At 49.2% G+C, this 140,731-nt stretch overlaps 4 protein-coding genes, 1 long non-coding RNA gene and 2 other non-coding genes across 14 annotated transcripts; 3 read left to right on the top strand and 4 right to left on the bottom strand.

The window, feature by feature from the left end:
* Positions 1-331: 331 nt before the first annotated feature.
* LOC142870749 (U6 spliceosomal RNA) lies at positions 332-438 on the top strand. Its single transcript, XR_012919093.1, has one exon. It is a non-coding gene; the product is annotated as a U6 spliceosomal RNA (small nuclear RNA).
* Positions 439-35,442: 35,004 nt separating this feature from the next.
* Positions 35,443-64,856, bottom strand: LOC142870580 (uncharacterized). The gene is made up of 2 exons (XR_012918916.1): positions 41,918-64,856; positions 35,443-40,395 (listed from the first exon to the last, which is right to left on the bottom strand). It is a non-coding gene; the product is annotated as an uncharacterized LOC142870580 (long non-coding RNA).
* A 12,046-nt stretch (positions 64,857-76,902) lies between these two features.
* On the bottom strand, positions 76,903-100,828 carry FRMD8 (FERM domain containing 8). Of its 2 annotated transcripts, none has more exons than XM_012778060.3 (11): positions 100,656-100,828; positions 100,260-100,344; positions 98,556-98,720; positions 94,815-94,916; positions 94,395-94,453; positions 94,112-94,278; positions 90,708-90,932; positions 89,686-89,809; positions 88,684-88,827; positions 81,447-81,651; positions 76,903-78,820 (listed from the first exon to the last, which is right to left on the bottom strand). In XM_012778060.3, exons 2-11 carry the CDS (start codon positions 100,342-100,344, stop codon positions 78,702-78,704), a joined length of 1,395 nt encoding a protein of 464 aa, XP_012633514.1. In that variant the 5' UTR covers positions 100,656-100,828; the 3' UTR covers positions 76,903-78,701. The 2 variants fall into 2 exon arrangements, with proteins under 2 accessions (XP_012633514.1, XP_012633513.1); XM_012778059.3 differs by having other exon boundaries at positions 98,556-98,723; positions 100,656-100,827.
* Positions 100,829-105,211: 4,383 nt separating this feature from the next.
* Positions 105,212-109,585, top strand: SLC25A45 (solute carrier family 25 member 45). 5 transcript variants are annotated; one of them, XM_012778067.2, is made up of 7 exons: positions 105,212-105,301; positions 106,272-106,315; positions 106,499-106,570; positions 106,873-107,058; positions 108,120-108,378; positions 108,513-108,652; positions 108,776-109,585. In XM_012778067.2, exons 1-7 carry the CDS (start codon positions 105,265-105,267, stop codon positions 108,779-108,781), a joined length of 744 nt encoding a protein of 247 aa, XP_012633521.2. In that variant the 5' UTR covers positions 105,212-105,264; the 3' UTR covers positions 108,782-109,585. The 5 variants fall into 5 exon arrangements, with proteins under 5 accessions (XP_012633521.2, XP_012633516.1, XP_012633523.2 ...); XM_012778062.3 differs by having other exon boundaries at positions 108,513-109,585; XM_012778070.3 differs by having other exon boundaries at positions 105,227-105,301; positions 106,209-106,315; positions 108,513-109,585.
* Positions 109,586-117,255: 7,670 nt separating this feature from the next.
* On the bottom strand, positions 117,256-120,101 carry TIGD3 (tigger transposable element derived 3). Its single transcript, XM_012778058.2, has 2 exons — positions 119,896-120,101; positions 117,256-119,069 (listed from the first exon to the last, which is right to left on the bottom strand). The coding sequence occupies exon 2, from the start codon at positions 119,051-119,053 to the stop codon at positions 117,638-117,640; it is 1,416 nt and encodes a 471-aa protein (XP_012633512.1). The 5' UTR covers positions 119,054-119,069; positions 119,896-120,101; the 3' UTR covers positions 117,256-117,637.
* A 1,463-nt stretch (positions 120,102-121,564) lies between these two features.
* On the top strand, positions 121,565-121,670 carry LOC142870764 (U6 spliceosomal RNA). Its single transcript, XR_012919106.1, has one exon. It is a non-coding gene; the product is annotated as a U6 spliceosomal RNA (small nuclear RNA).
* Positions 121,671-122,762: 1,092 nt separating this feature from the next.
* On the bottom strand, positions 122,763-139,675 carry DPF2 (double PHD fingers 2). Of its 3 annotated transcripts, none has more exons than XM_012778053.3 (12): positions 139,523-139,675; positions 134,594-134,754; positions 134,024-134,131; positions 133,536-133,699; positions 130,316-130,408; positions 130,064-130,142; positions 129,512-129,553; positions 128,346-128,483; positions 128,126-128,254; positions 127,813-127,925; positions 126,364-126,445; positions 122,763-124,052 (listed from the first exon to the last, which is right to left on the bottom strand). In XM_012778053.3, exons 1-12 carry the CDS (start codon positions 139,552-139,554, stop codon positions 123,976-123,978), a joined length of 1,218 nt encoding a protein of 405 aa, XP_012633507.1. In that variant the 5' UTR covers positions 139,555-139,675; the 3' UTR covers positions 122,763-123,975. The 3 variants fall into 3 exon arrangements, with proteins under 3 accessions (XP_012633507.1, XP_012633509.1, XP_012633508.1); XM_012778055.3 differs by lacking the exon at positions 139,523-139,675 and adding an exon at positions 138,608-139,481; XM_012778054.2 differs by lacking the exon at positions 129,512-129,553.
* Between the last annotated feature and the right edge of the window lie 1,056 nt (positions 139,676-140,731).

The raw sequence follows: 140,731 nt of genomic DNA, 5'->3' as shown, positions 1-140,731 counted from the left end.
GGGCAGCTCAGGCGAGGGCAGCGGGCAGCCAGGCAAGGCTTCGTGGCTGAGGGAGCTTCTGGGCTGGGGTTTGCACTGGAGACAGGAGAGGGAGACTGTCCAGAAAGGGCGAAGGCGTGAGGGAAGGCCGAGACTGGACAGCGAGGGGCTGAGGGCGAACAGGTGGCTCCTGTAGCAGGAAGGAAGGGACATTTTCTTGCTTATAGAACCGGTCACACCACCACCAGGAGAAATGGAGCAGTTGCGGAGGGAGGAGGAGGCCGGGGTTAATGGGAGGTGGCGGGAGGCCTCCCAGGGGGAGGTGTCCAGCCAGAGTTGAAAGGGGGTTTGAGTGCTCGCTTCGGCAGCACATATACTAAAATTGGAACAAGACAAAGAAGATTAGCACGGCCCCTACGCAAGGATGACGCGCAAATTCGTGAATCATAAAAAAAAAGAAAAGAAAAAGAAAGGGGGTTTGAGATTCTCCAGGGAGGAGACATCACATATCAGAGCTACTAGTGGGGACAGAGAAGAGGGCAGAGGGAGTCCCAGCACCGGTCCCCACCAGGCTTTCCTGCCACCCCTCCCTGCCCTCCTCTTACCCACCCCCTACCTCCTTTCCTCCCAGCTCTGGGCCATGTGCCACTCCCGTTGGTATCTGCCATCCCTCCCTGTGGGGGCTCCATGAGGATGAAGCCCTTTACCAGGCTGGTCAGGACCGAGCCTAACTCAGTGTGTGTTGAATGAGTGAGTGAGTGAGTGAATGCCTAAATGAAACCACATTCAGGAGGCGGGAGGAAGAAGAGACAGAGCTCAACACGGGCCAAACTACACAGAGAAACCAGAAAAGCTTGTCCAGGCCCCTCCTGCACACAGTCCCCAGCTATCTCACTCACTATGACGTCACTGCCTGGGTGCTCGCTCACGAGGCCCACTGGACACCTCCTCTCAGGCATCCTGCAGCCTCTCAACCTCAATGGGCCAAAACGCACCTGGTTGTCCTCACCTGTCCCCTGCACCTCCCAACCTGCTCTCTGTCTTGAAGACAGCAGCTCCTTCCCCTAGACCCCTGCAGGCAGGAAACAGGGGGCATTCCTTAGAGCCATTCTCTCCCTGCCGGCTGGGGCTGGGTGTGGGGCCTGTAGAAGAGGCTGCTCTCTCTACACCCTGGTCTCCTGACCTCCAGGCCTGCATCTCCTCTCCTCCTCTGCCTGACACTGTAGCCAGAATCATCCCCGGGGGCAAATCCTTAGCGTCTCTGCTGTTCCAGGGCCTTTTTTTTTAGAGTGCCGTGGTGTCAGCCTAGCTCACAGCAACCTCAAACTCCTGGGCTCAAGCGATCCTCCTGCCTCAGCCTCCCGAGTAGCTGGGACTACAGGCATGTGCCACCATGCCCAGCTAATTTTTCTATATATTTTTACTTGGCCAGTTAATTTGTTTCAGTTAATTTTTAGTTTAAGGTCTGTATTATTCTTTTGTTAAATGTGTATAATAATACCTTACCCAGGGTGCTGTCACCAGGAACAGGGCATATGTGATACACAGACACACATACACACATATATAAGATAAACTTAATGAAGGGCTCTGAGAGCCTTTCTTGTGAAGCATGCACTGGAGGGGCACTGAAGCTATACTTTCTACTTGAAGAATTCAAAGAGGCCTAGAGAGGGGCAGGGGGCATTTGGGCTGAGCCTCAGAGAATGAATAGGAGTTTGCTGGATGAACAAGAGGACAGAAACCTTCATCCAGAGAGCAGCTTGGAGGCGTGAAGATGCAGCATGCTGGCAACCAGAGTGGCTGGAGGGGAGACTGGGAGAGGAGAAGAGAGAGAGGGACTAGGATGGCAGGTTGAAGGATGGTGGTTAAGGCCCTGGGACAGGCCGGGCTCGGTGGCTCACACCTGTAATCCTAGCACTCTGGGAGGCTGAGGTGGGAGGATTGCTCGAGGTCAGGAGTTTGAAACCAGCCTGAGCAACAGTGAGACCCTGTCTCTACTATAAATAGAAAGAAATTAATTAGTCAACTAATATATATATATATATATATATATATATATATATATATATATATATGAAATTAGCCAGGCATGGTGGCGCATGCCTGTAGTCCCAGCTACTCGGGAGGCTGAGGCAGCAGGATTGCTTGAGCCCAGGAGTTTGAGGTTGCTGTGAGCTAGGCTGATGCCACGGCACTCACCCTAGCCTAGGCAACAAAGCGAGACTCTGTCTCAAACAAAAAAAAAAAGACACTGTTACAGGCCGGGCGCGGTGGCTCACGCCTGTAATCCTAGCTCTCTGGGAGGCCAAGGCGGGCGGATTGCTCGAAGTCGGGAGTTCGAAACCAGCCTGAGCAAGAGCGAGACCCCGTCTCTACTATAAATAGAAAGAAACTAATTGGCCAACTAATATATATAGAAAAAATTAGCCGGGCATTGTGGCACATGTCTGTAGTCCCAGCTACTTGGGAGGCTGAGACAGAAGGATCGCTTGAGCCCAGGAGTTTGAGGTTGCTGTGAGCTAGGCTGACGCCACGGCACTCACTCTAGCCTAGGCAACAAAGCAAGACTCTGTCTCAAAAAAAAAAAAAAAAAAAAAGACACTGTTACAAAAAGGAAAGGCAAGACACAAACTGGGAAAAAATATTTGCAAAATATACATTTGGCAAAGGCTTCGTATCTAGAATATGTAAAAGCTCTTACAACTCAACAAAAGATAAATATCTCAATAACAATATAGGCAAAAACATAAGTAGGCACTTCACCAAAGAAGATATACAAATGGCAAATGAACACCTGAAAAGATGCTCAACATCATTAGTCATAGGGAAATGCAAATTAAGCTATTCTATAAAACCATAATAAGATACTACTACATATCCACTAGAATGGCTAAAATTTAGATAAATGTGTCTGTACCAAATGATAGTGAGGATATGCAGCAACTGGAACTTTCCCTACACTGTTGGTAGGAATGCAAAATGGTACTACTGTGGAAAACAGTTTGGAAACTTTTTTTGAGATGAGGTCTCACTCTTAGGTTTGTGTGTGTTCTCTTAAGCTTTATTGATGTGATGTGATGCTTTATTTATTGATAAACTGTGAATATTTGAAGGCTAGAGTGCAGTGGCATGCACAGCACCATGCCCAGCTAATTTTTAATTTTTGTTTTCTAGAGATGGGGGTCTTGATATGTTTACCAGACTGGTCTCAAACCCCTGGCCTCAAGTGATCCTCCCGGCTCAGCCTCCAGCCACCCAAAGTACTAGAATTACAGGCATGAGCCACTGTGCCTAGTGGAAATTTTTTTCAAAATAAGTATACGTACAAGTACATGAATGGGCCTAGGGAAAAAAAAATTTAAAGAAAGAAAAGAAAGAAAAAAATAAAAATAAAAAAATAATAAATAAAAAAAAATAAGTATACACCTACCATACAACCCAGAAAAAAACGAAAGCTTATGTCCACACAAACTTACACAAAAATATTTATAACACCTTTATGCACAATTGCCAAGAATTGGAAACAAATTTATACCAACAGGTGAATGCATAAAAATTGTGACATTAAAAAGAAAAAGAAATATACTATGTCTACAATGGAATACCACTTGGCAATAAAAATGTTGAATGAACAGGTTTTGGCATACTCCAAGGACAGTGCCTGCGATACCGCATATATTCACTAGATGGCAGCAAGGCCTAATCATTTCCAGTCCCGTGGCTGTCTCCTATGGCTACCCTTCCCTATTACAGCGGGCAGCAGTATTCCCATTTAAAGAGTGGGAAAACGGAGGCCTGGAAAGAGCAGGTGACTTCCCCAAGCTTACCAGCTTGTCAGAGCCAGTATTCTGGGCTTCCAAATCAACAACCCAGGTAGACCCGCTCAGATGTCTTCTCCCCAGTGTTCCCTCCCCCTAAATCCTGTCAGTCTCCTAATTTCATCCCTTTACTGAAGTCAGGTCCGTGCCAACCAGCCCTTGATCCTGCGCCTGGGCAGCTGAAGAGGGAAGGCTGAGAGAGGTTGTGAAAAGGCGCAGCTGCCCTTGAGTCAGGATTATCAGGATGATGCAATCCAAGAAAGTGTGAGCACCCTCTGTATAGCCGGAGGAGGAGCACATGAAGGCTATGCCTGGTGCGTGTTTATATTGTTAAGACCAAGCCCCTTGATTTGAACATAACTTGTTAGGGAATTTATGCTCTCCATTTTCTTTTTGTGCTCAGAGGGTGGAAATGGCTTCCGGCCTACCTTTCTGGCCTGTCCTGTCGCTCTTATCTGCATCTGCTTTTTGCATTTCCAATCCTGGCCAGCTTCAGGATAAGCAAAGGAAACTGCAGCCCATGGCGAGTCCCCAGCCCCTACTCTTACTCCTTTTGCTCTCCAGTGAAGTCTTTGTGCCTCCACGGAGCCTCCAGCTCTGGAAAAACAGCATCTTTCTCTGTAAGATGCTGAGACTGCGCACCAGTTCAGAATAGGCACCTAACCAAGCCTCAGGGGACTATCCAGGGTCTAGCTCAGTTTCTCCCACTAAACCAGAGTGCTGCCCCCTGCCCATGAGGTCACTTCAGTGGAAGGGCAAGAGCGTGGCCAGGGCCTGCACTCGCAGGGCAGGTTGGAGATTGGTCTGCTGCTGACTACCTGCGTCATTGCTTCATCTATGAAAACATTGACAGCAACATAGCAGTTGAAGTATTGGAGAATGACTGACTAGGATTCAAATCCCAGATCTGCTGTCTTGCAAATGACCTAGGGTCACTTCCTATTTACAAAACTTAAGGCCTTCCTAAGTTGAGAGCTAAGAAAAAGGTAGCTTTGCTTGCCAAGGCCCCTCCAGGGGTCCAAGGATGTGACCAGTTTTCACAGGCTGGGGATGATTCGCTGCCTTCTTCAGACCTGGGTGCTACTATCTCCCAGGTCAGACTGGGGCTGCTGGGATGAACCTCACACTCCAGGGAGTGGGGTCCAACACCTCCAGGTGATTTGGAGGGTAGGTAGCCAAGGAAGGTATTTCACCTGCAACAGACAGGTAGCATCACTTGGGATCCTGTCCAGTTCTTCCAACAGTGAGCCACTAGTAACCCAGCAGAACACCCCATGGGATGAGGGAACCATGTGACTGACCATGGCAACTAGTAAAAGACAATGTGGATCATGAATCACCCAGGACTCACAGTCGAGAGAAGACCAGAGAAAGCTTAACTGGCTAATAAACATAAAAGGCATTTTTCAAAGCGACCATGAAAACACTTTGTCCTCACCCCAGCCGTTCATTTCTCCCTGCACCAGTGTAGCTCACAGCCACTGCTACTTTAAACAGTGAAAGCTGCTTGAAGTTCCGCTTTTTCTGTTATGAGTTTTTCAGTAGACCACTCCCCCTAAGGGTAACCTATTCTGCGTTCATGTATTAGACCAAAGAGGAACAAGGGAGAGGACCCAAAGAACACCCATCTTTCACCATCTACTCATAGTTTTGGTTTATACACAAAAGAACCACACCAATGAAGAGCTTTTCAACTTTTATTATATAAAATCATTAAGAGTTCCCAGGGCCGGGCGCGGTGGCTCACGCCTGTAATCCTAGCTCTTGGGAGGCCGAGGCGGGCGGATTGCTCAAGGTCAGGAGTTCAAAACCAGCCTGAGCAAGAGCGAGACCCCGTCTCTACTATAAATAGAAAGAAATTAATTGGCCAACTGATATATATATATATAAAAAATTAGCCGGGCATGGTGGCTCATGCCTGTAGTCCCAGCTACTCGGGAGGCTGAGGCAGAAGGATTGCTCGAGCCCAGGAGTTTGAGGTTGCTGTGAGCTAGGCTGACGCCACGGCACTCACTCTAGCCTGGACAACAAAGCGAGACTCTGTCTCAAAAAAAACAAAAAAAAAAACAAAAAAAAAAAAAAAAAAGAGTTCCCAGTGGTGGGGCTTCTCCAAATACTAGCTGCACAGGACTATCTGAAAATTAAAGACAAGGCAGTTAACATTAGGTTCTCATGTAAATACAAATATACAATTAAGTCAGGCTTCTGATAAAGCTGTAGACATCCTTGATTTTGAAATTAAGGTATTTTACTGTTACCTTCCACCTCCCAAAACTCCAGAGCCTAGCACCTGCCAAGAACAGGAGGAAAATGGAAAGAGTTCTGAAGGCAGGTTACAGTCAAGCAAAGACGCCGCAGGGATTTGAACCCCGTCCTGGAAACCAGGAGTGCCAACCACCAGCATCTTTTGCTTTTTTTTTTAAAGCTAGGAAAAAGGCAAAAAGCAAAACCTGAGAAAACAAAAATATTTTTGTTTTCTCAGGAAAAGAAAAACCTTTACAACCCTACTGAAGAGCACTGGAGAATCTGCTTCCACTAAGATGCTACCTTGGCCAAGTCTGTTATGTTCACCTGAAAAAGTCTTAGCAGAGAATTTTTGCATTCCCACCCAACATCCCTCTCTCAACCACTACAATGCCTATCTTCTTCCACTTACGAGTGAGTTTTATGTTCCCACCCAACATATAATTCTTGAACATGTTATTTCTCAAGTTGGCTTTAGTCACTGGATAAGTGTTACACACGTAAATCACCTCAGTTATTTAGCTGTGGTTTTAAATAATGTCCTGTGTTAAGAATTTGCAGGCAAATTAAAGGCCTTTTCTAGCTGTGCAACCCACCGAAGACCTCGGCACCATTGTTACCTTGAGATCCATTATGGATCATGCCCTGAAGGATCCAAGCTAGCGGCTGCATCGAGGTGAGGGGTGATGGGTCTGTGCTAGGCCAAAGGCAGGGGGTGGCGATGTGGCAGAGAAGTCGCTTGTGGGGAGACCTTGCTTTTAACAGGCTTCTGGAAAAGCTAGGGAAAACTGGTTGCCCGCTTTCCCCCTTTCCCTCCCCTTCAAGCACCACACTTGGGATTTGGGCTTTATGAAGAGCTGCTATAAAAACAGCTTACTTCAAATGTTAAGACAAGCCCAAGGGTACGCAAGCATTCCTTTGGATGCTACATTCCAGAAAGTGGGTGTTGAGGAAAGTCCTCAGTGCTAATAAAAATTGGTTATCAGGCTGACACCACTTTTATTGACCTTAGTATAATAGCGCTTTGTTGTCTCTCTTGCCACAGGAAGGCTCCATGGTTGTCCTACTTTAAGCCTTTGGTGCCTTTAGTGAGGGGTACCTGAAAAATCTTAAAAAAAGGCTTAGCGCCCACCTCACCCCTCCACCCCCACGCCAACACACAGCTTGCTCACATGCTAATCACTCCAGCATAAAGCTGAAGTCTACTCAACACTGAATTATTCACCCTTAATTGATCTTCGTATGTAAGTACAGAAAAAGCTTGTTCACCTGTTGTCCTCATTTTGTCCACTGGTGAATTCACCTGGAAGCTCCTTCTATAGTCTGAAGAATACCATCTGAAAGAACTAGTGGTTCCCAATCCCCACGTTTAAAATGGAATGTTTTGTTTATTTAAAGTAAATAGGCTATTTTTTTCTTACTGGGTCTGGCTTCTCTGGCCCTTCGCATACGTGTGTCTGCTGTTCTGAATGTTCCTGCATGTAAGAATATTAAGACCAAGGGAGGGGAGAGAGAAACCCACACAAAGACAATGCACTAAGATCACTGAACTTAACATTTCCACTTGCCAGTTAAATTTCTTGAAGACTGTTGCTTGTTTGAAATTTATTTCTTGTCACTGATTTTAAGGTTGCATCTGTAAGAGACTAAAGGCTTCAGTGCCCCCCACCCCCCAACCAGAAATGAACAAAAAGCATTTTACCTAAGGAAGCACAGCAAAAGGTACTTAGCTTCAATCACAAACACGACTGCTTAAAGCTGCAGAAATCTCAACACTCAGCCTTTATCACTCAGCTGGATTTTCCTTCAACAATCACTACTCCAAGCATTGGGGGAACACAACTTTTAATCATACTCCAGTCGTTTTACAATGCATTCTAATAGCAGCAGATCAGAACAGTACTGCATTATTACTTGCCAACAGAACAGACAGACCTGAGGCCAAGACAACTGCATTCTCTGTGAAGTCTGTAAAAAAAAAGCTAAAACAAGTAAGCCCCACCCCCCCTCCCTTCCCTCCAAATTCCAGGAAAAAAATTTTACTTGAGTATGCTGGTAAACTCATTGCAAGGTCTCTCACGCTCACTAGGAAAACAGAAGGCAGAGCCAAGCAAGTCAAAATTCTCAACAGCTTCATGAAGCCTCTGCAAAGGAAAATTCTTTAAAAACCCACAGCCCCACCCCCCAAATGCCTGTGTAAGTGTAAAACATTGGCTAACACTTGATGATTATAAGCACTTAAGATAAACATGCACACTTTGGACATACGGAAAAGTATTTTATTACTTAAGTTTAATCACTGTCAGATTATATATAGACCTGACGTTCTGGAAATAAAAGGTGTAGTTACCTTTTACTCTGATCATAATCTCCCACCTGTCTAACAGGTATTTACTCCTTATTTAGAGGGGCCTCTATTGCCATGTGCCTGGAATTATTATATGCTCATCACTTTATGAAGAATAAAATTTGTATTTCCTGCCTTAAGTTACATTCGTTCTTCTGCTCAATTCCTGATCTTGTCCATTAAAGAGTGTTCGCAGACAAAGTTTCTGAAAGATTAGAGAAGAATCCCCCCAAGATTGCCCCAACACTAACTACAGACAAACAATATTTTATTTAAATAAGGAGACAACTTTCTAAAAGTATACATTCTCTAACAAAATAGTTTATTATTATGAATGATTTAATGGTTTTCTACACAATATACATCGCGACATTAAAATTTTAGCAAGATTAACATCCGATTTTAACACTATCCCTTTCACAGGGTATTCAGAGATTCAGCGCTAAACAAATTTCCTTAGTTTTGTAGGCTTTACAATTAAGGCACTAATCACTTGAGAGGCTTTTAAAGAAATATGCAAATGCCTCTGAGTGAGGTGTATCCCATCATGCAAGCCCACAGGCTAATTTTAAGAAGGCTGAATGGGAAAATTCCTCACAATCCTGAAATCCCCAAGGAAAGGGGTCAGGAAAAAGTGCCATATAGTTGATACTTCAGACCTCTACAGCTCTTAAAATAAGCACTTATCCCTAACATGCAATACTGCAGATGCAAATTAAACTTATCTGTTAACAGCTGCCTGCTGTTTTCTGCTCCCAGATGAAATGAAGCAACTCTGATTACGAAGAGAAACCTGTCTGAGGCAAACGAGAGATTGGCACACAGCACAGCCTCCTCAATCCTCTTGATCCCAATTCATCTCTGAATTATTTCAGCTTCTTTTATTCCAGGATTAATGTAGTAGTATAATGATTTTCATTTTTCTTTAAATTCTGCTTTTCTAAAAGCAGTATTTTGTGACGGACATTTGATCTTCACTGTATTTCTCATCAATTCATTATTTTTGTGGGTATAGCTTGATAAGCCATAACTTTAAAATGGTAGATTCCGTAACTTTAAATTGGCAGCTTTCATTCTCTTAAATTTTTTTGGCATATGCAGATTTTATTTTCATCAGTGGTAAAGATCTCAGGGTTATGCTTATTCCCCAATGGAGGTATGACATATAATCTTTTCTGCCTTTACTTATCATTCACCAAGGAGCTGATCCCTCTGCATCTAGGCCTTCATACTGCCAGGCTGGTTATGACTCAGTAGATGTTATCTGAAAAAAGTCTACAGAAAAAAAAGGTTTCCCCTCCCTCATCAACAAAAGCCCACCCTCTAAGAGACATTCAAGCCAAAAGACCACAATTCTTAATTATTATTTGCAAATAAAGATACAAATTTAAAATATACAATTTACAAAATTTTTGAAGCATACCTTAATATCTTGTTTTGCAGTCATATACAGGAAAAATATTTTTCCTACACTAAAAAAACTTGCTTTCACACAACTAAAAATAGAATCTTACTTGATAATATAAAAGCTACCACCAGAAGAAATCCCTTCAGGATCATTAAGCCACTTCCTTTGCTCTGAAGTTCCTACAGTAGTATTAAGTTACATTATATCACCTGAAAAAAATTCCAAAAGAGAACCACACACTACCATATCCAAACAACTTTAGCGTTTTAAAAAATTCCCAAGTTAATGTCAGCCCAGTGGGCCAGACCAATCCCCAATCCAATACTTTCCTTCCCCAAGCCCTACATTATGAGGGGGTGGAGTTATCAAATTATGGTACTTTCCTTGCCCAAATTAATGCACTGGTATACCCAGTGGATCTTCATGAACTTTCCCAGCTGCCCAATTCAAAAATTGGGGTAAACAAGAACTAGAGAATTGTGATTTACTTGCCAACTCGAAGTTGAGATTTCTTTAAATTTTCCATCCTAAGTACTGTATTTAAGTTTTCTGGCATGAGTTATCTGAAATCATAAACTAAACAATTACCTAAACCCACCCTCCCATCCCAACCATAACAGGCCATTGCCAACTACTAATTGCCAACACTTGCCCCTCCCCTTTAATAAAGTAGTATTTTAAAAGTCATGTTATTTGAAAACTTAACTTCAACATTTGGCCTAGTCAAGCTCTTCTGAGTTCTCCTGAGATGACTGAATATGAACCAAAGCTGCACTGTGCTGTACTTTTCAGCTTCAACTGGGAATACTCTTCCAAGGATAAAGGCAGCTCCAATCCCTGAAGGTGTTCGTGCCAACAGCATAGCCGTACACTCCTTCTCTAACCCAGTTAGCCAATAGTACTATAGCATCTGTGGAAAATTTTAGAAAAAAACATTTTCTTCTCCACCCTCTCTCTTCCCTGTTAAGACCATCCCAAAATACTTCAAGTAAAAACAGCAAGTTTAAGGGGTTAAGCACTTTAAAAGTCTGATTAAGGGGAGGGGGGAAAGAATAACTACCAGCCATTTCTCCAATGGACAGCTCCTCCACAGACCTTAAATTGAGAACTACTCATGCTCTAGTTTCTATGAACTGTAAACCTGTGGTGTTCTGATTATCCTGATACTGGATTTTCTTGTTTTCTGTTACACCTCGAGTCATTTGCCTTTAGGATTCTAGCCAGACCTAAGGGGAAAAAAACTCAAAACATATTTGCCCCCACTCCCACAAAATACAACTCCCTCCCCAGTTACACACCCAAGCTCCACATTTAGAAAATTATCATTGAGGGTGAGGAAATAAAAATACGTCATCACTTCATAAAATTGAAATACTTCATTACCCCAACTAAATATACTAACTGCTTACAAATTTGTTGAAATTTTGCTTCAAAGTTGCTTCTATCAAAGTCATTTAGTTTTCCTCAAATTAGTTTAAAAAAAGAACAAAAAACTTGCCATCTACCACTCCTCCAGGCCTTGGCAGTCTGCCCTCAAAAGCTTCAGACAAGATGCATGAGAACATAAGCCTGAAAAAGAGAAACCTACAACACCCGGAAATCAGCCTACATCCCCATATAAATCCCTTCATACCGAATTATGTAACTCCCCCATTACAGTAGGAAAATAAAGGTTACCATACTCAAGTCCCAGAAAAACAACTTATCGCCGACCTCACGGATTTTTACCAACCACTTGCACTCCCTGTCGCCTTGCACACTGGCACGCTGGTCTAGGATCCTCTATCTATTCTCCACACCGCCTGCTTGCCTCCTCCGTGGGTTGCCAAGCCAAGCCGCCTGCTAGCTTCATCACCAAATCGCACTGGCTCCTTCCTTGAATCCTCTTTCCTAGCTTCACCACCAATCTTTAGGGCTCCTTCCTTCACCACATCGCACTGGTTCCTGGACTCCTCTTTCCTATCTTCACCACGAACTGCTGCTGAACTCCTCAGTCCTAGCTTCACCAACACTGGTTCCTGGAATCCTGTCTGCTGCTCCTGTCTTCCTAGATTCACTGAATCCACTTCTGCGTAGCACCTGGGTCAGCTGTCAATTAACGCTAGTCCTCAGGATTTTAGAAATCTTAGCTCAAAGTCCAATGCAATAATTTTAAGTTGGTAGTTATTCTTCATCTTGAATTACACTTGTTATTAAAGTCCTTTGAAATCTCAAACTAAGCTACTGTATATTTCAGGCCTTTCAAATTCTTCTAACTCTTCCAAAAACATTCTGCCTTAGTATTTGTATTACTTCAGTCCTTTTAGTAGCCTTTTGATGGGATTTTTAACCGATTTCCCTTCTAGCTTCAAATACTCTTCTAAATTGGTCCTGTCTACAGATCAATTACCCTCATCTTCGCCTTCTAAACTTCCGCACCACCAGAAATTAAATTGATGGGCTTTTAAAAGAAATTGATTGCTATTAATTTCCTGATTTTCGGTTCTTGTATTTTATCCAATTTTTGGCTTTAAACTTTTCTATCTTCTATCTTGTCTGCTGTGTTGAATAGTTGTCTTAGCTTCTGTTTTTCATTTTCTATCTGAAATACTTGACAATATTTTCAATTCATTTTCTGTTTCCTAGTTGCCTTTGTGTATTTTAGTTGTTTTCTAGTTTGTCTATTTTTCTGCCTATTTAAATTAATTTTTCTTCTAAAGTCGCTTTTTTATCTTCTAGTTTTCCTATCTTCTCTTCACCTTCCTGTACTTGTCTTCGAGCTTTCCACTTCAAATTTCTAATTTCCAAAATGTTTTTAACCTACCACTCCCAGTTAATTTTTCCTATTTTCGTCACTTTTTAGTAAATAACGCCTCACGATTAATAAGGCTTTAAACAATGCAATTCTTCCTGCGTCCTGAATTTTAAGGTCTATTTAGTATGACCACCTTCGATTTAACCTTTTTAAACGGCTGCCTTCAAATCATTTTAACCACCTGTACAACTTGACTTTATAAATAGCTTTTAGGTTCTGTTTAAATCGCTTTCGTTTTAATAATCTACAAGGTTGCCAATCAATTTAAGGCTTTCTTAATTCAGGACTCTGTAGTCCTTCCTCAACAATCTTTTTCTAAGATACGTTTTTTACTCCGTAAAGAAGCTTCATCTCTTAACCGCCATGTTTTACATCTTCTTCCTTCTCAAATTACTTTTAAGTCTTCATACTTTCTCTTAAAATCTTTTTAAGTTATCAAAATTACATTTAGAACTTGTTGCTAAGCAATATCTTAGTAAGTTATTAACTATATTTCTTCAGAATTGCTTAAATTTCTATCTTTTCTTTTAAAGAGAAAAACTTATCTGCCGCTTCCCCAAGCTGTGCCTCCTGACTCTGCAACGCGTCTCCGCGCTCGCTGCCTGAATGCCTGCCGCAGAGCCCCAGAGCCGTGTATTTATAGACGGAGGACAGCTCACACCACCGGAATTCAATAAACTTCCGCCGCCTTTGTGAGGGAAACAAAAATAGTTCCTTGGAAGGGTTAAAAATATACTGATTTTACCAGGCTTTCTAGAATTTTCTTAACAGTTTATAGAACTTAATTGCAAAACTACATACATGGAAATATTTAAGACTTTCTAACCTGTAGATAGATTTCAGCCGAAAATTTAGGCAACAAGACGAAACCCTCTTTTAAATATATCATCAAACAGCTCACAAAACTCGGAGCCATTACTTGGGATTTTTTTTTTTTAAACAACTTTTAAAATACCTTTTGTGTTTTCTTGAAGTACAAGAAATACTATTTACTGGTCTTTGAAGTAAGGTTAAAAACGGGTTGGGTGACAGCTTTAACTTCCATTACGTAACTGAGCTTCAACCTGGCAAATTCACTGCAGCCAGTTGAGAAAAGACAAAATGTCAGCTTTTTGCCCCAAACTGTCTGAGATCCTACGAGTTGATCCTGAACTTCTATCACACAAGTTTTGTTCGCCCTTTTATTCAAGAAACCTGAGCAACATGGGTTGAAATGTGAAAACCTAGTTTTAGAACATGTAGACATTTAGAAAATGTCACAAGTCGCCCCACCATACTGTGGGGCAGCAGAGCCGCGACCACACTCGGAGGCCTCCCACAACCGGCTGTCACAGAAGGAAGAGGCTCAGGGACTTCGTGTGGTTTTTTTCTTGAAGTTGGTAAACACCCGCTGATCTCCTCTCTCCAAGCTGCCTGCCCAATTTCTACTGAGCTTGGATTAATAAACTCTCTGTTCCTTGCAAACATGAACCATTTCTAAGCTTCCAGGCTCATTAAAGTTCCCAAAAGCCAAATCATACCCTGGAAACCAAGTGTAAGTGTCCCTTTGAAAATATCTCAAAAGGAACTGTCTTTGCCTTGAGATACAGCAACCTTGGTCCTGAAAGTGTTTATTAAACCATAGCTTATGTTTGCTTTTTTAGGGTTTTGTGTTTTACGGGTTCTGTTGGCTGGCTCTGAATTTAAGACTGAATTGGAGCCGGAGGAGAAAGAGCGTCTCCAAGCCCCAAAACCCCTTTTTGCCGCAATTTGAGTGGTCTTATTTTCAAAAACGCCCCCGGAATTGCCGACCTAAAGGGATGGCTCAGTTATCAGCACAACTCGGGCGGCATCCCGGGGATCTAGGATAATCTGGGCTCCCGGCGGTGGCAGCCTGCTCCGGGCGAGCCCGAGCGTCCTCGACCACCACCTTCCACGGCGCTAAAATGGCCGCGGCGGCTGAGAGAACCGAGAGGCGGGGGCGAGGCCGCGCTCTCCCAAGCTCCCATCGGTTCCCAGAATCCTCGGGCCACGGAGGAGAGAGCGGAGGAGGGGAGCATCTGCAGCTCCTTCCGGGAGGGAACAAAACTTGGGGGAAGGGCGCTGAATCCGCACCCGCGCAGCGCATCTGCAGCTCCTTCCGGGAGGGGACAAAGACTGGGGGAAGGGCGCTGGATCCGCACCCGCGCCGCGCAGGGATACGCGGGGTCGTGAGCCGCCCTCGCTTTGTGAGGCGGCGGCTCGCGGGCGGATGCCGCCGGTTCTAACCGGCTCCAGCCGGTCCCGGCCACCTTCCGGGAGCTGTGGCGGTTGGCGCAGCGCGTCAGTGCGCATGCGCGCCCCGACCCCCACCTCTTCCTCCCCTCCCCCCCTGCGCCAGAGCCTGTCGGAAGGAATGGTGTGGGGGAGGGTAGCAGCTTGAGCCTGGGCCTGGGCCTGGGCCGGGGGCTTCATGGTGACCCCTCCGCCCTGTCACCATGCTTGGGGGGTGTTCTGCCTTTCGTAGAGCTGCTGCCCAACATCCCTTTTCAGCCTAGGTCTGTCTTTCCTTCCTCTCTCCTGTCCTCTGTCGTTTCCTCCATATTCCTTCAATGTCATCCCTTAATTAAAAGTCAATACACGATCCTTTTGTGATTATCAACTGCAGTTTCTTTACTGTAACATATCTTGGGTGTCTGTATGTCACCAGGTCTTATTAATCTAGAGTCTGGAGGCTAAAGTGGTCTCTGGCTGACCTAGCTTCAGCCTCGTTTTTAAAAAAAAAAAAACTGAAGGGATGGAATAAAATGGAGTGGTTCAGGGCTCAGGGGTCTAAGGCTTGGCGCTGAGGACAGGGTGGTGATCCACCCTTACCCCCACGTCTTCCTTCTAGAACCTGCTAAATGGCATATTTTTAGGCAGTGAAGTCCAAGAGAAGATCGAGTTTAGTGACACTATAGGTTAGCATGCAGCTAACTGACGGGAACTGTATGAAGTTGATACTCTATTTTTAAAACCCCTTTGGTTGCTGTCAATGAGGGTGGTTGTGTAAGGACTGGGGGCTCCAGCAAGCTCCTCTGCCACTGTCTCCCCAGCCCCCAGAAAGCAGGGCGAGTTTAAAGCAGCTCTTCCTCAACTGACGCTGGCAAAGCTGTTCTAGTTTTTTTTTGTTTTTTTTTTTTTTGAGACAGAGTCTCACTTTCTTGCCTAGGCTAGAGTGAGTGCCGTGGCGTCAGCCTAGCTCACAGCAACCTCAAACTCCTGGGCTCAAGCAATCTTACTGCCTCAGCCTCCCGAGTTGCTGGGACTACAGGCACGAGCCACCATGCCCGGCTAATTTTTTATATATATATATTAGTTGGCCAATTAATTTCTTTTTTTTTTTTTTTTTGAGACGGAGTCTCGCTTTGTTGCCCAGGCTAGAGTGAGTGCCGTGGCGTCAGCCTAGCTCACAGCAACCTCAATCTCCTGGGCTCAAGCGGTCCTACTGCCTCAGCCTCCCAAGTAGCTGGGACTAAAGGCATTCGCCACCATGCCCGGCTAATTTTTTGTATATATTAGTTGGCCAATTAATTTCTTTCTATTTATAGTGGAGACAGGGTCTCGCTCTTGCTCAGGCTGGTTTTGAACTCCTGACCTCGAGCAATCCGCCCGCCTCGGCCTCCCAGAGTGCTAGGATTACAAGAGTGAGCCACCGCGCCCGGCCTGCTGTTCTAGTTTTGTTTCTTTTTTTTTTTTTAAGGCCCTATCAGTGGAATATTACTGAGACGCAGTCCTGATGCTCGCTCTGGAGTTGGAAATTTTTTAGTAGAATTTTAGTGCTAGAAGGAGGAAAATGAGTCAGGTCACCTCATTTTAAAATGGGGATTTGTCGGCCTGGGGAATTTGTGATTTGCCTAAAATCAGACAAAGCTAATTAATAGCAGAAGCTATTCTTGAGTCCCAGATTCCCCCCCTCCCCTCTGCCTCCCTACCTCCCCCAGCTGTCAACCTCCCCAGTGCAGTTTTCCCAGGCTGGGGGAGGACAGGGACCTGGGCCCTGCTCTGTGCTGTCTATGCTCTCTGCCCTTCTCTGGAGCCCATGAAATGAATCATTTCCATTCCCTTTACAGATATAGAATGTTCCTTGGGGAACACTCAAATTCTATGGTATCAAATGAGGTATTGCCCAATTCCAATTTTTTTAATTAAAAAAAATGTTTCTTATACTATTAGACTGGCTATATAGTCAGTATCCATGGGGAACTGGTTCCAGGACCTCCCTCAGATAGCAAAATTCAAGGATGCTCAAGTGCCTTATATAAAATGGCTTGGTACTCTATATAACCTACGCACATCCTCCCATAAACTTTAAATCAGCTCTAGATGACTAATAATACCTAATACAATGTAAGTACCATGTAAATAGTTGAATTATTTAGGGAATAATAAGAGGGAAAAGTCTGACTATGTTCAATGGAGACACAATTTTTAAAAATATATCTTTTTCTAGAAGCAGACTGTGACAGAAAAAAAAAAAAAATATATATATATATATATATATATATATATATATCTTTGATCCAAGGTTGGTTGAGTCCCAGGATGCAGAACCCAGAGGAAGGCTGACTGCATATTATTTGGCTGATTCTCTGAATTTGGGAAAAGAAAATGAAGTTAAATGAAGCTTAGGAATCTCTTACACCACAAGAGATGGCTTGGCAAAGACCAGAGAGAAAATCTAGGTGTTTTTTTTTTCCCTAGCTGGTAGGGGAAAAATATTTTTTTAGAGAACATTATGGACATTAACCCTCCTTTTTACTGTTTAGGCCCAAATATTTACTGCCTTCATCTCCCCTGGTTTTGGTTTCACAAAACACACTGGCTGTCTCCAAAATATTCTGATTTCTTTCTCCTCCTCTTTGTCTAGTGAGTTTCTTCTTTTCTGGGAGATTTCTTTAAACAAGACAGCCTAAAATTGCCATGTACTGTGGTAAGGAGGTTAAAAGTACATTTGATTATGTATCTTTCTCTCAACTCTTTGGACTATGGATTCTTTTAACATGACACTGAATGTTTTCCAGACACCTTTCCTCTGGCCGGCATCTATGCTATGCTCCTTTTAACCTCATAATGTCCGATCGAAGCTGCCCTCTCCACTGGTACTTTAATATCCTGATTATTCCCTTCCACCTCAGTCTCAAACCTCATCTTCATTTGGGCCTAAGGACACAGATATAAGAGGGTGAATCCATTTTAGCCAGTCATCTCATGCTCCCCTCAAAAAAGCCCAGGCTAAAAATAGGAGGCCCTCAGTGCTGGTTTCTGGAAATCACCCCACTGACAAACAGCCGTGTGACCTTGGGCACCAACCCAAATAACTCCTCAGGGACAATTTCTAAATATGTAAAATGAGAGGATTAGATGAAAGTAGTGATGATGCTAATTCTATAAAAGACAGTAAAGGGGTATGAAGAGAACAGGAAGGACTTTAGGCCTCTTGGCTGTGGCATCAAGGAGGTGGGGTGCTTTGAAGGGCTAAAGCAGCAAAGATTTAGAATGAGGCCTCCGAGCACACTGTCAGCAAGGCCCTACCTCATCCTCCTGACTCACACCAGGCCAGAAACCTCTGGAGAATGCCAGAATCCACTCCACCCCTTCCCTGTTTGGCAAGGCTAGTCAGGCTTAGTCAAGGAAGAAGCTTCTGACACCCTTCATCTACTGCCCTGTGGTCCAGAGGCCAGTATGGGCGAGTCTTCATTGCAACTGCATTCCTCCCAGGCTTCCTTTGATTTTATCTAATTCTGTGATTAATATTTAATTCTGCATTTCTAGCACTCTCTGGAAATGCAGGTCAGAAATAAAGTGCAAAGAGAATCCCAAGAAAACAACATTCTCATCTTCTAAAGACTAGGAATTAACAGTCCCTATCCCTAGTCCCTATCCCTCCTCCCCCAGCTGCCCACCTTCCCAGAGCCAATTTCTGGAACGTGACCCTCTGCACAAACTGCTGCACAAACCTGGGCTCCCTCACCTACAGCAGCCACTCCCGTGGCAGGAAAAACACCACAGAGATGGCGCTTAGTGCCCCATTGTACAGACGACAGAGCATTGTTTTCTAGGGGATTTCGGACAGCTAATAATTTACTCGAGACAAACTGTAAAATCCACCGCTGAAATCCACGAGACACACCCATTACCTCACAGAGAGCTGAAGGCAATTCCAGCAAAAACAAATTACAGAAACTAGGAACAGCTGTGTCACTGCCTTTTGCAAAATGACATAGGAAAGAGGCAGCCAGGGCCTCCCCATCACAGTCACTGAAACACCAGGGCAGAAGAAAAAGGGAAACAGTTTCTTGTTTCCCTGAGAGAAGTAACCATCTTCTAAACTTACCCTTCTCTAAAACCCCAAGAAGGATTCCATGTTAGAATCCTTGGCCAGGCGGGGTGGCTCACGCCTGTAATCCTAGCACTCTGGGAGGCCAAGGTGGGAGGATAGCTTGAGGTCAGGAGTTCGAAACCAACCTGAGCAAGAGCGAGACCCCGTCTCTATAAATAGAAAGAAATTAATTGGCCAACTAATATATATAGAAAAAATTAGCCGGGCATGGTGGCGCATGCCTGTAGTCCCAGTTACTCAGGAGGCTGAGGCAGGAAGATTGCTTGAGTCCAGGAGTTTTAGGTTGCTGTGAGCTAGGCTGACGCCACAGCACTCACTCTAGCCTGGGCAACAGAGTGAGACTCTGTCTCAGAAAAAAAAAAAAAAAAAATCCTCTTTTGGGAGGGGAATAAAGGAGAAAGTGTCTTAAAAGAGCAATTCCCCACCCCCAGCCTGAGACAGCCAGGCTCCTACTTCCCTTCTTTAGTTTATTTGCTGCAGTCCTTGGCCCAGGGCCCTGCAGGCTGTTTGTGGATCTTTCCGGAAGGCCTGGCTGTGGCAGCCCAGCTATAGCACTGTGGGCTTTGGGAAGACAGATGACAACAAAGGGCAAAACTGGGCTGTCCAGAGCAGCTCTGGCCCCATCCCTCCCCAGCTTCAGAACCTGCAAGGTCCTCATTGGCTTCATCCCAGGTTTCCAGTTTCTAGACTTTCCTTCACCAGCCTGTCTCCCTGCCCTCCAGCCTTCCTCTTGGTTTAGTTTTGGTTGGATACTTTTTTTTTTTTTTTGAGACAGAGTCTCACTTTGTTGCCCAGGCTAAAATGAGTGCTATGGCGTCATCCTAGTTCAGAGCAACCTCAATCTCCTGGGCTCAAGTGATCCTACTGTCTCAGCCTCCTGAGTAGCTGGGACTACAGGCATGTACCACCATGCCAGGCTAATTTTTTTGTATATATATTTTTAGTTGGTCAATTAATTTCTTTCTATTTTTAGTAGAGACAGGGTCTCACTCAGGCTGGTTTCAAACTCCTGACATCGAGCAATCTGCCCACCTCGGCCTCCCAGAGTGCAAGGATTACAGGCGTGAGCCACCATGCTGGGCCTGGTTGGAGACTTTCTAATTGACCTCCTGTCCCCCAGCAGAAGGAGCTCCATGCTTTCCTTGGTCCCTCCATTGCCCCTGGTATGTCCGCATGACAGTGTTTATCCACCCCAGGTATATCTTTATTTTCTGTAACATGTAATGAGCACCATGCTAAGCACTTTCTATGTGTAACCTTTCAGTCTTCACAACAACCCTGTGACAGAGGTGCTGCTGTTCTGCCCTTAGAGGGATAAGGAAACTGAGGCTGAGAGATGTCTGTCTTGGTATCCTGAGTTCCTGGCACACAGAGAAGCTCAGTATGTGTCTACTAAGCAGTGAACAAGTAAATAAACTGGAATAGTATCTCCTTTGGAATTTATAACACACACAACAAGAACAGTGAAAGGGTAACTTACATGCTTCTGCAGGAACAAAACAGATGGGGATTTGACATGAATGTGCTTGCCTATTGGGGTGGAGTGTAATGGCATTGAGCTAGCTGTACTGCATAGGAAACGGGAACCGGTTCCCTCTCAGAGAACTTATAGACAGACTGCGACCCACAGAGACAGGGGAGAGAGCCCCAAGGGCACCTGAGGTTTCCATGCAGTTGCAGGTGAGTATTCGCCCCCCCAGAGTGGAAAGGAGCGAGCCCAAGGCTCAGCCCTTGCTGTCACTGTACTGGGTATGAATCAGTTCAGGAGGTGCCGTGTCCAGCCCTCAGCTACGCTGGGTCCTCCAGTTACTCACCCCGCTGAGGCCTGCTGAAGGGACCTTCTCAAATAGCCTGAAGAAACATTGAGGCTTCCAAGTGAGCTGCAGCTACATTCTTATGTCCCTGATCCATGTAGTCACCCACTTGTGGTCTCAGGCGGATGTTTTTGTTGGCCTGGCATACCCAGCATGATGCTGAGTAAACATTCCACACCTGAACACACACACGCTCGCACTCAAACTCACAGAGAGGCACGTTCATTCCCCCTCAACACAACTGTGGCTCCTGTTCCACAGACACATGTCTCTTGGGATAAGGGTGCAGAGGCCACAAGTTTTCAGGAACTTGGCCTAAAGTGTCTTTCTCAACAATGCCAGATAAAAACAGAAGCTGGTAGCATATGGGACCTTGTCCAGTGTTTGAGGTGGAATGGACCTAGAACTCATCAGGCTCCCATTCTACAGGTGTCCAGCAGAAGCCGGTGACAACTTCATAGGCTTTGAGCGTATCCCTGCATTGCAAAGAAGCTGGACAGGAAAACTTGGGATTTTTCTTCCAATCCTGAAATTCTGTAATTCTAATTAGCCCCCCTATGTTGACAGTTGAAGAATCTGAGAATGGGAAAAGTCACATTCCCACACTGCTCTTTAGAGACTCGGACAGATGGCCTCTAGGACCTCCCCCTTCACTGCTCCCCCCCGAGTTAGCAGTAGGAACAATCACACCCTGACTACCACTCACGCTTGGCTTTCTCCTGGAAGCCTCTCTGAGGGGTCAGGCTGAATTCGGTCTAGCTGTAAGGGAAACACATGAATACAGGAAGAACTATATAAGGAACCAAGTCCAGAAGGAGAGATTGTAGTCTGGGTGGAAGACTCCAGAAGTGTTAATGGAGGCAATGACCTTAAAGGATGAGTAGGGTTTAACATGCTTTCTCAAGGGGTTGGGGGGGGGGACATGTCCTGGACAGAACAGGTGAGCAGAGGCCCTGCACCCAAAACCTTGGCAAGGCTTGTTTGGGGAGGAGGGCGTAGAATGGTTTGGTGGGTGGGAGGGGGACATGTCCCAGACTCATGTTCTTTATTCTCCATGACCCATTGGCTGCGAATGTTCCCCCCTAACTCTTCAGGTGACACCCAGTCTCATCACCCTATCCACAGGTCACTCCTCAGAAAGGACCTCTCTGACCAACATCTCCCAAGTCAACCCTTGTCACTACCCAGCATTACTCTCTGTCCCAACACTGCCTGTATTTTCCTGGATGATTACGTGCAGGTTAACATGGCTCCCTGGCTCCTCTGAGGGTCAGAGTGGACTCCAGGGTCTGCAGCCTGGCTGGCAGTGAGGAAGACAGGGAGGCCTCAGGCTAGTCCCAAGCACAGCCCTGGGAGAGAGGCAAGTCTGTGCCAACTTCACTGAGGGAGTGTCCTGCTCTCACCACTGGACAAAGGGTGGGGACTCCATGGGGAGGTCATTTGACTCTGTTTGGTAACTGGGCTTTGCTGCCCTGTGGCCAGAGCTCAGCTGGGCTCCAGCAGGCCCAGCAGCAGGGAGAAGCTAACAGGAGCTTGGGGCCAGAGCAGGGAAGGAGCAGGGAGAGGGGGAGAGCTGCCAGTGTCTTCCCAGCTCTTCTTGCCCCACAGAAGTCACTTCTTCCACTTGGAAGCTTCCAGAAACAGATATATGAAATACTTCCCCAAAGAAAAAAGAGCATCCAGTTAATTTCTGGGGAGCAGAAGTGCTGTACCCGCAATATTTAGGTGTCCCCAGGTTTGTTCCAGCTTTACTGCTCTGTACTCTGGGGGCAGCACGCCCACGAGGAGCTGATCTGACTCAAAAATGCTGAAATGATGGAGGAGGAAGCTGTCACTCCTCCAGTTTTTGCTTTCCGGGAGCAGGATCCCTGGGCCTCTGGAATGTGTCGGGCAGGGGGCACAGCTCTGGTATTCCACAGCAGCACAGAGGCCAGCAGGCCTGAAATTCTGCCATGTCCACTGCATACCAGCCCTCTGAGGCTGCCCTAGGCCTCTTGAGCCTGCAGACTAAGCAGCAGAACTGGTCCCTGTAGTGCCTGGGGAGAGGGTGGAGCTGAGAACTGAATGCTGAGAAAAGAATTTGGGTGGAGCCGGGCGCGGTGGCTCACGCCTGTAATCCTAGCACTTTGGGAGGCTGAGGCGGGCGGATCGCTCAAGGTCAGGAGTTCGAAACCAGCCTGAGCGAGACCCCGTCTCTACCAAAAATAGAAAGAAATTAATTGACCAACTAAAATATATATATATACAAAACATTAGCCAGGCATGGTGGCGCATGCCTGTAGTCCCAGCTACTCGGGAGGCTGAGGCAGTAGGATCGCTGAGCCCAGGAGATTGAGGTTGCTGTGAGCCAGGCTGACGCCACGGCAGTCACTCTAGCCTGGGCAACAAAGTGAGACTCTGTCTCAAAAAAAAAAAAAAAAAAAAAAAAAAAGAATTTGGGTGGAAATTTCCAGAGCTCTTCTGCTTAAGCAAAGACTTCAGCTGAGGCCAAGTTGTCAACAGAGATCCAGAGGCTAGAGACAGCCTAGCTCACAAAAGGTCACCCTTCTTCATTATCTGGGATCTTTATCATCTACTGCCTACCCCTCCCCCAGCTGGCCCATAAACCTCAATCCTCCTGCCTCCTCTGTGCTTCCTCTACTCCTGCCCCTTGTTTGCTGCCAGATCCCTAGTTACACTGGACTGGGCATCCCTCCACCTCTCCCACAAGGACATGCCCAGTCTCCCCAACAGTGGGAGCCCTCCCACTTTCAGGAGCAAGGTCAGGACCCCTTTCCTCCTGGAAGCCTTCCCACTGAATGGTTAATCCATTTGCAGACTCCTGAGGCCATCGCTGTACAGTGACTTTCCCAGCATGCCTGTGATCGTGCCCTTCACTCAGTGACTCAAGTGCATCATCTTGAGCTATGGCATATGGCTTTTATTGCTATTTGTCATTGTCAGTTAACATCCTTGAAAACAGCGTCCATGTCTTCTTATAGTCCTGCCTCAGCTCAGTACAGCTGTGCACGTGGCTTACATGATGTCCACACAGTCAGACCCATGTGGCCTTGGGCTAGTGCTGTAGACTCTAAAAGGCTCACCCCAGGTTCCAGCTGATGGTCCCTGTGGATGGTACCCCATCCAAGCCAGCACTCTCTACAGCTGGAGTCAGGCAGGAGTGTGTGTGGTTTGCCCTCCCTCCCAGCGGAATTCCAGCATGGCCAGTTCCATAAGCCGCAGCCTTCACTGGAGCCTGGCTAGACTCATCCATCAGCCCTGTGCTCTGGCCTGGCAACGTGGGTGTCCTAGAACCAGTAGGTGCTGTCTCTCTAGCCTTCCACTCATCCCAAATGTCCCCTCCTCTTTGGTGGAGTCTTCTTCAACTCCCTGAAGACCATGGAGGTCTCCCTCCTCTGCACCCGTCTCCTGCACTGGGCGCTTGGCCACCACCCCACGGTGTCCTACAACACTGGGAGCACAGAGAGGGCTGCGTGGAGAGAGTGGCCCTGAGAGTCCCCACACTCAGTCCGAGCCTGGTTCCTCCACTTTCTGGCTGTATGCTGGAAGCTTAGCAAGTTACTTAATCTCTTGGGATCAGTTTATCTCTCTGTGAAAGGGGAATGATGTCTGTAGTACCCCCTTCTCAGGGATGTGGGGTTGTCAGGAGCTTAATACAGTGCCTGGCACACAGTAATGTGCCCTGTGATAGTGGCTGTCACTGTGTCTCTGGTACCTGTCCTCCCCCTTCTGGTACTTAGTGAGGCAGGGGACAGTGATGGGTTATTGCATAGGCTGCAATCACTGGTGACTGAGAGATGCCTGTGCCCTTCCCAGGCCCCAGATCTGACTGGAGCCAGGCCTGTGTGGAGAAGAGGTTAATCACTGGCGGTGACTTCATCTCCGCATTGGAGCAGGCGGAGGCAGAGAAGGTAAAAATCAGGCCAGAGGCTCGGTGGAATTTTCCGGAGCTCATAAACAGGACCAGCCAGAGTTGCTAAGGGAGTTCACCATGGAAACGGTCACGTGCATGGCCTTCTGCTTATTCTAACCTGGCTTGCAGACAATGACGCAGGCTTCAGCCTCTTCATTGGCTGCCACCTTCCTCGTGCCACCAAAATCTGGTAGGAGATTGGCTGAGAGCAGTTGCTGGGCTGGAGTTAGATTCTCCTCTTCTCCCCCTACCCTCCCACAGGAACCTGCTGGAAACTGTTGTTTTGAATCTGAGAAGGATGAAAGTGGGCTGCCAAAGATGTTGCCATAGCAATTCCTTTCCTTTCTGACCTCCTTGGAAGTTAGTATTTGATCTCTTTGTAGTTGAAGTAATTTTCCAAAGGCTTTTTTCCACTGAGCTAACTTTCTCATTTTCCAGAGTCCTTGAGGCATTTCTGAGCTTGTACCCCTGGCTAGGTTACCCCCTGGTGGGTTACCAACCCACCCATGGGGGCCTTGGTTTCTTTCTGTGAAATGGGATGTTCATTCCAGGACTCACTGCCTTCTAGGCTGGAGTAAGGCTCTGACTAGACCAAGTTTGCAAAAGCTCATAATAACCTGTAAAGCTCTGTGCACTCGCCATGTGTCTTTGTTCCACCAACACTGACACTCTCTAGGGCAGAATGGCCCATGAGGTGGGGATGGGGGCAGCTGACTTGTTCATGGAAGAGCCCCTTTGCTGTCTGATTCCTGTTCTGTCACCAAAAGCCTCTGGGACTTTTAGTTCACATAGAGCCCCAGGGACACGTTTTCTCTTTCTATAAAAGGATTCCTCTCTAGGTATCTCTAGAAGCCTGCTCTGGCTCTGACATTCCATGATCCTAAGGTAAAGGCCAGCTGGCTTTCCCTAATAAATCTGTGGAACCCATCGTCCCTACAGGAGATAAAAGTGCAGGCAACTGCCCCGCACTATTTTCTGTGTGGCAGGCACAGCACGTGCATTAGCTCAACCTTCACAGCAACCTGAGAAGATGAGTATCATGACAGCACCTACTCATTTCATAGAGGAGGAAACTGAGGCCCGGAGAAGTTAAGTAAACTTGCCCAAGGATGCACAACCAGGGAGTGGCACGCTTAAGACTTAAAGCCTGGTGTGGTCTGGCAGCAAGTTCACACAGCTGTCATTCTAGGCACCAACTGAAACAAAGATGAAAACAGCATGGTCGGTTCATAGCAGGTAAAACACTGGGTGGTGCCATCCCTGGGCTAGGCACCAGAAGCCCTGGGTTCTGTTCTAGGCCGTGCCATTAAGTCACATCGTGCTAACTCCAGCAAGTCACTCTTCCTCTTTTGGCCTCAGTTCCCCCATCTGTAAACATAAGAGGGTAACCCGGACCTCTGAGGGCCTTTCTAGGATAAACACTTTCAGTCTTTGAGAGAAACCAACCCAGAGGAGACAAGCACCAGCCTGCCTGAGTCACAGCGCAAACAAGCACAGCCTCACATGGCCTGCTCACTAGCTTTGATCTCAGCCTTTGGGAAAAATGAGGAGGCTGAGGCACACAGACCAGTATCAGTTCATGGTAGTGTCTGCTGTGACTTTTCCAGAAAACTAATACATTCCACATTAAGACTATCCTTTATTCAAAGATTATGCCCTTCCTGTATCTTTGGTGTTATAAAATGTCCATTTCCCTGTGAAAAGCTGGCGGCAGTTCATGGTAGTTATTTTGTTATAATGTTCTTGTTTGGGAAAAGTTGGCTAACTACATGTCAATAGATCCTATTTAAAAAAATATTCATTGTGAGAAATTTCAAACATATAAAGTAATAAAAAATAGCTCAATGAATCCTCCTAGTACTCATACCCAGCTGTAACAATTAATTACTAACCCCTGGCCACTTTTGTTTCACCTAAACTCTTAATCCCCTGAAGAGTATCAGAATATGCCAGCCCAAAAAATGCTACTTTGGTATAAGGATTTTTTTTTTGAGACAGAGTCTTGCTTTGTTGCCCAGGCTAGAGTGAGTGCTATGGCGTCAGCCTAGCTCACAGCAACCTCAAACTCCTAGGCTCAAGCAATCCTGCTGCCTCAGCCTCCCGAGTAGCTGGGACTACAGGCATGTGCCACCATGCCTGGCTAATTTTTTCTATATATATTAGTTGGCCAATTAATTTCTTTCTATTTATAGTAGAGACGGGGGTCTCACTCTTGCTCAGGCTGATTTCAAACTCCTGACCTCGAGCAATCCACCCGCCTCGGCCTCCCAGAGTGCTAGGATTCCAGGCGTGAGCCACCGTACCCGGCCTGGTATAAGGATTATTTTGAACTGACAGCATTTGAGATTCAACAGATGCAGAAAGAAGCCTTTCCAGTAGGCTGCAGCTAAGATTCAACCGAGAGGAAGCCTCTGATGTAGCCTAATTACGGATAGCGATTCTGCTGCCTCAGCCTCCCGAGTAGCTGGGACTACAGGCATGCACCACCATGCCCGGCTAATTTTTTCTATATAAGTTGGCCAATTAATTTCTTTCCATTTATAGTAGAGACGGGGTCTCGCTCTTGCTCAGGCTGGTTTCGAACTCCTGACCTTGAGCAATCCGCCCGCCTTGGCCTCCCAGAGAGCTAGGATTACAGGCGTAAGCCACCAGGCCCGGCAAATTGTGAGTCTTTATTTACTGGCCAGGACTACTTCTACCCTGCAGAGTGGCAGGCACAGAAAAGTAGCGATGAGCTAGGAAAAATGGCTCCCTTTTAAAGGCAAAAACCACACTCTGAAAATCTAATTAGGGAGGAGGGGGACATGGGCAAAATATGTAACCTAAACACTTGTACCCACATAATACGCTAAAATAAAATTTAAAAATAAATAAAAATCTAATTAGCAAGCACTTTTACAAAACCGAGAGAAAGCATTAATCTTACGTTTCTATCTTGTTTTAGCACAAACGGGGGTGGGGGTGGGTTGGAACCTTGAGATGGGTTTTATAGGAGTCACTGGCTGCAGCTAAGATTCAACCGAGAGGAAGCCTCTGATGTAGCCTAATTACGGATAGCATTAATCTTAGTTGAAATACATTCTGCATTCTGTGATCTAGGCCTGAGCGCATTTCACTAGGTACATAAAGCATGTCAGGCCCCTCAGGGGTCCAGGGCGTTTTGATCCTGGACTGGCGGCTATATCTTGCATGCAGTTGTGCCATGCACCACCGCCCTTCTCCTTAGTTTCTAAACTTAATCACACTAGCAGAGGCAGGAAGGCAGGTCCGGAGTCAGATAAGGGTCAGCTGAAAATTTTCCACTCTCCTAAGCAAGCAAGCAAGCAAGCATAATACAGAAGCTAATGGCTGGTTATTGGCTACCTGTGGTCCCTAGGTCCTAACATATCCCTCTAGGAGGTGGACTGCCCCATGGAGTTCCTTCCCCTTCCACCCACATGGGAAGTCTCCCAGTAATAGGACACCTGCCCTTTGAGTTTGAAACATGCAGCTGTTATTCCTGCCCCCAGATTCCAACCTCCACCACCTGCCTTGAAACCAATGCCCACTTCCTTCCCCATGGGTAGGGGCCCCAGGCCTTCCCACCCTTGGGCAGAACCTCAGATACAGCAGCTGAGAGGCCCAGTAAGGGTTCTGAAGGCTGCGGCAGCCTTAGCTCCCCACACCAGGCCAAATCAGAAGAGGCTCTGCCTTCTCTGGCTTATGGAAGTGGAAAGAGTGCAGATGCCCGGAAGCCTCCAGGGCTACTAGAGCACAGAAGTGAGGTTTAACTCAGGGAGCAGAGCTAGGAGGGCTTCCAGGGGGAAGTGATTCACATGCTTAGAAAATTCCTAGAACATTAACCAAGAGGCTTGGGCTTTGGTTTTGTCATGGCTAAATCCTCATTATGTAAACCAGTGGCTAGTCTCTGACACAGTAGGTGTAGGAAAACATGAGTTGAATGGATGAATGAATGAGCCAGGCATAGGGGGTATTAAGTAAGAACTTTCTTAATAGTAATAGGTAGTAAGCTCCCTATTAGTGGGAGGAACCAAGGAGCTGCTAGGTAGCCCCTCTTTTGGATTCCTGTCTCCGGGAGGAGCGAGAGTCTAGGAGAGCCTAAATCCCTTACGTCCTAGGGCGGTGTCCATCCCAGGGCGGTGAGAAGATAATCTACAATAACCGGGAGTGGGGTACTGGGTCCCAACAGAGCAATCTGCATTCATGGAGCTGGCGTGAACTCCTTGGAACTCCTGCAGCCCCCTGAAGACTAGCAAAGCCTCTGCCACGGTCTCCCCCCTCGCCCAGCTGGGGCTGGAGAACTCTGGCATCAGGGGGAGGCCGGAGCTGACGCGGCTGCCAGCGGCCTGGGCAGCTCGGGCTCCCCGGAGGCCAGGACCTAGCACGCCACCTGCGGCCGGCCGGCCGGGAGGGACGAAAGCAGGAAAGGGCGAGGGCACCTGCCTCGATCGCAGCTCCGGACTCCACCCCGGCTCCAACGGGTGGGTGGGGTGGGGGCTGGGCGGAGCCTGCGGGCAACACGCCCCTCCGTCCCAGTCCCAGCCTAAGGCGGTCTTCTTCCTGGCTGTGCTGAGCCACTGGATTCCCACGGAGGTCAGGGACCTGCCCAAGGAGAAGCAGCCTCCCAGCCCTTAGACTCTAGTTCCCGAGGTTCATCCACAGTGGGGCCGAGAGTGGAGCTGGTAGACGCTCCTGGAGAAGGCATTCCAGAAAGGACTACTCCGGAACTGGGTTATGGGAGTGCCAAAGTTCACCTGGGAGAAGAGGGTGTGCGGGGCAGGGCAGCTTGGGTGCAGGGAACAGCAAGTGCAAAGGCACAGAGGCACACAAGAGCGCCCCAGTCGGAGCAGGCAGGGAAGGTGCGGACGGGAGAAGGGAGGGAAGGGGCGGGAGAACTCATTGGCAGGGTGGACGTGGACGGAGCTGGGTGTCAGGGCAGGTGCTGGCCCTATATGTGTCTGTGTGTGTAGGAAGTGGGGGTGCGGGGCCACACGGGACAGGCGGGAGGCTAAGGCCCCTGTGATGCCGGCCTCAGCCAAGGCTTGAGAGCCGTTTTGGAGTGGCTGGGAGGACAGAGAACACAGCCAACCTTTCTGGGGACCTTACCTTCCTCCTCTCCACCTCTGGGACACTTGATCTTGTGTCTTGCTCTCAGTGCTCCTTCCAAGCTGCTCCCCTCATCCTACCCCCAAGTCTGGGACACCCTTTTCCCTCCAATCACTCCTGACAATCCCCCCATCCGTCCTGAACCTCAGCTATGCACCTCCTCTGGGCCTGCATTTCCTCCTGCGAAATGGGGGCCTGCTCTCATGGCCCCATGGGTTCCTCTCATGGCCCCTGGGAGCCTCTTTCTGCCCCGCAGACTCCCCTCCTCAGCCTAGAACCCCCTGGATTTCCCAATCTGTAAGGCCAGGGCAGGGATCCTGGGGAAGGGAAAGCGGGTCAGTGCCTCCTACCAGCACTGAGGCTGCCAGAACCCTGGAGGCCGGCTTGGTGCCCCGAAGCCGCAGCCTGCTGGGTGCTTCCGTGGTGACTGAGCTTCGTCCCTTCTCATGTGACTGACCCTGTAAACACCAGTCCTGGGCCTCTGGCGAATCCCAGGCAAAGCCTGCTGCCTCCCCTCCTTCCGCCCTGGGGCTGCCCCCCACCAGCTGAGTGCCCTTGCCAGCCCCTGACCCGGTCCGGGTGGGCGGCCAGTGCGTTCTGTGCTGTTCCAGCCCCAGGGGAGGGAGTCGCAGGTCTGGGCCGGCCTTGGGATTTGAGCCCTGCTTTCCTGCTGACTGGGCCTGCTTTGGTCTGTTCACGGCTCAGGGCAGGTATTGTGGTCTCAGTTCCAGAGGCGGGGAACATGATCTGGGCTGGCGCGCTCAGCACCTCGGGCCCAGCAAGGGTGGTGGGAAGGACCCTGTGGCTGGGGCCATCCGCTACCGATGAGGGTGAGGCAGGGTGGCCACACATTTCCTTTCTTCCTCAACCTGAAGCTCCCTCGCAGGCGGAGCGAGGATTACTGCTAACTCCGCCTTCTCCACTTCTGCCCGGACACAGGATGCCACCGCCTCCCCAGGCCTGGGCCTCTGGAATTCTCTCTACTGTACCCCCACCTCCTTCTCTGAGCCCTCACACGGTGTGCCTTCAGGAAGCTTTTGATAAGCCAAACTTACTCCTGTCCCTTCCCTGGCCTTTCTGAACAAACCTGGCCTGTCTTGGGTGACATCAGGCCAAGCCCTGCAGGACTTGACTGCTCTTCTGCGCTTCAGCCTCTCCTTGTGCTCTTCGCTTCCCAGAACTACCCCCTCCTAAATCCAGTGAACTTCAGGGGTCTCCTTCAAGACACGGTGTGGGTGCCCTGCCTGGTCCCTGACCTTAGGCACAGTGCTAATTTGTTCCTGCTCTTTGGGGCCCAGCTTAGGCCTCGGGACAGGGGCACTATGCATGCCAGGCCCAGGGTGACTCCTTGGCTCAGAATGCTGCTACCATGTGTGGTCGTGCACTGTTGGTCCAGCTCTGACCAGAAACTACAGGAAAGTCTGGGTTTGCTGAGGATCATGGGGAGAAGTAGAGAAGCTACTGGGAAGGAGCAAAGTAACACTCCTCTATTAAAAAAAAAAAAAAGTCCAAACTTTGAAAAGGCAAAAATGATGACTGCCAGTCCCAACAGATCAGCTAAAGGAGGACCTTTGGGACTCTAGGCATGGCACCTCTCTGAGTCACCCTCCACTGATGAGGCTGGATGCTCTAATAAGTAGATGGACAAGGTATAAATGGCATCTGTCAGGTAGGAAAGATGATCCAAGGCAATGGGTTTGACACTCTGCAGAACATTATTTACTTTCCTATGTAGCTCAAATATCTTATTCCAGCACTTTTTTTTCAGTGCCTCTAAATACTTGTCTCTCCAGTTCTCTTTTTTTTTTGAGACAGAGTCTCACTTTGTTGCCCAGGCTAGAGTGAGTGCCATGGCGTCAGACTAGCTCACAGCAACTTCAATCTCCTGGGTTCAAGCGATCCTGCTGCCTCAGCCTCCCAAGTAGCTGGGACTACAGGCATGTGCCACCATGCCTGGCTAATTTTTTTACATGTATTTTTTCTATATGTATTAGTTGGCCAATTAATTTCTTTCTATTTATAGTAGAGATGGGGTCTTGCTCTTGCTCAGGCTGGTTTCGAAATCCTGACCTCGAGCAATCTACCAGCCTCGGCCTCCCAGAGTGCTAGGATTACAGGCGTGAGCCGCCGCACTCTCCAGTTCTCTTTGAACTAGCTTTTCCACCATGATGGTACCTTCCTTCACAGTGAAGTAATCTTTGACACATATTCTACATTAAGAAGAGTCTTGTTTTTAACTTTGGAAATCACATCCTGTGACACATTTGGAGACTATCTCACCAAGATACCCAGTTGGACGCAGCTGCCAAAGCCAATTAAGCATCATTGCTGGGGACATGTGTGGCTCACGGGCTCCCCTGAAACACTGTCTCCTGCCTCAGGCTTCCTGGCTCCGTCCGTGCCTTGTTTATTATTATTGTCTCATTTATTTAATAAGACCAAGTGCAGGGATACTTTCTTTACTGTTTGTAAAATTCAAACGGTGAAGTCCCTTGGACCATCACTTTCTATCCTAGGCCTGTCCTAAAATGGACTGCTGTTGTCATTATGCCGGTACACACATACCGGTACATATACTCCAGAATGATAGACAGGCATGTGATTGTGTTGTGCGAACATCATAGAGTGTACTTACATGGGTCTAGATGGTATAGCCTGCTATTAATACCTACCTAGGCTGTATGCTGTAGACTATTGCTCCTACGTGACAAACCTGTACTATGCTGTAACATTATAGAAAGTTACTATACTGAATACTGTAGGCAACTGTGATGCAATGGTGAGTATTTGTGTGTCTAAACATAGAAAAGGTACAGTCAAAATAAGACAATCTTATGGAACAACTGTCATATATGGGGATCTGTTTGAAATGTTATGTGGCACATGACTATGTGTATATATATACACATACAAATATATTAATGTGCTTCTGTACATATATGTATGTATATGTATACATACATATACACCGTAATATATGTATATATAATATATGTATAATAGAAATAGTTTAGTGGTCAGGGGATTTTTCTTTCATAAAACGTATACTGGAGGCTGGGCGGGGTGGCTCACGCCTGTAATCCTAGCTCTCTAGGAGGCCGAGGCGGGCGGATTGCTCAAGGTCAGGAGTTCAAAACCAGCCTGAGCAAGAGCAAGACCCAGTCTCTACTATAAATAGAAATAAATTAATTGGCCAACTGATATATATATAAAAAAAATTAGCCGGGCATGGTGGCGCATGCCTGTAGTCCCAGCTACTCGGGAGGCTGAGGCAGTAGGATCGCTGAAGCCCAGGAGTTTGAGGTTGCTGTGAGCTAGGCTGACGCCACGGCACTCACTCTAACCTGGGCAACAGAGCAAGACTCTGTCTCAAAAAAAAAAAAAAAAAAAGTATACTGGAAGTAATTGTTTTGCAACTTCCCTTTTTTAAATTCAAAAACAGGGCTGGAGATCTATTTTGGTACATGACACCTACCTTTCTGTTTTTAAGCATGAACATGAGAACACAAACTATAAAGTATCTAGGAGTAAATTTAAGAAATGTCAAAGCCAAGTGTGGTGGCTCATGCCTGTAATTCTAGCACTCTGGGAGACCGAGGCGAGAGGATCACTGGAGGTCAGGAGTTCGAGACCAGTCTGAACAAGAGTGAGACTCTGTCTCTACGAAAAATAGAAAAAATTAGCTGGGTATGGTGGCACATGGCTGCAGTCCCAGCTACTTGGGAGGCTGAGGCAGGAGGATCACTTGAGCCTAGGAGTTTGAGATTGCTGTGAGCTAGGCTGATGGATGCCATGGCACTCAGGGCAACAGAGTGAGACTCTGTCTCAAAAAAAAAAAAAAAAGTGTAAGACTTAATGTAGAAAGTTATTAAAGAATTTGTTGTTATTGTAAAATAACTTTGCTTTTATAACCTTATAATATTGATAAATTTTATAAACAATAAAATATATGCAGCAAAAAGTGAAAATTCACACAACACACTGCCCAAAGCAATATCATTGTGTTTTTCCAGTCCTTTCCTCTACTTTTATGAGTGTATTTCTGGAACTTGCTTTTGGGAGTTGAGTTATGGTGCTTCCTTACAGGGAGTTAAGCACATCTATAAATAGCTGTGATGCATCATGGACCGTGAAAAATACTGTAGCTGAGGCACCCAGTGCGTTGGGAACCTGCGTCAGGGAGGTAGTCATGAGCGTGGGTGGCTTCCGAGGGGGTGGGACTTTAATTAGGCCCGGAAGGATGAGTTGGTAGATAAGTTGGGCAGGATATTCCAGGCAGGGACTTGGTCTAGAGGTGGGCTAATCATTTCTAAATGGCAGAACCCTGACGAGGGTGAGACTGAAGGTCCACAGAGGGAATGCGGAGCTGAGCTGAGAGGCCCCCAGGGCTGGTGTACTGGCCTGAGCCTTCTGGAGAGGCAGGCTAGCAGCCAGTGGCCATAGCCAGGCCTGTGGCCTCAGTACCAGCCCCAGGAAAGAGGAAAGGTCCAGTTATAGACCCCTGCTGCCCCTCAGGTGGGGGCCATGTAGGAGCTCCCTTTGCTGCATGGAGGGGAAGTCTGTATCCTGAAAAGGCCTTCCCAGGATGCTGGAGTTGGGAGCATGCTTGGTGCAGGACGGCAAATACTCCTGCTGCAACCTGGCCCCACGCCAGCACTCTCACCACTGCCCAGAGAGGGAGAACTAGAACTCTGCAGGCAACCACCAGCGGTCAGTGGGAGCTGGCAGGGGGGGTGGATCGGCCTCTTCTGTCGCTCTCCCATCTCATAAGTTGGCAAATGGATATCTAGAAGCGGGCAATGATTTGTCCGGAGTCACAAGTCCCAGTTCTGACCCTGGGAGAACCTTCGAGGAGCACACACTGCCCCCTAAGGAGCTGGTGCGTGTGGTGCAGCTGGGTGGAGTGGGGAGGGTGACACCTGCTCCAGAGAGAGCAGGACCTTCACCTCCTCAGCCCCTCCAAAGCCAGCCTGGCAGCACAGGGTGCCTGGTGGGGGGAAACAGAGGCCCTGAGAAAGCCAGGGCTGGCTCGAGGTCCCTCGGTGAGGAAGGGAAAGAAGCAGGGCTGGAATTCAGACTTCCTGCCCCTCACAGTCGGGTCAGGTGTGCAGCTGCTCTTTTTCCTTTCCCCTCAAGAGCTGTGCCCAAAGCCCTTTATTATCTTGCTCGAACTCCCACAGCTAAGAAATCTCAGTCTTAGTGCACTAGGTCTAGTCTAGGTCCATCAGACCTACTTCAGTTTCGTGTGAACCCCCCACCCCACCCCAAAAGGACCTAAGCAAAAAAGAATATTTATTGTATTCGGTAACTAAAAAACCCGGAGGTGGTCTGTGCCTCTAGGCCCAGGCATTTTCTGTGGCTCTCTCTGTGAGGTTTTGCTACCTTCTGGCTTGGCTTCATTCTCAGACAGGCCTCTTGGATAAAGGAATTCAAATTGTACATAATAAACTCCTAGGAAATGCTTGCTAAGAAATTCCTTGGAGGTATTTCAAAATTATCCAAATACTAGATTCAGCAGATGACCACTAGACTGGAAGGGAAAGGCCAGTGTCAAAGTCAAAGCAGCTGGGCATGGTAGCTAACAGCTGTAATCCCAGCACCTTGTGAGGCCTAGGAGGGAGGATCAGCAGTTTGAGACTAGCCTGGGGAACATAGTGAGACTCCACCTCTAAAAAAATTTTATTTTATTTTATTTTATTTTATAGACAGAGTCTTGCTTTGTTGCCCAGGGTAGAGTGAGTGCCATGCTGTCAGCCTAGCTCACAGCAACCTCAAACTCCTGGGCTCAAGCAATCCTGCTGCCTCAGCCTCCCAAGTAGCTAGGACTACAGGCATGCACCACCATACCTAATTTTTTCTATATCTATTAGTTGGCCAATTAATTTCTTGTTATTTATAGTAGAGACGGGGTCTCACTCTTTCAGAGGATGGTTTCAAACTCCTGACCTTGAGCAATCTGCCCGCCTCGGCCTCCCAGAGTGGTAGTATTACAGGCGTGAGACACTGCCTGGCCTAACTAGTTTATTTAAGGTAGAAACTGATGGCATCGATTTGAGACATTTCTTATTTTCCTAATATGGGCATTTAGTGCCATACACTTAAGTTCTGCTTATTTGCATCCCATAAATTTTGATATGTTATGTTTCTATTTTCATTCACTTAAAAATACTTTCTATACTTCTCTGTACTGATCCGCAGGGAGGAAAATACTTTCCAATTTACATTTCTCTTCTTTGATCTATAGGTTCTTTTATTTTATTTACTTTTTTGTTTTAATTTTTTTGAGGCAGGGTCTCGCTCTGTTGCCCAGGCTGGAGTGCAGTGGTGCGATCATTGCTCACTGTAACCTTGAATTCTTGGGTTCAAGTGATCCTTCTTCTTAGCTAGCACTACAGCTCTATGCCACCATGTCTGGCTCTTTTTTTTCATGGGATGGGTCTTACTATGCTGCCTAGGCTGGTCTCAAACTCCTGGCAATCCTCCAGCTTCAGCCTCCCAAAATGCTGGGATTATAGGCCACTGTGCCTGGCCATGGATTATTTTAAAATGTACGATCTGGTTTCCAAATATTTGGGGATTTTCCAGAGATCTTTCTGTTACAGATTTCTACTTTAATTCTACAGGAGTCAAAGAATATTACTTTTTCTTCAACTGCAGAGTTTAACGGAAAAAAAATATTTACATGGTTTGAATGCTTCTAAATTTTTTGAGACTGTTTAATGGCCCAAAGATTGTCTATGTTCTGTATGTGCTTGAAACAGTTTATTCTGCTGTTGAGTGGACTGTTCTATACATGTGAATTGAGTTGAGTGGGTTGACAGTGATGTTCATGTCTTCTATATCCTTACTGATTTTCAGTTTACTTTTTCTATCAAATATTGACATTTCTAATGATTATTTTGAATTTGTCTATTGCTCCTTGGAGTTCTGCCAATTTTTGCTTCATGTATTTTGTAGCCATGTTATTCAACATATAAACATTTATGGAAGTTACATCCTCTTCATGAATGAACCCCTTTATCATTAGGAAATGACTTCCTTTATCCTTGGTAATATTCTTTGTGCTTTCAAATCTAATTTTTCTGGTGCTAATATAACTACTGCATCATCCTTTTGATTATTGTTACTGTGGCATCTTTTTCCGTCCCTTTACTTTTAACCTATTTGTTTCTTTTTTTTTTTATTGAGACAGAGTCTGGCTTTGTTGCCCAGGCTAGAGTGAGTGCTGTGGCGTCAGCCTAGCTCACAGCAACCTCAAACTCCTGGGCTCAAGCCATCCTCCTGCCTCAGCCTCCTGAGTAGCTGGGACTACAGGCATGTGTCACCATGCCCAGCTAATTTTTTTTCTATATATATTAGTTGGCCAATTAATTCCTTTCTATTTATAGTAGAGACAGGGTCTTGCTCTTGCTCAGGCTGGTTTTGAACTCCTGACCTCGAGCAATCGGCCCGCCTTGGCCTCCCAGAATGCTAGGATTACAGGCATGAGCCACTGCATCGGCCCCTCTTTCTTTCTTTCTTTCTTGCTTGCTTGCTTGCTTGCTTTCCTCCCTCCTTCCCTCCCTCCCTCCTTTCTTTTCTTTCTTTCTTTTCTTTCCTTCCTTCCTTCCTTCCTTCCTTCCTTCCTTCCTTCCTTCCTTCCTTCCTTCCTTCCTTCCTTCCTTCCTTCCTTCCTTCCTTCCTTCCTTCCTTCTATTCTTCCTTTCTTTCTTTCTTTCTTTCTTTCTTTCTTTTTTGAGACAGAGTCTCACTCTGTTGCCCAGGCTAGAGTGCCATGGGGTCAGCCTAGCTCACAGCAACCTCAAACTTCTGGGCTCAAGTGATCCTCCTGCTTCAGCCTCCCAAGTAGCTGGGCCTACAGGCGTGCGCCACCATGCCTGGCTAATTTTTTCTATATTTTTAGTTGGCCAATTAATTTCTTTCTATTTTTAGTAGAAACGGGGATCTCACTCTTGCTCAGGCTGGTTTCAAACTCCTGACCTTGAGAGATCCTCCTGCCTCAGCCTCCCAGAGGGCTAGGATTACAGGCGTGAGCCACCGTGCCCAGCCGCTATTTGTTTCTTAAAAGTGTATTTCCTATAGGCAGCAGATAATTGGGTCTTGATTTTTTATATATATAATCTAACAATCTCTGACTTTTTTTTTTTTTTTTTTTTTTTTTTTTTGAGACAGAGTCTCGCTTTGTTGCCCAGGCTAGAGTGAGTGCCGTGGCGTCAGCCTAGCTCACAGCAACCTCAAACTCCTGGGCTCCAGTGATCCTTCTGCCTCAGCCTCCCGGGTAGCTGGGACTACAGGCATGCGCCACCATGCCCGGCTAATTTTTTATATATATTTTTAGTTGGCCAATTAATTTCTTTCTATTTATAGTAGAGACGGGGTCTCGCTCTTGCTCAGGCTGGTTTTGAACTCCTGACCTTGAGCAATCCGCCCGCCTCGGCCTCCCAAGAGCTAGGATTACAGGCGTGAGCCACAGTGCCCGGCCTATCTCTGACTTTTAATTGGGGTGTCTAGAGCACTTACATATGTGATTATCAACATGGTTTGGGTTAAGATATATATTATTTTGCTATTTGTTTTATATTTGTGCCTCTGTTCTTAGTTTCATTATTCCTCTTTATTGTGACAGAGTCTCACTCTGTTGCCCAGACTAGAGTACTGTGGCGTCAGCCTAACTCACAGCAACCTCAAACTCCTGGCCTCAAGTGATCCTCCTGCCTAAGTCTCCCGAGTAGCTTGGAGTACAGGCACGCACCACCACGCCCAACTAATTTTTTCTATTTTTAGTAGAGACAGGGGTCTTACTCTTGCTCAGGCTGGTCTTAAACTCCTGACCTCAAGGGACCCTCCAACCTTGGCATTCCAGAATGCTAGGTTTACAGATGTAAGCCACCATACCCAGCCTATTTTAGATATTTTTATAATTTTATTTTACCTCCTTTTTTTGGCTTATTAGCTATACTTTTTTGTTGTGTCACTTTTAGTGGTTGCTTTAGGGTTTATAGTATATATCTTTAACTTATCACAGCCTGTTAAACCACATCATGAAAGCGTGTCTGTTTCCATTTTGCCCCTTCCTGCCTTTGTGCTATTATTTTTCTTTTTTGTTTTTTTGACACAGGGTCTCACGCTGCTGACCAGGCTAGAGTGCAGTGGCATGATCATAGCTCACTGCAGCTTCAAACTCCAGGTTCAAGCGACCCTCCTGCCTCAGGCTCCTGAGTAGTGGGAACTACAGGTACATACCACTACACCCAGCTAATTTTTTTTTAAAATTTTTTGTAGAGACAGGGGTCCCACTATATTGCACAGGCTCATTTCAAACTCCTGGCCTCAAGTGATCCTCCTGCATTGGCCTCCCAAAGTGCTGGGAATACAGGCATGAGCCACGGCAGCTGGCCTCATGTCTCTGACATGCTCAGTCCTTACGGTAGCTTCTTAAACATATGAAATACAACTACAATAACTCTGTTGAGGTCCTTGTCTACTAATTCTATCATCTGTGTCACTTTTGGGTCAGTTTTGATTGATTGGTTTTTCTCCTTGTTATGGCTCATGTTTTTCTACCTCTTTGTATTCCTGGTCATTTTTTTTTTTTTTTTTTTGAGACAGTCTCACTTTGTTGCACAGGCTAGAGTGAGTGCCGGGCATCAGCCTAGCTCACAGCAACCTCAAACTCCTGGGCTCAAGCAATCCTGCTGTCTCAGCCTCCCGAGTAGCTGGGACTACAGTGCGCCACCATGCCTGGCTCATTTTTTCTATATATATTAGTTGGCCAATTAATTCCTTTCTATTTATAGTAGAGACAGGGTCTCGCTCTTGCTCAGGCTGGTTTCAAACTCCTGACCTCGAGCAATCCGCCCGCCTCGGCCTCCCAGAGTGCTAGGATTACAGGCGGGAGCCACCGCGCCCGGCCCTTGTTATCCCATCTTGGCTAGAAGTAGAAATTGAATGTATTTCCACTTACTTAATCTATTGTTTTATATAATAAATGAATTAATAATACTGATATGATTTAATGGCAAATTCAAGAATAGATTCCATTCTAATCACCTTTCAGGATATAATAATTTATTTGTGTATCACAATGAACTCATAACTCTTTGGATTTATCGTGTGTCAGTTGATCTTGACCTAATGTCTCCTTTTGATGCTCAAATATTCTCACTTTGGTGAAGGGGAGCCTCTCTTAGTATGGCTTCTGTTACTTTAACTTGCCTCTATTTATCTTTCTAAATTTCCTTCCTTATTTGCACACTATGATTTTCCAGGCTCACCTTGTTCTCAGAGTCTCTTTCTCCAGTTCTTATGAAGACTATGTCAAATTGTTGTGCTAAGACTATAGACTTGAGAACTTTGAAATGTGGCATTTGTTATTTCCTTAAGATCTGCATGCAAACATTTATCATGAAGGGAAATGACCAATGGCAACTAAAGATGATCCCATTTCATTTTTTAAAAAAATCTACTTTATTGAGATATAACTTACATATGATAAAATGGACCCATTTAAAGTGTAGTTCAAGGCTAGGTATGGTGGCTCACGCCTGTAATCCTAGCAGTCTGGGAGGGTGAGGCGGGAGGATTGCTTGAAGTCAAGAGTTCCAGACCATTGGCATTTGAAGTCCATCTCTGTGGTTTAAAAAATAAAAGGATGAAAAAATTTAAAAATATGTAAAAAAAATTAAAAAAAAAAAGAGTTCCAGACTAGCCTGAACAAGAGCCAGACCCTGTCTCTATGAAAAATAGAAAAAATTAGCCAGGTGTGGTGGCACACTCCTGCAGTCCCAGCTACTTGGGAGGCTGAGGCAGAAGTATCGCTCCAGTGGGAATGTAAAATGGTGCAGCTGTGGAAGACATTTCCTCAAAAAGTTAAACATAGAATTACCACAGGACCAGCAATTCCACTCCTAGGGATAATCTTGAAGGAATTGGAAACAGGGATGTGGACACACACTTGTACGTGAATGTTCATAGCAGCATAATTCACAATAGTCTAAAGGCAGAGGCAGCCCAAGCGTGCGTCAGCTGGTGCGTGGGTAACGAGATGTGGTGTGCATGTTGGACGGTGACAATCCGGCATTGTTCAGTGGGAAAAAGGAATGAGGTTCTGATACTGCTACAACGTGGATGAACCTTACAAACATGATGCTGTCATAAAATCCAGACATAAAAGGGCAGTCATTGTATGATTCCACTTAGGTGAAGCATTTAAAATGGGCAAATTCACAGTGACAGAGGGACATTAGAGATTATTGGGTTGGAGGAAGAAGGCGATGGGGAGTGACTGCTCAGTGGGCCTAGTTTCTGTTTGGGATGATGAAAGGGTTTTGGAAATAGTGGTGATGGTTGCACAACATTGTAAATGTAAGTAATGCCTCTGAATTACACACTTAAAAGTGGTTAAAATGGCAAATTTAATATTACTACAATAAAAATGTTTTAAAATATTTTTTACCTCTTTTGCTATGACAAGGGGTCTCATTGTCATCTGTGGTATATATATCTTGCTCTGTAAATGTATATCTTGCTCTTGGTCTATAATCCTATCTTGCTCCCCCTCAATAAATTTCACCTTATGCTTGCCTTAAAAAAACATTTCATTCTCTAGAAAAAGCAGGAAAGAATAAAAATATATTTTTAAAAAGCTGTTGCAGGGGCAAGGCAGGAAAAAAAAAGTTTTTGTACAAGAAAATTGTCTCCTGGTCAAATGCAGAAAATCTCTGCCCAGGGACTGGGGGTCTGGGATCCAAACAGATGGAAAAAAACTGGCTGAGAGTGAAAGAAGGGGCCCACTGAGGCTGGCACTCTGCCCAGCCAAGCCCCACCATAGCATGTGCTCCTCCTCCCTGTCCCCACTGTGGCCACCTCAGTCCAGTCCTCCCCTCACACCTGTGATGGCTGCCTCCGTCCTCCCCCTGGCCTGGGTGGTAACCTTCCTCACATCTAGATCTGACCACGTGTCTCTCCTGTGTAACATCCTTCAGCAGTTGTCCCTGTGGCGTGCCAACCTGGAGGATCTCCTGAGGTCCCAGGCACCTAGAGAGTGGAGGCTCAGACCCCTCAGTGCCCACGTGGCCGTGGCCCAAGCCATTTGTCTTCCTGCACAAGGGGCTGTTTGTTGGCCCCTCTCTTCTGCACCCCCAGGACTCACCAGGCACTGCCCATCTCCAGCCCAGCCGTCCTTCCCTTTGACCTTGTCCACTCAGCCCTTCCTGGAAGAACTATCCTGCTCCTTGGAGGTGGAGAAGACGGCGGCAGAGGGTTGATCCTGTGAGTCGTGGTGGAGAGGATTAGGCCAGGTGGGGAGTGTGGCCACTCCAGGTGGGCCCCTCAGGTGCAGACTCCTAGCCGTCCTCCTCCCCTTCCCACAAGAGAGGGCTGATGGGACTGACTCATTAGCTGAATGTGGCCGGGGGACGGGGCTGCAGGAGTTAGAGCCCTTGAAAGCCAGCCCCAGGGCTCCAGGAGGATGAGGCCATAGGATGAACAGGAGGGCCCCTGGGAGAGGCCCTGGGTGCCCCACCCAATGCCTCCCTCCTGGGGGACATCATGTCCCCAGTGGGGTGGGGAGAAGGGGCGGAGGAGGGAGCCAGAAGGAAGCAAGGACGCCGCAGGGACTTGAACCCTGGCCCAGCAATGCTGGGTGTGCCACCACCAGCGCCTTTTGCTTTTTCCTGCTCATTTTCTCACAGACTGAAAGGTGAAAAGCAAAACCTGAGCGCGGCCATGAGCCGCGTTCAGTAAAAGAAACACCTGCGGCGGCTCCGCACCCCTCCTCCTCCCAGGCTCACCACCTGCCATCCTGACACCCCTTGCAAAGGCACAGCCAGGGGGACAATGTCCCCCAGCTTCAAGGCCACATGTTTCCTGTTGTACCAGCTGTAGGAGCACATTAAGTCAGACCAGCGAAGGGAAACTTGAGTCACAGTCCTGCTCATTCTGAGACATTGGCAGGAGTGACACATTTTTGTATGTGTATAGAAATTTCCAGAAAGATGCTAACAAACTTGAGAAGCCATCTTTGTGTAGTAGGGCTGGGATAGGTGAGGGGAAAGGGAGTTTACTTTCACTTTCTACCCATGGCTTGAATTTTTAACTCTGCAGATCACTTTTATAATTAAAGGCAAAATTCTTTTCATCAGAACAGGGCATCTAAGAAGTAGGAGAAACTTCCAGCACTCTGGCCTAGCTCAAATAAATGCTGATGGTCCTCTGGATCAGCTGGGCCCCAACCACCTGACAGCCCACAGATGCGCCACCTGCCTCGCCTTCCGTCCTTGGATCCCTCGGCCACCGTCAGCTGTGGACTCCTTCCTGGGAACAGCCATTACTTGAAAATGGAGTCAGAAGCACCGTGTTTCCACCAGCCTCTCTCCTCACACTGGACTCTGACCTGGAGTCTGAGTTCTGGGGAGGATGTGTCTGAGTTACCAGGGCCCCAGAGCCGAGAGGTACACGAAGCCCACCCTGGACCCCTGGCTAGTAGCTGCCCCCAGGCCACCCTCATAGGCCACCCCACAGCACCCCCTGCTCCAGGCCCGACCTCTGCCTCCCCCAGGCCACGGCGGGTCCAGGGGAGCCCACGACAAGCTCTGTTGTCATCATCCACGAGTCCTTCTTGGCCTGTTATGGGACTGGTCCCTGGAGCACCTCCTGCCAGCGCTGAGGAACTCAGAAGCCCCTCCCCAGCAAGATCCAGATGAGAAGCTGAGGCTCAGAGAAGGCTGGAACCTGCTCAGGGGCACACAGAGCACCAGGCCCAGCTGAGGTTTGGGTCTTTTCATCTGGAGGAGCCTGAGCAGAGTCAGTCCCACTTCTCTCTCTCTCTCCCTCTCTCCCACACACACCCCAAGGTGTGTGGACCTGAAGGCCTAGCCTCAGCCGCCTTAAAGGGGCAGGTGGCCTGTGGGCCCACCACCTCCACCCCCCATCTCCCTCATGTCCCCTCCTGCAAGTGTGCCCAACTCCCCTCACACCTCCCTTCAGCCTTGCCCCCCCACCACGTAGTGCAGGCACTTACTTATTGCAGCAGCAGAGAGGAAAGGTGCATGGTCATCTAAGTCCCAACCTGCTCTTGAAGCAACAAAGCTCTGGCCTTACAAAGCCTCAGAAATGGGAGTGATCAAAACATACTCTGTAAGATGAGCAAAGAGTTAATTCAACACATTAGCAAAAAGAGCCTCAGGTGTGGACTGTGGCAACCCCAGAGAGTGACAACACAGGGAAACACGCCCTGGCTGAAGGGTAAGGATTAAAATGGCTTCCAGGAGCCACTGCACACTCAGTCAATGAGCAAAAGTAAAACTGCTGGTGTTGGCAGGAAACAGCAGTGCACACAGCTGGCCCCTGGGAGCCACCTGGAGGGCACAGGGCAGTGTACAGGGAGAATCCACCGTTCCTTCCCTATGGCCAATGGGGATTGCAAACCAAAAGCAGCCTTGAGGTATAAAAGGGGATTTGCCCAAAGGTGTCTGTGACTGCACAATTTATAATCACAAAAAGCTAGAACTGGCCCAGGAGGCCTAGGCAGCAGTGAAAGCCCACACCCTGGAATGCCCCAGAGGGCCTCAACCATATGGGAGAGCGCAAAATACCAATCACAACCATGCGAAATAAACACCTTGGACATGGGCAGAAAGCAGAAACAATATGTAAAAATAGTTACAGATTCAACAGATGAAAATAACCCCCACAGGTATTTCAGTCCAATGCAAACAAGACAGCAGGTGAGCGTGTGCACACTCAGGTGCGAGTTTGCACTGTCAACAGCAGACACGGCCAATGGCAAACAGAAAGCTCTGCACTGAGGAGGGTCGTTTGTACTGTCAGGAATCCAGATGGACCAATAACCCTGCATCGAATGAAACACATAGAGCAAACTGTTAGGCCACCACAGGGGCAGTAGAGACCCCAAACTCTTACTTCTCATTACACAAGGTTGAAGTGGATTTGGATTTGACCAAAAAGCATCAGGAGACTGATCCAGATGTGGATCATGACAGAGAATACCTTTTCAACTGCCATGGAACACTTATAAAAATAATCATTGCTTAAGCAATGAAGAGAGGAAGCGATACATTCAAAACAGCAGGAGCTGTCTGGCCCTGCACAGCCCAGAGGCCTTGCCTGTGCCCTCTCTCAGCTGGGAATGCTCTTCTTCCTGCTCCTCCTACCCTTCAAGTTAGAGCTCAAAGGTCCCTGCCCCTAGTTAGGGCTCTGTTTTCACTCTTGGGCCAAAACTATAACCACACTGCCTTGAACCCATGATTTGTGTCATCACCATCTGAGGCCTGTCCCTGGTGAGAACAGGAGGATCGTGGAACAAGGCCAGTCATCTTGAATGCCAGTGTCCATGGGGACCAGGTCAGTGTCTGGCATTGGAGGATGTTGATGGAGTGACTGTTCAAAATTGAAACTCTGTGGAATGAGGAAACAACAGCTCAATGTATCCCTTTGCTGTGTGCCGCATGTGCCTGCTAGGCTGTGGCTACCCACAAGAATCCTTACGTCCTCCTGGGGTGGCATCAGTAGCCTCCCTTAGAGACGCCCTACACCTCCGCAGTTGAGGGCCCTGAGGGCATGGTGGGGCCAGAGCAAGCCTGCCTCACGCCACAGACCCCACTACCACCTTCCATCTCCCCTTATCCTGATGGTTAAAAGTATGCAGACTTGGGGGGGCACGGGCAATATACATAACCTTAACACTTGTACCCCCATAATATGCTAAAAAAAAAGTATGCAGACTTGAACATGAATGAATCAAGCATGCAAGACTGTAGAAAAAGAGTAAAATAAAATAAAATCCAAGGAAAGCAGGAGGTAAGAATGAAATAAAAGTAGAAATTAATAAATTATAAAATGAAAGCAGCAGAACTGCTTCTTTTAGCTAAAGCTGCTTCTTTGAAAAGGCCAGTAAAATGGAGTCCTTGAAAGTCTATTCAATACAAAAACTAGGAATAAAAAAAGTAAAAAGGCCAAATGTGGTGGCTCATGCCTGTAATCCTAGTACTTCGGGAGGATCACTTGAGGCCAGGAGTTTGAGACCAGCCTGAGCAAGAGCAAGATCCCATCTCTACAAAAAATAGAAAAACTAGCCAGGTGTGGTGGTGCACACCTGTAGTCCCAGCTACTTGGGGGGCTGAGACAGGAGGATGGTTTGAGCCCAGCAGTTTGAAGTTGCAGTGAGCTATGATGAGGCCACTACACTCCAGTGCCTGGGGAACAGGGTGAGACCCTGTATCGAGAAAAAAAAAGGCCAGGCGTGGTAATCCTAGCTCTCTGGGAGGCTGAGGCGGGTGGATTGCTCAAGGTCGGGAGTTCGAAACTAGCCTGAACAAGAGCGAGACCCGTCTCTACTATAAATAGAAAGAAATTAATTGGCCAACTAATATCTATAGAAAAAATTAGCCAGGCATGGTGGCACATGCCTGTAGTCCCAGCTACTCGTGAGGCTGAGGCAGGAGGATTGCTTGAGCCCAGGAGTTTGAGGTTGCTGTGAGCTAGGCTGATGCCACGGCACTCACTCTAGCCTAGGCAATAAAGCGAGACTCTGTCTCAAAAAAAAAAAAAAAGAAAGAAAGAAAGAAACAAAAAGTGAAAAAACTATTCATAAAGAGGATATTATCTATACTAATACACAAAAAAGGCAATTTTCTTACAAAACATAACTTTGAAAAATTGACTTATAATGAAATAGAAATACTGAATAGCCCAGTAATCCCGGAAGAACTTGAAAATTTTTTCAGAGAACCACTGAACTTCCCAAACGAAGTGCCAACCCTAGCTGGCATTACAGGACGCTTCATGCTATGCAGCCTGCCCAGTGCACAGAGGGTTGGGAACCTGCCTGATATATTTCCTGTCAGAAAATGGACAAAAAACTGCAGCTCCCCTCACTCACAAAGTGCTTGCACCGCGCGGCTCGTTTCAGCTTCACACAAACCGACAGATATGTTTGAACACTATTTTTATGTCCATTTCATCACTGAGGAAACTGGCTTCAAGAATTTAAGAAATTTGGCCAAAGTCATGTGCTACCAAGTGGCAAAGTAGGGAACAGAAAGCAAGTTGTCAGCTCAAGGCTGTGTTCATCACCACTGCTCTTGACTATAGTCTCTGCCTCTCCTGATACCAAAACCTGCCTGACAATGCCCTGCAGTCCAAGTTCTAATTCATTTCTATGTCAACAGTATAAAACTGTAGGCTTAAGAATAGCTTAGTTCAGAAATCATAGGAGGGCTTAATTAGTTCAGAAATCATAGGAGGGCTTAATATTTCATTAGTGTTAATGGAGTAATTAATAACCTACTAATAAAATCATCAGATGATAAAAGGAGAGAAACCTGAAGTTCATTTCAAAAAATATAGGAAAGACATATGAATAAATCCAACATTATTATGTTTTAAAAAACAAGTCAGCCACTTCCAAGCAGTGTAGTAATAAACGATACCCTTTCTCAGGATCCAGCACGCTTAGCAGGTGGTAGACACAACAGAGTGGCACTTCTCATCCACTTCACATTTAAGGACTGCACCCTTTTCTCTGCCTGTAAACACCTGTGGTCTCATGGGGGGTGCTCCCCAAACCTTAATTATTCACACAATACCTTGTCTGAGTACAGCCAGTCACTTTTTCCCCTTAAATCAAGTCACTTTTACAGTATAAATTTATTTATACTGTAAAAGTGTCAAAGGGCACTATCAGAAAAGTGAAGTCACACTCCACAGAATGGGAGAAAATACTTGCAAATAACATTTCTAATCCAGAATATATAAAGAACTCTTACAATTCAATAATAGACAAAACAAAAAGTGGGCAAAGGATCAGCATAGACACTTTTTCAAAAAAGATATATGCATGGCCAACAGCACATGAAAAGGTGCTTGACATCATTAGTCATCAGAGAAATGCAAGTCAAATTACATGAGATACCATTTTACACCCATTAGAATGGTTATAATTAAAAAGTCAGATAATACCCAGTGTTGGCGAGAACGTGGAGAAGTTGGAACCCTCATATGTTACTGGTGGGGAATGTAAAATGGCGCAATGGCATTGGAAAACAGTCTGGCAGTTCCTCAAAAAGTTAAATATACAGTTACCATATGACCTAGTAATTCTACTCCTAGGTATGTACCAAAGAGAACTGAAAACATATGTTCATGCAGAAACTTGTACACAAATGTTCACAGCATTATTCATAATAGTCAAAAAGCAGAAATAATCCAAATATGCAAATGATGAGTATGGATAAACAAAATAGGGTATATCCATACAATGCAATATTATTCAATGATAAAAAGGAATAAAGTATTGTTAAACATTACAACATGGATGAATCTCAAAAACATTATGCTAAGTGAAATAAGACAGACACAGAAAGACAAATATTATATGATTACACCTATATGAGGTACTGAGAATAGGCAAATTCACAGAGATGAAAAGTATAACAAAGGTTACCAGGGACTAGGGGAAGAGAAGGACAGGAAGTTATTTTATGAGTACACAGCTTCTGTTTAGGACGATGAAAAAGTTCTGGAGATTGACAGTGGCGATGGTAGCACAACGTTGTGAATGTACTAAAAATCAATGAAATTATACACTTCAAAGTATGAATTTTATAGTATGTGAATTATATCTCAATTTTTAGAAGGGAAAATAAAGTTATTTGAAAAGGAAACTTTATATTACCACCATAAATGGAAAACTAGTAATATTATACAAACATTAAAATTTACAAAGTCTATTAGCAGATGACCCCAACTTGCCTTGTAGACCATCAGCAGGTCAATCACCCCTTTGGGTGACACAAAAAAATGCTGCTAGGGGGCTTATGTGCAGCTCCCAGGGCCCAGCATGATTTTATTCCTCTATTTGCTGATGGATCCAACCAGCACGGTTTAGGCAAGAACAAGACCACAATGCTCATAGCTCATTAGTGATCACAGCCAATACGGGTAAGACAGGAAGAGAGAAGCACGGGAATGGAATAATTCCCATGATGAATGTAATCATCAAAGATGACTGTTATTTACTTCGAAAACCCAAGAGAACAGTGCTCACTCCATGTCAAGAGAGTAATTAGCACAGTGCTTGCATTATTTCATTAACCCTTGTACTACTTCTTACATGTGCGGAAACTGAGGCAGAGAGTAAATAAGTACATAAGTGGCGAGTCCAGGATCACAGCTGGGTTGCATGATTGAAAGACTGCACTTTTAGCCAAGGTGCTGTACTGCCTCCCAACTGACCCTAAGAGTGAAATTCAGCATATTTATTGACAAAACAAAGTATATATACACACAAACAAGTCTTATATACTACCATAATCAGAAATTTTAATAGAAAAACATATCTAACCACAATACAGAATATTAAATGTCAAGGAAGAACTTCATGAATGTGCATAACTCATAGAAAGAGAAATCCAATACTCCCAAGGGACATGAAAATCATCTTATACTGAATGAACAGGGAGACTAGTTCCTAACAGGAAGTCTCCGTATCATGTTTATAAATGTAATGAAATTCCAATAAAAATCCAAACACTTTTAAAAAGAGAGACAGGGGTTTATATCACCATACATTAAAATTAGTCTGTATAAAGCTAAAATAATTAAAACACTGATCGAATAAAACAAGACAGATGTAGAAGAGATCAGATTAGAAAGTCCAGAAATGGACTTAATTACTTTAAAGTATTTAGCCAATCATTAACAAGGCACGTTTCAAATCAGAATAGAAAGTAGAATTATTCAGTGTATGGTGCTGGGAAAATTGGTTAGCCATTTTGAAATAACTAAATGAGAGTCCTACCTTGTACTGTGCACCAAAACAACTTCTAATGGATTAAAAAGTTTAGTGTCAAAAACGAAATCATGAAGGAATCAGAAGGAAACAGAGCATAACACCCGAGGATGAAACAACACTAATAAAAATTGATAGGTTTGATTACAAACTTTAAAATCGCCAGCAAGATCCAACACATAAAATTAAAAAGCAAACTACAGGCGTGAAGAACGTGTTGTAACAGGGGAAAATGTCCTCAATGTCAAGTTTGCACAGAGCAGTGGAAACACAAGTGAGGCAGGAAGCAGATGAGTGGGTCAGCTCACCCACACGAGCATCCATTCAGCTTCACAGGATCAAAAGGCGCAAATTAAAATACCGAGATACTGTTTCTTTTCTTCAGATCAGGCAAGATAAAATAAAGATGGGGACAGCAAAGCTGGTCACCTACTGGGGAGCATTAGCTGTACCCCGCCAGTAACTAGGGCAAAAGTCTTTAAACTGTCATAACCTCTGGGCCAGTAATTTCACTGCTAAAAAATTACCTTAAGGAAATAACCAGATTTGTACACAACAATGTTTTAGGAAACAGAGAAATTCGCCCTATCCTATTTTGACAGAAAGTCAGAAAAAAAAATCCTAATCAGAAAAGAGAACACTATCTGATTTGAAAAAAAAAAAAAAGCCCATACACATCTTTCTGAAGCAGACACAGACCACCCCTGACCTACATGTAAAATATTAAAGTAACTGAACTACAGACTGGATTCTCTTGCTCCCAGGTTCTGCCTCCATTGCTGCATACAGCCAGCCTGGTAAAGGAAAGCATGGACCGGCTCTCAGGAAGTGAAAGTAGACTCATAACCAGACGGCCAGGCTGGTAAGGACAGTCAGTTAGGGAAGGGACAAATTGTCCCCACCTCAGTGGCCCCCAAAGGAACTACTTTGTGCCAGACAGGACAGTGTTCACAATGGTGGCCCTGAGACACTGAAGAAATGTCAGATTCTGGTCTGTACAGTCTCTAGTAAGACAGGAAAGCACGCAATACATTTTGTAGGAAGCTCCAGCAGGCTGTGGACAAGAGGAAAAGGCAGTTCAAGGGTTAAGCACAGGGCTCAGGAGCTGGTCACTAGGGCAGGATTCCATCTATACATTCTCTGTACACAGAACTTCCCAGTGAGACAGCCACTCACATAGCCACACAGACTCAGAAAGCAAATCCTCCCTGCCGAACTCTCCTTGAATGTGATCTTGGGCACAATTCATTTTCCAAGCTGGGTCTGCATAAACTTAGTGGCATTTTTAGCAAGACAATGTCTCACCAGTCTAGTAATGGTAAAAAAAAAAAAAAAAAAAAAAAAAGACAATGTGTATAGGAGCATTTCAACTGCAAAGTCCACTGAATTGGATACTATCAGTGTGACAAGTAACCATTAGGCAGAGCAAAAATAAATAAAAGTACTCTGATGGGGGTGGTCTTTCAGATGGGGCAGGGTCTGCTAGGAGGCAGGTTAGGATACCCAGACACCAAAGTAGATAAATCCAGATGAGTATTACTGACCACAGCTTTACCTATAATGCAAAGTCAAATTAAACAGATCCAAGTAAATGGGAAAACATACCTTATTCTCATATAGGAAGACAACAGCATGAAGACATTGTAGGGAAGGTTAAAGTAACGTGCAGGAATAGCCAGGACAATTCTGATAAAGTAGAATAATGAGGTAGGGCTGTCCTTACTATATATTCAGGTATAGACTACAATACGTAAAACCATTTGGAACGGGCATCTGTGTAGACGACCAATAGTGAACAGCTGTATTAATCAGTAAATGGTGCAGGGACAACAGGTTAACCATCCCTAAGTCACTCATTATACCAAAGTTAAGTCCAGATAGATTCAATAAATATGAGGTTTAACAAAAAAAAACTTCAGCTGGATTAGCCTTTCTAAACTACTCATAAAATCCAGAATCCATGACAGAATATATTGATAAATGAGTACATATATATTTAAAACTTTGAACAGCAAAATATTACCATAAAACTTACAAATCTGTGAAAAACAGGAAAGTATTTCCAGCAAAACTGACAAATGGTTAATTTCCTTAATATATAAAGATCTCTTATTAATCAGTAAATATATAATCAAAAAGAAATGCAAATAAAAACTATACTATTTTCCACTGCTCACATAAACAAGTTTAAGAACACAGTATTGGTGAAGGTGTGGATAAATGTCATTTGGAACAGCCTCCCTAGAGAGCAAGCTGGTGGCATCCATCATATTTAGAAATGTTCATGTACATGTACAGGAGTCCCTCTATAGGAAATTTTCCCCTACAAAACACTTGCCCATATACATAAAAACACATGTAGACAGATATCCAGTATAGCCTTATATACATACAGTGAAAATTGCTGGAAACAACCTAGTTGTTTCCTTTCTGAACTACTCATAAAATCCAGAAGCCATAAAAGAAAATATTAATAAATGAGTACATATATATATTTAAAACTCTGAACAGCAAAATATTACCATAAAACTTAAAAACTGGTGAAAAACAATAAAGCATTCCCAGCAAAAATGGCAAATGATTAATTTCTCCAAAAAGGGAATAGGTAATTCAAACATAGCTACCACAGAGATGTTGAAAGACCAAGGTAGACCAAAAACACAGATACGCAGTGCTCTCCTAGATGAATGTTAACTGAACCATCACTGTGTAAGGCTGGGTATGCCATAAGCTTGTGCCTCTACAGATTTATATGTGCACAGACTTCTCCAGAAAAAAACTCCAACAACTGGCCAGGACAGTTATCTCTATGAGAAGAAGGCTGGGGTTAAAGACATCACTATATCACCTACAGGGTTTAACGTCTTAATACGTGCAGTTATTACTTTGAACATTTTTTTACACATGTAAGTGGAATAAGTTGGAAGGAAAACAGCAAAACATTTGCCTTTAGTGTCACCACAAGAGCAGAGGCTGAGGCAAGGGCTTGCTTTGACACATAGGTGGGGGGTCACACAGTTGTCACACTGACATATAAGGAGGATAGTGCACTGGTCACTCTGAAGGCTGAGGCCCTGAGGAACTCAAGTGTTGCCTTCTGGAGATAGTAAGGCACGGGCAGATGCTAGGCTGGGGTGGTGCCCTGCTGTCCCCAATGTTTAGCTTCCTGTGTCCCTACAAGTAACCCTATGAGGCAAGTAAGAGTCAGAGCAGGTTCCCCTGTGCTCCCGGCACTGGGTGGCCCCTTAGGGGAGAGCGCGTGCACCAAGCCCAGAAGGCAGCTGCGGCTGCGGCTGCGCCGAGGGCGGGCAGGAGCAGACAGCACTGCTTCTGCATCAGGACGCCAGGTGAGAGCCCAACGGACAAAACAGATATATAATTAAATATCACATTTTATAAATGTCACAGCTGCTTTCCTAGGATACTTTGTGTTTTGTTTTTTAACCTGCTTGGGGGAAAGAACACCAGGAAGCAGACACTGGGACTTACAGGATCCATTACTGTGTGGTGCCAAGTCAGACGCCATCTTATACCAAATTCGGGTACGGGCAAGTGGTTTGTAGCCACTCAACAGTTTTAACTAAATTCAACACACATGAGAAGACCAGCATTATTCTATTTTGGCAGCAGAAGCTCTCAACCCACCTCACAAAACTGAGCATCCCAGACCCCCACGTGCGGAACCAGAGTAGGTAAGAGTACCTGAAACTGCCACAGCCCTTACTGCCCCTACGGCCATGCAGCACAGCCACCAAGGGGAGTTCAAAGGCGCACACTGCAACACTCTGCAGTGGCCAGAAGACTCTAGAAATAATGTCAAAGCCATCAATAGGAAAACGGTTAATATAAATGCACTGAGATGCACAAAATTAAACATCCTGGAGTTATAAAATAATAGTACTCGTATGATTCCATTTGAAAGAGAATAACAACAGGATAAATTTTAGTACATTCATGGTGGGAAAATGTCTGAAGGAATATAAATGAAAATGTTATTAGTAGTTATCTTGGAGGTTGGGAACCACAGAGGAACTTTTATCTTTTACACTGCCTTTTTCTGTAGTGTTTGAATTTTAAATACAATACTAGTGATTTATAAATTGTCACAGACATATACTCCACAGTCCTAGCCATTACAACAGTAAGTAATATAACATTAGCTGTGGACTTACCTAAATCTTAAAAATCTTGGTCCCTTCAGAAGAATTGCTGTGACACAGGAAGAAGCAGAAAATGAAGCCACAGTGTGACACGGAAGCAAAGCATTAGGTTGGGCCTCTACAACAGCCTCATGACATGAGTAATTTTTTAAAATTACACCTTGACACAATTATAAATTATTACATGTCTTGGACCCTGGGTCCCCCATCAGCATTAAGCCCGTAAGCGTTGAATTCACACAAATGACAAGAATCTATTTTACCAATTAAAGACTCAGTGAGTCACTATGCATACATGACAGATCAAAGATGGCAACTGGCAGAAATTTAAGTTCCAGACCTAGAGCGTCAAAGAGGATATGAATGATAGATACTCTGATACTCAGGTAGGAAAATCTGCATACCCTGGAGGGCAATAGGGCAGAATATAGTAAAATGTCTACCCACAGCCTGTGATCCAGTAATTTTGCTTTTCGGAACCTACCCTGAGAAACACTCATGCATTGTGTACAACGATGATCACACAGTATTGTTTTTAATATCAAAAGATTAGCAATAGGGCGAATTTCCATCAACAGCAGAACAGCTAAATAACTAGTGGCATGTCCGGGTTAGGAATACTACACAGCAGTTTAAAAAATGAGAGCAGTTCTATATGTACTCACATGAATCTCCCGACTGTAAAATGAAAAAAGCTAGTTTAATAATGTACAGTCTACAATAGTATTTTGCCACGTAGAAAAGAAAACCAATGCAACATCTTTTAGATGTAAATGTAAACGAAGAGGAAAGAGATCTGCCAGGAAACACAGCCAAGAGGTAACACTGGTTCCCTTTGGAGGGAGGAGGATTGGTAGTACAAACCTTGTCAGTCATGTTTCAGTTCTGCATAATGAGAAAGCATCCACATATCTCTTTTATAAGGACATTTGAGAGAAGAGAACTGATGTGTTAACTGGGGTACAGTCACAGGACAGGCTCTAGTCCACAAGCAAACCAAAGGAACTGCTCACCAGGCCAGTGATGAATCTTATATTACATGACAATGTTCCAGAAGATGACATACAATATAATAACTTTTATATGAAGTTAAAACAGCAAACATAGAAATATGTACTTTGAAAAAACACATTTAGACAAGATTCTTTTTAAAAGATATAGGAAAAGAAAGCAAGTGAAAGATAAACCCAGGATTTAGCATGATGATTATGTTGGCCGAGGAGGAGGCGGGGAAAGGATGAGGGTGGGACCACATGAGTGGAAGGAAGTCACCGTCTTTGCTGTCCTAGTTTTTATATTGGATAGGAGATTCAGAAATGCTTACCACATTATTAAAACAATCAAGGAAGCAAATAAAAGAAAGCCACGTTGTATCATAAACCAAAGTTTAAGATTAACCCAGTTCTGTGAACTCGAGTTCCAACAAGGAGAGAGAATATTCTTGCCTTAGAAGAGTATCATAGCTCCTCCTTACCCGATTTTAAAACATACTGAATGGTAACTGTCATTAAATTTCTTTGTGTTTGATTAGAAACAACTAAAACCAGAGCGTAAAATTTCCAGAAATAGATCTAGACAGATAATTTTAAGAAATTAATATCAACAGGCCTGGAGTGAAAAAGCAAAGAGTATTTATTCATTAAAAATTTGCTATTTCAACTTCATCGGTATAAGTAATTTAAATGAATAAGAGTATTTATTGTAATTGTGCAAGTATGTACATGTCTAGCTACTAAAGAATAAGTAATCAGAAGCAAATCCAACAGAGTTATCAGTTATTATTATTAGACTTATCTAAACACTAATTTTTAAAGTCCTTGCATAATACTTTTTATACCAACAATAATAGGGGAAAAAGGAGAATAAATTTGACCATCATAATTGGCAAATCTTACCTTCCCAACTATACCAAGAATTTCTGGTCATTATAAAAGTTAATACAACAATTTCACATGGTTAGAAGTCAAAGAGGAGAAATGTAGATGGTAAATCAATTGGCAAAATAGCTGGACTAGGTAATAATTATGGAAATTTAGACTAAGACAACTAAAATACTTTCAAGAGCAGCAATAAATATCTTTTAACATTGGATTTGGCAAGGATTTCTTGGATATGACACCAAATGCACAGGCAACAAAAGTAAAAATGAATAAACTAGACTACTTCAAAACTAAAAACTACTTTAAAACTAAAACACAATTCACAGAGTAAAAAAGCAACTTTATGGAATGGGAGAAAATATTTGCAAATAGGATATTTGATAAGGGGTTATTATCCAGAATATGGAAAGAACTCCTATAAGTTAATAACAAAAAAGAAACCCAAATAAACCATTTTTTTAAATGGGCAAAGGACATGAATAGACATTTTTCCAAAGAAGATGTACAAATGGCCAGTAAGCCTATGAAAAGATGCTCAACATCACTAAACATCAAAAAAATCAAAACCACAATGAAATATCACCTCATGTCTATTAGGACGGCTGCTATATAAAAAAGCAGCAAATAACAAGTGTTGCAAAGGATGTGGAAACTTGGAATCCTGTGTACTGTTAGTGAGAGTGTAAAATGGCGCAGTTGCTATGGCAGACAGTATGGCAGTTCCTCAAAAAATTAAAAATAGAAATATCATATGATTTAGTAATGCCACTTCTGGTTACAGACCCAAAAGAATCGAAAGCAGTGTCTCAAAATTATATTTGTACATTATAGCATTACATTTGTAAATATAATAGTAAGGATATTTGTACGTAGCAGCATTCACAATAGCCAAAAGGTGGAAACAACCCAAGTGTCCATTGACATATAAATGAAATATGATACATACAGACTGCAGAATATTATTCAGCTCTTATAAAAAGGAAGGAAATTCTGACACATGCTACAATATAGATGAACCTTGAGGACATTGTGCTAAGTGAAATAAGCCTGTCACAAAAAGATACCAAATACTGCATCATTTCACTTGTATGAGGCACCTAGTCAAACTCAGAAAGTAGAAAGAATGGTGGTTCCCAGGGGCTGCTGGGAGGAGGGAAAGGAGAGTTGACGGCTGCTTAATGGGTACAGTGTTTCGGTTTTACAGATGAAAACGTTCTGGAGACTGGTTGTACTACAATGTGAATTATACTTAAGACTGAATATTCACAGTGTGAATACAATTAACACTACTGAACTATATACTTAAAGTGGTTAAAAGAGAGTAAATTTTATGTTATGGGTATTTCACCACAAAAGTTTTTTAAAGTAGCAACAAATACAATTGAAAAAACCTGATGTTAGCAACTACATAGAGAACTGGACATACAAGAGGGAAGTGTGAGCTTTCTGGAGAGTCACTGGAGTATGAAGAGAGTTACAGTTACAAGGACCACACATGCTCACTGACTCTCGGCAATGCCCCTCTAGGAATATACCAAGTTTATAGAGATGGTCATTGCAGCACAATTTAAAATAGTCAAAACACAGTTTAATAACTTACGGACTGGCTAAATATCCTATAGTATAAATAAGCTAAATGGGATAAGAAAAATAATTCATTTGTTCATTCATAATCTTTTTTGAGGCACAGACCTCTTTGACAAGTTGATGAAACTTACGCTTTCCACAGAAAAACACAGTTTTGGAGGATTCACAGACTTCTTTCTGGAAGCCCATCTATGGAATTCTTGTGGGAGGAGTAACAACCCTGAGGATAATCCACTTCAAATGTGTTTGTGGACTCAGCTGATTCAGGGAAATGTTAGTGGAAATGAAATTAAATGTATGAAGAGAATAGACCACAATATACACACGATTCCCACTGCACACATGGCCCGGTGCAAGGCGCGCAGGTGGCTGGGAACTGGGGAGAGGGAGCCGGGAGGAAATGGCCAGACCTGACGCTGGGTGACACAGGAGGCGAGAAAGGCGCTCGGAGAGAGAACTCATTGTAAGAGCTCCATGAGGAGGAGCTGTGTGCCAAACACACATGTTCATTTACCCCATTTCACAGACAAGGAAAACGGGCGCAGCGAGGCTAAGTCACTTGCTCTGAGTTAAAAAGTTGCTAAGTGGCAGAATCAGAACCCAGATCTGCTAGCCGTAGGTCCAAACCCCACAGGTTCAGCTGGGGGAATGAGGCGCCTAGGAGGAGCAACAGACCAGGATCCCATTTGGGAAACACCACCTGCCTGCCCCAAGGTGGTCTCCAGTGAACCAGTCCCATGGTGGCAACAAGGCTATCTGTCACTCCATCATCCCCCTGGCCACAGGGAGGTGGGCATGGGGAGGGGGCAAGCTTGGGGGCTCTGAGAGGATGCCAGGCTCCCTCCCCACACACAGATTCCACAATACCCTCCAGTTTGGAGTACAGGTTTAAATATAAAAAGTGAAACCATGCAAGTGCACTAGAATAATTTACATGCTCTTGGGGTGAGAAACATCTAAGCATAATGCCAAGTACCGAAACCATGGTGATAAATGAATCTCAGAAAAACTGTGTAACTTTCATATGTCTGAAACACAATGACCAAAATAAAAAGGCAGTCTACAAACTGGAAAAATATTTGCATCAAATACAAAGGATTATTAATATGTAAATAGCTTTTACAAAACCAACAGAAAAATGAGTGATTAAGAAGTGGAAAGTCACACGCGCGCGTGCACACACACACACAGCCAATGGCCAGTCAACACGTGGGAAAGATGTTCCATCTCACCAGCAGGCGAAGTAACACTCACACCCATGGGTAAAATTAGGCTGACGCATTGGAGGAGCGAAGGTTTTTAACATGATAATCCCTGTTCTGAGGAAAAGGGGGGAGATAGTCAGGTTTGCCTTACTAGTGAGAACACTAAATTAGAAAATCCCTCCCTGGAGGGCAATTTAGCAATATGAACCTAAAGTCTTAAGAAGTTTGACATAAGGGGGGAGGGGGGCAAGGGCAATATATGTAACCTTAACATTTGTACCCCCATAATATGCTGAAGTAAAAAAGGAAAAAAAAAGAAGTTTGACATAGTCATTTCCTTCTAGAAATGTATTCATGTATTCCCAAAGACTTAGTAATAATTGGGATAAAGTTTGAGCTACAAGCAAAGTCATTCCAGTATTATTTCCTGAGAGGAAAAAAAAAAAACCACCTGGAAAATAACCAACATGGTCATCAAAACAAGATTGTTTAAATTGATACATACATGCAACAGAACATTATATCACCACTTAAAAAAGATACTTCAAATGACAACATACGGTGATCACTATATATTAAAGAGTTTCCAAACAGAATTTACAGTGTAATCCCATTTTTTGTATAAAAATGCAGTCTATGCATTGGAAAAATAACCTTCTAGAAGCAAATATGTCCATAACAATTGTTAATGGAAATTTACTGAGGTTTTTTTTTCAGTTTCCTTATTTTCAAACTTTACAATGAACCCCTTTTACACAAGAACTCAATGAAGAATTACTTAAAAGAGGTGGAAGGCGTGAGGGCTGAGGGGTTAGAGGGTGGCGGCGGGTCCTCCACACTAGCAGGCGCAGGGTGGAGAGGGCACCCGGCTCAGAGAAGTCAAGGCCACGTGCCTTGGAACATGCACCTTCCCGTCTTTCTTATTTTTAGTTCTTGTTTTGCTGTCTTCCCCTTGCTATTTCAGGACTGCATCAGTATATTTTTGTGTGTTAAATACAAACATTTAAGATACCACAAATACATGTAGGCCTATTGGCCTTCATTTCACACCAGCACCACATATAACAAGTACCACACGGCCAGAAGTTAGCACTTCCTCCAGAGACCTCACTACACACAGAGAGGTTAGCCCAGGCATTAAGGGTCCTTGGGTCTCTTCATGGCCATGGTCAACAGGACAAACCAAGGGCAGCTGGCCGGGTGGGGTGAGGGCAATTACTGTCAATCTCTTTTTGTACCACAGATCATTTCTGCAATCCTCAGTGTCTCCAACCTGAGCGCTTGGGGAAGCCTCAAGCAATACTTCCTCTCAAGCTATTTTCCTTTTTAAAACAATGTCACATTCAACTTCTGCTATTCTTATGCCCCATGACTTTTAATTTGCACAAGACCAGCACAAGCCCACTCACTGAAACCCACTGTATCATCCACACCTCCAGGAGTTCACAGGGAAGGCTGAATTTAGACCCATGCATGAGGAGCCAGTGATTAGTAACAATTGCCAGCACTGCCATCAACATCGCCTGCCCAGCCCACCCACCTGAGGACAACTATGGGGAAAGGAGGACGGTGAGCCAAGCCTTCACCTGCCTGCCTCACCTCTCTGCTCCTATATCAAGAAAACCTATCGCATATCGACTTCTAATACTCAACATTTGTACCCCATGAGTCAATTCTTCAGCATGGCTCGGTTGCTGGGAAACAGTACCATTAAATACACACACTTCAAACAGTTTTCCTCAATGCTGGAAGCAGTTCTGTACCCACGACATAAAAAACAAGAAAAATCAGGAGATTTGAGAAGGGATGGAGGTAGTGGAGAGGTTCTGGGGCAAAAAGCAAACAGAAGGGGGAAGACAGGGAAGGAGCATCGATTGTTTCTGGGGCGTGGAGGAAAGGGGTGACGAGCACGGAGAGGATCCTGGAACCTGTACCCAGCAGTGTCCACTCTTGGCAGTGGTGTGAGCCCCAGGCAAAAGGTTTGCTGGGCAGCATGGTGACTTCCTCTTCCCAGTGCAAGACACACTCAGGAGCTAGCATGGCAGCAGAGCTGGAAATGGTTTCCACTCTGAGCTCAAAGTTTGTCTCCTGTGAGGCAAAACCTTACAGCCCAAAAGAGGTAACACAGAACAGCAGTATACACGCCAGTACGGAACAGTTCCCAGGTTGAAATTCTGCTGCCACGTCCCCACCCAGGACACAGACTCAAGTTACAAACCATGACATATTTTGGATTATGTATGACACATATTTGGATTATGCTGTGCCCTTTGCACAGCACTTACCTAAGGAGGCCCAAACATTTCAGTCATTTACCAAAAGAAAAAAATGTAAGCCAAACTCATGAGAATTATGCACTTAGACCCAAGTCCCAGATACATTCCAGCTACCCAAAGACTGCAAATATGGAAAATGTGTATTACATGTCCATTCTATTCTTTAGACTGTTTCCTCTAAACAAATAAAAATAGGTACCACTTGGAAATCTAACCAGGTAATGTTTTAGGATAATATAGTCAAAGTACTGCCCCACCTACACACCCACCTTCCTTGGCCGTGTGGTTCACATTTCCCACAACCATTACCAAGTCCCAGTGAGCAGCGCCCCCCTGCCCACCCACCAGTCTTCACGCCGTTGAGGACGCACACCAGTTCTATTTGAGGTTACCTCCATCTACGGAAATGGCCTCAATTACTTGGAGCTAGGAAATAAAGGCCTAAATCTACAATATAAAGATACATCCAACATCTTTATGAAGGCAACTCGATAGGGGTTGAGAAATGTAACAGTAATACAACAATTCTAATGAGTTCAGAACTCAAACCTTTATTTGTGCTGTAAGGGGAAGAAAAATGATTAGTAATTTAGGTACATGATGCAACAGGATTAGTTGTTACCATACAGAGCAACATGGAAGTACTTTAACCACCTACATTTACAGCTTTGATTTCACAATAGCATACCAGAGAACATTTCCCCATACAAGCATGACTAACACACTTTAAATTCCAACAGTAATCATGTGCATCACGCCCAAGTCACTGATTAAGAATTGAACTACCAAGTCAACATATTTTTAAACATTTAAAAAAAGGAACCCATAAGACACAAATATTCTAAGGATACAAGTATTGGGGATTTAAAATGTTTTAGATGAAACTTAAAGGGAAGAGAGACATGATAAAAAGCCACTGGTACTATTCAAGAGATGCAGCTCAGAAACAAGAAGGGTTTTGACTTTGTTTGAATTTTACAGAACCCCATCCAATAAAGGCCCTTCCCACCCCAACTTCCACTTAGCTCTTATTTTTCAAACTGATTTTGGTTGATAGCCTCCCCTCTAATCCTGTATCATTTAAAAAGCAAACATTGAAACTAAAAATACAAAGGATTATTCATTCTAACCTTAGCAAAGGCCCATGTATCATTTGCTACCAAATATTACAGTAATTTTACAGTGACCACAAGATTATTTGGTTCTCTCGTTACAATGACTTATGATATGAAGACAACAGCAAGCAAAACTTTTGCCGTTATTAAACCAAACACAGAAAAGACAAAAGATGTGTTTAAAAGGCACGACTTATATACGAAATTCCTTCAAGATAACTGTATTTTCAATTATTGAAAATATTTTCAAAATAATTGTATTGTGTATTTCACTTTGCTTAGAATTTCCATCTCAAAATATCTGTGACGAAACACGAATTACAAATCCAGAAGAGCCCATTTAACCTCATTTTAGGTGCTCACTTAAATACTTTAAAAACCTACAATTTAGGCATTTAGAAGTCTTTCCTAAGACTGTTACTGAAAATCACACACACATAAAGCTTGTAAAGAACAGTGAAGGATGTTAATCTGCGGATGCATGGCACTCATCTTTCAAGTGACTAATATTCAGGTTTTTGGTTACACTGTCAGTCTTTCCCACCTTGCAGCAGAGCAAAACAATTTTGCTTTTTCCTTACATTTAAAATTCTAAGCACTTTAAAAAGTTTCCAAACAATTTAACCAGCACTAACAATTTACTTACTAGTACTTTTCCTTGGCTCAGCAGTTCTATTAGATTCCCCAGAATTCCAGAGAATTACCTTCAACCCACACATCTCTACTACTCCACCCCACCTCCCCTTCTCCACCTGATCCCTCCCAACACCAGTGCTAAGTGTGCCCTCCACCTCCTATAACTCCCACCACAGGGTCCTCTTATTGGAATGCCCAGAATTCTTTGCAATCTAATAAAGTAAAATTCAAGTTAAAAAAAATGGAGTGAGCAGGGCGATACGGCATATGCCTGTAATCCCAGCTACTCAGATGGCTGGGGCAGGAGGATCACTTGAGCCCAGGAGGCCAGCCTTGGCAACATAGTGAGACCTCACTGCTAAAAATAAATAAATAAATAAATAAAATTTTAAGATGGATTAAGAGCTAAAGATCACTACTGCTACATTAACCATTCCCTTCTGCTAGTAATCTGTAATGCAACCGGAATGCCCAATATAGACCTGCCGTCCCTGACACAGAATTTGGGCATAACCCACCCCCTACCCCCAGACTTTAGCACAACACGTTGATCCCCTCAATTTAACATTCTCCTTCATCTAATGTATCCCCTCTAAGGCATTTTAAATTGAACAGTTTCCCCCCAACACCCAAGTTTATTCAATGCACTAAGAATTCCTCCGAGCAACACACAGGCAAGGCAGGTAGGCAAACAGGTGGGTAGGTGAGCGATCACTGGGCTCCATCTGCAAGCTCCATCTACAAGGCATCCCTCTCCGTGGCGGCATCACTGTTAAAATGTTCTAAAGAATCTTCTTGAAGCAAACAAAGTTCGTAGCATGTAGCACAGAACTAGTATGGCTGGAGGCTCAATTTAGAAGATGCAGCATCTGAAAACCTTTACTCCAAGAAAGGAGGGGTGCCTGCTGGCATTCATGTGCTCCCGGAACAAACATTCATTCAAAGCGGATGGCCCCTCAAGCCGGATCCATCTGTTTTGGACTTTTTAAGATTGCCCCCTCATAAGCTCATCTGAAAACCTTAAATGGTGGCCTCCTGAATACAGGGCTGGAGCAAGGCCTGAAAACATGACATCGGAGAACTTCCTCCTCCTAAGCCTCTGGAAATTCAATCTGCAGTTAGGCGGGCTCTCTGCTCTCCTCCAGGGTCTCCCCTCCTGCACTGCTACGACTCACACTGGCCAGGGGCTCCATTTCTCCTGGTGCCATCTGCTCGCCATGATGAACACTACAGTAACAAACCAGGTCCATGAGGCATCTGTGTAACGTTGAGCTGGAACCAATACTGAGGGCCCGCCCAAGGGTACACATTTGATCCCCACCCTCTGCACCAACAAGCAACACCAACCCACCCCACCCCAACTCTCAGCGGGGAGAGCCTTTCCAACTCGACCATTACCAACAACACCAACTGCGACAGTCCCTGAACTCAGGCTACTTCCCCAGGCTTACCAGATTACCAGAGGCAACGTTTTAAGTGAATGATACCCTTGAGAGAGTTAAAGGGAGAGGGGTAGAGTGAGCTCACAGAAGAGTTTAGCACCAAACCTAGAGAAAAGTCCAAAGGGGAGCACTGCCACCTGGAAAATAAAGCGTTGGTCAATTGTCGCCCCAAGACACACAAATATCCTGCCTCAGCAGCCCCCACCTATCAATCACGTTAGGTGCCGCAGCAGTAACAGCGGAGGCTGGCACCTTACCTCCGGAATCACGCCTTGGACCACCCCTCACCTCCGACCGGGGGCTCGCTTCACACCCAGACCTGGGCTCCACCAGGCCGAGCCCAAGTTACATACCAGCCTGGGCCAGAGCTGTCACCCCAGCAGAGCTAAGTTCAGTTTCCACAAGACCAGGGCCTCATTCCCAGGCTGGTTCACAACCCTCTGTCTGTAAAAAAAGGGGGCTGCTAGCATTGACAAGTTCAAGGTCGGCCCTCCCAGCCCACCTACAGTCCTCCTTTCCTGACCATTCCCAGGGCATCAAGTGCCCCATTCCGCTACCACTGCCTCCTTTCACCCAAACCAGGGCCCTGGGGCTCCCTCACTCCATGAAAGGCAGTGGCCTCCTGGAGGTCAAGTCCCCCCTCTCCGGTAGGCAGCAGGCCCAGCCTGACCTGGAGAGCTGCTGTCCTCCCTATGGGTAACTGCGGGCAACTCCCAAGCAGCCCGCCCCACTGTGGTCCTCCCAAGATCTGGTCTCCTTTTCATTCTTTCGCCTCCTCGCACCCCCACAGCCCCAGTCTCATCTAACTCGGTCAACTCCCGCATTTGTCCCCTGAGACCCTAAACTAGCCACTTCCTCCCCCACAACTAAACCCAGGCAAGCGGCCCTCCCTGTCGCTAACTCCTGCTGGACTAGTCACAACTTTTGCTTTTATAGCCCTGGGTCGCATCACTCGGCAAACTTCTCAACGGGACGATTCCTCCACTGCCACCGGAAAAAAAGTCCCTCCCCCACCCTGCCCACGGCCGATTCCCGGTCTCCCCCAGGGGCCACCCCCTTAAATTCCCTAGTTTATTCCCACTTCTCCCCTAGCAGTGCTTCCTGCGGTGAAGGACAGACCTCAAGGTCACACTTGGGAGGCGGGTGCCATAGGAGGAAAGCCTCCTTTTCTTCTAGTGGTGGTGACGGGAGGTGGGGAGTTGCACAGTTCCCAAAATGAGGGGCTTGGTGAAGGAGGCAGGTGGCGGGGGTCGCTCTCTTGAGCGGGCAAAAGGAGCTGCCAGGGTCGCCTCAGGTCACCCCGCCCCGCAGAGGCCCGAAAGAAGGGCCGGCAGAGCGACTGGAAAATTCCAGGCGGCGGCGGAGGGATCTCTGCAGAGGGCGCATCACTCGGGGAGGGTGGGGGTGGGGTGGGGCGGCGGCGCGTGACTGCCGGGCGGGGACACACCTCGTGGTCGGCCGGTTACGTCAGCGCTGGGGCGCGCGGGTGGGGGCGGGGCGGCCCGGGGGCCGAGCCTGGGGGGCCGCGAACGTCTGAGGGTAGACGCGGTGTCCCTCACCCTGGACCCAGCTGACAATCTCTGGCTAAGAAACCCTGCTGTGTCCTTTGAAAGTGTTAGGGAGCAAGTTGGTGACAACGTTAAGCTCTGGTGGAGCTGCCCCGTCACTTGAGGGGCATGTGTTAAGATTTTGTTACTCTTGAGAAAATTAAAAAAAATATATATATATATGCATTGATGAGAAAATTAAAAAAAAAAAAAAGATTTTGTTACTCTGTCTGCAGGGGTCTGGAGAGCGGCAGTGTCCCTAAGAGCAGACACGCCTGGTGGGGTAGAACACTCAGTGAAATGTGTTCCTGATGGACTAAATGGAATAAGGCACTTTAATTATTGCAAAATAATGTAAAAGCAAGATTTTGTGCTGAAAATAGTATGTATAATCTCATGGCAACACTACCAAAAGGGTATAGATTTTCAACTAATTTTACTTTTGGATTGAGGCGTTGGGGAGAAAGGTGATATTTTAAAAAACTACATTTGTCCAGGGCAGTTTAGAGCCTATGGTGGCCTCAGGGCAAGGGCCTAAAGTACTGCCACCCAACAGGCCCTGGCCCGGGTCTTCTAGAAGCAAACCCTGGGGACTCCTGTGCCCCCTGCCAAGGCTGGGCAGGGCCTGAATGTCTGGAGAGGATTTTGAAAAGCCACCCTGGCGGGGGATGGTGCAGGGTGAGGAGGAACCACTGCCCGGATCCTGCTGCCATCTGTTCAGCCCCCGGCCCCTGAAGGGTGAGGCAGAAAAAGGACGCTGGTCAAAGTAACAAGAACTGAGAATGGCATCTGGCACGAAGTCCTGCCAGGATGTCTCCTGGGGTAACAGTCACACCCCAAACAAACCACCAGAGACAACAGGATCCTTTGGCAACCGGGAGGAAACTGGGGAAGTTGTTTTTCCCCTGCCTCTGTGAGATGGCATCTGCGGCCAGGGCGGGGCCCAGCATGCACCCCTCCCTGTGGTTCTCGGAAAACTGGTGACTCGGTCTCATCTGACCTTCAACACAGAAGTCGATGATGTGGCAAGCCCGGGCCTGTTCACTGGCCTGCTTAGCCCCACTCTTCTGCCAGCTGTGGATTCCAGTAGCTCACCCTGCCCCTAGGTCTGCCTCACTAGTCCTGTCCTGACATTTCCAGTGGTGGGTTGGGGTAGGACAACTTTGGCCTGAGGGAAAGGTACAGAAAAAGGGAATTGCCTGTCAGAATGTTCTAGAAAGCTGGGAGGGATATATGAAGCCAATGGAGTGACTCTTCCCTGCTGCCTCACAGTCCCAGGCTGTGGAGCCAGCCTTTTATTTATCTGACAAGGCATCTGAGGGGTGGGTGGTCACTGCTGTAGAGCTGCCAGAAATGACTGAGATTTTATTTTTCAAAGAGAAGGGAGAGGCTGGGCGTGGTGGCTCACGCCTGTAATCCTCCCAGCACTTTGGGAGGCAGAGGTGGGAGGATCTCTCAAGGTCAGGAGCTTGAGACCAGCCTGAGCAAGCGTGAGACCCTGTCTCTACTAAAAATAGACATTAATTGGCCGACTAAAAATATATATGGAAAAAATTAGCCAGGCATGGTGGCACATTTCTGTAGTCCCAGCTTCTCGGGAGGCTGAGGCAGGAGGATCACTTGAGCCCAGGAGTTTGAGGTTGCTGTGAGCTAGGCTGACGCCACAGCACTCTAGCCGGGGCAACAGAGTGAGACTCTGTCTCAAAGAAAAAAGAGAAGGGAGAACTAGCAGCACACAAAGCATAGGGTTCTATAAAGAGTAGGTTTCCTGGCACAAAGGCAAATAAGGCTCCTTTGTGCCCTTGTGTCTGGCGCTGCCACCACCACCCTTGGTTTTCAAGGACAAAAGGGCACAGTTTCAGAGATCTTTACATAGATGCTCTGTTGGCCTCCGTAGTTCCACACAGCTTTTTTTCCTTGGGAAAGGAATGTATTTGAGGAGAGATGAGTTGAGGGTAGAAAACCACACAGGGGCGTCTCTGTCCTGCCTTAGGGGGCCCAGGCAGTGCCCACAGTACAGTGGGCCTAGTTCTGCCTTCGTCCTCTGCACACAAGGATAAAAATACCTCCACCCTGACTGAGGGCAGCCAGTGCGTCAGCAGATTTCTCTTGCTCAAAACAAGCTGTTCCAGAAAACAGCAGTAAACAGAGGACCTTGGATCCTGGGGTGGGGTTGGGTAGTGATGGGCTGCCCTGCCTGGGTGGGTGGCCACAGCTTGCTCCTTCCCAGGAGAGAACAGGAAGGAGCCACTTTGGCTACGTCCAGAGTCAGGGCCCTGTCTCCAGGCCCTTTCTCACGGCCATGTTCAGTCAAAGTCACTGGTTTCCCTGGTGACCAGCCCCCCTATCTTATTCTGAAGCCAGCTCAGCCCTATTATTTCCAAACGCACATGCACTTGAGCCCAGGAAAGGACCCAAGGGAGCCCCTGGAAGAGGGAGAGACTACAAAGGGTGAGAAAAGTGTGCTTTGGGTTTACAAAAGGGCAGGACAATGACGGTATTGCTGTCACTACCTGAGAATATGCCAGAACTCCAGCCCCCATCTGCATCTGCTTGGATCCGGTTCCAGAGCTGTGCCTCCTGGCCCACCTTGGGCTCCCACTCCACGGAGGTCCTTGGCCCTTTTCCTCTGAGCCCCAAGGGCCCAGGGCCCAGAGTCTGGAAACTGCACAGTCACCGTGCGCTGGCAGCGGGGAGCCTGCCTGCCTGCTGTCTCACCATAGCTTGTGTGGGGGGTTGGGGACGACAGCCTGGGCCCCACCCCCAGCTCCCCCCAGCCTCTTCCAGCAAGGCTCCGGCTGCTCTGACCCCACCTCTCAAGTGACCAAGTGACTGCAGACAAGCCCTTCACCTCTCCCAGCGTTGCTTGACCCATCCTGAGGCCCCTCCCGCCCTAACGTTTCATAATTCTGACAAATATTGTCTTGCTTGGAACACTCTTTACCCACCAGCTGCCTGGCCCATCCAGCTCAGCCCCTTCAGGCCTCTGTCCCAAGGTCACCTCTCTGGGAGCCCCCTGACTGCAGCTCTAAAGCATCCCCATATCTTGATCCCTTTGAGGGAGGGGTTTCCTCTATTTTGTCCTGATCTCTGTGTGGGTAGAGCCCCTGGCATGAGGTAGACCTAAGTAAACGTGTGTGCAACTCCGGAATTTATGCTTTGAGAAGGTCACTCTGACCACTGTGAGGCTCTCGGGAAATAGTTGTGGACTGACAGAAGGAAGGGAGTTACCAGGTCAGCTGTCAGCTGTGGCCCAAAATGCAATGACAGGCCCAGATCTGTGGGCAGGGGCAGCGGCTGCTTGGGGAGGACTGGTCCGGGAGGACTGGAGATGCCTGGGCAGGGGAGTGGGGGGGCAAGCCCGGGAGTCAGAGGGCATTGGTCCTGGTTTACAGAGCAGAGGTTAGGTGGGATGGGCTCCCGGGGGCTGGTCATCTTTCTTCTACTGCACCTGTGCCCATGGGCTGACTGTCCCTGCCCTGCTTGACAGGACCTTCCTTCCCAGCTGCCTGGGCCCCTCGCAGCACCTCCCATCCCCTATGTGTACTGAGCCCTCCAGCCATTTTTAACTATTTGACATAAATATAACTTGGACCAGCCGGCCACTTAGGCCAAAAAACAGGGAGCCAGAGGGGCAGGAGCTGCTCAGTCAGGAGGAGGCTGCTCACACCTTTGACCCTCATCTCACCTGGGATGTGGGGGTCTGTGGGGCTGGGTTCCTGCTGCCGTTTCCTTACCACTACCAGGGCACATCCAACAGGGGCTTCGTCTGCCTAGTGCCAGGCCTCAGGCCTTGGGCCATGCCTTCCAGGAAAGGACTTTGATGGTGTCAGTGCCCTACATCTGTATCTCCCGGGACTACTCCCTGTTCCCTGCCACTCTTGAGCACGTGGCCTCTTGCTCCTCCCAGGCCCTCCCGGCCCAGTCCTGCTGAATAGTCACAGCGTCCAGTCCCGAGGCTTGCCCCAGTCGCCCCGCACCACGCCCTCCCTGCCTCCTCCTGCCAGCTCCTTCCCGGCTCACTGCTGCGCCTGATGCTGTCACAGCGCTCACCAGACCCACCTGTTCCCACCTTGGCCACACTGGACGCCTGTGTCCTCACTGCTGGTCCGGGCCTGCCCGCAGAGGGAGAGCCTGTGGAATGTATGGCCTGGTCCCCAAAGCCTTGCCTCTTGGGGCTGCCTAGTGCCTCCACCGGCCCCTAGATCTCCTCTACCCCCCTGTTGCTGACAAAGCAAGTCCCAGCTTCCCTCAGCCCCACACTTTGGCCTGTGCCCACCTTTGCAGCCTCCTCTCCAAACCCACCAGGAGTCCTGGTGCCAGCTCCTCTGGGCAGGGAGCCGGCTGCTTGGTGCCGACAATCTGCCATCTCCACCCCCAAGAAACCTTCTCTCTTCTCCAGGGCCTGCCAACAGCTCCCACCACCAGAGCCTCCTGCTTCTACTTGGGTCCCTGCTGATGGGAATGTCCTCCAACGTAGGCCTTGCTTGTCCCCACAGTGACTGCATTGGAGCACCGGTTGTTTAGACTGTCCTTGAACTTCTGAAGGAGCCTTTTCTGTTCTGAACTCCCTTTTGTCTAACTGAGTGCCATCTGTGAACAAGTCTGTGCATGGCACCAGGGCTTCTGCTGCAGAATGGACACCCTCTGGAGGCTGCTGACCTTGACGGTATAGGGAGGCCTGTGCTCTCACTGACTGGGGGAGTGTCAGTCACTGCCTCACCCACCAAAAAATGCCAAGGTTAAATGGGTAGAGGACACAGAAGTCCTATGGAAGAGCTGTGTCTATTATTATTCTCCCTGTTGCAAATTATATTTACGTCAAATAGTTAAAAATGGCCGAAGGCTCAGTACGCATGGGGAATGGAACTGCTGAGAGGGGCCCAGGCAGCTGGGAAGGAGGAAGGGTGCGGTTGAGCAGGGCAGGGACCACTTGTGGGCATGGGTGTAGCAGGAGGCAGATGACCAGCCCTGGGATGTGCTCACCCCACCTTCTGGATTTTTCCTAATAGCCCTAGTTTTAAATTTTTTTTTTTTTTTTTTTTTTTTTTGAGACAGAGTCTCGCTTTGTTGCCCAGGCTAGAGTGAGTGCCATGGCGTCAGCCTAGCTCACAGCAACCTCAAACTCCTGGGCTCGAGTGATCCTTCTGCCTCAGCCTCCCGGGTAGCTGGGACTACAGGCATGTGCCACCATGCCCGGCTAATTTTATATATATATATCAGTTGGCCAATTAATTTCTTTCTATTTATAGTAGAGACGGGGTCTCGCTCTTGCTCAGGCTGGTTTTGAACTCCTGACCTTGAGCAATCCGCCCGCCTCGGCCTCCCAAGAGCTAGGATTACAGGCGTGAGCCACCGCGCCCGGCCCTTAAATATTTTTTAGTAAGTTGTCATTTCACAGAAAAACACAATTCCAAAGCAGAATTTGTTTCCAGGACATGGATCCTGATCTTTGGAAAACTGAAGTCCCATCACCAAGCTGAGAAACTTCCAGGGAAACAAACCCATATCTAGTGCTCTTGGAGGTCCAGAACCCCCATCATGGATCCAGTGGCAGGAGGAAGGTCAGGGCAGTCAGAAGCCAGGGCCTCTACTCTGAGAGGGAGTGGCCACGCGGTGCCTGGCCCAAGGCCCCCCCCATTCGGGGGGGGGGCTCTGCCATAGTTCCGGGTTGCTTGGTTGGATCCTGGTGGGCGGGGCCTGCAGCTGAGCCGGGGGAAAGGGCGGGCTCAGCTGCCCTCTGCTGGCCACAGCAGGACCAGCAACCTGCAGGCAGTAATGGTAGCCACACCCTCCCACCCCCCATACTGTCGGCTCAATGGCAACTAGAAGTCTGTGGACTTGCTGCTTAAAACTGATGTCCTCAGACCCAAGCTTGGTGCTGCTGCCCACGTTCTGGGTGAAGTTTGGTAATCTGCCTGCCTTTTTTGAAATGTGGGGTGGATTTGGACAGGGAGAAAGTGCCAGGTGGCTCTAAAGTGCCAGGTGGTCCTCCAGGTCAGGGAGAAGGATAAGCATCCAGAATCTGTCCTGAAGTCTGCACTTCCCTTGGTCAGGGCTGTCAGTGTCCATTAGGCTCAAGGTCACAGCTTGACTCTGCTCGGCTGTCCCTGCCCTGTCCTTCCCATGCCCTCTCACTTTGCTCCATCTATCCTACTCAGCCTGTAAGACCCCCTCCTCCAAGAAGCCTTCTTTGATCAACAGTCCTCCTCTCCATCTGTCATCTGTTCCTCTTTGTCTTGTGTTGGGTGTGGCCAGCTCATCTGTCAGGAGCATCATGTGTGCGCAAAGTGGCTCCTTTTCCTGGTCATTTGTGTTCCCATTCCCAGTGTCCCCTGAAAAGCTGACTGGACTCTGAGCTGACACTCTCTTGGGCAACTCGATTGCTAATCCTGCCGCCTCGTGTGCAGGGAGCAGCTGAACTCCTGCTCACTGACTCGGCAGCGGGCCCAGCACGTTCACCCCGGCCTGCTCCTTCCCAGCTTTACCTGTGTTTCTCAAGCCTTTGTCTTCTCGGACGGAGTGTGGCAACTGTCTGTGTTGCCCCACTGTGGCTTTACAGACCCGGCCTCTGGCCTCCTGTGGGTCTCTTGATGTGCTGCCACACACCTGGGTGGTGGCAACACAAAGCCTCACCGGTAGGACTGAGCTGGCCTCTCGCTGGGCTGCAGTTGTAGCCTCCTGTGCCCAGCTAGCCCCGGGCTGGGAAGGCCTGCAGGAGTGCCCAGATGCTGCCATAAGTGACCCAGAAATGCCCCAGAGATTGTGTGTTGACTCTTCTGGTCACCTTTGCTACTCAAGTTTGGAAGAGTTAAAGAGCATTTGGGGGCTGCAAAGGACTTGTCCCACTGTGCTGACCTCAGGGGCAGCCTGGGCAGGGCCTCCTCTGGTCAGCGGGCCTCTGGGTCCAGGTGCTGGCTAAGCCAGGCAGGACTCGCTCTGCAAGCCAGGTGTAGCTGGTGTTTGCAAATAACAGCCTTTGCTGTAATAAAAGCACCAAAGACCAAGACAATAAACTTTAGGGGTGGTATTATGAGTTGAATTGTGTTTCCCCTCCAAAAAAAGATATGTTGAAGTCCTAACCCTTACTACCTCAGAATGTGACCTTATTTGGGAATAGGGTTATTGCAGGAGTAATTAGTCAGATGAGGTCATAGTGGAGTAGCTGAGGCCCCTAATCTAATGTGACTGGTGTCCTTATAAGAAGACAGCCAGGCCGGGCACGGTGGCTCACGTCTGTAATCCTAGCACTCTGGGAGGCCGAGGCAGGCGGATTGCTTGAGGTCAGGAGTTTGAAACCAGCCTGAGCAAGAGTGAGACCCTATCTCTACTATAAATAGAAAGAAATTAATTGGCCAACTAATATATATAGAAAAAATTAGCTGGGCATGGTGGCGCATGCCTGTAGTCCCAGCTACTTAGGAGGCTGAGGCAAGAGGATTGCTTGAGCCCAGCAGTTTGAGGTTGCTGTGAGCCAGGCTGACACCATGGCACTCTAGCCTGGGCAACGGAGTGAGACTCTGTCTGAAAAAAAAATAATAATAATAAAAAAGAAGACAGCCATGTGAAGACAGAGACATGCAAGGAAAACACCATGTGACCCCAAAGGCAGAGCCTGGGCTGTGCAGCTGCAAGGCACCAATTGCCAGCAAGGTGCCAGGAGCTAGGAACAGGCACGGAGGATTCCTACAGGTTGCAGAGGGAATGTGGCCCTGCTGACACCTTGATTTTAGACTTTAGCCTCTAGAACTTTGAGACAACAAATTTCCATTGCTTTAAGCCATTAGTTTGTGGAACTTCGTCATGGCAGCTCTAGGAAACTGAAAACCCAAAATAAGTGACTGAGGCAAAGCTCTCAATCAATGGAGGCTTAATAAGCCAAAGTTTGAGGACACACCCAGGGAAAACACAAATCTGTGACACAGACAAATCTATGACTGTTTTTTTCCAAAGCGGGATTTGGGAACTCAGGTTTTAAAGGGGATAGGGCACACAGAAAGACAAAAAAGAGGTGGGGTGGTCAGTGAAGCAAATGGTTAAGTTCTTGTGAGGCTCAGGAAATCTGTATTTTATGTTAGGGCGCATGTTTGAAGAGAAAAAGGGAGGGAAGGAAGCATCAGTTATGTAACTGTCCTGGATAGGTGGAAGAATGATGGATTTCGCGTGTGTTCTGTACCTGGGAAGATAAACGGATCAACGTTATTCGTGTGGAATCTAACAGACTTTACTGTTAAGAGCCAGACTTGGCCTTGCAGACCCCAAATTACAATTGGTGTATTTGTGTTTATGGGAGACAAGCAAGGAATTTCCTTATGAACTGATGTGGGGGCAGCTCTTGTGGATGCCGAGGCTTTTGCTTTCCTGCAGGGCTCTGGCTGGGAACGGCTGGGAACGGCTATTCCTCCGGAAGCAGGTGTTGTATGACTCAGCCCTCAGTCTTGTTATTTTTCTTTACAAAACTAAGACAGATAGGAACAAAATGACCTCTGGATTGCAGCGGGTCTTGAGGATAAGTGAATGAATGAGCCTGACATAATCACTCAGAGATGTGGCTGCTTGCATTTCTGTCACCCACAACCCTGGGAAGCAGGGGCCACTGTCCCACTGCACAAATGAAGAGCCCGAGGCTCAGAGACCTGACTTCTGGCCCCAAGGTGGCATGACCATGTCCCTGGCCTCTGATAGTCCAGGATCCTGCATCTCATTTGCAGATGTGCATGGAACATTGCACCCTTGGGCGTGGGAACAAATCATTACTCTTGCGCACTTACTGCCAGCCAGGCTTGGCAGGTGTCATACCATATCCCCCCATCACCTGAAGAAGTAGGCATGTTTACCATCCCCCTTCTAGAGATGAGGAAAGGAAGGCCCAGGAAGGTGAAAACTTGCCCAAGGCCACACAACAGGAGGAGGGAGGAAGTTAAGCAACGAATAAGGTCTTGGCCCTGCAGAATGGTCTATTCCAGCGGAGGACAGCTGTCCAGCCAGGTAGGCTCAGGCTGGAGGTGTGTTGGGAAGCCAAGGCGGGGAGGGGGTTGAGGAAGCCTAGATTTTCCAAAGGGAGAGGAACCTGCTTGAGTAAAGGCCCTGGGGCAGGAGGTTGCAGGGTGTGCTCTAGAAACAAGTGGAGCTAGGATGTCTGGTGGACAGAGGCCAATCCAGGACTTACAGGGGCTGAAACATATTTTTAAGGGCCCTCTTTAAGAAAATATAAGTTTTAAAACCCTGTTTTGCAAATTTCACAAAACCACTGAAAACATTGCTGGGCCTTCCCAAGGCTTTGGAAGGGGGTCCTGGCAAGGGGAGGGGCTGAAGCTTGATCTTCATTTGTTCCACATGAGTCAGCTTCCTGGTAGGTCATGGAGGGGCTGGAGTTGACCATGCTACTCTCACCTGCTCTCGCCTTCCAGCCAGTTGTTTCTGACCACGGTGGCCTCACAGGGACAAGCAACCTGGGGTCCTGACTGAGGGGTGCCATGGGGGAGGCAGTGAGAAGACACCCCATAACTCAGGCGGCAGGCAAGTGTGGAGGAAGGGGGCAGAGGGCATCACAGACCAGGAGGTCGCCTGGGAGGGGACCCAGAGGAGGAAACCAGCCACACAGAGCTGGGCTCCCCACTGGGATCTGGCTCCCCTAGGCCCCTGTTTGGCCATCTCGAGGGTGCCTGGAATTGGGATCCTGGGCTCCAGGCCCTCAGAGTCCTGGGAAGTGTCCCCTGAGCACCTGGCCTCTCCCAGCTCCATCTGCCAGGTTTCCCTTCAGGCCACATGGGCAGCTGCCAGGGGCCACTTTACCTGGAGCACACAGTGGGCACACAGACCGAGCAGTGAAGGCTGAACTGGGCTCGGGAGAACTGGGGGGTGGGGACACAGTGCCCTCACTTTATGCCTGTTGGGTGGGCGCAGAGAGCACCAGGCCCTTCTGTGGGGACCTGCTGACCACTGACATGGTGTGCCCACGTGTGGTAGGGAGACACGTTCTGAGCTTAGGCCCTGAGACAACTAGACAGCTAGAAGGGGAAACTGGGCTGTGGTCCTGGGGCCTGCCCCTGGGCAGGGCGAGCTGCAGAAGGGGCCAGCCTGCAGCAGAAGCTCCTCCACGGCTACGAAGGATCCTCAAGTCAGCCTCAGAGCCTGGGCCTTTGCAGAGACAGGCGCCCGGCCAGGGAGCAAGTCCTGGTCAGAGACACGGAGCGACCAAGGAGGACAGCAACCAGGAGGACAGTGTCCAAGCATTGCTGGCCTGGAGTCCCAGGGCAGAGGCAGAAGGGGTGGTGTGGTGGGCAGGACGGCCCCCAAGATGTCTACGTCCTAACCCTGTTTCCTGGGAACATGCCACCAGCATGAAGGCTGCTCATCAGCTGCCCTTTCACAGGGAGATTGTGCTGATTATCCTGGTGAAATCATGAAGGTCCATCAAAGGGGAAGAGGGCACAGAAGAGAGTCAGAGATGTGACGACGGGAGGTTGGAGTGTGACCGGACTCCATGGCCCTCTCTTGCTTTGAAGCAAGCCAAGGAATGCGGCAGCCTCTAGCAGCTGGAAGAGGCAAAGGACCAGCTCTCCCCACGGCCTTGGGAAAGAACACCACCCACGGACACCTTGGTTTTGGCCCATTGAGACCTGTGTCAGACTTTTGACCTGCAGAACTGTGAAGCAAAGAATGTATGTTGTTCTAACCACTAAGGCCATGGTCACGTGCCACAGCAGTGCCAGGGAACAGACACACGATGGTGTGGGGGGGTTGTTTGTGCTGCTGGCAGGCCCTGGTCGCTCATGGTGGCCATGGGCTCCTGCCTGGCCGTCCAGACACAGTACTTTGAGATGAGGAAAAGAGCCAACACCTGGGCCTAGTCTACACCAGACACTGACGCTGCCCAACAACTACTAGGTGGGCACTGTCATTACAGGCAGAGGACTACAGAGGGGACAAGGTACCACTTATTGTGATGGCCATCCAAGGAGACAGGCCCGGGTCCCTCGACCATGATGCCACAGGGACACGTGGCTTGATCCTTCCATCTCTGGAAATGCTCACAGTGTGAACCCCAAGTCCTGGGTGGTGCTCACGCTGCAGGGCCAAAGCCCAGTGTCAGTCACTGCTGCGGCTTCCTGGGGCCCAGTACGCCAGGGCAGGTCTGGTGCCGTCCCTTTCCTGCAGGCTGGGTGCTGACAACAGGACCTGTGGGAACCAAACTGCCTCCCGCCAGGCCTGGGCATGAGGTGCCCTGAGGGAGGGTATGAGAATCTGAGTTACCCCCTTGGGTCCCGCAGGAACCCCAGAGCACTCCTGGACCTGGGAGTCCCAGACAAACCACCAGATTAGAAGCTTCCCAGTTCTCCGCCAGCACCCAGCCTGGCGAGCCCTGAGGGCTATACCTCCATGCATGTTTAATAAAACCAAATATGTAGCCTGTCATCAACTCCTGGGCTGTCATCAACACACCCTCATTATTTCATATCATAAACCACCCTACAGTTTGCTAGCAACTGATTTTATTATTAGGAAGTCACATGATACAAAAGAATGAGAACATTCAAAGGGCATTTAGTAAAATACTGCTTTGTCCCAAAGGGCAGGCAGAAAGGTTAAGGCACAATGGATGCTTACAAAATAAGAGAAAGAGGCCGAGGAGGAAGAACACGTAACTGGCGTGTGCAGACACACAGCCCACACACCCTGGCCCGCCCGCCAGATAAGGATTCACCTGGAGTCCCAGCAGTCAGAGGGACCAACACGGCCAGACAGGTGGAGCTGAGCAGAAGGGCTGGGCAGCCCAGTGAGGTCAGCGGCTCCAGATGTGGCAGCTGACACCGCCCTGCAGCCAAGACATTCCTGAAGGCTGGGGATACCTCCCAGTCTATTTATTATGACAACTAACAAAGTCTCTGCTGCTGGAAGGCGAGCCCACCTCAAAACCGGAGTGTTCAAAGTTACCAAAGGGAGGAGGAGGTGAACAGGCCCTTAGATCTGGAGTACCGAGGCTCCTGTCTCCTCTCCATGGTTCTCCACCGGGAAGGCGACACAAGGCAAAGCCCTTTGCTGAGCCGCCTGCCTCTTTCCTGTGGGTGGTCCCAGGAAGCACCCATGAGACCCACCTGTCCTCCATGGAGGGGCCCAAGGGCTAGGAATGCCCTTCTCTTGGCGGGGAGAGGGACTCATCTGGGAGGAGACAGAGCTGCTTTTGCCAGGAGGGCAAAGTGGGGGAAGTGAAGCCAAGCACCCCCATCCAAGCCACCTTTCCCAGCATCCTCGAGAAAGAAGAGACTGTCTGGTGTCGCTGGGGCTTTCATAGTCTGGGCCCCAGGGAAACCCACAGTGCTGCCTCTTCAGAGGAGCCAGCAGTCTGAGGCGCATCCGCGTGTTTCCTTGAGTTGCCTCGGAGTTCACAGACTTCATGGAACCAAAGCAGGTGAACAAAGACCAAAACTAAACCCTGAAGACTCAGGACACTGGGAGGAAAGGGCAGGTTCTGTGGGTCTGCTGAGGGGAGCCCTTGGGCCCAGGGGAGCACCAAGGGGGTTTGGGGAGCTTTTCACAGAAACTTGGGTCTTGTGGACCTGTGGGTACACAGGACAGCCACCTCCCAACACAGTGATGTCACCAAAGGCTAACAAAAGGCACCTTCCTTCTGGTCGGAGTGTCTCGTGCTTGGAAGGGAGACCAGGGACACAGGGTCCTCCCAGCTCGGGCCCTGCCTGGTTCCCTCCAGAACTAATTCAGCCAGGGAGGTACAGGGTGGGGACCCTCACTTTGTTTCTGCCATGGTTCAACCCAGGGAGGCCCTCTTCTGCCCTCCTCAGAGCGGCCCCCACCCTGGCAGTGGGGGTGGCACACCAGCAGAAGGCAGGCAGGGAGGTGGTCACCAGAGTCTGAGGGGGAAAGACCAAAGGCACATGCTGGGCCTGACAGTCCCAAGTCATAATCCTCACCTGCCATCAGAGCAGTTGACAGGCACTTCAGAGCAGGAGACACTGTCCATCCTGAGATGGGCATAAGGCGTGTCTCTGGGTGGGAGGAGGCGACTGGGGCCTGACAGGATGGTCCTGAGAGAGCAGCTGGGCCCAGAGTCCAGGGAAAGGGACAGCAGGCTGCAGGAGGGACCTTCAGAGGCCCAGGTATGATCCCCAACACAGAAGTCACTTCTCCATGGTCTGAAATACCTGCAGACCCTGAGCGTTGAGGCAGCCCTCCCCGCTGTGCACAGCCGTTAGGGGAGGACAGTGCTGGGCCAGGTCCAGGGGCCCCACATGCCCGCCTGCCTGGCACTGCCACCCTCAGCCCTGCTCCAGGCTGTCGGTGGGCTGCACCACAGTGTAGCTCCCCTGGCCCATGGACAGCTGCCGGCTGAAGAAGGACGTGGTGCGCTTCGGCTTCACGCGCTTGATCCCCTTGCCTGGAAGGGAAGAGGAGGAACACACTGAGAGGCGCTGTCCCCGGCGAGGGGCCGGCCCAGGCAGCTGGGTTCTGGCTCCTGGGGACGGCTCCTTGTGGGGCCTGTTCATACTAAGCTCCCCCGACACCTGCCGTCTTTCTGAGCCTCTGTCACCCACCCCCGGCTCTACCGCCAGTGACGGGCTGGGCGGGCGTGTGGCCAACCTCACGAGTCAGAGCAGGGTCTGTGCTTGACGCTGGGCCAGCTGTGGTGTCTGAGGAGCTCTGGCTAAAACTTGTTCAAGAACAAAGAAACAAAATACCTGCAACATCTACAGCTGATTGAATGGAAGCCTCAGTAAGATAAAAAGAAATCTTACATGTTAAAAATGCCCAGCCAGTGAGCAAGGGCAGCGCCGACAGTGATAAATCACACGGACGCACGCCCCTTTGCTGTTATGTGATGAATGTGGCATGTCACCTCCCCAGACCCGCACCCCCAGGCAACCATGACAAACAGCAGGCAAAGCCCTGCAGAGGGGCCTCCTACGACACACTCGGCCAGCACTGTTTACACCTGTCAGGGCCATTAAAAACCAGGAAAGTCTGACAAACTGTCACAGCCAGGAAGACCCTAAGGAGACAGGACAAACCACATGTAATGTAGTGTCCTGGATAGGAGTCTGGGACAGAAGGACATTAGGGAGACACTGAGGAAATCTGAATAAAGTGTGGACTTTTAGTTAATAATAATATACCAATACCAGGTCATTAATTGTAAAAAAGAAAAAAAAAAAGTACCTACACTATTACTGTAAGATGTTAATTTTTAAAAATCAAGTAACGGAGGAAAAATGGGCAAAAGAAATGAACAGTAATTCATGAAGGAAATACACATATGATCAAGCACATAAAGGTGTTTCAGCTCCACTAGGGTTCAAACACCACCCAGACACATTCTCTCCCTCAGAACCGTCACACCGTGGTGGGTGAGGAGGGCAGAAGGCACAGGAAGGGACAACTGGGTACAAACTCTCTGGAAGGTGGCTGGTATCAAACCCTTAGACCCAGGAGTATTATTCTGAGGAAAGGGTTTGGATTCCAAGTAAGGTTTAGCTGCACGTATGTTCATGACAGCTAAAAACTGGAAATAAGTGTAATGTCCAAAAACGAGGACTGTGAAAGTGACGGTGCTACAACCATGCAAAGGAATGCCACACAGTGGTCAAAATTATGTTATAGAAAATGCTTTTTCTGGGAGGCTGAGGTGGACGGATTGCTTGAGGTTAAGAGTTCAAAACCTCTGAGCAAGAGCGAGACCCCGTCTCTACTATAAATAGAAAGAAATTAATTGGCCAACTAATATATATAGAAAAAATTAGCCAGGCATGGTGGCGCATGCCTGTAGTCCCAGCTACTCGGGAGGCTGAGGCAGGAGGATCGCTTGAGCCCAGGAGTTTGAGGTTGCTGTGAGCTAGGCTGATGCCACAGCACTCACTCTAGCCTGGGCAACAAAGCGAGACTCTGTCTCAAAAAAAAAAAAAAGAAAATGCTTTTTCTGATTATAAAAATTATTTTAGGCCAGGTGTAGTGGCTCATGTCTATAATCCTAGCACTCTGGGAGGCTGAGCTGGGAGGATCACTTGAGGTCAGGAGTTCGAGAACAGCCTGAGCAAAAGCGAGATCCCGTCTCTACCAAAAATAGAAAAAAATTAGCCGGGCATGGTGGCGCATGCCTGTAGTCCCAGCTACTCGGGAGGCTGAGGCACGGGATTGCTTGAGCCCAGGAGTTTGAGGTTGCTGTGAGCTAGGCTGATGCCACAGCACTCTAGCTGGGGCAACAGAGTGAGACTCTGTCTCAAAAAAAAAAAATTATTTAAAAAATTATAAGAGACTATAAAAATGATATGCTTGTTGTAAAAAATGTAAATGCTACAAAGAGGTACAATGAAAAAAGTAAAAGTCACAGTGACAGCCACCTGGGGTCTCTCCCTTCTTACGAAGGTGGACGCAGGCACGCTGTCTTGATTTATTTCTGCTTAGTATCACTTTGTGAACATTTCACTATTTAAACGAAGATCTTTGTTACTACAGTAAAAAAACTTTTATTTTGGAATAATTCTAGATTTATAGACAAGCTGTAAGGATCGTACACCTGCACACCCTCACCTGGCTTCTCCCACCAATACCATTTCCTGTTACCGTGTCAAAGCTAAGAAATGAACATCACTAGGATATTACTAACTACTACAGACTTTTGGGTTTCACCAGTTTTTCCACAAATGTCCCGTTCCAGGATCTGATGCAAGACGCCACACTGTATTTAGCGTACTGCACTGTGGTCCCCGCAGTGACTCACACACGCATTTAATAACAGACACTGGGTAGTCTCCAGTTTTTCCCATTCTCGACGGTGCTGCAGGGAACACCTCTGTGCATGCAGCAATGAGAAGGGACAGAAAAAGGCTCTTCCGGCCAAGGCCCTAAGCTCCCTGCTCCCACCAGGTCCTGCCGGGTGGAGACCAACTCACCCTGCGTCTGGAATCACTCTGCAACTCCCTACCTCGGAGCTGTGCGTGGCACGAGTGTGCGTGGCACGAGTGTGTGTGTGCGCGTGTGTACATGCACGTACACACAAGGCGGCTCACCGTCTTCCACGTAGTCGATGGTGGAGAGGTGCTGGATGCGGCTGCACACCACGCTGCCCTGCCTCCGCAGCTTCGGGCGCTGAGCAGGGGGTGGTGAGGAGGTGGGAGCTGCTGGGGGGCCAGGCACGCTCTCCTGGGGAGCGGCGGGCTCCGCAGCCTGGTTCAGCTCGATGCAGTACTCAATGAGGCCGCTCATCAGTTCAGCCTGGGGGGAAGAGGGGCCAGCGTGAGGGCCGCAGGGCAAGCTCCAGCCAGGCCCAGCCTTCCACGCCCACTGCCCAGCGAGAGAAATCATGTGTGTAGGCCCTGCCCTGTGTGGGGGAAGGCAGGATTGGGAATACACACCACCCCGGCAGGAGAGAGGGAGGGGTGCGGCAGGTGCTCTGTGGAGGGTGGGGGGCGTCCCACTTGGGCTGACTTCAGAGGTGAGTCCTGATAGGTGAGGAGGGATCCCCAGGTCTGGGAGGGGAAGAATATTCTGGTCAGAAGGCACAGCAGCCCGGGAAGGCTGATGCCCCTTGGCCGGGGCGGGTGGGGGAGGCAGGGGAAGGAAGCAGGGCGCGGTGGGCTGTTGGAGCTGAAGAGCGGCCCCTGCACCAGCTGAAAGAACAAACTGTAGGAACCTGTAGGCTCCGTGGAAGGGGATGGTGACGTCACAGGGTGAATGGGTGGCTCCCTCTGAGCACATGCTTCAAAAGGGACACCTTCTCAATAGATCTGAAATGCAACTCAAGCTGACAGAAAGGTGAAGTGGCTGATGTCAGTGGGCATAGCTGGGCACCACATGGCAGGGATCTCAGGGCTCTGAGGGAGTCACAGACAGAGGTGTCCAAGGGCGGGACCCTTGGTCAGGGAACAAGTATTTACTAAGCGCCTCCACGTGCTGGCCTGAGATGTGGCAGGAAGGCCCACCTGTGCTCCCAACTGCTGGGGCCGGGTCAGATGCCAGGGGTGGCCTGGGTAAACTGGCCCAGCTCTTGCTCTTCTAAAGTGAACCACAGCCCCTGAGGAGGGAAGGAGGGTGGGCAACCCTCCCCAGTCCAGAAGGAAAGGCAGGGGCCAGGTGGCACCTCCTTCCCTCACCAAGGGGGTTCCCAGGAAAGACAAGCAAGAGGCGCACAGATTGAAAGCAAGAAACACGACTGTCTCTGTTCACAGACGACGTAATTGTTGACATGGGAAGTCCCAAAGGGTCTGCAGAAAAGCTACCCGAACTAGCGAGGGAGTTCAGCAAGGTTGCAGGATATGTGGATGACAACATCAACTGCATTTCTAATTAATGCAATGAACAACTGGAAACTGAAGTTACAAGCAGTGCCATTTACAGTAGCACCAAAAAAAAGAAATAAGAAAAAATCTAATAAAAGATGTACAAGATTTGATGCACACCATCTGGGGGATGGACACGTTTGAAGCTCTGCCCCAAGGGGGGAAGGGGAGACAAGGGCAATGTATATAATCTTAACGATTGTATCCCCATAATATTCTGAAATTTAAAAAAATTTAAGTTTTTTAAAAAAAAGGTGTACAAGATTTGTATCCTGAAAACTGTAAATGTTAATTGAAGAAATCAAAGTAAATGGAGATACAGAAATAAATGGATTGTGGCCGGGCGTGGGGTGGCTCACGCCTGTAATCCTAGCACTCTGGGAGGCTGAGGCGGGCGGATTGCTCTAGGTCAGGAGTTCGAAACCAGCCTGAGCAAAAGTGAGACCCCATCTCTACTAAATATAGGAAAAATTAGCCAGGCTTAGTGGCGTGACACTAGTCCTAGCTACTTGGGAGGCTGAGGCAGGAGGATCGCTTAAGCCCAGGAGTTTGAGGTTGCAGTGACTCTGATAATGCCACGGCACCCAACCCGGGGTGCCAGAGTAAGACTCTGTCTCAAAAAGAAAAAAGAAAAAAACAAAAAAAAAACTGGCAAAAAACTTGAACAGGCACTTCACCAAAGAGGTTATCCAAATGGTGAATAAAGACCTAAAAAGGAGCTCAACCTTATCAGCCAGGAGGAAAAAGCAAATTAAAACTGGAAGGAAGTTTCTGGGGTGATGGAAATAATGCCAATAAATAAAGGGCAAAATATTTCAGTAGACAGTTCACCAAGGAAGATACCTGGATAACAAACAAGCTTTTATATAGCTGGGACGTGGTGGAAGTTACAAGTCGTCAAAACTCTTCCTTAAAGTGGGTGCATTTTATTGTAAATTATACCTTGATAAAGTTGATTAAAAAATAAAAGGGAAAAAAAAACCCATAAGGACTATTCATCCGGCCGGGCGTGGTGGCTCACGCCTGTAATCCTAGCACTCTGGGAGGCCGAGGCAGGCGGATAGCTCGGATAGCTCGAGGTCAGGATTTCAAAACCAGCCTGAGCAAGGGCGAGACCCCGTCTCTACTATAAATAGAAATAAATTAATTGGCCAACTAATATATATAGAAAAAATTAGCAGGGCATGGTGGCGCATGCCTGTAGTCCCAGCTACTTGGGAGGCTGAGGCAGCAGGATTGCTTGAGCCCAGGAGTTTGAGGTTGCCATGAACTAGGCTGATGCCACAGCACTCACTCCTGGGCAACAAAGTGAGACTCTGTCTCAAAAAAAAAAAAAAAGAAAAAGGACTTTTCATCGAACAGAATGGCTAAAATTAGAAGACTGACAATACTAAACATTGGGGAAGACATGCACGGGTGACATGCTGCTGGTAAGTACAGACTGCCACAGCTTCTTTGGAAAAGTGGCAGAATCTAAAGCTGAACATGCTACTATCTGACCTGGCAATTTGTCTCCCAGGCGTATTCCTATCTAGTGCACAAAAGATATGCACCATAGGTCCTGCATGGTGGCTCACGCCTATAATCGTAGCGCTCTGGGAGGCCGAGGTGAGCGGATTGCTCAAGGTCAGGAGTTCGAGACCAGCCTGAGCAAGGGCGAGACCCCGTCTCTACTATAAATAGAAACAAATTAATTGGCCAACTGAAATATATAGAAATATATAGCTGGGCATAGTGGCACATGCCTGTAGCCCCAGCTACTTGGGAGGCTGAGGCAGAAGGATCACTTGAACCCAGGAGTTTGAGGTTACTGTGAGCTAGGCTGATGCCATGGCACTCTAGCCCAGGCAACAGAGTGAGACTGTCTTAAAAAAAAAAATAAAAAGATATGCACCATAGTGATCATAGCAACACTGTTTGCAATAGCCCCACCCTGGAGACCCACCTGTCCATCAGCAATAGAATGGAAAAATAAATATGATTACGTGCCACAAGTTTGGGTCAACAACAGACCACGTATGATTGTGATCCCATGAGATTATAATGTAGCTGAAAATTCCTATCACCTAGTGTCACTGCCGTTGTAACACAACACATTACTCAAGTGTTTATGGTGATGCTGATATACACAAACCTACTGTGCTACCCACCATATAAAAGTATAGCACATACAATTATGTACAGTAAATAGTACTTAATAATGATAACAGCTATGTTAGTGATTTTTATATTTACTATACTATACTTTTTTTTTTTTTTTTTGAGACAGAGTCTCGCTTTGTTGCCCAGGCTAGAGTGAGTGCCGTGGCGTCAGCCTAGCTCACAGCAACCTCAAACTCCTGGGCTCGAGTGATCCTTCTGCCTCAGCCTCCCGGGTAGCTGGGACTACAGGCACGCGCCACCATGCCCGGCTAATTTTATATATATATATATTAGTTGGCCAATTAATTTCTTTCTATTTTTATAGTAGAGACAGGGTCTCGTTCAGGATGGTTTTGAACTCCTGACCTTGAGCAATCTGCCCGCCTTGGCCTCCAAGAGTGCTAGGATTACAAGCATGAGCCACCACGCCCGGCCCTTTTTTTTTTTTTTTTTTTTTTTAAGTCAGAGTCTTACTCTGTTGCCTGGACTAGAGTGCCATGGCGTCAACCTAGCTCACAGCAACCTCAAACTCCTGAGCTTAACACTCCTGGGTAGCTGGGACTACAGGCATGCGCCACCATGCCCAGCTAATTTTTTTTGTATATATATTTTTAGTTGGTCAATTAATTTCTTTCTTTTTTTTTTTTTTTTTGAGACAGAGTCTGGCTTTGTTGCCCAGGCTAGAGTGAGTGCCGTGGTGTCAGCCTAGCTCATACCAACCTCAAACTCTTGGGCTCAAGCAATCCTGCTGCCTCAGCCTCCCGAGTAGCTGGGACTACAGGCATATGCCACCATGCCCAGCTAATTTTTTCTATATATATTAGTTGGCCAATTAATTTCTTTCTATTTATAGTAGAAACGGGGTCTCACTCTTGCTCAGGCTGGTTTCGAACTCCTGACCTTGAGTGATCCACCCGCCTCGGCCTCCCAGAGTGCTAGGATACAGGTGTGAGCCACCACGCCCGGCCTACCATACTATACTTTTTATTATTTTAGAGTGTACCCTTTCTACTTATTAAAGAAAAAGTTATCTATATAGAAAGTTATCTATAAAAGTTAGCTCAGGCAGGTCCTTCAGGAGGTATTCCAGAAGAAGGCATTGTTGTCATAGATGACAGCTCCAAGGCATTACTGCCCCTGAAGACCTTCCAGTGGGACAAGTTGTGGAGGCAGAAGACAGTGATATTGATGATCCTAACCCTGTGTAGGTGTGGACTAATGTGTGTCTGTTTCTTAATTTTTTTGTTTTGTTTTGTTCTATCAGAGAAAGAGTCTCACTCTGTCACTCAGGCTAGAGCACAGTGGCAGGATTATAGCTCACTGCAATCTCAGATTCCTGGGCTCAAGTGATCCTCCCACTTTAGCCTCCCATGTAGCTAGGACTACAGGCATGTGCCAACTCACCTGGTTAATTTCTTTTCATGTTTTTTGGGAGACAGAGTCTATGTTGCCCAGGAGGATCTTAAGCTCCTGGGCGTAAGCAATCCTCCCATCTCAGCCTCCCGAAGTGTTGGGATTGGTGTGCATTATGCCTGGCCTTCTTAGTTTTTCTTTTCTTTTTTTTTTTTTTTTTTTTGAGACAGAGTCTCACTTTGTTGCCCAGGCTAGAGTGAGTGCCGTGGCGTCAGCCTAGCTCACAGCAACCTCAAACTCCTGAGCTCAAGCAATCCTGCTGCTTCAGCCTCCTGAGTAGCTGGGACTACAGGCATGTGCCACCATGCCCGGCTGATTTTTTCTATATATATGTTAGTTGGCCAATTAATTTCTTTCTATTTATAGTAGAGATGGGGTCTCGTTCTTGCTCAGGCTGGTTTTGAACTCCTGACCTTGAGCAATCCGCCTGCCTTGGCCTCCCAGAGTGCCAGGATTACAGGCGTGAGCCACCGCGCCCAGCCCCTTCTTAGTTTTTAACAAAGAAATTTAAAAAATGAAAAGAAAAAAAAAGTTTCAATTGAAAAATATTATAAAGATATAAAGAAAGAAAATATTTTTGTACAGCTACACAATGTGTGTATGTTTGAAGTGTTATTACAAGAGTCAAAAAGTTAAAAAAATTAAAAAGTTTATAAAGTAAAAAAGTTATAGTAATGAAGCATTATAATTCAGGGATTAAAAAAAAAAGTTACAGTAAGCTGAGGTTAATTTATTATGGAAGAAAAATATTTTTGTATAAATTTAGTGCAGCCTAAGCATACCCTGCTCACATAGTCTATGGCAGCGTGCGGTGATGTCCGAGGCCTTCCCATTCACTCACCACTCCCGACTCGCCCAGTGCAACCTCCAGTCCCATAAGCTCCAGTTATAGAAGGGCCCTATACATGTGTACCATTTTTAATCTTTTATACTATATTCTTACTGTATACCTTTTTGTGTTTAGATACACAAATGCTTCCCACTATATTATAATTGCCTCCAGTATTGAGCACAGTGACACGCTGTACGGGCTTGTAGCCTGGGAGCAACAGGCTACATCACGCAGCCTAGGTGTGTGTAGGCTATACCACCGGGGTTTGTGCAAGTACTCACAGTGATGTTCGCACAAAAGCTCCGAATAATGCATTACTTAGAATGTATTCCTGTCATTAAGTGACATGTGACTGTACTGGCAAATTCATACACTGGAAAACCACACTGCAATGTGAAAGAACAAACTGCTACTACCTGCAACAGGGTGAATCTCACCAGTGCACACACAGAAAGAGTATATGCTGTAGGAATCCACTTCTATGAGGGTCAAAAATAGGTAGGATAACTTTAGGGCAACAGATATCAGGACAGTGGGTCCCCCAGTGGGGAGCAGTGACTGGGACAGGCTCCGGGGATCTCCTGGGGTATGTTCTATTTCTTAATCTGAAGGTCTTACATACATTTGATTGGGAAAATTTGTTGAGCTATACTCAGGATCTGGGTTCTTTTTGTATGTACATTGCAGTTCAATAACACATTTACTTAAAAAAAGAGGTCTGGATGAGTGATGTGAAAATTGTGAACTCATGAGGATAAAAGTTCAAAGCCCACAAGAGGGAAGAACTCATGGATCGAGCACAGGGAGAGGAGGGGTGGAGGGTGGAGGGCCAGGAGAGAGAGTGGGGAGACAAGCCAGGAGGCGGGAGCCACAGGGGCCAGGAGAGGAGAGACAGGCATTTCCAGGAGAGCATGGTCAAGCTGAGATGAGGGAAGAAGGATACAGACCTCTCCTGTCCTTTGGGTGTGGCAAAGCTTCAGCTTGGAGCTACGCGGGAAGAGTAGGGGTGAGGGTGGGCAGCACAGAAAGGGAGTTGGGAGCTACAGGCAATGAAGGGTTCAGAGACCCAGAAGTGGCAGGGGGTGGGGGGAATGGGCAGATGGGTGTTTTCAGCCACAGGAGTCCCTGGAGTGCGTCTGTGTGCCAGAGGAGAGAGAACAGCTCTGATGTGACCAGAGGAAGGGGCAGGGGAACAAGGCTGGTGGAAGATCAGGTGCTGGAATGAAAGGGAAAGTCAGACGAAAGCACGGAGGGGCCCTGAGCCTTCTCCACCTGCTCCTCTCTTGAGTGGGGACCATAGCACCAGCCTCACAGAGGCCTTGAGGACAGGAAGGGAGGGTGCGAGCAGGTCGCAGTGCTGGGCCAGCTGCTGCCCCACCTGCAGCTACTGCCACGTGCACGGGATCTGCAGACCAGGCCTCCTGAACTCACCAGGGCGGCTCCAGGTCAGCAGAAGTCAGGCGCCCAGTGTCCCTCCCGCGCTCTTACCTCCTTCCCAGGCAGCCTGGAGCCTCCAAGGGTCTGGGGCCCCCTGGGCACCTGTGCCCAACCTCCCCCTGGGGCAGGCCATGCCCACACTACCTGCTTAGAATAGATCTTGAGGAGCTTGTTGACCGGCATGCCCTCGCTGTCCCCATCGAATTCCAGCCACAGGACGGGCTCCTCCTCCTCAGGGGAGGTGTGGTCCCACGACAGCTCCTGGAAGCGCAGGCCCAGCAGGACGTGCTGGCCAGCGGAAGATGCAGAACAAGGCTTGGACCCCAGGACAGAGGCCTAGTCCCTATCCTATCCCACTAGAGCTCCAAGGGGAGAGGGCACCTGGCCAGGGTGTTTGCCTCTCCAAGACCAAGTCTATGCTGGTTCATACGCTTCTCTAAGGAGAAGAGCCTTGGCTTTCATCAGACCCTCCCAGGGACTGTCGTCCAGGGAGGCTGAGAACCCCTATCCCACATTCCCACTGTGGGCTGAGCCCCTGGCAGCTGGGGAGTCACTCGGGGACAGAGGCAGGCGGGGCAGGGAAGTCTCTTCCATGAGGTTGGCTGGGTAGCATCTAAGGCAGAAGGCTGAGTTGGAACTGGCTTGCAAGGCACAAGTGCCCAGGAGGAGCTGGAGTCCCTCTCCAGGGACAACCAGAAGTCCGATAAAACTCTGCTGGATTAGGAGGGGGCTGCTGTCTAGGTGCAGGGAAGCTGCCGTCCCACAAGCTTGGCTGTCGACACAACTTTCTACCCAGGGTCAGCCGCCAAATGCAGGCAGAAGCAGGACTTGGTCAACCCAGGATGGCTCCCAGTTGTGGGATCTTTCTGGAAAACCAAGCGGTTCCCCAGGCAGAAATGCCAGGTGCAGCGTCCCTCACCCTGGCCACCCTGCAGCCTGGCACGCTGGCTGAGAAAGCTGACCCAGGGCAGACCCAGGGATGCCCTCAGGAGGACAGCAGGAGCCCGGAGAGTATCTGAGCAAGGCAGAGTCCCTCCCCAACAGTCCACCCACCCTGCCCCACCTAGGCCACCCACAGGCCCAGGGGAACCAGGAAGGCCTGGGTAAGGACGCCCAACCCCTTTCTCTCCACCCTGGAGGAGGTACCTTCTCCCTGCTGTCGATGACATGCACGCCCTCCAGACTGATGGCCACAGCCACTGGCTTGCGCCCACCTCGGTGCAAAAAGCCCTGGCCCGGCTTGTCAACCTCGCCGTGGAAGAAGGCACACCTGGGAAGGGGACTGGTGTCGGCCTTCCTGCCCCAGCAGAGGATGCGAGGGGAGGCCTGCTCTGGGCTCCTGAGCAGCTTAAGCGGTTTTGGGGACTGAAGGCTGAACAGAAACCAGCCCCAGGGGAGGGAGAAACCAAGGGCCGATCCCTCAGGATTTGCCAGGGAGCAGGGGATGGCTGCGGGGGTATGGGGGCATCAGGACTCAAAAGTGAGGAGGGGCAGTGGCCTTGGGGCACCAACCTGGAGGGCCCACGTCCTCCCCTCCCTACAACGCATGGCTACGGCAGAGCTGAGTTACATCCTGCTCTCTCCACACAGCGGGATGGGGCTGGGACGAGCACGGCCATCCCTGATTCCTGAGGGTGGTCCCACACCAGCTCCCTTTCTGGAAGACCTCTTTCCCCTAGGCTTGGCTGATGGCAGCTGCCGCCTGCCTATAGGCTGTCCTCTACCTCTGTGTTCTTGTCTCTCTCTCTCCATGAGCACAGCAGCCTCACCAGGCGGGGGCACGATGTCTTTGGCTCACTGAGGGACTCCCAGTGCGTGGAGACTGCCCGGCACACAGTAGGGGGGAGAGCTATCTGCTAGATGCTGACCGTGCTAGAGAGGGCTCGCTGAGGGGGAGGTTGGCTGGGCCAGTGACCAAGTGACTGTGGCAGGTGGAAGGAAAGAATCCGTCCCTGGTGCCCTGGCTGATGATGGGGGGAGGGAAGGACAGGTGTCCAGCTGGGGACCAGTGGGGCCTAAGGAGCTGGTGTCAAGATACAGCTTCAGTGGAAGGACAGAGCTCAGCTGGAGCACAGATGGGCTCGCCAGCACTGTGCTAACAAAGCCAGGACAAACTGTTGGGCTGCAGGGGAGCAGGCCAAGGGGACCCCAGGGCTGTGGCTGCTCACCCGTAGAAGGGCAGCTCATGGCACTTGAGGAGGTAGGCATGGTAGTGTGTGCCCAGGGTGGCCTCACACCCGCCGTCGCTGCCAACCGCTTCTTTCACCTGGCGGTAGGCGTTCAGCAGGCCCTGCTCGCCTGGCCCAGCCTTGGCCCCACGGCCTCGGAAGGCAGCAAAGAGCCCCTGGCCCCGCTTGCAGAGGTGGGCAGGGAGGAAGGAGTCCAGCTTCTCCCTGCGGAGGAAGGAAGGTGGGTGCTGGTGGCCCAGCTAGAGGTTGTGCGCTCACAGGGGAGGGGAGGGCCCCGGCTCGGGGACCCACAGGGCGTGAGAGCACATCAGTGCCCTCCCCACCACTGGACATTGACCACCGGCCACCAGAGAGACCCCCACTGCCTCCATCCTGGTAGGCCAGCCCAGCCGTGCTCAGGGAGCACTCTTGAGGTGGGGTGGGCAGCTCTCCCCCAGAAGGAGAAGACGGTGGGGGCAGGGAGCAGGGCTGCTTAGAGGAAGGGGACACACACACTTCCAAGCCAGTAAATGGGTAAGGGGCCTTGGGGGCGAGGGGGGCCTGGGCACAAGACAGAGGTGGCCTTGGATCTTGGCCCCTCTTTGAATGGCAGGCCAGGGCCAGACTCCCTGCCTCTGCCCCAACCAGCTGTACGACTGGCCAGAGGTGCCCCCCATCCCCGTGCTTGCAGCCTCTGCAGAGCGGGGACGGTAGCGCCCCCACCTGTCCAGGCAGAGTTTCCTTGACCCTAAAACATGACAAGGCTCTTCAAGTGCAGGCCCAGGACTGGGGCGGGAGCCTGATAAGGCCCATTGGGGCTGTCCCTCTGCCTGCCCAACCCAGGGTCACTGTCTAAAGCCATGCACCATCCTGCTGTTCCAGGCGCCCACACTCGGCCCTGCCTCCCGCATTTCCCACCAGTCCCACCTCAGCAGATGGCCTCTGCCCCTCAGTACCAAGGGGCCCCCACAGGCCTGGCCCAGCCTCCCTCCCTGCCAGTCACCATTTGCCCACCCAGTAAACTCACAGGAACACCTCTGAGGTGGCAAAGGGGACAGATACAGGAAGTCACCAGGCCATCTTCACCCCCAGGAGGAAGGACACATGTCACGAGTGTCCAGGCACCGTGGAGGAGGCCCCCCAACCCATCCTTCGAGGGGCACGCAGATGCTGAGGATGGCCGAGGGAGGGAAGGAAGGCCCTAGAGACAGGCCCAGGGCTGCGGCTTCCTGGCCGGGGAGAGGCTGAAGGGAAGGTCAGGAGGCCGAGACAGGAGCTGTGGGCAGCCCCTGCCCACCACCAGGAGGTTCCCGAGCAATGCCTAGGTCTGCATTGGGATGGTTGGGGTTTCTGACCTGATGGAACCTTCACAACCAAAAACCGGTTCAAATGGCCCAACTCTCAACACTTTGTCAGATAAGATGTGAAACCCTATCATCGGCACAGGTTCAGGAAAGAAAGCCGTCTCAGCACACAGCGCGGCTGCAGGGGCTCCTGCCTCAGGCAGCCAGAGATCTCTCGGGCCCGGCCCAGCGTTGCCATAAACAATCTTGAGGCTTCTGCAGTTCAGTGTCCCGTGTATAAAACAAGGACACTGGTCTGATCTGGACAGAAGGCTGCTGGTGTGTGCCTGACACAAGGCGAACACTGGGCAAGTCTCATTGCAGTCGCCATTTTCATGGAAGATGGGAGGGGTCCCTGCCGGGCTTCCAGTGCACCAAACCCCATAGGGTACTAGTGGAGGGGAGCTGGTCTGGCAGAAGGGCCCAGGTGAAGAAGGGGGACTCCAAGGGGCTGCCCACCCATCTCAGGGCTGCTGTGGGCATTTCTATTGTCTGTACACCCTCACCCATTCTTTTTTTTTTCTTTTTTTTTTGAGACAGAGTCTCGCTTTGTTGCCCAGGCTAGAGTGAGTGCCATGGTGTAAGTCTAGCTCACAGCAACCTCAAACTCCTGGGCTCAAGCGATCCTGCTGCCTCAGCCTCCAGAGTAGCTGGGACTGCAGGCATGCACCACCATGCCCAGCTAATTTTTTCTATATATATTAGTTGGCCAATTAATTTCTTTCTATTTATAGTAGAGATGGGGTCTTGCTCTTGCTCAGGCTGGTTTTGAACTCCTGACCTAAAGCAATCTGCTCGGCTTGGCCTCCCAGAGTGCTAGGATTACAGGCATGAGCCACCGTGCCCGGCCCCCCAACCCCTTCTTCTAGCAACAGTTCCCACTTGTCACATGGAACCCAGCCTTCCCCACTCTCGGACCACAGGTCTGTGCAGGCTCATGGTGAGACCCAGAGGAGGGGCTGGGCTACAGCCCATCACTGGCCTGGCCACTGACGGCATTTCCTTTTGGGGGGCCTGGAAGCAAGCCTTGGTCATCAGAGCAAGTCTGAGGGCTCTGGTCACGTAAGGGACGTGTTGGGGCCTCTCCTCCCCAACATGCCACTGCTGCGCAGAGGACATGGCTGGTGAGGGGAGTGAGAACGGGGGCCTGGGGCCCAGCCAGACCCTAGCACTGGGCTCAGACTGGGCCACTTCATCACCCTGGACTTGTCTGTTATATGAGGTGACAAAGTACCCTTCAACCAAATAGTTTGAGCTGGTTTTGTTGTCACTCCCAAGAGGAACAAACACCCACCGTGAGGGCCAGCAACCTCAAGCCCACTCTGCTGGGAGCCCTTGGGCTGGGCTGAGCCCAGGGGTTTCCCTGCCGGGCTCCAGCTGTCAGTCCCCCAGCAGAGGGTCCCTGTCTCTGCACGTGTCTCTCCTGACTCGCCCACACATTGCAGGGTCAGGGTGGGGAGGAGCCCTGGCTAAGAATAGGCTGGGCTGCATGTTCCCTCCGCTGGAACTATTTCTAAACCTCAGGATCATGCTCCATGGGGTCAGAAATTGGCTGGTCTGCAGCCAGCGCAGGCTCAATCCTCCTGCCCCCCGAGGCCCCGCTCGCTCACACAGCAGAGAACACAGCTTCTTGAGAGAGGGTGGGAAGCCGAGAGCAGGCGTGCCGAGCATCTGGGGACTGGCCCCATCCCTGCAGTTTGGAACTAAGCTGGACTGTTACTGGTGACTAGAGACCAGCACTCGTTCGGTGCCCGGCTGTGACTCCGAAAGAACAAGCTACAGGTTGGGCTCCACCCTCACGCGCATCTGGGGCCCCTTGGGTTGTGGACTCCTCTCTCAGACGTCACTTCACCTGAGTCTCCCACTGCCCAGAGCAGACAAGTAAAAGGAGGCTCAGAGAGATGGAGTGACCGCCCAAGGCCACCCAGTGTGTGTGGACCGAGGCCTCCTGACTCCAGGACTGTGTCCCCACCTTGCAGACCTAAGATCCCTTGTAAGTAGGATTCTGGGGGCACCCTCCCCACACCCCGTGCCTGTGTCTCAGGTCACATGGTCGCTCACCTCAGGGTGCAGGCCGCAGGCTGGCCGGGCTGGTATGGCCCAAGCTGGACGCGGCACACGAGGGCGCCCAGCGCCTCGCAGTCTTCCACGTCACATGGGTACCTTGCGGCCAGCACATTGCCCTTGGCCTCCTCATAGAGCAGCCGCAGGACCTCCTCATCCTGGATCTGTGGGCCGGTGCAGCAGGGAGAGGCCGCTCAGCTGGGCGAGGGTCAGGCAGGAATGTCCAGGGGTCGAGGGACAGGAGGGTGGGCACAGGGGCCGGACCTGGGTGCTGCCTCACCTGGAGCTCCCGCCGCTTTGGGAAGAACACGTTCCTTCGGAACTGCAGGGAAGGCTCATCTGGGGACAGAGGTCGGGGGACAGAAGTGGGGGTCACTGCCTGGCCACCCTGCTCGGCCCAGCCCTGCCCTCTCCCCTGACGGGCCCAGGCCCCATTTCTGCCTCACCCACCATGACTGAAAACCTGAGGGCCATCCAGAGAGTCTCAGTGTGCTCGCTGCCCCCCACTCCCCACCTCACTGGGCTCCCCTCAGGGACCTGTTCCTTCCCTGCCAGGGGTGGCTGAGGGAACCTGGGGCAGATGCAGGCCCTGCCCCTCAGCCAGGGCAGTGCCACCTGCCAGCAGCAGCCTGGCTGGGCTGGGAGCAGCACTCCAGACTCAGGTGGGCCTGAGGCAGGGTCGGGCAGCAGCAGCACTGACCCACGGCCACATCGTCATCCGGTGCGTCGGTGAAGCGCAGCAGCAGCTCCGGCCACTGGCGGCCCAGCTTGTAGGGCAGGTGCTTGGGCTTCAGCTGTACCTCTGCAGGACGAGAGGGGGAGTGGCCCACGCAGCCTCTGACGGGTCCAGCAGTCACCCACCCACCCCAACCACCACCCACTAACAACAGCAACGATGACAGTCATAGCCAATAGTAACTGAGCAGGTACTAGGCACCCAGAGCTATTGCAAGTGATTTAAACACTTACCCTGCAATAACCCTAAACCCCATTTCACCCATGAAGAACATGAGGTTCAGAGAGGTTGAGTTGCTTGTCCAAAGTCACACAGCAAGTGAGAGGTTCTGGCTCCAGGCACAGCCAGTTCTGACTGTTCACTACAGCTCTCAGGGCAAGCTGGGCCGAGAGGCTGTGGCTGAAGGAAGGTGCTGGGGTGGTTGGTACGGAGGGACCCACGCTGCCATTAGGTAGCAGAACCTGAAGCTGGTAACTGGAGCCGCTGTCATTAGGTAGCAGAACCTGAAGCTGGTAACTGGAGCCCCACAGGCCTAACGGGCTGCCCTCTCCTGCCTCTGGCAGAACCTGGGCCTGCCCCTTGTCAGACCCCACCCCAGCATCTCCCCGGGAGCTCCCGCTGACCCTCCATCCTGCAATCTCCTGCTCTGGCCTGGCCCTCCCACCCCACTTCCTTCTCTGCTTCCTGTCCTACTCTGCTCCTGCCACACTGGCTTTTTTAAATTGTTTGCATATTTCCAGCTTATGTGTGACTCAGGGCCTTTGTGCTTGTTGTTCCTCCTGCCTTGGGTCACCCCTCCCCCAGATCCTCACATGGCTGCTGGTTCAGGTCTTACTTCAAGTGTCACCTTCCCTGGATCCCTAAGTCAGACAGCTCCTTCTAGAAACTTTCTATCACACGGATTGCACTGTTATCCACTTGTCTCCGTAGCATTTATCAGCCCCTGACACCCCCTTGCTGTCTCCACCACACTAGCCTATCCATGCCACATGGCAAGAGCGGCCGCTCTGTCCACTGCTGCGCCCCTGGCATGCAGCAGGCCTCACCACAGATTGGCGGAATGACTGAGCACACTCCTGCAGCCCCTGGAACTCAGGCAGTGGCCTGACACTGCCGCTGCTCTGGACTCAGGTTGCAACACCTCACTCAGGCCAGGAAGGATAAAGTGGTTTTAGCTCATGCACCAGAGCCCACCAACTGACAGTGGCCCCCTGTGATGCAGCCTCTTAGAGGGGTGAGATGAATGGGGATATCCGGGGTGTGGCGGGGAGGTGGGCGGCAAAATACCCGCCAGGTACTTCTACCCTGCCTGAGCCCCCTGACCTGCGTTACCCCAACTCACCCTCCGCTGTGCCCCCCCATGCCTAAGTGCCTCATCCTGCCAGCCTGATGACAAGGGCCATCTCTGTTCTCTGGACCGTCTAGACCTTCTTCCATCTGGACCCTGATCTTAATCCCAAACAGCAGCCACAGTCTGTTCTACCCGACCCCTGCATCCAGCTTCTTCAGTCCTTGCTAGTCCTGCTGTTTCTTTTTTTTTTCTTTTTATCTTTTTCTTGTCCTGCTATTTCTGATCCAGATTTTTCAGAGATTCCACAGCCCTCATTTTCAACCTAGGTCTCTGGCCCCACCCATCTGTCACCCCCAACCCAGGGAAATGTGCCATTTGCCCCCAACAGCCGTCTTCTTCTCCCCTCCAGAAATGGACCCTTCCACCCTGCCCGCTTGGCCCGAGTCCTGCTTGCGTTCTCTCCACCTGGAGCCCCTCGGGGCTGGAGGACATGGAGATCACCCACTTGGCAGGTGGGCAACTGAAGCCCACACAGGAACAGTGATGGCTCTAGCCCCCACATCGGGAACACTGCCAGGCACGAGGGAGGCTTTGCATATCCTTACGGAATGAACAAGGTAACTGACTAGCTGGGACTCAGTGGACACACTGCGGGGAAGGGAGACCCAGGACAAGGGTGCCCTTCCTCTTGGTGCAGCCAGCCCTGGCCAGCCTTGACCCTGGGCCCTGGCCGCTCAGAGGACTCTGGTCGTCAGAACAGGACTATGCTACCCAGTGGTCCTGTGAATCACCAAACAGGCCTTCCTTACTGCCTGGAGGCTGTCATCCAAAAGAGACTGACAGTCCCTGGAGTCCTGTTCCATGTAGAGTGACAACGGCACCGAGAAGGCCACGCCCTTCCAAAACAGCCGGCATGAAGGGCAGCTCTAGCAGAAGGCACCCCCTCTGTCATGTAGGGTGCACACAGCCCCAGGGCATCTATCACTGCAACACCCAGTCTGGGGGTAGGGGGAGGCCAAGGGTTCTAGGCGGCCCAAGTCAAAGCTGAAGTAGCCTTTCAGCCTCCCGGACAGCGGGGACAAGGTGGGTGCTGACTGGGCTGGGCCTCTCTCAGGCCACACAAGCGGCCCATTCCAGCGAGGGGGAGCAGGAATGTATGAGGGGGAGTAGGAGGAAGTGAGCTGCCCAGCCCCCACTGGGAGCCTCCCAAGGCAGGGTAGGGACCGCCCACATGTAACCCCCTAGCCAGCCCTGACCAACAGCTGGAGGTGAAGGATGGGACGCCTGGTGGGGCGTGGGGTGGCCAGAGGACACGGGTCAGCAGGAAAAGGGTGCACAAGGGCCTCTGAGCAGCAGCTGGGCAGGAAGCTCCAGCTGCGGGGGTGGGGGGAGGAGGATGGGCAGGCAGGGGTGCCGGGGCTCCTTCTCTCCTACTGGGCTGGCTGAGATCCCCTCTCTGGGGTATGGGCAGACCCCAGTGGCCTCAGGAGAGGAAATAACCACTGTGGACCCCTTGGCTGGCCCAGGCCGTCCTGCTCACTCTCCATGGAACTAGTCACCCAGTTTTTGTCCCCCACCCTGTTCCTCTACAACAGGGAGAATATTTAAGCTCAGAAAACACGACTGGCCCTGGCATCAATCAGCAATTTACTTTTCTAAATGACAACATGGGGCATCCTCTCCTGTTTCCCTTCCTGTCCAAGCCAGCAGGCTCAGAGACCCTATTTACCCAGGAATCCTGGCTCATGGGTCTGAGAGTCACTGCCCCAACGCCCATTCAACCTTGCAATCTCTGCCTGAAAGGGCAGGACATGGGTGGCCACAGAGCCAGACAGCAGGCAGGGCTGGAGCCCCCCTGCAGAGACATGTCAGTACTCTTCCTGCCCTCCCCACCCCAGCAAGAGCCTCAAGCTCAGAGGGGGCTGCTTCCTGGGCCATGTCCCTCTCCTCCCCAACCCAGGGAACAGGATACAGTTCAAAGAGGCCTGCTGGAGGCCACCCAGGTTCTATCCTGGTCCTACCACTCAGTGGTCTGACCAATCTAAGCCTCGACTTCCTCATCTGCAAGACGGGCCTGGATGAAGGATGAGGCAAAATCATGCTCATGAAACGCTGGCTGGGGTTGTGGCACAGACTGGTGCTCAGTGAAAATGGCCCCTTCCCTCCTGCCTCCATGGTCCTGCTCCTCCCTATGCCCAGGCTCCAGCACGCTGAGGTATGGGGCAGACTGGCTGCTTCCTTGCCACCAGCAGAAAGAAAGAAGGCAGGGGGCGGAGGAGCCAGGAGTCTTCTCAGGACACAGCCAAGTCCCACCTTCCCCTGATGAGTAGTGGCCAGAGGTTCCAGCAGCTGCCCCCTCCTTCCCACACTGGTCAGTGTCCTTCCAATCCTCTGGCCTGGGCTGCCAGCCTTACCCAGCAGAGGGGAGACGAGCCAGAGGGCAAAGGCATCCAGGGCGATGTCTGGGAGGCGCAGGACCTCACGGACTGCGCGGTGCAGCTCGTGGGCACTGAGTGAGGGCAGGTTCTCCACCGCCAGGGGCACCACTGTGTCGTCCGCCAGGTACACCAGCACATCAGCTGCTGTGATGGAAGTCAGGCAGGGTCAGCTGAGGCCCTCTGTCCAGGTATAGAGAGCCCAACTGGCGCCCTCCACCACCCAATGAGGCTGGAGCCTTTATCCTGTGGCCCTTGGGGGTGACCAAGGCTATATACTCCTGAGGCAGAACCCCAGAATCCTCAAGAGACTCTGCTAAAAAGTGGTATATATTAGGACTTTGAGACACTCAAACCACCCAGAAACCCAGCAACTCTGGCCCACAGACTAGCTCCACCCCAATCCCCAAGGTTCAAAGTAGGGCTGGCCACTGCAGTGCCCACCCCCCCCCCCCAAATCCCATAGCAGCTCAAGTACTGCTTCTGCCCTGAATAAGAACATTCCACAGGCGGAGAACTAAGGCAAAGATGGGCTGAACCTGAGGTTACAGCCGTTAGTCTGTCAGGATGGGAGCGGGGAGAGCTGGTGACCCATTGTTACCCTAGGCAAGTCTCTGCGTCTCTCTGGCCCAGGCTAAGATGGGACCAGAGGATTTCTTAGGTTACCCTAGGTTAAAGCAAATTCCAGGTCTTAGCTTCCTTAGGACTCTCCAAACCTCCGGAGTCAATGCTGGGGCCTTTCAGACAGCCTTAAGGAAGCTAGGGAAGCACACTCCATACAGCTGAGTGTTCCCTGTGACAACCTGTGGGACTCCCACTTGGAGCCTAGAGCCAAAGGGAAAGTCTTGGAAGAGCAGCCAGATTCAAATCCCCATCCCTGGAACTGCCGGCACAGTGAAGGAACACTGAGCTTGGAGGCTGACATAATTGGGTTCCAATCCCTGCCTATTCTCGGGCTTGCTGGCTAACTCCAGCAAGTCAGCTTGAGTGTCAGTTGCCTCATCTGTCAAAGCAGAGCTAATACCCCTCCCACAAAGAGTTGCTGTAAATCAAATGAGGTGAAGCCTCACAGGTGAAGCCTGTGAAAGGGAAGGGCACAGTTTATTATTATTAATACAAGTGAAGTTGCTTCTTAAACCCCTAGTCTGTTCTGCTCTAACAGCTACTGTGAGAGACCAGAACATCATGTTGGGGAGGCTGAGGTTCATATCTACCTATCAGGCAGGGAAAACTGAGGCACTGAAGGCTCACATATGTGATCACCTGGAAAGCTTCAATAGCTTGTGACTTAACCTCTCAAGTATCCAATTTCCTCCCTATAAAACAAAGCATGATCCCTGCTTTCAAAAGACTGTTTGTGAGAAACAAATGAAACAAAGAAAGCAAGTGTGTCACTTTTCATTCCTGTGATCTCATTTGAATTTCACAGCTATGTGAGACATGCCCATTTTACAAATGAGGAGAGTGAGGTTCAAGAAGAGGACTCCACTTGGCCACTAAGCTAGTGACAGAGTCCAGGTGCTCTGACTCTGACTTCTGTGAGTTTTCCATATCTTAATGTACTTTATTTCCTAAATGATATGTAACATTATCTTTAGTGAAAAACAAAAAAGCCAGAGCCACTTCCCCAAGGCTGGAGTCCCAGGAGGGTATAGAGGGGAGGAGAAGTGGACAGGGACCCACCTCGGGCTCCCACGGAGGACACGCTGCTTCGGTGGGACCGCTCAGCGGGGCCAGGATGCCCGGCACTGCTTTCTGTCCCATCCATCTGCAAAGGGAAAGAGAAACAGCGCTTACTGGGGGTCCAGGGATGGGGAGGTGGGGGGGTCTCAAGTTCTCAATGAGTAAGGGAAGGGGTCCGGGCTGGTCTGCAAGGCTGGCTGGTGGGACCGAATATGCAGACTTGGGTGGGGGTGTCCCTTGGCCCACTCGAGGTCAGGGCTGGTGGGAGGAGTCAGGGCTGTGATTGTCAATAGCGAAGGTCGAACCTCCGCTCGCGCTCGCCGGGATGCCCAGGCAGAGCAAGACGCACCCCATTCCGAGGGCGGGGGCCGGGGCAGGGCGTCGCCGCGCTCTCACCTCGTAGAGGGGCAGCCGCCTCAGGCCAGGCTCCTGTCCTGATTCCTGCTCCTAGCTCGGGCTCCAGCCCCGCCGCTGAGCGGGCCACCGCCGGGACGCCCGCTGCCGCTAGAAACCCAGCCGCCTGGGCTGCTACGCGGAAGCCGCAGCCGGAGGAAGCGCGGCACACTCCGGCCCCGCCCCCGGTCCGCGGGAGCCAATCGGAGCCCGGGGCCTCTGCGCACGCGCCCTGCCGGCGCCCGCGCGCTCACACCCCCCACGGGCCCGCGCATGCCCAGACGCCCCGGGACGAGCTCCTCGCCTTTCTGGTCACATCACAGGGAGGGCCGCGTTACGAACCAATCTTGCCACCAACCTGAGTGACCCAGGGCAAGTTACCCCTCACACAGGTCCCGATCACTGGCCTGTAACAGGGTGTGGCGAAGATTCAAGAAAACCAGGGCTGGGGCGCGAGCTCTGGCACTCACTTGCCGTGTAACTTTGGACCAGGCCTGTGAAACAGAGATACTTCCTGGGACGTGTCAGAGCCGCGCTGCTGGGCTCTGGGTAAAGGTGACGCAGGCAGCATCCTGTACTGCAGCGCTCCCCAGGCCGTGAATGGTGATGGCCGCTGGAATGTGGTCAGGAGACTGTCCTGCCCTTGACTTGTCCTGGACAAGTCCCTTCCTCTCTGGGCCTCAGTTTCCTCATCTGTAAAATGAGGAGTTTGGACTTGATGACTTCCAAGGACCCTTCTCACTCCCAAATTATAGGTGTATGCCAGAAACCCAGGCCAGGCACACCTGTTTTTCCAGGGAGCAGTCGCATGACCCCTCGCTATCTTACACACACAGCCTCGGAGATGAGGTATTCCTAGGCTGGGAAGAGATGTTGGGGCCCTGAAGAGGCTGGTGTGAAACTATTTATCCCCAGAGCCATATCCCCAACATGTCCTGGCAATGCCAGCATGTGTGTACCTGACATGTGGAACTCAGGGAGGAAAACAGGTCCATGGGATGCCGTCCCGAGCCAGAGGAACCACAAACTGTTCCAAGTGACAATAGTGGACTTGGTGATCTGGAACAGGGGGCAGTGGGTTCACCTTACCCTGATTCCCTGTGATTGGAAAGCAGCTCTGGCTCCTGGCCCAGTCAGATCTTCTTCAGTATTGGAACCAGCTCTTTCAGGACCCACATGGCCCAAAACAGAGCCCATTACAACTACTTTACTGATGTGACCCAAGGACTGGAGAGGCACAGATATGGGCTGCAGAGAAGAGTGTGCAGCAGGAGCAGGCATCTCCCTCCGGTTCTCAGCTCTGGGACCCTCAGACCAGGACTCAGTGGCTCCGTTGTCTCCCAGAACCAGCTGTGTTGCCAAAAACTCAGCACTTGTCCATGAGGCCAAATCAGAAGAATGAAGACAAGTGGTTTGATTGGGAGGAAAGAGAAGTTTATTACTTTGCCAGCAAAGCAGGAACAATGGTAGACCTTCTCGTCACAAAATCCAAATTTTCCTGAACATAAGCAGAAATACAGAGCTTTTAAAAGGAGGGCCCCATACCTACACTCATGAGGCCAAAATAAATAAATAAATAAAATAAAAAAATAAAAGGAGGGCCCCTAAGTTCTAGGCTATTGTGGTTAACTATACTAATCGTCCCATCTCTGCCAAAGACAAAGCCTGTGACTTCCCCCAGCCACCCCTTGGGGGGGGCAGGTGCTGCCTGGGATGGCCAAGATCTCTCTCTTTTTTTTTTTTTTTTGAGTCAGGGTCTCACTCTGTTGCCCAGGCTAGAGTGCCATGGCATCAGCCTCGTTCACAGCAACCTCAAACTCCTGGGCTCAAGGGATCCTCCTGCCTCAGGCTCCCGAGTAGCTGGGACTACAGGCATTTGCCACCATGCCCGGCTAATTTTTTCTATATATTTTTAGTTGGCCAATTAATTTCTTCAAGATATCTCTTTTAACAAAGGATTTCACCTGCCTCAGTGATGCAGGGCAGGCCAGAGGTCCCAAAAAGAGTAGGGGAAGTTTTAAAGAGACAGAAAAATTTTCTTTTTTTTCTTCAGGCCCTTCCATCTGTTCCTTCTATTCACCCAGTCAGAGCGAAGTGGGGACATAGTTGGGTGTTGTTGGGTGCTTGCTGGGTGTAGGACCTGTGCCAGGTCAGGGGGTGGAGACCGCAGTGAGATACAGCCCCTGGCCTCGGGAAGTGTATGTTGGGGTTTCACTGGGGATTGGAGGAAAAGGCCAGAGAGAAAGGAGCCCAGGAGAACAGCATATTTAAAACTACAGAAGATGACAATATTGCCTTAAGAGCTACAAAATGCTACAAGCAGGAAGAGGAGGGTCCTCACTTCCTGCTCACCTGCTGTGTGCTAGACACTGAGCCAGGCCCTTTCCCGGATGTTCCTTCATGTGGTCCTCATGTGTCCTGTGAATGAAAATAAGAGCATTAGCAGCTACTATTTCTATGCCAGCCACTGTTCTAAGTGCTTTAATCCTTATAACACAGTAAGAGATGAGTAGTATAGCTCTGTTTTATGAATGAGAAAACAGGATTGGAAAGATTAAATAAAAAAGGTGACATCTGCCGGTGTGTGTGGTGGCAGTGGAGAGGCTGGAACTGGGGTCTAGCTGAGGGGGCAGCCTTGGAGGAGAGCTGGAAGGCTGAGTAGTGTGCCGGCAGCAGGATGGGGAAAGAAAGGCATTCCAGGTAGCCGCGGCTGCATGGTTAGAACCAGGAAAGACCCTGCTGTGTAGGAGCACAGCAGGTGGGGTGGCACCAAGGCCGGGGCCCTGAACCCCAGGGTGAGGGGTATGGGGCAGGTTTTTCAGGCAGTGAGGACGCCTTAGAAGTTGTGAGCTAGAGAGTGATGAAGTGAGAGCCCTGTAGTGCCGTGCGTAGGGGGGCTTCTCTTCTGCAGTGCTCTACGGAAGTGGGAATGAGGGTTTCGCTTGAACAAGGTGGGCTGTGAGATTGGAGGAGAGAATGGGGCCCATTCTAGAGTGAGGGAGGAAAGACCCTGCAGCCTTTAGAGCCAAGGAGGCTTAGACATTGGCAGTCAGCTGGGCCGGTCCCCTACTCTGGCAAACAATAAAGGACCCCAAGGCTCACAGAAGGGGTTGCCCAACACCACTCAGGGAAAGAACAAGAGGCAGGACTAGGACTGCAGCCAACCCACCATGAGGCCAGTCCTTGGGATGGTCTTTAGGGTGGCCCAAAGAGCCCCAGGCAGTTCCAGGGCCAGGAGGTCAGAATAAGGCCCTGCCTTCTAGAACCTACCACCCACACGAGGTAGTAGTCACAGAGAGAGAGGAGGGTGAGCAGGACTGGGCCTTGAGCATCTGATAGGAAACTAAGAGCTTCAACGAGATCTGGAGGGGAGGGCGGGGTACTATTGGACTTTTTATGTTCTTTGGGGCCCTTTGGTGATGCTGGGAGAGGACCAGAACCCCAGGGCTGGCCACTGATGCCACTCCCTGACTTTTCCATTAATTCATTCACTCAATATTTGTTATTTTTTAGAGACAGAATATTCACTGAGTGCCCACCCTGTGCCACCCACTGTTCTAAGCCTTTGAGATACATTAATGAGCAAAACAGCCAGAGATCCCTGCCTGAAAGACGGGATACATCATGGGTCAGAGGCAATAAATGTGACGAGAGGAAGAAGAGAAAGAGCCGGGTGCTGACTGCTGGGGGGCAGGGCAGACAGCAAGGTTGTTGGGGGGCTCACCGAGGAGCAGGTGAGGGGGTTTGAGGTGGGGAGGCTGAGAGTGTCCAGGAAGAGGGAGCAGCCAGTGCTAGGCCTGGAGTCAGGGGTGGCTGGATGTGAGGTCAGAGGAAAATGGGCGGTGCCTGCGGCTTCCTGAGCCTGGGAAGGATTTTGGTTTTGGCTTTGAGCGGGACAGGCCCTTGTAGAGAGACACAGGGCTCTTTATCTCTCCAAGCCCCCATCTTTCCCCTGGGAAAGAAGAGGCCTAGGCAGGCTGTCTTTGACTCACACACGGGAGTTGTAAACAACTCTGGGAGAACAGCTTCCGGCTGGTGAGTCACTCCTGGGAGCGGCTCCTCCTGGGCTGTGCCCCCCTGCCCTGTCTCGGCAGCTACCCTATGCCACAGGCAACTGTGGGCTGGGCCTGCCCCCTGGTGGCCACTCGCCATCCGCACTGGCCTGCGGGCAGGTGGGGGGAGGGGGGTAAGGCGGCCTGGCAGCTGCTAACAGAGAGGTGGGGGGCTAGGCTAGGATGGGCCTGCAGGGCCTCCCCATCATTGAGGGCTGAAGGCAGTCCCAGAGGGGCCTGACCAAGGGCTGGGACCAGGTTGCCACCCCCAGCATCATCATTGCCAGGGTTTGGGGATCAGGTCTCCGTGGTTCCATCTGTCATCCTGGCCTGTGAGATTCCACATTCTGCACACCCCTTCCAGTCTCAGGGTCACCAGAATTGGCTGGCTCTCCCCCATAGTTGCCCCAGGTCTGGGCACTAGGCCACTTGTCACCCTCCAGCCAGGGTTAAACATTAGCGGGAGGTTATCAGCGGAGGGAGGAGGGGGAGGGGGGAATTCAACCTTCACTGTCTCTCTGCTGCAGCCGCCAGTTCCCACGGAGCCCACACGATGCCTGATGCCTGTGGAGGAGTTCGTGGCTGGTTGGATCTCTGGTGAGACATTTTCCTTCCTTCTGTCGCTTCCTGCCCAGGTAGGTCACTTCCTGGGGAAGGTGGGTGACAGGAGGTGCTGAGGCCAAAGTGTGAGTTCCCCCAGAGCACCCCAGAGTCGGCTGTCCCCAGAGCCTCCTGAGAGTGGCAGGCAGGGAGAGGAGAGGAAGGCGCAGGGGGAGGTGCTGCTGGTGCGTCCAAGGCCATGTTGCCAGACGCCTCCCCAGGGAGCACCCTGTGCCTCAAGCCCTCCTCTCCAGGCCCACCCTGTGGGGGTCAGAAAGGAAGTTCACCTTTGACCTCACCTGCTATCCTGAATTCCCTTTGGCCTCTGCCCCAAGGGTTGCACTCCTGGCTTCTGAGGAGGGCTCCTGTGCTTGTGGACCCAGCCCAGCTTCGGGGTGACATTCCTGTTGGGAGGGAGGGACATTATGAACCTGCCTCCTTGGGATGAGACCTTCTCCAAGCTCCAGAACCAGCCCTGCTGTGGAGGACAAGACTATGGCTGGGGAGTGGGGCGTAGGGAGGCCCTGTCCAAGGGCCAGCAGGATTCCTGAAAGGGCCTCCAGCTCTGGATCAAGGCGACAACCTTATGAGTTGGAAGGAAGGGTGAAGCTGGCAGGAGGTGGGAGCATTGGAGACTTGTCCAGAGTCCCACTGTTTATAAGCAGCAGGACACTTGGGCGTTCACTCTCAGCCAAGGACACATGTGTCTTTGGTTGGCTCTTCGCTTCCAAGTGTGCGTTCTCAGGTGGGTCAGGGCCTCAATCCCTGACCCAATGCCTTCCAGCCCCATGTGGACGGGGTAGGGGACAGCTGGAGTTTCTCTGGTGTCTGGCAGGAAGATGGCTGCATGTGTCTGAGAAGGTCCTGCCCCCTTCCTCCTGCCTAAATCCCTCTTTCCTCTCAGCACAGACTTGTGCCCTGGGCCTGGCGTGAGGCTCGCACTCATACCATCTTCTTGTCACCACAGGAGCTCTGGGCTTGGTCCTGGGACACCCCTTTGACACTGTGAAGGTGAGTTTAGGAGAGGCACCTGAAGAATGAAAGATCTCATCCAAACCAAATGTCAGGGTGCCCTGAGATCAGGCCTGGCTAGTGGAGGCTCTTCCTGCCTCTGGCATGCTGCTCCTGGGCCAGAGGGAAGAGTGAGCTGCCCACCGGCCCTGCCACCCCACCTGCTCTGTCCTCCCCATCCAGGTGCGGCTGCAGACCCAGACCACGTACCGGGGCATCGTTGATTGCATGGTGAAGATTTACCGCCATGAGTCGGTGAGTGGCCTGCTTCTTTCGGGTAGGAGGCATCTGGGGTGTTTGGTACCAACTTCCATCTCCTCCCCAGCAGGGCTCTGCTTCTGGAGGAGAGATGACCCAAGTCTGGGACCTTTGGGGGACTTGGTGGTAGCTTAGCACCCCAAGAGTGGAGCCAGGCCTTCCCCAGCCTCAGCCTATCCCCACCTTGCTATGGCAGGGCTTGGGAGTGGCTTCCAGCCAGAGACGGCCTTGCCATGGCAGGAAAGGGCAAAAGGGAGGCCTCACAGCACCCGCTCTAGTGTCGCCGTGTCTCCCTGCAGCTGCTGGGCTTCTTCAAGGGCATGAGCTTTCCCATCGCGAGCATAGCCCTGGTCAACTCCGTGCTGTTCGGGGTCTACAGCAATTCCCTGCTGGCACTCACCGCAACTTCCCACCAGGAGCGGCGCACCCAGCCGCCCAGCTACACACATGTCTTCATAGCAGGCTGCACTGGGGGGTTCCTGCAGGTGAGGGGGCAGCACATGGGTACACACAGGTGACACAATGACAGTCAGCTCGATCTGTCCTCTCCCATCCCTGTCTGATGACCCACAGCTGTGGATGGGCAGGCCTTCACTAGGGGAACGTGAGGCATGCCTCTGGTGACCTGGCCTGACTGTGCTGTGGCCTTCCAGGCTGCAGGTGTGGGGGCGGGGGAGCAGTGCCAGGAAGATGCCATGGAAAAGCAGCTGTGCCCCACTCTTAGGCTCTCAGGGGTTACCTACCTCCAGGAGCATCTGCCAGCCTCGGAGCTGTGAGAAGCCCACTCCCCAGCAGACCTTCGACCCTGGAGAGCTGCTGGGCCCAGCAGAGCTGTGAGCCCAGGCCCTCTGGCCTGGTCCTGATGTGGTCCTGGCATGTCCCCTGCCCTACCCAGCGCAGCCCTTTGCCGGCAGCTCAGGGGTGGCAGCTACCTGGGAGACAGCTCTCGTGGGAGAGGCCCGAGGTATTCATCATTAAGTCACTCCAGTCATCTGGTTTTGGTCTTTGTTCTGAGCACCGTAGAGCCGGGGTTGTTGGGGTAGGGTAGAGGAAAAAGGGACCTATAGGCACCAATGGGAACCAAGTTGAGTGGGGCCTCTGAGCTCAAAGAGGCAGAGGGAGGAGCATACGCCTCCCTCTCGCACCTCAGCCAGGTGACTGGGTCACCCTCTATTGGTCTGGGTCACCCTCTATATGCCCTGACGCCCATGACACACTTCATGTGGTAGAGAGCAAGGACAAAGGGCAAAGTCAAGTTGCTCATTCAAATGAATTAATGATTAATGAGACCCCCAAAGGTCCTGGCTTTCCTTCTGCCCATTTTTGTACAAGGTGCATGCCTACAGTTTTTCTAAGCCCTGAGACCTGCAACCTCCACCCCAAAACAAGGAAGAGAACTGAGACCCTGGGCTGCGAGGCTGGTCCAGGCACAGCCAGGCCTCTGGGAAGGTGCTGCCCCCTGCCCTCCCCCTGCCTCTGCTTAATATAAGCAGATGGTTCCCAGCCCAAAGCCCCACCCAGGGCATTCACGTTTCCTTTCTAACAGGCCTACTTCCTGGCCCCTTTTGACCTCATCAAAGTCCGGTTACAAAACCAGACAGAGCCGAGGGGCCAGCTGGGGGGCCCCCCACCCCGGTACCGGGGACCCATGCACTGTGCAGCCTCCATCTTCCAGAAGGAGGGGCCCCGGGGGTTGTTCCGAGGAGCCTGGGCCCTGACGCTGAGAGACACCCCTACATTGGGAATCTACTTTGTCACCTATGAAGTGCTCTGTCGCCAGTATACACCAGAGGGCCAGAATCCTAGTAAGTAGAGCAGCACGAGAGGGTGGGGGACGGAGAGGTGCAGGTAGCAGGTGGCTGGACTTGGGGAGGGGAACTGGGGACTGGGGAGATGCTCTGTTCCAGGTCTGACCCTACCTGGGCTCCCTCTGCCCCAGGCTCAGCCACAGTGCTAGTGGCAGGGGGCTTTGCTGGCATCGCGTCCTGGGTCACAGCCACACCCTTAGACGTGATCAAGTCCCGGATGCAGATGGACGGGCTGAAGCGGAGGGCGTACCAGGGCGTGCTGGACTGCATGGTGAGCAGCGTCCGGCAGGAAGGCCCGGGGGTCTTCTTCCGGGGGGTCACCATCAACAGTGCCCGTGCCTTTCCTGTCAACGCTGTCACCTTCCTCAGCTACGAATATCTCCTACGCTGGTAGGGATGAGCCTGGCTGGGCGATGCCAGTAGCTCCCCAGCAGGCCCAGCGCCCACCCACCAGTTGGAGATGGAGCCGAGATCGGAGGTCAATTTGGAAGCACAGTTTGTAATTCAAAGGCACGAGTTTCAGCTCTTCTGCATCAAGGCACCTCCCAGCCGCCCAGAGTGGGCTGTGCAGACGCCAGCGCCAGCGGGCTCAGCCTCCCTCCGTGAAGTCGTGGAGCAGAGAGCCGGGCACAGGCGGCCTGGCCAGCGTGCTGAGTGCCACAGCCCCGCGCCTCCTGAAGAGCTCTGGACGCTCTGCCGCTGGCACCAGCCCAGCCCTGCTGCCTCCCACCGCCCCTGTCACACCGCGCCCTTCCATGACTCAGAATCCTTCAGTGGCTCCCTCCACCACCTGGGCCCTCCTGCCCACAAGGCTTTGCTGTTCTTTAGTGGCTTCCCGGCCCCTGAACAAGCGGTGTTCTGTCATCACCCTGGCCTGGAAGGGTGATTCCTTCCTGACCGGCAGTGCGCAGTGTCTGGCAGGGTGACGTCGTGATCCCCTGCCTGACCCCATTCTCCTCCAAGACCCAGGCTGAGCACTGTCCCCTGGAGTCCTTCCTTGGCTCCTCCCCCAAGCCCAGGCTGGCTTTGGGGTTCAGACATCCCGCTCACGTTCCTGGATCATGGTGCTGCCTGCGCTGCTTCAGAGCTGCCGGTTCGCTTCTTGACTTCCCCACTGGATGGCGATGGCGGTGAGCTGCTCCAGGCGGGGGTTGTACTTCTGCGTGTTTCCCAGCACGTGTCCAATAAATGCTCGTTAAGTGAAGTGCCTGTTGCACTCCCGGCCCGTCTCGCCCCACTCCGGTTGCACACACCTGCAACTTCGGGCCCACCGCACACACCTGTCTACCGAACTGCCCGGCCCCGATTGCCTGCCTGACCTGTCGAGCTCATGTGCCATGGAGTGGTGGCAGAAGGTGGGGAGTTTGCCTTGCCCACTCCTAGCCTAGGGCACTTGTTTACCCATCTCAATTGCTAAGTGGGAACGAAAAGCCAGCTGAGAGGGCTATTTTAATGACAATAAAGCTGAGGTTAGTTTGTACCCATTAATGTCCCGATCTGGTCTGAGGTCAACCTGAGTCTACCTCATGGTGACCTGGATTCCTGAAGTTACTGCCATTTGCCAGGGACTCTCTACAGAAACCATCGTAGTATTATCGTCACAGTTTACAGAGGAAACATGTATCACCATTAGGGGTGTCAGATATTTATAATTGTTACCTTAAACCCCAGCTTGCTTTCTTTTCTTCCTTCATCCGTTTTCACTAAGTGGCTGCACTTGACTAAACTCTAGGTAGGTGGAAGGAGGGGCCATGAGATGCCTCCAGACTCCAAAGAGAAGAACCAAAGTGACCGGCTTTGGGAGAGGGAGCTCCTGGGGTAGCCAAACAGCAGTAAGGGTAATGGAATTTTCTGGATTTAAGTATATAAAGCTACATTTCATAGCGTTTTGCTAGAGGCTAATCCTGAGTGACGATGCTCCCAAATAATTTGCTCAACTGTTTTATTGTTTTAATCCTGGTTCCTGATCTTTAAAGATGTCATTAAACAAAATGTATGAGAGGCCGTTGTTTGGACTGAGCTTCTACACTGGGTCCAGAGACAATGGAGTCACTCGTGCTAGGTGTCTTCCATAATCAAATTGAATTTTGAAACAAGCCAGTTTTCAAAAAAAATAGGAGATTCACAGCAAACAGTCAGAAGTGGCCCCGTGTACCTAAGCCAGTGTAGTAAGGAAGTTCTGTCTGTGTTAACTCTGTATGTGAAATATTAGTAACTCTGAAATGACTGATCTGCTTTTTGTTCCCTGTTTCTGCTTTCTTCATCTTTTTTTCTGCCTATAAAGCCAAATCCCTCTGCTCAATTTATTGAAACACCTATCTTTTTTAAAGAATGAAATGTTGCCTGATTCAACAATCATTAATAAAAGCCAATTAAATCGCTAAACCAAAACAAAAAAAATCTAGATGTTTTTAAATCAGCAGGGTGTCATAAGATGAATGTGAAACTGCTTAAAAATTTAACAGATCTGGCCTGGCACAATGGCTCACATCTGTAATCCTAGCACTCTGGGAGGCCGAGGCGGGAGGATCACTTGAGCTCAGGAGTTGAAGACCAGCCTGAGCAAGAGCGAGATTCCATCTCTACTATACATAGTGAGACCCCATCTCTATTATAAATACAAAGAAATTAGCCAAACAACTAAAAATAGAAAAAATTAGCTGATCTTGGTGGCGAGTGCCTATAGTCCCAGCTACTCGGGAAGCTGAGGCAGGAGGATTGCTTGAGCCCAGGAATTTAAGGTTGCTGTGAGCTAGGCTGATGCCCTGGCAGTGTAGCCCAGGCAAGAGAGTGAGACTCTGTCTCAAAAAAAAAAATTTAACAGACGTTATTCAAGGTTGCCATTACTTTTGAGAGCTTAGAAGACATAGAAGAAACCCCTAATAAGTAGGAAAGAAACAGTGAACTTGCTTTGAGGTTACAGAGGGTGATGTCTGACGGTCACCTGCAAAGAGTTTACAACTTGGGCAAACTATTATTCGATGTCTCATTGGATTTGTGTTGACAAATGTCATCCTTACAGTAATGACCACAGCTGAAGAAATTCCAGGAGACTGACGTGTGTGTAGTGACACGACACCTACAGGTGCCGGGAAAGGGGGAATTGACACAGCTTGAGGATGATTCTGGCTTAAATAACTTTCACCAGACTCACCAGCAGCTGAGCTAAGAGGAGTCACTCTGTAAATGGGACTTAGGTGGCGTCTCCAGCCTGCCCAGGCTCCTGAGCTCCCAGTTGTGGATCCCTGGGTGTCCCCAAGGTACCTAAGTGTCCCTAGCTCACCCCTGCTGCAGTGCTCGGCACAGGAACAGCCTCTGCTTCCAGGGCCAGGTGCCTCAGAGCAGCGCTCCCTCTCCCACTGCCACGTCAAAGGAGCCCCTAACTCCTGTTAACCTGCTTTTAAAGGTTTTCTGGGGCCCACTCCCCCACTTTTCAATCCTAATAGCACAGCTCTGGTCTTCTCCTGAATCTGGACAAGTAATTTAATTTTTTGAAATGCATTTCTGATCAAGTCGCCCTGCTCCCCAGTGGCTCCCCGTCACTCTGCCCAATCAGGGCCTGCAGGGCTCCCTCCCACCGTGGGACGTTTGTGCGTGGTCTCGCTGCCTTCAGCTGTCGGTTCAGTAGCGCATCCTTTGGGAGGCCTTCCTCAGCATCTCTGCCTAGGCCAGGTTCCTTTGCTTTATGCCAGTTGTTCAGAATCTCCTGGAAGGTTTGTTAAAATGCAGTTGGTGGGATAATCCTAGCACTCTGGGAGGCTGAGGCGGGCGGATTGCTTGAGGTCAGGAGTTCGAAACCAACCTGAGCAAGAGCGAGACCCCGTCTCTACTATAAATAGAAATTAATTGGCCAACTAATAGATATAGAAAAAATTAGCTGGGCATGGTGGCACATGCCTGTAGTCCCAGCTACTTGGGAGGTTGAGGCAGGAGGATCGCTTGAGCCCAGGAGTATGAGGTTGCTGTGAGCTAGGCTGACACCACAGCACTCACTCTAGCCTGGGCAACAAAGCGAGACTCTGTCTCAAAAAAAAAAAAAAAAAAAAAAAATGCAGTTGCTGGGTCCACCCTGGAGTTTCTGATTCAGTAGATTTGTGGAGGGCCTGGGAATTGGCATTTCACTAACTTCACAGATGCTGCTGACTCTGCGGGTGCGGGCCACACATTGAGAACCACTGGCTTGTGCCTTCACGTCATCCCCCTTCCTCGGTCAGCAATGACACACTCTTGTTTTCGTGACGCTTTGGTTATGTCTGTCTCTCCTCTAAACTATGAGCTCCGTGAAGCAGAGACCCCGCCTGGATTGCTCATCATCAAAACTGGAGCTGGTATGCAGAGATGCTCAATAAATAGTTGAACAAATGAGTGAATGAATACATGAAGGAAAGAAGACTGGTCTTCCTGACTTCCTCTCCGGCAGCCTGGTGCTCTAGATTTTACTTAGAGCCCTCCTACTAGAAAGCAACCAGATTCAAGATCAATTATAATAAAACCATTGCTGGCTTTGCAAGAAGTAAGAGAACTTCCTAAGGACCCCCCAAAACAAGGAATAGCAAGTATAAACCACAGTGTTAGAACTGGGGCTGCCCCTGGGGCAAACGCTGACTCCACAAGCTTGGTGATTAAAAAACCACAGGGAACAGATTAGAACCGGAGTCCACATACAGTAGGGGAGTTGAGACCAAGATTCATAAATTAAGTAGATTTATATAGATCCAGGAGAAAGCTACCCCTTCAGTGAAAAGGTAGCCTAGAAATCTTCTGCCCACCAGTGCAGGGAATCTACAAGAAACCTGCCTCTCTCCTTTGTGGTGGAAAACATTTAAGAAAAAGATCTGGCTCCCTTATGTGTGAACCAGGAACCATGTGCCTGCTCCCTAATCCACCCCTCAGGTCTGGGACTCCTGCCTCTAAGAAATGAATTTCTCATGCTGCTAGCGCCTCCTTGTGTCCTGTGGGAATAACTACACAATTTTCTTAGAGCACCCTACAGTGGGATCTTCAAGTTTTCCAGAGATTAAGTCCAACTTAAAAAAAAATTCCCTCACACAATTCAATAACAAAAACCAAATAACTCAATTAAAAAATGGACAGAGTGCAAAGCATGGTGGCTCAAGCCTGTAAGCCTAGCACTCTGGAAGGCAGAGGAGGGAGGATTGCTTGAGGGCAGGAGTTTGAGACCAGCCTAAGCAAGAGCAAGACCCCGTCTCACTAAAAATAGAAAAATTAACCAGGTATAATGGCATGTGCCTGTAGTCCCAGCTACTTGGGAGGCAGTGGTGGGAGGATCGCTTGAGCCCAGGAGTTTGGGATTACAGTGAGCCATGATCTCCCCACGGCACTCTAGCTGGAGCAACAGAGTGAGACCCTGTATCAAAAAAAAAAAAAAAATCTAACATATACCAATCATATCTAAGACAGGTGGGTAGATAGGTAGAGTTTGAAGTAATGCCTGGCAAGTAGTAAGCCCTTTCTAAATATTAATTCATTCAGAGGGCCTTGAGAGGAGGGATCCTGCGGTCTTATTCACTGACCCGAGTTATAGGTAACTTTCTATTTCCCCTTCTGGTTTGTGAGCACCTTAGGAACAAGGACTGTGTCTTCTTCATCTCTGCTTCCTGGAGTCTTGTGTGCCATCTGAACATGGCGTTTGTTGCAGGCTTGGAAATAACCAGAAATAACACACATGATTTCTTTGTCCCCTTCTGTGCTTGGCATGCGGCAGCAGCTGCAGAACTGGGCAGGCCCGCTTGACCTTGACTGAAAATGAGCTCTGTTGGGGACAGTCGACGCCGTCTTTGCTGCCTCTTTCCTTCATTCCTATGCCCTGTCTGTTGGAAAGTCCTGTCAACTCAGGAGCTTCCTAGAACTTACTCGGTCTTCCTGCTGCCACTTTTGCTCCCTGCCCCCGCCCCTGTTCTTCACATGGGAACTACAATTCTGATTTTTAAAACATAAAACATATCGTGTTCCTCCTTTGTCTAAACCACTCATGCCAAAAACCCCAGCTGCTTTCCTACCTCACTTACAATGGGATCTAAGTGCTGCCTGGCTTAAAGGCCCTGACCACACCCATGACCTTGTCCCCTCTTTGGTCCCTGTCACTTCCCTCACAGGGACTGCTTTCTATTTCTCAACCCCATCAAACTATTTCTAACCCAGGTCTGTACCTACAGTTCCCTTTGCAGAGGAGTCATTCGTGACATGGCTCAAACGCCATTTCCTTGACTACCCTTCCTCACGCTCTCTGACATCATTGTTTTCTTTTCTTTTTTTTTAAACTTTATTTTATTATTTATTTATTTATTTTGAGACAGAATCTCACTCTGTTGCCCAGGCTAGAGTGCCGTGGCTTCAGCCCAGCTCATAGCAACCTCAAACTCCTGGGCTCAAGCGATCCTTCTGCCTCGGCCTCCCGAGTAGCTGGAACTACAGGCATGCACCACCATGCCCGGCTAATTTTTTCTTTTCTTTTTTTTTTTTTTTTGAGACAGAGTCTCACTCTGTTGCCCAGGCTAGAGTGAGTGCCCTGGCATGAACCTAGCTCACAGCAACCTCAAACTCCTGGGCTTAAGCAATCCTGCTGCCTCAGCCTCCCAAGTAGCTGGGACTACAGGCATGCGCCACCATGCCCAGCTAATTTTATATATATATATATATATATATATATATATATATTAGTTGGCCAATTAATTTCTTTCTATTTATAGTAGAGACGGGGGTCTCGCTCTTGCTCAGGATGGTTTCGAACTCCTGACCTCGAGCAATCCGCCTGCCTCGGCTTCTCAGAGTGCTAGGATTACAGGCGAGAACCACTGCACCTGGCCCCATTGTTTTATTTTCATCTTCACACTTTTCCATATGGAAAATTCCTGTGTTCCTTTGTTCACTGGTTTATTCTCTATGTCCCCCTTCCAGAGAGCCAGGCCCTAGAGAGAAGGGAGCCTCTCTGCCTTGTTCCACGCTGGCTCTGGGTCCTAGAACAGGGCCTGGCCTACTAGCTAAGCATGCAGTAAATCCGGCTCGCAGGAGCAAACAAAATCACCCACAACCAGGAAATGTATGAAATGTTATGTTGCAAGGAAGGAAGGAGGAAGAAATTCATTGTCACTTGAAAGAAAAAGCTCTGGGAAGAAGCCAGCAGTGAAATGTTGTGTTATACCGTGCTGCTGAGACGGGACTAGGACATCTGAGGACAGAGAGCCCATCTGCCTGCCGTTTGTCGCTTTGGTCAGACCTGTAGAGATTGTGTAATATTGCCTTCCACGTTTTGAAAGAGATATTTCACAACTGGAATGATTTCAGAAAAGAACAATTTACTTGAATACAGGGCAGGAAAAGCAGAGTGTGAGGAAAGGCTAAGTGATTTGGGATCTTAGGCCCGCAAATGCCCGTGGGCAGCTTCCTAACTGTGTAAAAAAAAGTGAGTCGCTGAGCTGTCAGGTGCTGAGTGTCAGTTAGGACAACAAGCCAAGCTGGAAGTGACATAAAAGCATTTATTCATTCACCACAGCCTGCAAGAGGCAAGACCAGGCACCCAGGCTCCCCAGTGCCCCATTTTATGGAATAGCACCGGATGAGGGGCAGACGAGAACAGTTTCACTGTCAAGGGGCCCCAAATAAAAGGGAATAAAAGATTCCTGCCTCTTTATTCTGGAGGGAGAGGGGGAGGGCTGGAGTGAAAGGGGCTGAGTCAGAGTGGAGAAAGGTCTCAGCTGATGCCCCCAAGAAGGAGGTCTCAGTGAAAGCACCAGGAAAACGCCTCAGCCTGGGTCCCTGGTGAGGAGGCCCCCGAGGGAGGCGCCTGGGCTAGGACGCAGGTGTGCGGGTGAGCAGGGCTGGCCGGGGGCCATGCACTGGCTGTGCCCTGGGGTGCTGTGGGGACGGCAGCTGCCCCCCATGGGGCTCACCAGGTAAAGCCTTGCGATTGCTGGTGGCTGACCCTGAACAACCAAGGAGGATTTTGGCCTGGAGCTGGAATCCTCACCAGCCGGAGTTGGTCTCCTCCAAAGCCCACAGCCTTTCAGGTAAAACCATTTTCTTCCCGTCTTGCTCCCACGATCTGGCTCAGGCTTCACCTTTTCATCTGAACCAGCCAGAGTCTTTCTGCCTCTCAGTCTTGCATCTTTGATCCACCCTATACTGACTCTGTTATCATACTAGAACGCCAAGAATGCCCTTTTCCTGCCTGACTGAAACCCTTCAATGCTTTCCCACCATTAAGCCTGGCCACCAACAGCCCTTCCTACTCCCGGCTTCCCCTCACACCACTGTGCATGGTCCAGTTGCCTCTGCGCCTGCTGTCCCTCGGCCTAGCGTATCCTCTGCGTACCCAACTGCAGCTCAAAGCTCCCTTCCACCCGCCGTCTCCCCAGCTCCATGGGGCCACGGTACTTTGCGCAAGCCTTTGTCATGACCCTTAATTGCACTCCACTGTCATTGTCTGCGAGGTCCTGCCTAGCAGAGACACCATCTTTGCAACCTTGTCACACAGGAGGCCGTGCTGAAGAGTTGTGAAATGAACAGATGAAAAAACAAACAATTATTCCAAGTTCTGGCTCCTCTCCGTTTCCCTGACATATTCCTGGCCCGCCCTGTCCCCATACCAAACACAATCTGAGGGGGAGCTGCAGCTGAGCTGACTGGAGCTGCAGCATGTCTGGGGCAACACCCTGGGTCTGTCTGTCCTCCAGCCTCCTCCTCCCAAGGTGGCCTGAGAGCAGTGCCTTGTCCTGAGGTCCCTGCTGCTGGGGCTCTGGAAGAGGATCCCTTCTCGCCATAGACAGCTGCATTGTAGCCACCGTGGGCAATCCATGTTTCAAACCTGCATTGAAAGTTCTCACCCTTCTCCCATGAAAATGACACCCTAGCCTCTTTTCTGATTAAAAACTTTATTTCCAGAAGCAGAACTGTTTTTAACTGTTCAAGGGATCAGCCCGTCTGTAAAGCCCAAATCCACCTTTCCAAGTCCCAGCCTCTCTAGACTAACGCCCTAAGGCTTCCGAACTTTCAAGAAGGGTTTAGAAACCACACACCCTGGATTCCTACCCCTAAAGCTGCATCTTTAGAGCCCTCTTCTCAGGGCTTGGACAACTTCCTCTCCAAGCCCAGACTTGGTGTCCCAACTTCTCTCCCTTCTCCACTTTCCAAGATAGCTGTATTTCCACGGGAAAAAGACAGCCGGTCTGCCTTCTAGAGAGGGCGTTTCCATGGGAAACAGGAGAGGAGGGGGCTCTGGCAAGCGGTGAAGGCACCTTCACAAGCAGCAGAGCCTCTCCACCTCTTCCTCACAGTCATAGAATTTTTCAAAGAGCTCAGGGGAGGTGCCATTGCACTCAAACCATCTCCTCAATGTGCCCAGGGCCCGAAGGGCATCGGCTCTGGTGGGCAGGGACTCAAAGCCTTCCTTTCCACTACCCTCCTCGTCTTCAGTGCCCGACTCCTCTTTGCACATGCCAGGCCCTGGCTCTTCACCCTCCAGGTCCACAAAGCGGGAAAACTCCTCTCGGCTCAGCCCACTGGGGACTGGTGGCATCTCAGAGGCTCTGTCCAGGGACACGGGTGTTTTGCCAGGAGCCAGCCCTTCCTGAATGAAGCTGCTCAAAATGAGCTGAGAAGGCACCTTGACCCAGGCTGCCGCCACCATGTGTAGAGCGTCCAGCACTGTGATGCCCGCCCTAGCCTCAGTCAGCGAGGTGCCATCCCTCTTGCTCTGGATGGCAGCCAGCTTACCCAGCAGACGGCGTCGGTAATGGGCCTTAAAGGCCCAGACCACTGAGCTGGGCAGGGGAGGCGTGGTGCTAGAGGCAGACAGGGGCAAGAGCCTCACGTGGTAGAGCCCAGGCAGGCCTGCCAAGTCCTCCACCACTCGGGCAGCCAACAGCAAGGCTACCTGTCGGCCCTGCTGCCCCATGTCCTTGTCAAACTGTGCCAACCACTCTAACCAGGGGATGCCCAGGTCAAGGTGGTAGGAGGCGGGCAGAGCCTCACTGCTGACCCCAAAGAGGCATCTTGGGGCAACTTGTAGCCCACCCACCAATACTTGCCGCTTCTCTGTGCCCCTGCTGTTGGCACACAGCAGCACCTGTACTTGATCACATGTACCCATGCTGCCGGGCACTGCCCGATATAGCAAGGGCACTTCAGCACAGCCAAAAACATCCTCTGGGGAGAAGTCTTTAAGGGCAAGAGGCAGCTGGGCCTGAGCCGTGAGCCCTGGGGGTGGTGGCTCAGGGGGAAATGGAGGCACAAGAACATGGCGGGCCCCAAAGCCTACGTTGTTCCGGCGTTTCCAGCGGACCAGCCACCCAATGCTGGGCACAAAGTCCTGGCCCATGATGTCAGCCAGTTCCTTGGCTTTGTGGAGCAACATGGGCCCCGTCACGTCCCAGGCCTTGGCCCGGGCAATGTGGTACCAGCAGAGCAGAGCCTCATCAATGCCGCTGTACTTGGACTCCCGCTTGCGCTTGCGCTCCCTGTTGGCTGTGCCGCTGCACCAGTCCGCCAGGAGCTTCTCCTTATTCTTGCAGATGCGCGAGATCTGGGGCTGGGAGACCTGGAAGCGCCGGGCCACCTCTGACTGGGACATCTTGGACTCATCCAGGAGTTCCAGCACCTGGATCTTCTCGGCCAGGGACAGGGCGTGCAGCTTCTTCTTGCTGCTCAGCTCCATGGCTTCTGCACAGCCCCTGTTGGAGGAGGAAAGCATGAGGGAAGCAGAGGAGGCTGAGGGCAGAAGGCATGAGAGCACAGGAAGGAAAAGAGAATAGATGAGGACAGGGGACTTGCTGGAGTGTGGCGGGTTCGGAGGGACCAGACAGGCTGAAAGAAGAAGGGCAATGGCCATGCTGAGTGAGGGGCGGGCCAGCCCCCATCCCAAAGAACGCCAGCACAGAGTTGGGGCGAGGGCGTCTCTCTGGTCAGGAGGAGAGGGGAGTCTGGGCTGGGGCTTGGCATCACTGGGGGAGAAGGATGAATAGAGTGAGGGGACAGCTGCAGAGACAAAGGAGCATGGATGGGGAAGGCCTGGGGCAGGGGCTGAGGGGCAGGTGTAGGGACAGTCAGGGCTGCTGGGAGGGACTCTGGGAGGACATGGGGAGGATGGCCTGGGCTGAACTTAGATGAAGATGTTGGGGGGGGGTGGAGTTAATGCACAGAGGAGGTGACAGGTGTACAGACGACAAAGGGCAACGGAGGAGTCTGAAGGAGCGAGTCTAATATGGTGCTGGGTCCTGGGTGACCGTCCGGCCTGCAGGGGGAGTGGCAGGGCAGGGCCAAAGGGCAGCTGCACAGGCGACAAAGGGTGAGAAGGCTGCGGACAGCGGGAGGCGGGCTGTCCCCGCAGGGAGGGTGGTGGCCTGGGAGAGATACCAGGGCGCGGGCACGAGCACCCAGGACCCAAGCAGGCTGTGAGCAGGACTCCGCGCCCTGGCCGGCCTCTCCCCCCTCGACCCGGAGCCCATCGGCGGGGCGGACCCTGGCGCCCGCCCGCCCGGCCTCCCGCTCCGCACCCACCTCAAGCACTCCTCCCGTGGCTCCCGCCCCTGCCCCAGCCTGGCTCCCGAGCCCCTGTCCAGGCGGTGACGGCAGAGCAGAGGCTGGACAGGCGCCACGACCCGGAGGGCAGACCGGGCCGAGGGACAGCGCGGGTGACAGGCGGCGGGCGGGCGCGCGCACAGCCGGGCCCCGTGCGCGCCGCCCGCGCCGGGCTCTCTCCCGGCTGGGAAGTCAGTCGGTGGTGCTGCCTCTCGGGCCCACCCGCCGCAGCCCCGCCCCGGCCCAATCAGATTGGTTTTCAGTGACGCCCCGTCCCGCCCCCGGCTAAGTCTCATTGGAGGCCTCGGAAGTGGCGGTTCGACTGGCACTCTGGGGGCGGGGCTTCCAGCGCGAGGGGCGGGAGGAGCCAGGACCCGGCTGGAGTTCGCGCGGCGCCGCGGGCCTCCTGGGATCAGCCCTCTGCCTGCCCAAGCCTCTGGGCTGACTTGGACTCCCAAGGTCTTCTTGGCTGTGTCCCTAGACAGCCCCAGCTTCTTCGTCTCCCAAGTAGGGCTAATGGCCCTCACGGAGTTCTTTTGAGAAAATGATGAAAGGAGAAAATGGATGCAAGCTTCAAGCTACAAAAGCTAGTTACCATGGACAGCGCTGGCCCCAAGTCCGCCTGCTGCGGAAACACTGCTTGCCAGGGGTCAGTTCTGAGTTAGGGAGAGTAAGGACTAATTTTTGTTTTGGTACTTGAGAGATTCAAGTTCCTAAACTCAAGATCTAATATCTCTTAGTGTTAGCCTTTTTATTAATAATACGATCTAATATCATTCCCTTCCTTGCTAACCTTCAGTCCTGAATTAAATGTAGACATCTTAACCTGCAGTCCAGGGCTTCCTACCCCCAGCTCCAGCCTGGCTTGCCTCTCCGCTGTCCTCTCCCACAGCTCTGCATCCCCATCTCTGCCTTCTTCAGAAGCTTCCACCTACACTCTCATTCTACCATCTGACACTATCCCTCCAAGTCCCATCCTAAATCCCACTTCCTGTAAATCCTCTCCAAATTTGCTCTAGTAAGCCTGCTACAGTGTTCTTATCTTGTACCTTTCCTAGCCCTGAAACTACACAGCCACCAAAGATCATCACTTTGCTACTTCCTCTCAGCCTACTTCAGTGTCAAAGGATGAGGACCAGCTGTGCCCTGTTACTCACACAACCCCAGCCAAGAGCACCCTGCTTACTTACTGAATACAGCAGCCCAGGCCTTGGCCCTCGAACAGGCAATGATGGCTTTCAGAATGTTCCTGAAAAAACAGGATACTTCAGGCAGCCCATAACTGATTCAAATCTTTCTTTAAAGTTTGTGCCTGGCCGGGCACGGTGGCTCATGCCTGTAATCCTAGCACTCTGAGAGGCCGAGGCAGGCGGATTGCTTGAGGTCAGGAGTTCGAAACCAGCCTGAGAGAGACCCTGTCTCTACTATAAATAGAAAGAAAACTAATTGGCCAACTAATATGTATAGAAAAAATTAGCCGGGCATGGTGGCGCATGCCTGTAGTCCCAGCTACTCGGGAGGCTGAGGCAGCAGGATTGCTTGAGCCCAGGAGTTTGAGGTTGCTGTGAGCTAGGCTGACGCCACGGACTCACTCTAGCCTGGGCAACAAAGTGAGACCCTGTCTCAAAAAAAAAAAAAAAAAAAGTTTGTGCCTGCTTTGGCAGCACATATACTAAAACTGGAATGATACAAAGAGATTAGCATGGCCACTGTGAGAGGATGACATGCAGAGTCATGAAGCAATCCTTATTTTTAAAAAGAAAACAAGCACTTCAAAACACACTCAAGTGAGATATAACAAGATCAGGCCGGGCGCGGTGCCTCACGCCTGTAATCCTAGCACTCTGGAAGGCTGAGCGGGAAGATTGCTCAAGGTCAGGAGTTTGAAACCAGCCTGAGCAAGAGTGAGACCCCCCTCTCTACTAAAAATAGAAATTAATCAGCCAACTAAAAATATATAGAAAAAATTAGCTGGGTAGGGTGGCGCATGCCTGTAGTCCCAGCTACTTGGGAGGCTGAGGCAGAAGGATTGCTTGAGCCCAGGAGTTGGAGGTTGCTGTGAGCTAGGCTGACACAGCACTCTAGCCTGGGCACACTCTAGCCCGGGCAACAGAGTGAGACTGTTTCAAAAAAAAAAAAAAGATATAAGAAGATCCACCACGTAAGCTGGCGTAATGTTTACTCTGGCTTCAGGGAAACTTGCTTTGTGCATGTAAACGTGTCCTGGGTAGGGCTGCAGGGCTGCACTCTGGGCAGCTCAGGCTCCAACAGCAGCTGCCCTGGAGAACACTGCAGACAACTAAAGGCAAGCCAGGCCGAAGCCCCTCTGTTCCTCAGGCTGCCCTCATCACTCCCACAAAAGCTGTCATGTGTCCCATGGGGATGTCACTAGTTTCTTATGTTATTAATGCTATTGTATTTATATAATAATCAAGCTTCTGGACCCATCTTAAGTATCTGAAATTGTAGGTCAGCTGTGACAAACTTGGTACCACTTCCATCTATGTATCCATGTCTATGGAAAATTTTCTCCAAACCAAGCAAAACACAGAAATAAACAGCATGCTAAAGTTGATTTTAACCCAAATTTTATACTGATCAAAACAGCTTCATTGTTCTTTATAACAAGGAATTGTTATAAACTTGAATTCACATAACAAATTAAAACTAACAAAATAACCCATTTTCTATCTCCTTTATATACTGGAGTTCAACAGAAAAATTTAATTTTGGGGGAAAAAGCTGTATTTCAAAACATTAAAAAAAAACCCCACTGTTAAGGAGGAACGTTTTAGGATGAAATGGCCTTCTTAAGGAGTTGGAAGATAAACCATCCAGCAGAGGGCTCTGTGTAAAAATGTTTATTTTTACTAATGTTTAGAATACAGGAACTAAAGAAAGAAAAAAGAGACACCTCAACTCCAAAGCGACAATTGGGCCTGCCCACAGCCAAGGGGGAAGGCCACTCCAGGGTGTCTTGGCATGGACTGCCCCCCAGTACTTAATGTCAGTGCCACTAAGCAGGAAACTTGAGGAATCAGGGTGAAGACCTTACCAGCTGCTAGCGAGCGTGCAAGGGAAGAAAGGGACATTTATGGGGCTTTCCTGTGACCTGGGAGTCCGGATACACAGGGCAGGAGGCTGAGGCCCCCAATTTAGTTAAGGGCAGGAGGCTGAATGCCCAGGTCCAGGAAGAACAAAAAGGGATTTTGGAGGTAGGCTTTTTCATCATGTTAAAAAACAGGCACATTATCCAACATCTCCCTGTGGCCCCAAGCTGCTGGCCTGGCCCCAATGCTTCCCCTCTCCCCACAAAACCAAAGGGAATAGGAGGGGAGGCAGATGTGGGAATTCCAAGGGTGGGGAATGCTTCGGTCACCAGAGACCCAGTAAGAGTGAGCCAGGAGAGCACAGGAAGAACAGGGTGAAGCTGCTACTCCCCCTGGGTGGGTGGAGCAGGACAGGGCAGAGCCAAGAGGGTGACTGAGAGCAACCAGGCTCAGGCAAAGGGACCCTATGTAGCGGGAACAGAGGGCTGCAGAGAGCCGCTCTGAAGGGAAAAGGCAAGGCTAAGCAGCACAAAGGGCATGGAAAGCTCCTTGCGAGCGTGGCCTCAGCTTGCTCACTCCCCGCTGGTCTTGGCAAAGAAGCCCTGGCCCAACTCAACTTTGGGGGAAGGGAAAAGCCTGGAGACCAGAGTGGAGAGAAAAGCAAGCTGTTCTCCCACTCCTTCTCAGAGGACACTGTTTGAACCCTGTGATCACCAGGGCCTGGGCCCAAGGCAAGCAGAGTGAATGCACTTCATGGAGAGCAGAGAGAAGCTGGGCCCACAGGTATGCCTTGGGGCAGTGTGCTGCTCCTTTCTCCCTGAGGGCTTGGGGCCAGAGGCAGTCAGAGCTGCCACCTCAGCTTGCTGCTGCCAAAGGCAGGTTGGCACAACCACCCCAAGGTTCTCTGGACTTGTGAAAGAGAGGAGGAGGAAGGGAAAGGTGGGTATGAAAAAACATGGTGGAGGAGAGAAATAGCCTTAGAAGTGTAGGGAGCAGGGAGGTGGCCACATCAAGAGGAGTTCTGGTTCTGGTAGATGGAAGCTTTCTCTTTCAACAGGTCCAGACACAAGTGGCAGCTCCAACTTCCTGCAGAAAAACATAATGGGATCAGGATGGGTCTCACACGACCCCCAACTGCTTGCTATTCTTTCACTTTCTGCATCCCTTCTCCAATAGTAGGGTCAGCTCCAGGGAGGAAGGGGTATATTCTGCAGTGGCAAAGTTTCATGGTTATCCTGAGCTAGGAGGAAAAATAATTCTCAATGGAGATGAAAGAAACAATTGAAGATGTCTTCAAACTACGGCCCGTGGACCACATGTGGCCCGCTAAGGACATTTATCCAGCCTGCCAGGTGTTTTTGCTGCCGCTGCCTGTCCTGTTTAGCAGCGGCCTCGTCCCAGGCCCACAGTGTGCATGTGTGGAATGTGCGCCGCACTCTCCAACGGCCCTCCAACGGTCTGAGGGACAGTGAACTGGCTCCCCGTTTAAAAAGTTTGAGGACCCCTGATCTAGCGGACTATTTCAGAGTACAGATGCCCAGGCTCTCTTGGCCCTATTAAATCAGAAGCTCTGGGAGTAGGAAGAGGACCTAGGCAGAGAGGAAGTTTCTAAAACATTCCAGTTTGGGGCTTGCGATTATAGAAGAACCAGACTTGGTTCTCATGGTCCAAAGGTTAGACTAAAGATCAAGAGTAGTGGCTCCAGAGAAACCAAGTTTGATACCACATAAGATAGGGCTTTCTGTGAAAACCAATGCGAGATGGGCCCCCACCATCACTAGGTGTCTAAGCAGAGGCTGAGGACCTGATCAGCGGAAAAGGGATGAACTGTCTGATCTAACCCATTATGACTTGAGTCTAGTTTCAAAAAAAATGAAGACATAATTCTTCCTTACAAGAAACTTAATGCTTATATCTTATTTATTAACATATACCATGGTTGGATTCTTCCATTTTTTAAAAAAACAAAGTTAGTCCTAATGCCTTGAAATTATGAGCATAATTATACATATGTGCATCTGGACATAAATTGGGGGGGAAAGATCCACAGCTTTTATTAGCTATTCAGACACGTGATATGAAAATGTAACAGGAAGGGCCTTTCTAACTCAAAGGTCAATCAATGAGCAGGGGTTGGCAAACTTTTTTGTAAAGAGTTAGACAGAGTGTTAAATATTTTAGGCTTTGTGAGCCACATACAGTTTCATTCGTATCTTTTTCTTAACACTCCCTTTAAGAGAAATGGTTGAGCCTAGGAGTTGGAGACCAGCCAGGGAAACATACCAAGACATTGTCTCCACAAGAAACAACAAATCAAAAAAACCTCCCTTTAAAAATATAAAAAGCACTCTTAGCTTGCAAGCTATATAAACTGGCTGTGGCCGGACTTGGCCCATGGGTTGTAGTTTGCCAAACTTGACCCTAGAACCTAGAACATCTGATGACTTCTAGGGGTTGCCCCTCACTGCCTTAACACTCTAGCAAGAACACTCTACCTCAGTGTCCCGCAGAACTTCAATAGGAAAGCCATTCTGCAATTAGTATAGATTTTGTCTACAATTTTTTTTTTTTTTTTTCATTTTAGCATATTATGGGGGTACGAATGTTTAGGTTATGTGTGTTGCCTTCTCCCCCCGCCCCCCACCCCATCCCAACCCCCGCCGTCAGAGCTTCAAGTGTGTCTATCCTCCAGACAGTGCGCATCGCACCCATCCCCCCATCTGCCCAATGCTCCATAAATGTTATATGTCCACTTGGTGTTGATCAGTTAATACAACTGGTGAGTACATGTGGTGCTTACTTTTCCATTCTTGGGATACTACAAATTGGTATTTGATGGCTAAAATAACAAAGCACAAAACATGCTAATTCTACCAAAAGCAGATTTATAAACTGGGCCTGAGAGTGTTGCCCTATAGCTGTAAAGGACTCTCATATTTTGTTAGTGGCCTCATTCTCTAGAGGAGTGACAGTAGTTTGACCCATATTACAAGTCAGCCACAGCTACTGGGTGTTTCTGTCCTCCTGAACAAACTCCTAAATCTCTATATAGAAGGCGTTTCAGGCATGGAAATCCAGGTGGAAAGGGACTTGCAGAGTTTCCTAGACTGGCTGGAGGAAAACAAATGGCTCCTTCTGGGTGACTGTCCTCGGCTTAGCATCTGTTTTCTTTTGGGCTGATTTTTTGTGTTTGTATTTGTAACTAATGATAATGTACAAACATTAAACCCTCTAAAAGTTGAAATGCTAGGAAAGTACTCTGAACTGAGCCAAGACAAGGTGCCTTACTCCCTAATTTGGAAGAATAAATAACTGATAATATAAAGAACCCAGAACTCAATATTTTCCAAGTTATTAATAAAATCATTGTTCTGAGTAAGAGATCTGAGCAACTTACCTTCAGGAGGCTCAGACATGGACGGGGTAAGACAGTACATGTGGTAGCCACGATCACAGTCATCACAGAAGAGTAGCTGGTCCTGAAGCAGGCAAAGCATGAGGGTTAAGTGACTTATGTACCTCAGGCCACTGGGGGAAGGGGGTAGGAAGAGGGCTTCTGTGACACTGCTGCTACTTCCAGAGGGGCAGGGTAGGTGGCAGGCAAGAAGAGATGCATGAATCTTGGATAGGAAACCACTGCTGTCCATCTCCAGTCCAGACCCAGTCACTGTTGTCCCTGATGTGGATCCTGCCAGACCCTGAGGGATCACACACAGCCTCCACTCTTATCCCCTATCATCTACCTTCCACAGGGCAGCCAAAGTTATCTTTTTTTTTTTATTAGTTTTAAATTATAAAAATTATTTTTACTTTTTTCTTTTTTTGTGTGGGCAACATCTGAATTTAATAAAGTTATCTTTTTAAAATGTGAGACAAGGCCAAGGCAGGCAGATTGCTCAAGGTCAGGAGTTCAAAACCAGCCTGAGCAAGAGCGAGACCCCGTCTCTACTATAAAAAAATAGAAAGAAATTAATTGGCCAACTAAAATATATAAAATTAGCCAGGCATGGGGGTGCATGCCTGTAGTCCCAGCTACCCGGGAGGCTGAAGCAGGAGGATTGCTTGAGCCCAGGAGTTTGAGGTTGCTGTGAGCTAGGCTGACGCCATGGCACTCACTCTAGCCTGGGAAACAAAGCGAGAGTCTGTCTCAAAAAAATAAAAAAATAAAAAAAAACATAAAATGTGAGACAGACCATGTTACTCCCCTGATTAAAACCCTTTGACAGCATCCCATTGTAATCAGGACAGAACCCCAGGCCCCACAGACCTGGTGGTGTCCACCTGTCCCATCTCATCCCCTGCCATGCTCTCCCACAGGCAGGAAGATTCCATGCAGCCACATCAGCCTGCTCAACGCACCTGGCTTGTCTACCTCAAGGGCCTCTGCACTGGCTCTACCTCCAAACCTGCTCGGACTGGCTCCTTGCATCATCCAAATTCCAACACCCAACATCACTTCCTCAGAAGAGCCATCTCTGACCGTCAATCTAAATTAGTAATACAGTTACTCTCTGCCACGTTACTGGTTTCATTTTTTCCATGGCACATAAAACAAATCTCACTTATTTCCCTGCTGATTGCTGTTTCCATAAGAATGTAAATTCCATGAAAACAGGGACCATATTTGTCTTATTTAATACCCTTAGCATTTAGAACATCTCCCATAAAGTCAGTACTCAATAAATACCTGCCAACAAATCAAAGTTCTGACTGGGACACTGGGGAGGGTCATGTGGTGTGTGGGAGGGATCTTGCTTCCTTTTAACAGCAAGCTCACTTTAGAGGGAACTGTGGAAAGAACAGTAAAAGCCCAGAAGGAGCCACACCAGGGAGCAGGGATACGCACGTCATTCTCAGAGGTGCCGCAGATGTTGCAGCACTTGCACTCGATGCACTGCCAGCGGTAGGTCTTCACTGCCGCCATCATCACAGGGGTAAACTGGAGGCAAGAAGGATGCCCTGTGTGGGGGGAACCGAGTGAAACAGGCAGCCGGAAATGAGGGGAGAAGAGAGGAGCCCCTGCCCATGGCTGTATCTTCTCTTGGCCAGAAGGGAGGTGTGCTGGTCTACTGTGACAGAGCCAGAAGCTAGCAAGGCAAAAAAGGCAAAAGCCCCTTGGGGACTGAGCATGGCAGCAGCCTTCTCTTTAGGGGAGGTACCTGAGCGGCCACAGTCAGAACAGGACACCAGCTCCTCTGGCTGTCCTGTCTTCTTGTTGATCTTTGAGTCACCCAAGCAGAAGTCACAGTAGTTGTTGGGCAAGGCCAATCCATCAGGACCTTTCTTGGCTACAGGGAGAAAGACAAGAGCTGTAATAATGCCCTTGGGCCACTCATCCCTGTGAGGGGTTTTCATAACCAGGCCAACTCCTCAGCTTACATTTCTGCTCCTCGGACCTCTGGGAAACAGGAGTGGGTGGCTGGGAGTCTTCCTTGTCCTCGCCCTCCTCCTCAGCCAAGTGGGAGTGGGCATAGTGGTAACTGAGGCCTGGTCGGTTCTTGTAACGTTTCCCACAAACTGGGTAGGGAGAATATTGCAGAGAAAGGTATTAGGATACAAGAGTGCCACATCCCACCCCTGCCAGCTGTGGGGCTCCACCTAAGGCAGAGAGGGCAACCTCCCCTTCACCAACCAGCTCTGATCTGGGACAGGCCTTTCGTGAGGCTTTCTCCCCTCGGCCAGGAGCATCAGGCCCTGGGGTGTTCTAGCTTCTTCTTCTCAAACACCAACCCCAGGCCATCACTACTCTTCTACATTGGCCTCTCAGCCCTTGCCCCATCACCGCTTGACCTGGTAACAGTAATAGCCTGGGGAGCTCCAGGTCAGGAAAGGGAAGGGAATCTCTATAGTCTTGCAGGGTGGCAGGAAAAGAGAAAGGTGAGGAAGAGACTTCAAATCTCTTTACTCCTCAGTAAATGTGGGGTAAAAGCTTAAGGTACCCTATACAGACCATGGAGCCCATCTCTGCTGAATGTAGATAAATGAGTGGTGGGGGAAGTCTTTTGGGGATACCTATCAACTGAGCCAGCTGGGGCAGGTGGCCCCCAAAGAAATTCAAACATACTCCCAAATCAGAGCCCTGTCCAGCCCCCACACCCAGCAGGAAAGCAAATCCCCACGAAGTATCCTGTAAGCTTGAGCAGATACTGAGAAGGGCATGGGGATGAGAGAGGAGAGAGGATGGAGGGGAGAGAGGATGGAGGAGGTGGTGGGATGGTGGGGAACATCAGCTGACCACCAAGTGCCTGTTCACGGGAGGGCAGCAGGTAGATTTGTCTGCAATGGGTTCCTTATGATGCCCCGGAAGCTGTCCCATGCACTAGGCCGAGCGAGCGGCTCTAAGAGCAGGCTTGTGGGAGGCGAGCAGTGATAAAGGCAGCTTCCAGGACTTGAGGAGTGGAGCACAGCAGAAGTTCCACCACTCCTACCCCATGTCATTCCAGAGATTTGAAAACTAGCACCACAGGAGATGAGAAAGGCAGGAGGAACAAGGGAGGAGGGAAAAAGGGACAGGAAAACCAAGTCTGAAAAGTTGAGAGAGCTACCTCTCTGGGGCGCTTTCGAGGTATGCTTTTGTTTGAAACTATCTGAAAGACAGAAAGAAAAGTCATGAGAAGAAGGCTTTGACACACTTGAGACAAGAGCGGCAGCAGCAGGAAAGCAGAGCAAGCGAGAGAGAAACCCCAACGGTGATGGTCTCCCAGGGTAGAGGGACAAAAGTGGGGCAAGCCAGAGAGGACGGGAAAGAGAACAGACAATGAAAAACTTAGTGTTGGACCCCTGGGGCCCTGGCTTGACTGAGGCCAGTAGAGCTGCATGCCATGTATTGAGAAGCCAACCCTGTGCCCCCCCCCAAGCACCCCCACCCCAGAGGACAGCAGAAACCTCTCCCAGAGCATGCAAATCTCTCCCACCCACCACATAGCAGAGGCCCAGGCCTCACAGAAGCCTCAAGGGAAACCAGTCGGCCAGCAGGCAGGACAAGAGCCCAGGCTTGTTTTACCACTCCAGGCAAAAACACAACCCTCCCTCCTCTTATATCCTGAGCAGGAGCTGGGTCAAGGCAAGGACTACCCACCCACTAGCGAGGCACTCACTGTCACAGGCATAGGGCTTGTCCCGATCCTCCAGGATGGAAGCGTCCAGCTTCTTACGGGCACTGCCCACACCCTTACCCTGCCAAGAGCAAAAAGATGTCCTTACTGAGATATCTAGGCCTGAGGAATTAAACTCTTTTGTAAGTGGCTGCTAATTTCATTTGAAAGGGAAAATGGCAACTGCAAAAAATAAAACATGGGACTTCCCAGGCTGCCCTGCCCCAGGCTATAGGCCTCGGGCCAGCCTCTCACCTTGGATTTTCCCTTGCCCCGACGTTTGGGAGTATCCTCCTCATAGTCTTCATCATCGAGGTCATCTAGGAAATCATCAGGTTCTAGGATCCGCTGAGTGGACAGAAGGATTATGATGAACAGAAATAATGTGCATCCAAAAGCTCCACTGAGATGGGATTGGCCAAGGCCACCCAGAACCTCCTGTGACCTGGCCCCACCGACACCAGCCTCATTCCTTACCATGGTCCATTAATGCCCTCCAATCCCGTTTCTGCTCCTTCCCAAGCTTTGGGCTTCTCCTGTGCTTCTCTTCATGCTGTTTCCTTAGCCTGGAATGCCTTTCCCACTATGCCAAGGGGCCAAATCAAATAGCAGGACTCCATAAGCCTTCCCTAATTCCCGGGGAGCATATTATCAGTGGTTCCCAAAACTCACTTCCTAGTTTTAATGAGAGCTTTGTTGCTTACTTGTGCGACCTTGTGGGAACTTTTTAAACTGTTCTGCTTCAGCCTCCCAGTCTATGAAATGGGAACCACTGGACCCACCTTCTAAGGTTGTACAGATTAAAGGAGAAAGCATGTGGAAGAGTACTTAACACAGTACCTGGCATATTTTCAGCCATTATTATTTATATATATAGTTTTATCTTCCCTGTTGGCTGAAACCATGTCTGTTTCACCTACATAGCCTCAGGTACCAAAAAACTACAACTGTAATCCTAGCGTTCTGGGAGGCCAAGGCGGGAGGATAACTCAAGGTCAGGAGTTTGAAACCAGCCTGAGCAAGAGTAAGACCCTGTCTCTCCTAAAAATAGAAAGTAATTGGCCAGCTAAAAATATATAGAAAAATATAGCCGGGCATGGTGACGCATGCCTGTAGTCCCAGCTACTCGGGAGGCTGAGGCAGGAGGATTGCTTGAGTCCAGGAGTTGGCAGTTGCTGTGATTAGGCTGATGCCATGGCACTCCAGCCCGGGCAACAGAGTGAGACTCTGTCTCAAACAAACAAAAAAAAAACTATGACAAAAACTTTTGTGACAAAAGAGGATGAATGAGTGACAGTCTGTGCTTAGGACTGGGAAAGACTGGATGGTCATAGAGAAGTCTGTCAGTACCCGGCACTAGTCAGGGGATGAAGTAGGAACAGAACTGCAGGTGCTGGCTCCTGCTCCACAGATTATGCTTCAGTTCTATTAGGCTGCTGCAAAAGTAATTGCGGTTTCGGACAGTGAATTTTAAATCATTATAACTAGGCTCAAACACATCTTTACTAATCAAAATAGGAACCATTACAATCACCACATTTTTGCCAATGAGAAATAAGTTTGTTTATTCCTGTAGCATAAAAATCTCTACTTTGGGATTTGACAAACTCTTGGAAAGCATTTTCTGCTTCCTGCTGGTTGTGGAAGTATTTTCCTACAAAAGTTGTCAAGATGCTTGAATAAGTGTTAGCTGGTTGGTGAGAGGTCAGATGAATACGGCGGCAGATGAGGCAAAACTTCATAGCTCAATTTGTTCAAATTTTGAAGTGCTGTTTGTGTGTGTGCGGTCGGGCATGGTTGTAAAGAATTGGGCCCTTTCTGTTGACCAACGCCACTGCAGGCATTGCAGTTTTTGGTGCATCTCATTGACTGGCTGAGCATTATTCTCAGATGTAATGGTTTTGCCAGGATTCAGAAAGCTGTATTGGATCAGACCTGTAGCAGACCACCAAACAGTGACTATGACCTTTTTTGGGTGCAAGTTTGGCTTTGGGAAGTGCTTTAGAGCTTCTTCTTGGTCCAACCACTGAGGTGTTTGTCGCCAGTTGTCATATAAAATGCACTTTTCATTGCACGTCACAATCTGACAGAGAAATGGTTCGTTGTTGTGTATGAGAAGACAACACTTGAAAATGATGACTTTTTTTTTTTATTTGCAATCAGATCATGAGGCATCCACTCAGCGAGCTTTTTCACCTTTCCAATTTGCTTCAAATGCCAAACAACCGTAGAACGGTTAACACTGAGTTCTCTGGCAACTTCCCATGTAGTTGTAAGAAGATCAGCTTCAATGATTGCTCTCAATTGTTCACTGTCAACTTGTGATGGCCAACCACTGCGCTCCTCATCTTCAAGGCTCTCGTCTCCTTTGCAAAACTTCTTGAACCACCACTGCACTGTACATTCATTAGCAGCTCCTAGGCCAAATGCATTGCTGATGTTGTGAATTCTCTTCACTGCTTTACAACCCTTTTTTTTTTTTTTTTTTTGAGACAGAGTCTCACTTTGTTGCCCAGGCTAGAGTGAGTGCCGTGGCGTCAGCCTAGCTCACAGCAACCTCAAACTCCTGGGCTCAAGCGATCCTCCTGCCTCAGCCTCCCGAGTAGCTGGGACTACAGGCATGCGCCACCATGCCCGGCTAATTTTTTATATATATATCAGTTGGCCAATTAATTTCTTTCTATTTATAGTAGAGACGGGGTCTCGCTCTTGCTCAGGCTGGTTTTGAACTCCTGACCTTGAGTAATCCGCCCGCCTCGGCCTCCCAAGAGCTAGGATTACAGGCGTGAGCCACAGCGCCCGGCCTTTAAACCCATTTTGAACTCAAATAAGAAAAGTGCTCAAATTTGCTTTTTGTCTAACATAATTTTCACAATCTAAAATAAATATAAAAATAAATAAACAGCAAGTAATAAATCATCAGCAAAAAACCAAAGCGAGAATGCACATTAAAATGATGTATAATATAACCACATTTATTTAGGAAAGTATTTCAATATCAAAGACAAATTTCTTTCTTTTTTTCGAGATAGAGTCTCCCTTTTTTGCCCAGGCTAGAGTGAGAGCCGTGGCGTCAGCCTAGCTCACAGCAACCTCAAACTCCTGGGCTCAAGCAATCTTCCTGCCTCAGCCTCCGAAGTAGCTGGGACTACAGGCATGTGCCACCATGCCCAGCTAATTTTTTTCTATATGTATTAGTTGGCCAATTAATTTCTTTCTATTTATAGTAGAGACGGGGTCTCGCTCTTGCTCAGGCTGGTTTCGAACTCCTGACCTCGAGCAATCCGCCCGCCTCGGCCTCCCAGAGTGCTAGGATTATAGGTGTGAGCCACCGCGCCCGGCCCTCAAAGAACAAATTTCAACAATGCTAAAACCGCAATTACTTTTGCACCAACATAATAGCAACTGGATGGCCCTGATAAAGAGAAAGCTGATTTCCATCAAAGCTCCCTTAGCCACAGGGATAAACTTGTACCTTCCGTGCTCGACTGTTGGTCACAGGAAACTCGCCCAAGCTGTCATCATCAACTCGGGGATCTGGGGCACCTCGCTTCTCCAGAGGGTCGGTGCGCAACAGCGCCTCTAAACTACTGCCATCCTGAGAGATCAGCCCCTCCTTCTTCAGGTTCTGGTCTGTGTCTACAAACAAGGCCAGGATGAAGCAAGGCTCAGAAACACTGAAAGCAGACTGCTGAGTCTATATGATGCTGAGGCTTACTGAAGGCCAATCACTGTCTTCTGTTCTCTGGTTGCCCATGAACCAAGACACCTTAGTTCAATGGCACTGTAACCTATCTGTTTACCTGTCTCCTTTACTCGACTGAGCTCTTTAAAGGAAGGAATCACATCTTATTCATTTTAGTATCTTCAGAATCTAGCATTTGGCCTGGCACATAACAGGTGATTAGCAGGCCTCCTAGCATGCAACAGGTTCTGCCCTTCCCCAGGGAGGGTGTGTCTTACCTGGTTTAATAGATGGGAAGGAAAGTCGTGGATCCTCAGGGGGGTGGGCTCGCCGTTTTTTCCGCCAGCGCCGGGCAGGATAGGAGTACAGCTGTCCAGAGGCCAATCCTGTGGAAGGAAGGAAGGAAGAGAGAAGTCAAACCCTAACACTGCCCTAGAAAATAATATCAAACACTTTCTAGATGAGTAGGGCCCCCTTGAGTTCTAGAGCAAGTGAGAAATACTGACAGTGAGAGCCTGGTGGGTTGGGTGAAATAGTTTGTGGAAAAGAAATGTAAACCTTGGATGACTGATTTTTTAAAAAAAAAAAAGAAATGTAAACTTACGGGCCTTGGCTAACACATAGCTCTCCAGATGCACAATAAGGGCTTGAGCAGGTCAAAAAAACAAAGATGCTGCTATGAACCTGTCTGCTTCACCCTCCCTGGGTTTCTAGTCATAGGAAGACCATGTCCATCCAAAGATAGAAAGCACCAGGGAAAACTCTCTCAATGGCTTCATCACCTACGATGAGGAAACTTCTTTCCCCTTGTGCTCCTGAGTCCCCTTCTCCCAAGTCTGGACCCTCACCTGGACCCCGATGTCGCTTTTCCATCCAGATATAACAGTTGCTCTGGGCGACTCCGGTCTGTGAGTCCAAGAAAGGCAAGCGTACACTGCGCTCAGCACAGAGGCGGGCATTGTAATTGTGGCACTGCTCCATGGCATCTTTGTAGTATTGCTCCCCAAGGCTGCAGGGAAGATAAAAATCAGGTGTGTGTGTGTGTGTTGGGGTAGGGGGTGTGGGATGCTGCACTATTCTGCTCCCCTGCCATCTGCTTCTCTAGAAGGCTCAAGGGACTGGGAGACTGTCTCTTTGGTTCTATTTGCCTCCATATCTGCCTCATGGGACACCAAGGCCCTTCACTAAGCCATCATGAGGAAAGGCACTTTACAAATAAATTGCCACCAGAAACACGTGATTTCGGCCAGGCGTGGTAGCTCACACCTGTAATCCTAGCACTCTGGGAGGCCGAGGCGGGTGGATTACTCAAGGTCAGGAGTTCGAAACCAGCCTGAGCAAGAGTGAGACCCCGTCTCTACTATAAATAGAGAGAAATTAATTGGCCAACTAATATATATAGAAAAAATTAGCTGGGCATGGTGGTGCATGCCTGTAGTCCCAGCTACTTGGTAGGCTGAGGCAGTAGGATTGCTTAAGCCCGGAGTTTGAGGTTGCTGTGAGCTAGGCTGACGCCACGGCACTCACTCTAGCCTGGGCAACAAAGGGAGACTCTGTCTCAAAAAAAAAAAAAAGAAAAGAAAAGAAAGAAACACATGATTTCATCATGTATCTAATCAGACTTAAGTCTAACCCCAGGAAGAGGACTTCTCATAAGTCTAGCCCTGTGCTAGTTAAGATGTTAACTCTCGCCTGGGCTCGGTGGCTCACGCCTGTAATCCTAGCTCTCTGGGAGGCCAAGGCAGGTGGATCCTTTGAGCTAGGGAGTTCGAAACCAACCTGAGCAAGAGCGAGCGAGACCCCGTCTCTACTATAAATAGAAAGAAATTAATTGGCCAACTAATACATATAGAAAAAACTAGCTGGGCATGATGGTACATGCCTGTAGTCCCAGCTACTCGGGAGGCTGAGGCAGGATTGCTTGAGCCCAGGAGTTTGAGGTTTCTGTGAGCTAGGCTGAGGCCATGGCACTTACTCTAGCCTGGGCAACAAAGTAACAAAGTGACACTCTGTCTCAAAAAAAGAAAAAAAGATGTTAACTCTCTTGACTCTGAGAAACAGATGTTAGCACCTCCTTAGAAAAGTGGGAAAGAGTTCAACAAGGTCTAGGGGACTTACTAAAACATATTTAGCAAACTTCAGTAAATCCATACAATAAAATTCAATTTAGCCATAAAAAAAGGGGGGCACTCTTCATGTACTGATACTTAAACAATTTCCAAGATAATTAGGGAAAAAAAGCAAAGTACAGTGCTGAGAAGTGTCACAGGATGCTACCTTTTATGTAACAAAGAGGTAGAAAAGAAACTGCAAGCCTCCAGGGAGAAAAACTGGGTGACTAGGGCACTTTCTTCCATATGCCTTTTTATATCTTTTGGATTTAGACCTAGGCTTTTAACCAACTAATTAATTTTACATATTAATTTTACATTTATGGAAGACATTTGCAAATTCCTAAAGTTCCTTGAAGCTTTTTTTGAGCACTATTACTGATATGAAATCCGTTTGCTCTAAGGCCCATCCTGGGGCCCTCCCCATTCTCGGACAAATTATATAAGAGAAAAGTTTCTTGGTCTCAAAAGACTCAATTTTAAATTTGAATCAAGGGTAAGTGCTTTAAAAAGCTGGAAAACTGCACAGTGCTAGAAGTTATCTGGTGCTAAGAAGCATGTATATGTTTATGGAGAACCAATCTTGTTCTCATTCTTCAGGGTTTAACAAGCACTTTGGTAACAGATTAAAATAACTGAAACAATTCATATTTATATTCAATCAGTCTTAAACCTGAGAGCAGAGACAATTTCTTTCCCATTGCATCCCCAATACCCAGGAAGATGTCTGGAACACAGACTTGAGAGTAAAAAGACCTGGTTAGGGTGCAAGTCACCACATGAACATGGATGTTTGGTTAACACAGGTGGACCTCATTCCTCTTCTAGATGGGGGAGGTTGGACTAGATGAACTCTGACATACCAGGATTCTATGTGAAAGAAAGCCCAGGCATGAGAAAACGAACTTATGTCTATAAATTGACTACATCAACAAACTCTGCTCAGGAATTTGATGAAGGCCTTCAGTAAGAAGTCACAACAGACCACCTCACAGCTTAGCATATTTCTAGCAAGTAAAAAAGACACATACCACACAAAGAGATGGCAATACCACAGTACAGTCTGGCTTGATTCAATGAGCTATAATGACTATAATCTGAGGTAGGCACGAATCTTGTACAGGAAAGCAGAAGGGAGAAGGGAGAGGCTCACATTTGCTCGCCTTTAGGAGGCAGCCACGTCCTCACCACACAGTAAAATTGGATAAACAAGGCTGAGTGCAGCAGCTCCTTTGTTTCTGCTGATGGGAATTGATACCGACACTGAAAGTCAAATGGAAGGAAGGGCCAGATTGGCTGAGGGCTGCAAAGTCACAGCAAGGAGGCTGGAAAGGATTTTAGGGGGAATGAATGAGATGTTGTGTCAGAGCTCTTGTGAGTTAAGTGGGATTTCAGGTGAGGCAAGCAGTCTTCTGGGTAACAAGGCTGGGAATGAAACACTTGGAGAAAGAGAGAGAGGCAATGTGTGTGTGTAGAATCTGATGAAGAGAGAGCACAAGAGACCGAGAGAGAGAGCTCCTAAGAACTTAGGGCTCCTGTAGCAAGAAATTTCAAGTTAATTTTATTCTCTAGATCTTATCTAACTCAGAAAGTTTCAAAACCAGTCAGCAGCCACAGCTATTTTATACTATTATTTTACACTAGTAAGATCTCTTAAAGACTGTTGTAATCCTAACATCACATTTGCGAGGGACAGAGAATTTCCAAATAGGAAAATTCTTCTCCCAGGACAAGATGCAAGTTAGAAAAGATGAGCTAGTACTCCTGACCTCAATGTATAACCTCAGCTGTCAGAAGCCTAGGCATACTATAATTAAGAGAAGCACCAGAAAAGCATCTCTTTCCAGAGTGAGAATGGTACAGGAAGAATGGAAGCCCCTTGTTAAAAAGACAGTTCTGCAGGGGACTGTATTAATTGTGGTCCATGGCCCTCTGCAGCTAGAAATCAGGAGGAGAAAGTTGTTTTTTCATTACTAGTGCTCAGGAATTAGTGGCTGGTGATCGATCCTCATAATCTCTACAGTTCTCTAAAAGGAAATGAGAAGTCATACTCTATTTAAATGGGCAATCCCTCACTTATAACACTATATGAAAGGGCTGGAAATCCTATTTCCCTGAAGAAAGTCTTCCAACACAAACAGCCTCATTACATAAAACTCTTAAAACCCAGGCAACTTTGACATTCCCCCAGTACAGTAAGATTTCCCAGGTAGAAGCTTTGATTCTTTTTCGATAATCATGAAACCTGTGTAAAGCCTCCCTTACAATGAGATGGGGGAAGTCAACAAAGGGCAGGGAAACAAAGAAAAAACATCTGAGTCAGGAAGGATAACTGTATAAATGGTATATCAACAGTGTCATTTCTAAATTGAGAAAAATGTCAGCCTGAAGAGAGAGCTGGGGAAACTGGAGTGGGCAGATCAGAGAGAAACATAATAGTGTTGGGAGGAGGGATGGCTGAAAGAGGCAGCAGAATGGAGCAGAACGCAAGTTTAAAAAAAAAAAAAAACCACAAGGAGGGGAAGGCACTTAGCTTAATGGAAGTGGGAAAGCATGCTCAAAGAAAAAGCTCCAGGCAGGAGGGAGAAGCAACTTACCCCTTAAAAAGGCTCTTGGGAAGGGGGGGGGGCTCAGCGCATGACAAAGAGAAGCTGTAAGTCCCCAACCTTTATCTCATCATCCAGTCAAAAGCCCCAACTGGACAACTAGACAGCACTCAATTTTCCTACCCTTGCACCAAGCCCTACATACCTATTAAAAGAAGCTTGCTCTATTAGCTCACGGGGTATTAACCCATTTCAAAACTCATTCAGATTCTTCTTCAGTTCTTCAGGGAGGAAGGAGGCTGGACAATCAAGTCCCAAAGCATCTTCAACTCACAGAAAGAGGTTAACAGGCCAGTCTCTATGTCTCCAACAACCATTAACTTTAACTTTGCTCGAAATCTCACCAGCACAATGGTATCATAATATAGGAAGAATGTCCACTTAGATGTCCCTCTAATCTCTCAAGTGGACTGCTTCAGTCCAGTTCCCGGCTTTTGATGGCTGCGACTGGCTGACTCAAAGGCCCACTTTCCTTAAGTTTTTTCCCTCTGTACCTGCTCCTCCACAAATTCTTCCCAAGAATATTTTTAGTCTCAGGTACCTGCTACCCAAGACCCCCTCGAACGTCACAGGGCCGCTTAGAACTAAAACAGTCCCGCAGTCCTTACACGCGCCGGAGCCGCCGAGCCTGTTGCTCCAGGGGCGACTGAGGGCAGCAGATGGGGAGGGGTCGGCCGGGACTCGTCGCGGGACAGCCCGGGCCTCGGCCCGGTTCCCCCGGACGGAGGCGTCTCGGAGAGGAACTGGACGGCAAGTTTCTCGTACGCAGCCAGGGCGCCATACTCTGGAAACCGTAAGCCCCGAGGAGCGCTCAGACCTTACGTCCCCACAGGGAGGCTTCCCGTCAGAGGTTCCCGTGTGCCCCCCTCAGGCCCTCCACAAGTTTCCAAAGAAGCGCAACGTCTTTTCCGGAGTCTCCTGTTTCCCTCCCCACTAGGAGTCGCAACATGGCCTTCCCGGGCATGTCCCTCTCCCCGCCTCGTTCCTTCCCGCACCGCCCCCTACTTCCAGGCCCCTTACAAGACCTCCTGGCCTAAGAGAGAAAGAAATGACCACTCACAGCTTCACTACATTCTCTACCACAGCCGCCATCTTCCCCGCTCCTCTCCCTCAGGCCGGGAGGCCCCGGAGCCCGCAGCGCGCAGGCGCCGGGACCGCACGGGGGCACCAGTTTCCTCTCTCCTCTGCGCAGGCGCCTCCCGGGCGCGAGCGCGCACGCGAGCGAGCGCCGGAGAGCTAGCTTCACGTCTGTGTGCTGGGCCGGGAAGGAAAAGCGTTGAGACCCCACGGGAGCCCAACGCACAGGCGCAACCGGAGACCGGTACGTGCCCTCCTGCTCTGGCTCGAGCCCCGCCTCTTCCAGTTAAAGGAGTGGGAGGAGGGGGTAGAATGTGACCTGGTGCCGAAATGAGAATGGCAAAGGTTGGTGGAAGCTAGGGGCGCCTGAAGAAGGGTTGGATGGAGAGCCTGTGTCCTGGTATCTAGCTGCCCTTTCACCACGTAGTTAACCCTTTGCGCTCACTCACAGGTGAGGGACCGGTGGGTAGCTGAAGGGAAGAGTGGTGTGCAGTCCACTTGTGCTCTCAAATACGTGCCCATTTTAGGGAGAGGAAAGTTAACGTCCAGAACTAGCCAGTTCCTTGGCCTAACTACTGCAATCTGGCGAAAGTTATCTTACTTTCCTAACACGAAATCCAGCTCCTGGACTTCACTAGTACCTGCCTGTTTTCCCTTGCTTCCTAAGTTTACTCCTCTGCTTAGGGTCTGAAGAACTTCCCTCTGTGACTGTCCGTCTATCTTCTGTACCATTCATTTCTCCTTCACTGTTGGCTGCAAATCTCTGTACAAACATGGCTTAATATCCCCATTTTAAAAAATCAAAAGCCCAAGTCTGCCTTTGATTACACCCCATTTCTTTTCACCCTTTCAAAGCAAATATTCTGTTTATGCTCCCCATCTCTATTGGCTTGTTTCCAAGTCCGTCTTCCACCCAGTTTAATGGGAATTTTCTTCCCACCCTTTCACTTGAAACAGCTCCTAATGAAGTCGTCATAACCAGCTAGGTATGGTGGCTAACGAGTGTAGTCCCACCACTTTGAGAGGCCAAGAAGGGAGGATTGCTTGAGTCCAGGAGTTCAAGACCAGCCTGGGCAACATAGCAGACTCTATCTCTACAGGTGTGATGTGGTCTTAGCTACTTAGGAGGCTGAAGCAAGAGGATGGTTTAAGCCCAAGAGTTTAGAGCTGCAGTGAGATCTGATTGTACCAC

This window comes from Microcebus murinus, chromosome 4 (genome assembly GCF_040939455.1).
Source record: "Microcebus murinus isolate Inina chromosome 4, M.murinus_Inina_mat1.0, whole genome shotgun sequence".
Classification (NCBI taxonomy): domain Eukaryota; kingdom Metazoa; phylum Chordata; class Mammalia; order Primates; family Cheirogaleidae; genus Microcebus; species Microcebus murinus.
This window is presented reverse-complemented; position numbering and strand designations above follow the sequence as displayed.

Coding starts and splice junctions, on each gene's coding strand:
- FRMD8 (XM_012778059.3), bottom strand. CDS start 100,344: ATGGATGGGACAGAAAGCAGTGCCGGGCATCCTGGCCCCGCTGAGCGG. Junction 94,917..98,555: donor GCTCGTCTCCCCTCTGCTGG/GTAAGGCTGGCA, acceptor CTCGTCCTGCAG/AGGTACAGCTGAAGCCCAAG. Junction 94,279..94,394: donor CAAAGCGGCGGGAGCTCCAG/GTGAGGCAGCAC, acceptor ACCGGCCCACAG/ATCCAGGATGAGGAGGTCCT.
- SLC25A45 (XM_012778062.3), top strand. CDS start 105,265: ATGCCTGTGGAGGAGTTCGTGGCTGGTTGGATCTCTG. Junction 106,571..106,872: donor AGATTTACCGCCATGAGTCG/GTGAGTGGCCTG, acceptor GTCTCCCTGCAG/CTGCTGGGCTTCTTCAAGGG. Junction 107,059..108,119: donor GCACTGGGGGGTTCCTGCAG/GTGAGGGGGCAG, acceptor CCTTTCTAACAG/GCCTACTTCCTGGCCCCTTT.
- TIGD3 (XM_012778058.2), bottom strand. CDS start 119,053: ATGGAGCTGAGCAGCAAGAAGAAGCTGCACGCCCTGTCCCTGGCCGAG.
- DPF2 (XM_012778053.3), bottom strand. CDS start 139,554: ATGGCGGCTGTGGTAGAGAATGTAGTGAAGCT. Junction 128,484..129,511: donor CTCGAAAGCGCCCCAGAGAG/GTAGCTCTCTCA, acceptor CTCCCTACCCAG/TTTGTGGGAAACGTTACAAG. Junction 124,053..126,363: donor CATGTCTGAGCCTCCTGAAG/GTAAGTTGCTCA, acceptor GTTTTTCTGCAG/GAAGTTGGAGCTGCCACTTG.